Consider the following 119,600-nt stretch of genomic DNA (forward strand, 5'->3'; position numbering starts at 1 on the left):
AACATCTGCGCTCTGTCCGCCAGAGAAAGCAGGATCTCCCAGTGGCCACACATTTTAATTCCACATCCCATTCCCATTCTGACATGTCTATCCACGGCCTCCTCTACTGTAAAGATGAAGCCACACTCAAGTTGGAGGAACAACACCTTATATTCCGTCTGGGTAGCCTCCAACCTGATGGCATGAACATCGACTTCTCTAACTTCCGTTAAGGCCCCACCTCCCCCTCGTACCCCATCTGTTACTTATTTTTATGCACACATTCTTTCTCTCACTCTCCTTTTTCTCCCTCTGTCCCTCTGAATATACCTCTTGCCCATCCTCTGGGTCCCCCCCCCCCTTTGTCTTTCTTCCCGGACCTCCTGTCCCATGATCCTCTCGTATTCCCTTTTGCCTATCGCCTGTCCAGCTCTTGGCTCTATCCCTCCGCCCTCCTGTCTTCTCCTATCATTTTGGATCTCCCCCTCCCCCTCCAACTTTCAAATCCCTTACTCACTCTTCCTTAAGTTAGTCCTGACGAAGGGTCTCGGCCTGAAACGTCGACTGCACCTCTTCCTACAGATGATGCCTCGCCTGCTGCGTTCACCAGCGACTTTGATGTGTGTTGCTTAATATTAAACACACGGCGCATTTTCCTCACATGAATATAGCGACAAATTAATTATCAGGGGAGGACAGGGGAGCTAAGTGTTGAACGAACTTCCAGTAGAAGTGTCAGAAACAGGTTCGATATTATCATTTAAAGAAAAATTGAATAGGTATATGGACAGGAAAGTAAATGGAGGGTTATGGGCTGAGTGCAGGCCGGTGGGACGAGGTGAGAGTTGTGTTCGGCACGGACTAGAAGGGCAGAGATCGCCTATTTCCGTGCTGTAATTGTTATATGGTTATATAAGTCAATAGCATCATAACATTTTAAGTAACGTTTGGATATTAAACAGCGCATATTTTCCCCGAATGAACTTATAAAATCATTGCAACGCACCAATATCGCTGAATCAGTGGGAGCCCTGGGCTTGCTTTCCTGCAACAAGACGGTCCTATCGAGAGGTGATGGGAGACAGCGATACTCGAAGGGGGTTCCTTTATGTCCAGTCTAATCCGCAATTTAGTTTTTGTTACATTCATCGCAGAGATATGTTGGAAATGGAAGCAACATTTTCGGTGCGTCCGTGGCTATCTCAGGATATTGAGCCTTGACTTTGATCCAGAATGCCGGCAGAGATGTTATGTCAAACATACTTTTCAGCCCGCCGTCATTTGCAAACTCGAGGAGTTGATCTCCTTCCCGCGCTGACATGGACGATGCGCGGGTAATGGCTCAACAGTGGGCGTGATAGGGAATGAGGAAAGGTGCAGCTGATTCCTATCGCCAAATCATATCGTTTCCTCGCGGCCCGGTGGTTGGGGACCGCTGCTCTAATCTGTCCTGCCTGAGCACTGCTGTAATATTTTCCCTAACAAGCAATGCCACTACCCCACCTTTCATTCCTCTGCCTCGATCACATCTGAAACATCGGAACCCTGGAATATTAAACTGCCAGTCCTGCCCCTCCTGTAGCCAAGTTTCAGTAATTGCTACAATGTCATTATTCCATGTGTCAATCCACGCCCTCAACTCATCCGCCTTCCCCGCAATAGTCCTAGCATTGAAATATATACACCTCAGAAGATTTTTACCACCACTCACAACCTTTCTATTAGTGGATTTGCTTGAACTTTTAACATCATTTTATTTTCACCCCAGCCACACTGTCAGCTCTGGTACTGTGGTTCCCATCCCCCTGCAAATCTAGTTTAAAGCCCCCCCAATAGCATTAACAAACCTCCCTGAAAGGATATTGGTCCCCCTGTAGTTCAAGTGTAACCCGTCTCTCTTGTACAGGTCCACTTAATGCACTAGATACTGCTAGCTTTTTTAAATGGTCCATAAAGACTTGAAGACTAACATCATCAGTCAGGGTTGGTGCACCAGATTCCTGCCCCCAAGCATACAAATTATTATGAGTCTGTGATGGGTTCACTTTTGAGAGAAGGAATCGAGTCTGTGTCAATATAACGTGGCATTGGAAACCGGGTCCGAAGGATTTCCGGTGCATCATCCAATGGAGCTTACAGGAGTTGTTTGAAGTTTTCATATTCTTGCATGTCCTGGTAACCAGCCTTCCTCCACTGTGATATAGTCTCTCCGTGGTAGATAACAATCTGGAAGAAAGTGTCCATGAGGAATATTCGGTCTGGCAAGATACTGCCACTGTCTAATAGGACTGGATCAGGAGGTCCATAGAAAGAATAAGAATAAGAATAGAGAACAGGCTGAATCATGATCAGCGACTGAGTCAGGTCTTGTCTCATGAAATGATGGCTGTAGTATGATGATTCATCAGGACTGTTGTTGAAAACTTGAAGGAATAGGAGAGGATCTTCTCAGATGGAACATAAACTGTGGATAGAGGGAAAATGTTTCAGAGAGCCTGAAAGAGTTAGGATCATCTTTGTGGAACTGGCCGAACTTCTGACACAGTCGGATCAATTGTCTGTCCAACCAACGAAGTACATCTGGTCCCTCCTCAAACTCGGCCCTGAAAACTTGCAGTCTTGCCATCAGCGCAGCTGGTGCTTCCTGGTCAAATGCTGCTTCAACGCGCTGGAGTTGACTCTCTGCATCTGCCCAGCTTCTGGCTACTCTAGTAACTCGGATGCGTCTTTGACTGCTGGAATGCTGGTAATGGGTGACAAACTGAATAGCGCCTCATCCGCCCTGAGGGATTGGTGCATTATGCTGATTAACAACTTCAAAGTAGATACCCAAAGTTGTGCTGGGATCCAAGCCACAAATTTTCCACCGGCATGTACCACCTAGACCCAACTCATTCTCAGACACAGAAGGGCCTTTGGAGTTCAGTGACACACAGGTCCCTATTGCTCCAGTAATTTTCAGTTCTCTGGTTGTCTTAACCTCCAAACTGGCACCAAGTGCCATTCTGAAATCTCCCTGCAGACCTTTACTGAAAACTCGTTGGAATGTTTGCTTGAAGAGAGAATTGTTGAAAGAGTCTGCCATCACAATGTAACCTCCAGTCAGGTTGCAGCAGCATTTCAACTCCAAAAGTCCAGTCTGATCCAGGGAGCAAGTGTAGATATCAACGCAATGGCCATTTGCAGCTGCATGGTTCACCAGAGCCTCATAATACTTGGTTGCTTTCTTCAGGAACCATGCATTGTCCTTCTCTATATCATGCCAGGAACAAATGGGGATTTTCAGTTCATCGCCCACCACCATGCCTGGTCCCTGGGTTGGTGGTCCTCCAGTAAACAACATTATTCTAGCTCTAGTATTTGGAAAACTACCCTCAAGCAAACCAACAGCTCTGGAAAGAGCCACACCAGTTGAACGCAAAGGTCTTTTGCCCTGAAGTACAGGCTGGGGACCCCTTTAGAGTTCTCCAAGTAGATCAGTCAAATTCATATCAATTTTATGAACAGGCTGCAAGAATCTGCTCAATAAACCAGGGTGCTCATGTGATTGAGGGGCCCTTCCTTGAACTCCTGCTGGTGGCTTTGCAAGACCCAACATACCCTGGATTTGTTTTGCTGTCAGGTTCTTCGTGCCTCTGAAGATGTAGCTTTTTGAAATCCCCTCACAGTTCAATTCACAAACCTGCACCATTCGACCGAAAGTAACCAGACCCACTAGTGCATTTGAGGGGAGAAGACTCAAGGACATCTGCAGGGATTCTTTGAGGGCTTGAAGATCATCTTGTTCCAAGCATGTGTCCACCACACACAAGAAGATGAGAGGAGCAGCTGAACAACATATTCAATAGTTGAAAACTGTGGCAGCAATTCAGCTGGCTGATTTGCTTCATAAATGCCCAAGTAAGAAGGTGAGAACTGGTTCCTCTGGAAACAAAAATTGCACACCCAAAGTTTTGCTCAATAGTCCACTTGACATAATGGATTAAGGACAGCCCTGCGGGTAGCCCTGCAGGTAGTCCTACTGCACAGCACAGGTTCATACTGCATTGGTGGTAAATCTGGTTGCTCTTTTAAAGGAGTGAACAGACAGTCTAAATGAACCACCATACATGTAGCCTCTAGTCGACTGGATGACCACACATTCCAGCTGAACTGAATGCCATCTCGTTCTTCATTTTGTTGAATAAATTCTAAATATGATGCCATGCTCACTGAAGAATTCTGACACTGCCCGACACCAACAACCCGAGCAGCATGTTTTTTTTTGTGTGGAAAGTTGTGTTTGATGAAACTTTTCAATTTTTTTGAAGAAGTATCCAAAAAGGTAATTGTGGGTAGGGTGGTTGATGTTGATAGCATGGTAGACTCGTCTGCAAGATTAGATCCCATGAAATCTAGGGGTTAGGGGGATTCAAAATCGGTTCAGAGTTGGGGAGCAGAGGGTGGTGATTGAAGGTTGTTTCTCAGAATAGGGGGCAGAGAATAGTGTGTACCACAGCTGGGGGTGGGGGGTCGGTGTTGGGACTCTTGTGATGCACTAAAGATTTAGATGCAAATGCACAAGGTTGATCAGTAAGTTTGCAGATGCCATGTGTAGGTGGTGTTGATAATGAAAAAGATTACGGTAGATCACAAAGGGATCTTGATCAGTTCGGGAAGTGGGCCGAGAGCCAGATGCATTTCAATACAGGTAAGTGGGAGGTGATGCATTTTGGAAAATTCAACCAGCGTAGGACTTACACAGTGAATGGTTGGGTACTAGGGAGTGTATTGTAATAGAGGGACTTGGGCGTACAAGTAGAAAGTTTATAGAAAGAAATGTGTCAAACAGAATGGTGAAAAAAGTGTTTCACACTCTGGCCTTCATCGGTCAGGGCTCTGAGTATAGATGTTGAAATGTTATGTTGTATCAATATAAGTAGTTGTTGAGGCTGCACTTGAAGTACTGCGTACAGTTTTGGTCACCCTGTAATAGGAATGATGTAGTACAATTGGAAAGAGTGCAGAAAAGATTTACAATGATGTTACCAGGATTTGAGGGCCTAAATTATAGGGAGGGTTTGGCCAGGATAGGAATTTATTCTTTGGAATATACATAGGAGAATGAGGAGTGATCTTATAGAAATGTTTAAAATTATGAGAGGATAAGGTGAACAGTAGCAAGTCTTCTTCCCAGGGTAAGGGTGTCCAAAATTAGGGATCTGGTGACCCTGTGATCTCTGTCTCAGAGGCCGACGTCAGAACTTCTTTCATGAGGGTGAACCCTTGCATGGTGTCAAGCCCTGATGATGCACCTGGTAGGGCACTGGAAACCTATGCCGACCAACTGGGATGAGTGTTCAAGGACATCTTCAATCTCTCATTGCTGCAGTCAGAGGTTCCCACTTGCTTCAAAAGGGCAACAATCATACCACTGCCAAGAAGAACAAAGCGGATGAGCTTAGAGCGTGGATCAATACTTGGAGCTATGGTGCTGTGGCCATTACAGAGACTGGGATGGCTCAGAGGCAGGAATGGTTACCTAAAGTGTCAGGCTTTAGATGTTTCAGAAAGGACAGGGATTGTCTACTGAGTCTCTGTGGGTGTAAGTTAGAAACAGGAAGGGGTCAATAACTCTACTGGGTGTTTTTACAGACCACCCAATAGTAAAAGGGGCATCGAGAAGCAGACAGGGAGACAGATTCTGGAAAGATGTAATAATAACAGGTTTGTCATGGTGGGAGATTTTAATTTCCCAAATATTGATTGGCATCACCCTAGAGCGAGGGATTTAGATAGGGTGGAGTTTGTTAGGTGTGTTCAGGAAGTTTTCCTGACACAATATGTAGATAAGCCTACAAGAGGAGAAGGCTGTACTTGATCTGGTATTGGGAAATGAACCTGGTCAGGTGTCAGGTCTCTCAGTGGGAGAACATTTTGGAGATAGGGATCACAATTCTATCTCCTTTACCATAGTATTGGTGAGGGATAAGAACAGACAAGTTAGGAAAGCGTTTAATTGGAGTAAGGGGAAATCTGAAGCTATCAGGCAGGAACTTGGAAGCATAAATTGGGAACAGATGTTCTCAGGGAAATATATGGCAGAAATGTGGCAAATGCGCAGGGGATATTTGCGTGGAGTTCTGCATAGATACGTTCCAGTGAGACAGGGAAAGGATGGGAGGGTACAGGAACTGAGCTATACAAAGGCTGTAGAAAATCTAGTCAAGAGGAAAAGAAAAGCTTACAAAAGGTTCAAAAAACTAGGTAATGATAGAGATCAAGAAGGCTAGCAGGAAGGAGTTTAAGAATGAAATTAGGAGAGCCAGAAGGGGTCTTGGCGAGCAGAATTAAGGAAAACCCCAAGGCATTCTACAGGTATGTGAAGAGTAAGAGGATAAGATGTGAGAGAATAGGACCAATCAAGCCAAGATGGGCCAAAAGGCCTGTTTCTGTGCTGTAGTTTCTATGGCTTCTATGGTAAGTGTGACAGTGGAAAAGTGTGTATGGAACCAGAGGAGATAGTAGGGATGCTTAACGAATACTTCGCTTCAGTATTCAGTTCGGAAAAAGATCTTGGTGAAAAAAATAGGGTCACAGATCTCTCAGTGGGTGTGCATCTGGGGGACAGTGACCACCGCTCCCTGGCCTTTAGCATTATCATGGAAAAGGATAGAATCAGAGAGGACAGGAAAATTTTTAATTGGGGAAAGGCAAATTATGAGACTATAAGGCTAGAACTTGTGGGTGTGAATTGGGATGATGTTTTTGCAGGGAAATGTACTATGGACATGTGGTCGATGTTTAGAGATCTCTTGCGGGATGTTAGAGATAAATTTGTCTTGGTGAGGAAGATAAAGAATGGTAGGGTGAAGGAACCATAGGTGACCAATGAGGTGGAAAATCTAGTCAGGTGGAAGAAGGCAGCATACATGAGGTTTAGGAAGCAAGGATCAGATGGGTCTATTGAGGAATACAGGGAAGCAAGAAAGGAGCTTAAGAAGGGTCTGAGAAGAGCAAGAAGGGGGCATGAGAAGGCCTTGGCGAGTAGGGTAAAGGAAAACCCCAAGGCATTCTTCAATTATGTGAAGAAAAAAAGGATGACAGGAGTGAAGGTAGGAACGATTAGAGATAAAGGTGGGAAGATGTGCCTGGAGGCTGTGAAAGTGAGCGAAGTCCTCAATGAATACTTCTCTTGTAGAATGTCTAAGGGATGGCTCTTTAGAACAGGTTGTTGTTGAGCCCACTATGGGATCGGCTGAGCTGAATTGGGTGTTGTGCAATGATCTGGAGGTGATAAGAGAGCTTAATGTTAAGGAACCCATAGGGAACAGTGGTCACAATATGCTTGAGTTCACATTGAAACCTGAGAGGGAAAAAATAAAATCCATTGTGTCGGTATTTCAGTGGAATAAAGAAAATTACAATGGCATGAGAGGGGAACTGGCAAAGTTGACTGGAAAGGGACATTTGCAGGAATGCAGCAGGGCAGTAATGGCTGGAGTTTCTGCGAAAAATGAGGGAAGTACAAGACAGATATATTGCAAATAAGAAGAAATTTTCAAAGGGAAGAAGGACACTACCAAGGCTGACAAGTGAAGTCAGAGCCAAAGTAAAAGCAAAAGAGAGGCCATACAAGGAAGCCAGAGCTAGTGGGAAGATAGAGGATTGGGAAGCTTTTAAAAACTTGCATAAGGAAACTAAGAAGCTCATTCAGAAGGAAAGTTGAATTATGAGAGGAAGCTGGCGACTAATATGAAAGAAGATACTAAAAGCTTTTTTAAGTATATAAAGGGTAAAAGAGAGTCAAGGGTAGATATAGGACCAATACAAAATGACGCTGGTGATATTGTAATAAGAGGTGCAGAGATGGCAGAGGAACTGAAAGCGTATTTTGCATCAGTCTTCACAGTGAAAAATGTCTACAGTATACTGGACATTCAAGAGTGTCAGAGAAATGAAGTTTGTGCAGTGAAAATTACGACTGAGAACGTGCTCAGGAAGCTTAATGGTCTGAGGGCAGATAAATTTCCTGGACCTGATGGAATGCACCGTTGGGTTCTGAAGGAAGTAGCTGGAGAGATTGTGGAGGCATTAACAATGATCTTTCAAGAATTGATAGATTCTGGCATTGTACTGGATGACTGGAAAATTGCAAATGTTACTCCGCTATTTAAGAAGGGTGAGAGGCAGCAGAAAGGAAACTATAGACCTGTTAACCTGACATCAGTGGTTGGGAAGTTGTTGGGATTGATTGTTAGGGATGAGATTAGGGCGTAACAGGAGGCACATGACAATATAGGCCAAAGCCAGCATGGTTTCCTGAAATGAAAATCCTGCCTGACAAACCTACTGCAATTCTTTGAGGAAATTACAAGCAGGGTAGACAAAGGAGATGCAGTAGACATGGTGTACTCGGATTTTCAGAAGGCCTTTGACAAGGTGCCACACATGATGCTACTTAGCAAGATAAGAGCCCATGGAATTACAGGGAAGTAACTAGCATTGGCTGGTTGGCAGAAAACAGAGAGTGGGAATAAAGGGATCCTATTCTGGCTGGCTGCCAGTTACCAGTGGAGTTCCGCAGGGGTTGGCGTTAGGACCGCTGCTTTTTATGATGTATGTCAAATGGTATTAATAGATTTGTGGCTAAATTTGCCGATGATACAAAGCTAGGTGGAGTGCTAGGCAAACTGAAAGGTCTTAAGGTGGATAAGTCACCTGGACCAGATGGACTACATCCCAGAGTCCTGAGAGAATTTGCTGCAAAGATAACAGATGCATTGGTTATGATCTTTCAAAAATCATTTGATTTTGGCATGGTTCAGGAGGACTGAAAGATTTCAAATGTCACTCCGCTCTTTAAGAAGGGAGGAAGGCAAAAGAAATTATAGGCCAGTTAGCGTAACCTCAGTGGATGGGAAAGTGTTGGAGTCTATTATTAAGGATGAGGTTTCGAGGTACTTGGAGACTAATGTGACGAGAGTACACATAGATTAAGATGTTAGCTGTCCTGTGCTGGCACCAGTGGGATCAGCAGTTGGTCTGCCACCTGTCTTCAGGAGAAAGAGAGATAAGGAAAACAATGGAGCAGCATTTGGAGATGTTAATGAAGGGACGGGAGAGTTTAACGGAAGGAGAGCTGTCAAGATCAGCTCCCCTTTGAACCCTGAACTGTTTGAAGTGATGGACAGGCGATACCCCAGCAGGGGGATAAAAGGGGACAGGTTCGCTAAGGCAGGACACACACGACACCACGAGGTAACGAGACCCTGGAAGCGGTGCGCCTCCCACAAGTCGGTGGGAGTTTTGGAGGGCTGGTCGCGGGACCAAGCCATAGACGAACAGGGTGGAAAGGTACGATCGGCGGGAACCTGGTGTGTGTCCGCCCTTGCCTGGGTGCCAGGTTCACCGCAGAGAAATGATCATATCTGGAAACGGAGGGGTCACAGTCGGTGACCTCAGAAGACATCACAAAGGGCTCGCCCAAAAGCTGACTGCAAAGAATATCAAAGGTCTGTGTGGAAGCCCTTTGAATATTCATTTGTTTTTGCTCTCTCTCTCTCCTTCCTGCCCACTGTCCATTGCCATAGCAGTGATCACCGTGAACTGAACTGAACTCAACTGAACTGAACTTTGCGTCACTTTGAAACTGGTCAGTTACCCCTAGACGACGATAGAGCTTGATTGATCCTGTTATCCTAATTCTGTGTACATGTGTGTTTATCATTGCTGAACTATTGCATTTATTATCCTTTTGATTAGAGTACTGTGTTGCTTGTTTCTTTAATAAAACTTTCTTAGTTTTAGTAATCCAGACTCCAGCTGAGTGATCCATTTCTGCTGGTTTGGCAACCCAGTTACGGGGTACATAACACTAATAATAAATAAGTCAAAGTCAACATGGTTTCTATGAATTTGGGAAAATGCTTGAAGCTGTCATTAAGAAAGAAATAGGGAAAGATTTAGAAAGGAGTGGTTCCATTAGACAGACGCAGCATGGATTCAGAAAGGGCAGGTCCTGTTTGACAAACTTACTGGAGTTCTTTGAGGACATAATGAGTGCAGTGGTTAGAGGGGAACAGGTGGATGTCGCATAACAGGTGGATTTCCAGAAGGCTTTCAATAAGGTGCCGCACAAGAGACTTATAAATAAGATACGGATGCATGGAGTCGGAGGAAGTGTATTGGCATGGATAGTGGATTGGTTAACCAATAGAAGGCAGAGAGTTGGTATAAATGGGTGTTTCTCCGGTTGGCAGTCAGTGGCGAGTGGGGTGCCGGAGGGGTTGGTGCTGGGCCCGCAGCTGTTTACCATTTACGTTGATGATTTGGAAGAGGGGACTGAGTGTAGTGTAGCAAAATTTGCTGATGACACTAAACTGAGTGGAAAAGCAAATTGTATAGAGTATGTGGAGAGTCTGCAGAGGGATATAGATAGGTTAAGTGAGTGGGCCAAGGTCTGGCAGATGGAATACAACGTTGGTAAATGTGAGATCATCCACTTTGGAAGGAATAATAGAAAAGCAGATTATTATTTAAATGGTGAAAGATTGTGGCATGCTGTTGTGCAGAGGGACTTGGGAGTGCTTGTGCATGAATCGCAAAAAGTTGGTGTGCAGGTACAACAGGTTAATAAGAAGGCAAATAATTGCTAGAGGGATTGAATTCAAGAGCAGGGAGGTCATGCTGCAACTATACAGGGTACTGGTGAGGCCGCACCTGGAGTACTGTGTGCAGTTCTGGTCTCCATACTTGAAGAAAGATATACTGGCTTTGGAGGCAGTGCAGAGGAGGTTCACCAGGTTGATTCCAGGGATGAAGGGGTTAACCTATGAAGAAAGATTGAATTGCCTGGGACTATACTCTCTGGAGTTCAGAAGCATGAGAGAGGATCTTATAGAAACGTACAAAATTTTGAAAGGGAAAGGTAAGATAGAAGTAGGAAAGTTGTTTCCATTGGTAAGTGAGACTAGAACTGTTTTTCCCAGAGAGTGGTGAATCTGTGGAATTCTCTGCTCAGGGAAGCAGTTGAGGCTTCTTCACTAAATATATTTAAGATACAGTTAGATAGATTTTTACATAGTAAGGGAATCAAGGGTTATGGGAAAAGGCAGGTAGATGGAGCTGAGTTTGTGGACAGATCAGCCATGATCTTATTGAATGGCAGGGCAGGCTCAATGGCCTACTCCTGCTCCTATTTCTTATGTTCTTACGTTTATGAAGGGAAATCTTGCCTGACGAATCTGTTAGAGTTCTTCGAGGAAACAGCAAGCAGAGTGGACGAAGGAGAGGCAGTGGATGTCATTTACTTGGATTTTCAGAAGGCGTTTGATAAGGTGTCACACATGAGACTGCTTAACAAGATAAAATTCAATGATGTTTCAGAAAAGATACTGGCATGGATAGCGGGATGGCTGACAGGCAGAAGGCTGTGAGTGTGAATAAAAGGGGCCATTTCTGGTTGACTGTCAGTGACTATTGGTGTTCCTCAGGGGTCAGTATTGGGACTGCTGCCTTTCATATCGTTTGTCAATGATTTAGATAATGGAATTGATGGCTTTGTGGCAAAGTTTGTGGATGATATGAAGACAGGTGGAGGGATAGGTACTGCTGAGGAATCAGTGATTGCAGCAGGACTTAGACAAATTGGAAGAATGGGCAAAAAAGTGGCAGATGGAATACAGTGTCAGGAAATGTATGATGATGCATTTTAGTAAAAAGAACTATAATGCAGAATATTATCTAAATGGAGAGAAGGCTCAAACATCAGAGGTGCAGAAGGACTTAGGAGTCTTCTTGCAAGACTCCCAGAAGGTAAATTTACAGGTTGAGTCTGTGGTAAAGAAGGCAAATGCAACGTAGGCATTTATTTCAAAGGAAGTAGAATATAAAAGCAAGGAGATAATATGAGGCTTTATAAGACATTAGTCAGGCAGCACTTAAGAGTATTGTCAACAGTTTTGGGTCCCATATCTCACAAAGGATGTGTTGTCATTGGAGAGAGTCCCGAGGAAGTTCACAAGGATGATTCTGGGAACCAAGGGGTTAACATATGAGGAGCGTTTGGCAGCTTTGGGCCTGTACTCACTGGAATTTAAAAGAATGCAGGGGGATCTCGTTGAAACCTACAGAATGTCGAAAGGACTAGATAAAGTGGATGTAGAGAGAATGTTTCCTATGGTGGGGGTATCCAGAACTAGAGGGTACAGCCTCAAAATTAAGAGGTGACCCTTTAGAATAGAGGTAAGGAGGAATATTTTTAGCCAGAGAGTAGTAAGTCTATGGAATGCTCTGCCGCAGACTGTGGTAGAGGCCAAATCTGTGTGTGTACTTAAGGTAGAAGTTAATAGTTTCCTGTTCAGTCAGGGCATCAAAGGATATGGTGAGAAGGCAGGAGTATGGGGTTGAGTGGGATCCGGGATCAGCCACGATGGAATGACACAGCAGACTCGATGGGCTGAATGGTCTAATTGTGCTCCTGTGTCCAATGTCTTATGGTCTTATGGTTTATTTTTCTACTGTTTCTATTTATGAGGCCAGGATCTCGGATGCTAGAACTATTTTCTCAACACTTTCAAAGACTATGCACATGTATAGTCTGGTCCTCATATTGCAACATACTGTTCATAACTGTTCCATTGTATCTCCTCCTCCTTTCTGCCAAAGTTTATCATAAATATTAAACTTTACATGCCAGTTGCCTATCCATTCCATTCACTTATCATTATCTTCCTTACTTGCCCGGTTGGTTGTCTATTGTATCCAACAATGACACAACATAGAACAGCCCAGGAACAAGCCATTCAACCCACAATGTTGTGCCGAACCAACTCAAAAGCAAATCAAAAACATTCAAACACGAATCCCACCTACATCATGACCATATCCCTCCATCTTCCTTTCATCCAAGTGCCTATCCGAACGTCTCTTAAAAGCCTCTAATGTATTTGCCTGTTCCACCATATCAGGCAGCACATCCACGACCCCCACATCCCCGTTGGACCTAACCCCTCTCACTGTCAATGCATGACCTCTGGTGTTAGACATTTCAACCCTGGGAAACAGATACTCTGTCCACTCTCTCTCTGCCTCTCATAATCTTATAAACCTCTACCAGATCTCCACACAGCCTCCGGTGCTCCAGAGAAAACAACCAAAGTTTGTCCAGCCTCTCATGATAGCACATGTCCTCTAAACCAGTCAGCATCCTGGTAAACCTCTTCTGCACCCTCCCCAAAGCCTCAACATCCTTCCTATAGTGGGCGACCAGAACTGTACGCGATACTCCAGGTGTGGCCAAACCATTGATTTATAAAGTAGTGCGGGAGAGTTTTTAAAGTGGAAAAGCCATGGCACTGGGCAGTTCAACTCTCTCTACCTCAGAAGTCTGTGTCCAATGGTATGAGTAGACATAACAAACTAGGGTCTTTCTTGGTCGCAGTGGATGACCATGACTCCCATGCCTCGTCATGCCCTTCATTGCAGTGCCGCCTTCCTGCCGTTGAATCTCACTGTTGATTTCATCCGTCCTGTCTGCTGGAGCTGACTTCACATGCTAGGACAGGTGTGTCCCTATCTCACCAGGGTATGAAGTCCACCAGCTTTCTTCACCTGGTTTAGCCCACCTGCTGAAGTGGTGTACCAAGGTGTGGCCACTATCGCATGCAAACAGCTACTTGGAGCCACAGATGAGAGCTGAGTGTCCAGTGGGGCCCAAAGGTGAGTGTGCTACCTTGGAATGAACACAACAAGCCCCTTCACCAAAAGTGCTACCCCTCCTTGGACACCCCATATACTCTTACTGCTCATTATATTGCTACATAAGCCTCGCTAGACATCAGGCCTGATAATGACCCTGGCAGAAGGCTGAAAACCTGTGCCAACCAACTGGCTGGACTGTTGTTCATCTTCAGCCTCTCACTGCTGCAATCCTCAACACAGTGAGATCAGTAAGCACCAGTATGTGGTGGGGAAGATATTGGAGGGGAATTCCAGAGACTCACGATCTACCTGCATTTGGAAAGGTGGGACGGATTAGGGATAATAATTATGGCTTTGTCTAGCAAATTACATCAGACAAACTTGAGTTTTTAAAAAAATTCTGGCCTCATCAATCCTCTTGGGCAGAGTATTAGATGTTTTCTACATAGATTTCAGCAAGGTCTTTTTCTAGTTACCATTTAATAGGCTTGTTGACAAATTTGGAACACAAAGGATTCATGGCAAGCTATCTAATTGGCTTCGTGGTAAGATACAGAGGGTGGTGGTAGAGGGTTGTTCCCTTCAGACTGAAGACCTGTGACCAGAACTGTGCTGCATCGGTTGTTGTTCATTATTTACATTAATAATTTAGATTAATTTGGAATCCTGGCAAGATGGCAGCGATATTTCACACCCTGATGAGTTCAGTGCCTTTTACGCAAGCGTTGAAAGGGTAAATAAAACTAACCCTGTGTGAATACCCACAGTAGCTGTTGAATACGATCAAGTTCAAAGGATTTTAAGTACATTTATTATCAGAGCATGCTTGCATTATACAACCCTGAGGTTTGTCTTCTCCACAGAGAGCCGTGAAACCAAATTGCGTAAATGGCGACAAGAAAGAATGAGCGAAAGTACTAACAATAAAACACAAAAGAGTCCATATTCCGTTCAGCTCAGTGTGCATAATGTACAGGTTGTTCTGATTCAAAGTCGCCCAAAATAGCAACAGAGAAAGGAGCAATGATGAACTACAGTCCAAACTACAGTCTGCAGACCCAGAACTTCGGTACCATTCTCCAATGGCATCGAGAGAGAGGGAGCATTTGAACATGGACAAAGAGACCTTCACACACAGACACCTTCCTCTGGCAGCAACGAGAGGTTGATAGACAGCGCTGAACACTTGCTCGCCTTCTGCACTCACCTCAATATTTCCAATCTTCTTCAAAGCTTTAGGAATGAGAAATGGAGTCGATCATGGGCTCCTGCCCATCTCGAAGCTTCTTGGCCTTGAGCCCACTTGCCTCCCGGAACCTACTTGGAGACAGCAAGGCACCAAATCACTCAATCAGCCTGACCACACACAATTGAACAGTAGATGACTGGCTCCAACAGGACCATAATCACATTACAATCTTACCAGTGCCCAAGAAGAGCAGAGTGAGCTGCCTCAATGACTTTCATCCTGTAGCACTCACATCTACTGTGATGAAATGCTTTGTGAGATGGCCATAGCTAGAACTAATCATTGTCTGAGCAAGAAACTGGACCGCTGCAATTTACCTATCGCCACAACAAGTCTGCAGCGGATGCAATCTCACTGGCTCACTGTGAGGGGACCCTGAAGTACCCCTATTAACTGTGCTTTTGAAAAGAGAGAGAGAGAGAGAGAGTTATTTAACAGCTTGTTTGTAGAAGAGAGAGAGAGAGAGATGAAGATTAATGGTTGGACTGTCACTTTAAGGCACTGGAAGTAACTTTGGATTTCTACTGACTTTGGAGTTGGAGACAGCACTGAGCAGCTGGAAAGTTGCTATGGTGACCGAAGGCAGGTTGTTGATACTTGTTCAAGGACAGTTCGCCTGCTTGTGCATTTCTTCACAAAGGAAGGAGGAGTTATTTGAGTTGCAGTTGATGCTCAGTATGGGAAGATAAAATAGGAGGTCAGATGATTCAGACCTCAGACACATGTTCTGGACACTGAATGAGCATTGTTGTGCCCACAGGAAAAGTGCATTTTGGAAGATCGATCAGGCGGATCGATCCATCGCTCTTGCAGTGGAAAGGAGGAAAAGGGTTGACTGGTGGGGAGTTGTTCATGTGTCCATCCTCGCCTGGGGGATAGCTTCACCACAGAAAACCGGTCCCCTTTGCTAAAGTCACAGTTGGTGACTTTTAAAGGATTTCAAAGGACAACAAGAAGATCGATGGCGTCAGCTCACCTGAAGGCTCAAATCTCTCCCTCCCTCTCTCTCCATCACTACTCAACTCAATACCATGAACTGAACTGAACTGAACTGAACTTTACTCATCATCATAAGACTGTATCTTTTTACCCCAGACATAAAGAAGCTTGGTTTTTCATACATATATTTCCACACTTACTGATTTACTTACTTATATATATAAAATCATTGCTAACCTGTTTGATTTATTTACATTTATATTACTGTATTGCATAGTTACTAATAAATATTATTAGTTAATAGCAGTACTGGACTCCAAAGTGCTTTCTATTTCTGCTGGTTCTTTATTCCCGTCACTGGCTACGTGACACTCACCACTGAGTTTTGGAGTGTAGGGGGGATGTGACAGAGTCAGGGAGCACTATATCACAGAAACGGGCAGCTCAACCCATCTAGTCCATGCTGAACTGTTATTCTGCTTAGTCCCATTGACCTGCACCTGAACCATTGCTCTCTATACCACTCCTATCTATATACAATAGACAATAGATGCAGGAGCAGGCCATTTGACCCTTCGAGCCAGCACCGCCTATCCAAACGTCTCTTAAGTGTTGCAATCGAACTCACATCCATCACTCCTGCTGGCAGCTCATTCCACACTGTCACCACCCTCTTGAGTGAAGAACTTTCCCTCAGCTTCCCTTAAATATTGCACTTTTAATATCTCTTTGAAACAATCCACTGTCCCTGCAGCCTTCAAGGCAGCCACCATCATCCTAATGTGATATTAACTGGCCTAAATGATTATAGCCCAATGGCACTGACTTCAACAATCACAAAGTGCTTTGCGCAACTGGTAAAGGTATAAAATCCTGCTTTCCAGCTCTGTTGGATCCTTTCCAGTTCACCTTCCGCTCAAATTGGTCCACTGATGATGCCATAGATTTGGCCCTCCACTTCGTCCTTACCCACCAGGATGTTGTTCATCGACTTCAGCTTGGCAGTTAACACAGTCACCCCACAGAGGCTGGTGAGTAAACTGTCCTCATTGGAACTCAACACCCCTCTCTGTAACTGGATCTTGTTCTTGGTGGAAAGACCCTGGTTAGTCTAAGTTGGCAGCAATCTCTCAAACTCCATCATGCTGAGCCCGGAGTTGTGTGCTCAGCCTGCTGCTGACTCACAACTGCACTGCCAAATCCAGCTCAAACAGCAGAATCAAATTTGTTGCTGATTCAACAGTAGTCGGCATATAGAGAGGAAGTAGAGAGGCTTGTCAAATGGTGTGAGAATAACCTGAGTCTCAACATAGACAAGACTAAAGAGATGATTATGGACTTCAGGAAGACACAGGTCGACCACTCTCCTTTGTGCATCAATGGTTCTGTCATGGAGAGAGTGAAGAACACAGAGTTCCTTGGTGTGGACATAATGGATGATCTAACCTGCGCCCACAACACCTCCTCATTAATCAAGTGGGTATAGCAGCATCTACATTATGAGGAGATTGAAACATGCAGGGCTCCCCATACCTATTCTAACAACTTTCTACAGGAGCATCAAGAGTGTCCTGTCTGGCTGTATCATTGTGTGGTATAGAAACTGCAAGGCATTGGACCACAAGACCCTACAGAGAATAGTAAAAATTGTTGAAGGGATCACCAGGGTCTTCCCCCACCCCCAACCCCAGCCATTTGTGACTTTTACTGGGAGTATTGCTGATGAAGGGCCCAAAGTGCTGTTGAGGATCCCCACCACTCATCCCACAATCTTTTTGACTCACTACTGTCAGGAAGGAGGTACAAGAGCATCAGGACTAGAACTGCCAGACTGGATAACAGCTTCCTTCGAGCTGTAAGACTAATGAATACCCTGCCCCAACCGAGATCTTGACACTAGTGTTGTATATTCAGTATTTCAGTGATATTTGGGTAACATAAATATACCGTTTGACTGAGCATTCTTTCTTTGTTTATATAATTCATTACAGGTTATATGTAAAATATAACAGTACTTCAATGGTATAAGTCATCACACTGTCACGTCATATGCGCACTCCTCGCTTAAAGCAAAAAGAGTTATCTCCCAGCTCTGTGTTTTCTTTTAATTAATTTCTATGTTTTGTAACTCCAAAACATAACAACTAGGAGTTTACTGTTTATGCTACATGCATTTTTGAATTATATTTTATTAACTTTTCTACGGTAATTATTATTTTATATGCTGTGTGTGATGTATGTTTTGTGGGTGCACATTGGTTCAGAAGAATGTTGTTTTGTTGTATATACATATGTCCAAGTCAGATGATAATAAACTTGAACTTTTACCCTTACCAATGATCTCTGGTTCTAGCCTCACCCAATCTCAGTGGAAAAAGCCTGCTTGCATTTACCAGTAAAAAAAAAGGTGAAATCAAAGCATTAGAAAGAGGTATAATAGGGTTGAATCATTGTGGGTAGAGCTAAGGAACTGTAAGGGTAAAAAGACCCTGATGGGAGTTATATACAGCCCTCCCCGAACAGGAGATAGAAAATGCATGCCAAAAGGGCAATGTTACAATAGTCATGGGGGATTTCAATATGCAGGTAGATTGGGAAAATCAGGTTAGAGCTGGATCCCAAGAGAGGGAATTTCTAGAATGCCTATGACATGGCTTTTTAGAGCAGCACTAGGAGATCAACTATTCTGGATTGGGTGCTGTGCGATGAACTGGAATTAATAAGAGAGCTTAACGTAGAAGAAATCTTAGAGCCAAATGATTATACTATATCTTGTTGCAAAGCTTGTGAATGATACGAAGATAGTTGGAAAGGCATGTAGTTTTAAGGAAGTACAGAGGTTACAGAAGGACTTGGATTAGGAGAATGGGTAAAGAAATGGCAGATGGAATACAGTGTCAGAATATGTATGGTCATGCACTTTGGTAGAAGAAATAAAAGGGTAGACTATTTCTAAATGGAGAGAAAATTCAAAACTCTGAGGCACAAAGGGATTTGGGAGTCCTTGTGCAGGATTCCCTAAAGTTAAATTTGCAGGTTGAATCTGTGGTGAGGAAGGCAAATAGAATGTTAGCATATTACAAGGATAACTAGAGGACTAGAATATAAAAGCAAGGATGTAATGTTCCGAGGCATTATAAAGCACTGGTGAGGCCTCAGTTGGAATATTGTTCGCCACCTGCTGGGCACTTAAGGTGTTACACACCCCCGACACACAGGGTTCCCTCCCCCCTTTCCCACTCATGTTCTAGTTCCATCTGCTTTTCACCTGTCCCATTCTCAACTTTACTTCTTGGAGTCCAGCAGCCACCTTCAACCTTCACCCTTTCCTTCCACTTTGCTCTATCTGCCTCTCTTTTTTCCCTCTTTCTGTATGCTTCCACTTCTCATTCAACTGCCATCATCCCCCATCTTCACTCCCCTCCTCCTTCCTACCTGGCACAACCTGCCAGTCATCTTCCCACTGTTCAGGACATTTACAAAGACAAGTTTGTAAAAAGGGCCCGAAGGATCATTGGGGACCGGAGCCACCCCAACCACAAACTGTTCCAGCTGCTACCATCCGGGAAACGGTATTGCAGCATAAAAGCCAGGACCAATAGGCTCCAGGACAATTTCTTCCACCAGGCCATCAGACTGATTAATTCACGCTGATACAATTGTATTTCTATGTTAAATTGACTGTCCTGTTGTACATATTATTTATCATAAATTACTATAAAATTGCACATTTAGACGAAGATGTAGCGTGAAGATTTTTACTGATGTATATAAAGGATGTAAGAAATAAAGTCAATTCAATTCAACCACTTCTCAGTTTCTCTGTCCACAGATTACCAGACTTTCACTTACCTCCTCATTCAGTCATAATGAACGGTTTCAATCCAAAGCGTCACAATTCCTTTCCGTCACAGACACTGTTCAACCCACTGAGTCCTTCCAGCTCACTCTTTTACTGCTCTCATTAACATCTGTAATTGCCTCAACCTTCTCATCTAGCATGCTACCCACTGTGGTTGTGAGTGTCACCATCTTCATGACTAATCGACACTGATCACTAAGCTGTGTGTGTTCTCATGACAGACTCAGCAATGCTTCCTTCCCTGGGGGCCAAAAACAGACACTTAGTCACAAGTAACAGTTGGGTGTTCGTGATAATAGGTGAGTATGTCGAATGATTTTCTTTATTCAAGAAGGTGTGAGAATCAGAATCTGTAAGTTTTTCAAGAAGGCTTGATAATGTCATCTACCTTTATTGTATTCAAGACTGAGTTATGTTTAAAACTCTACTGAGAGACAGGTCGACAATAACATCTGTTTCAGTCCCTGAAAACATGAAACCAATTAGCACAAAAGCTATTTGAACTCCTTTAGAACCCAACAGGACTCACTTTTGCACAGTGAAACCTGCTGTGTTTATTCATTGTTGAATGTACAATAATTACCAGCCAAGGACTGGAATAACTCCGTGTCAGATGAAAAGGCAGGCAGCTCGGACATTGTGACATGGTGTATAATTAATGACTAAATAGAGGGTAACACAGAGATATGGACTTATTTATAGACAGTTAATTCAGTGCTCCTCTCCTCATCTCCCCACTCACTGACAACCTGGCCATTTCCCTTTCTGTGGCCCAGGGCACTAAGAGAAGCCGATCAAGCTGAGCGTGAGAACATAGGACACAGGAGTAGGAGCAGGTCACTGAAGCCTGCTCCACCCGGCAAGAAGTGCAGCTGACCACAGTGGATCAGTGAAGTGAGTGAACCACTGCAACAACTCATATTTTAGACGAAAAGGTTTGGCAATTTCATTAAAACTTTAAATAATTGAGTAACTATTCTTTGAGTGGTTAACGCAGCTCAGTCCATCATAGGACCAGATAGCATCTACAGAAGGGACTGTAGTATCCATCAGAAAGGATTCCCACAATTTGGATCATGCCCTCTTCTCGCTGCTGCCAGAAGCCTGAAGTCCCACACCACCAGATTTCCCTACAACCATTAGATTTTTTTAATAGCTATGCAAAACCCAAACATAAACCATAACTCAACAATAGAACACCATGGACTTCCCAGTCCATCACCACCATTGAACACATCTGCAAGGAACGTTGGGGAAAGCAACATCCAACATCAACAACCTCCACCATTTGGGCCATGCTCTCTTCTCAGAAGGTGCAGGAACCTTAGGACCCTCACTACCAGGTTCAGGAACAGTTATTACCCCTCAACCATTAGACTCCTGAACCAGAGGGGATAACTTCACTCTCCCCACTACTGAGCTGATTTCACAACCTATGGACTCACTTTCAAAGATTCTATCACTCATGTTCTCAATATTATTTATTACATATTATTGTTATTATTTTGTTTTTGTACTTAATGTGAATGCCCATAAGAAAATGAATGTATATGGTGACGCATATGTGCTTTGATAATAAATTTACTTTGAACTTTCACTTGTCTCTGACTTGCCCTTACTTTAATGCAGTCTTTTTGCTCTCTCTCTCTTCACTACCTTGTATAATTTTTATTGCTTGTTGTCTGTGCTCGTGATGCTGCTGCAAGTATGATTTTCATTGTACCTGTAACCTCACCATACTTGTGCACATAACAATAAATTCAACCTGACTTGAGCAACTAATTACTAGTTAACAATTCAATGCACTGATCTCTCCATTTAATGATTAATCTGTCACCCAGTGCCATTCACTGTCAATGCTGCCTGCCAACACATGGCCTTTGAAACTGATAAAGTTATTCTGGTCTTTAGCTCATTGCATCATAGAAAATTAAACAGTGTTTCCCCTTTAGTTAAATAGCTTTGGGATTCACATACACTCAAAGGGCTCAGCCAAGTTCAGTTTACAAATGTTGAACACCTTTTTGCTACATCCCATTACAAACGACAATTAACTCAGAGTGGATCAGTAATAAGCATATTTATTTTATTTGCTGCAAGGGAAGAATAGCATTGCACAAGAGCCTGTGATAGTTTCAAAAAACAGACAGCATAGTCACTCCTTTATACACAAGTGTGATCATAGTTCAAGAACAGGATGCATTCTGTTTGTCTGCTTAATTAATGTACTTGGCATTTTTCTAGTAACCAAATCCACTTGTCTTTCTGCAGTTTGTCATATACTCAGGGTCTATTGGCATAATGTTGTAACAAAGCATTCTGGTACAATACAGGTTCCATATTGTTACTCATAGAACGTTAAATAGTTTCCCCTTTAGTTAAAGAGCTTTGGGATTCATATACAATCAAAGGGCTCAGCTAAATTCAGTTTAGCAAAGCTGATTAAGAATAACTTTGATTAATGCAAAACTGTGTTGTGGTTTGTTGCCACAGTTCTTCAGTATTCCTGGCTTCAGTTCACTGAGATACACATAGAAACAGCGGCCCTATTGTCTCCCAAGTCCTGGGGTCGTCTCTAATTGAAAAGGTGTAGCTTTTAAAATTCTTTCTTTCCCCTGTAATATTTAGTTCTTTTTCTGGTATCAAGGGGACTCCAGAACCTTTCAGTTTACAGTATTTGGGTTTGCCAGTGATTAACATCTAACTAACCCCCACCCCACTGCATGAACCTCCCTGAATTGACACCCTCCACAGCATTTGCAGAACCTAGAGAATGGAAGGAATGGGAAGAGCGCTTTCTCTGCTGAAGTCAATAGCTGGGCTGGAGATACAGCCATTATTTGATGTTAATGAACCAGCTATAACTGATATTAATCCTTTCATCTTCAGGGATCAGGGCAAAGGAAGACCACCCTGCTTCAAATAGGCCCTACTCAGACTATTGGCCCTTCACTTCTGCGCTGGCTGTCTCTGAATGAATCTTGTATTCATTCAGCAACTGACAGATGGAGTTTCAGGTGTTGTGACAATGTACTTAAAATAAATTTAGTAAAGAAACAAATAATGAGAAATACAAAGTTATTCATTTTGGCAGGAAGAATTATGTTTGTAAATATCTCTGCAGAGCCATTAACCATTCCACAGTTTCAGGATGAAAAACATTGATTGTTCCATTAATGGAGGCAGAAACAGCGTAGAAAGTTGATCAGGGTAGAAATGTCAAATACTGTAGTTTAAGATGACAGGGAGAAAATTTAAAGATTTGTGAGGCATTTTTTTTTAACATGGAGTAGCAGGTGCCTGGAACACATTGTGGTGCTAACAATGTTCTGACCTCTTAGAGGCACAGTTTGTTTTGTATTGAGTTTGTTTGAATGAATTTTCATTTTTGTATACAAGCTGCTTTTATATCATTTCATGCAGATTTTTTGATTTGATTTAAAGCACACAGTGGAAAGACATCTCCATCCTCTTCACTTGCCCATGAACAGCATTATCTGTAAGTCTTCAGTTTTTGATAATATTGGTAAACATTTAGTAGATATATATTGAAGGATATTATGTTTATCATTTATTGTTATTAAGATATTGTTGTACCACAGTGTACTCCACTTACACATCATAGTTATAGAGTGTTGCATGTATTAGCTTCATTAACACAGATTCCAAGAATAATCAATAGCATATTCAGGCGGGTGATAATTCTGCATTGAATTTAATATGTATCTTACTTAACTTTCTGCAGTTTCATGAGTAAGATCTCATTAAAAACCGTGAGGGAAGCTTCCATCTCGGGTGATTTTTGAGAAGGTGTTTAACTCTCTGCTTAGCTTCGTGTGTCTGCACTACAAAGGCAGTAGCGTGGAAAGATAACTCATCTTCAAAGGCATTGCCCCTGGACTGGAGATGTGCCTGAACACTGTAGAAGCAATCAAGATTTAAAAGGCAAAGCTTGGCAGCAGTTTCACTGAGTTGGGCAGCAACCAATCGAGAGAGATTAATTAGAAAAAGTTGATAAGAATACAGCAAATGCAAGCAGAGCAGCCATTTTTCTGAGTGTACCAGTGTTTAGACTGGCTTTGGCTCATCAGGCTTGGGCTGGTAACTTTCTGTTCTTATTTACCAGATAAACACATCTACACCAGGTCCACCAAGCAGCAGCTCCTGTGAGAACGTATAAGAAACTGGAACTGCAGCTCGATGACTTTCAACTCATATGGAAGAATGATAGATAGGAGTTACAGGGAGGCAGTCACCCCAACATCACAGGAGACAGATAACTGGGTGACTATCAGAAGGAACGCATATGCACAACCAGTCCATTTCCCCTCAATAATAAGTATACAACTTTAGACACTGTTGAGAAGGACAACCTACTTGGGAGCCACAGTGACTGGATCTCTGCCATTGAGTCTGGTGCTGTGGCTCAGAAGAGCAGAGAGCTGAAGAGACCTGCAGTGCTGATAGGAGATTCCATAGTCAGAGGAGCAGAGACAAGATTCTGTGGGCATGATAAAGACACCCAGATGGCATGTTGCTTCTCTGGTGCCAGGGTCAGGGATGTCTCTGATGGGTCCATGGAATTCTCAAGATTGAGGGTGAACAGCCAGAAGTCTTGCTGCATTTTGGCACCACTGACATAAGTAGACAAGGTAAGGTCCTGAAGAGAGGTTTTGGGGAGCTAAAAAGAAAGCTGAAAAACAGGATCCAGGGCAGTAATCTCTGGATTGCTGCCTGTGCCAGATGCCAGTGAGGGTAAGAAGAGGGGGATCTGGCAGGTGAATGTGTAGCTGAGGAACTGGTGCAAGGTGTAGGATTCAGATTTATGGATCATTAGAATCTCTTCTGGAGAAGGTATGACTTGTACAAAAAGGACAGGTTACACCTAAAACTGAGGGGTCCGATATCCTTGCAGGCAGGTTTGGGAGGGTTTAAACTAATTTGGCGGGGGGGATGGGAACCAGAGTGACAATGCTGAGGATGAGTTAGTTGGTTTACAAAGATAATGTGTAGTGAAACTTCTAGCAAGGAAAGTGATGATTCGGCAAGTGATGATTCGGCAAGTGATGATTGCTGCCTGCAAATTGCAGTCAGTAGAATGAGTAGCATGGGAAAGGCAGACAGAATCAAAAAGAGTGAATACAGTACAGGACTGGTGTTATATTTAAATACACGTGGTATAAGAAATAAGGTAGGTGAACTTGTAGCAGTTACAGATTGGCATGTATGATGTTGTAGGCATCACTGAATCAAGGCTGAAGGATGATTATAGCTGGGAACCTAACATCCAAGGTTACACATGGTATTGGAAGGTCAGGCAGGTACTGTGTCTATAAAAAGTATTGACTCTCTCCCGGAAGTTTTTATTTTATTGTTTTACAACATTGAATCACAGTGGATTTGGCTTTTTTGACATTGATCAACAGAAAGAGACTCTTTTGTGTCAAAGTGAAATCAGATCTCTACAAAGTGATCTAAATTTATTACAAATATAAAAAACAAAAAAGTTCCTTAAGAATTCACCCTTTTAATATGACACACCAAATCATCACTGTGCAGTCAAATAGTTTTAGGAGTCACATAATTAGTTCAACAGAGATCACCTGTGTGCAGTCAAGGTGTTCAATTAAATTTTGTAAAAATATACCTGTATCTGGAAGATCAAACTGCTGGTGAGTCAGTATCCTGGCAAAAACTACACCGTGAAGAAAAAGAACTCTAAGCAACTCCATGAAAAGGGTATTGAAAAGCACAAGTCAGGAGATGGATACAAAAAACTTCCAAGTCACTGAATATCCCTTGGAGTACAGTTAAGTCAATCATCAAGAAATGGAAAGAATGTAGCACAGCTGTAAACCTGCCTAGGACAGGCCATCCTCAAAAACTGAGTGACCGTGCAAGGGGACCAGTGAGGGAGGCTCCCAAGAGACCTATGACAATTCTGGAGGAGTTACAACTTTCAGTGGCTGAGATGGGAAAGACTGCACAGGCAGTAACAGTTGCTTGGTTGCTTCACCAGACACAACTTTACAGGAGAGTGGCAAAGAAAAAGCCACTGTTGAAAAACACTCACATGAAATCTTGGCTAGAGTTTGCTAGAAGGCATATGGGAGACTCTGAAGTCAACTGAAGGAACATTCTATGATCTGATGCAACCAAAATTGAGCTTTTGGCAATCAGACTAAATGCTATGTTTAGCGTAAGCCAAACACTGTACATCACAGAAAATACACCATCCCGACGACGGAGCATGGTGGTGTATGCATCATGCCACAGGGATGTTTCACTGCAGCAGGCCCTGGAAGACTTGTGAAGAAAGAGGGTAAAATGAATGCAGCAAAATACAGGGAAATCCTGCAGGGAAACCTGATGCAGTCTGCAAGAGAACTGTGACTTGGGAGAAATCTGTTTTCCAGCAAAACAATGACCCCAAGCATAAAGCCAAAGCTACACATGAATGGCTTAAAAACAACAAAGTTAATGTCTTGCAGTGGCCAAGTTGGAGTCCAGACCGGAATCCAATTGAGAATTTGCAGCTGACTAGAAAAGGGCTGTTCACTCACGATCCTCACGCAATCTGACAGAGCTTGAGCAGTTCTGTAAATGGGGAAAAATGGGGAATGCCCAGATGTACAAAGCTGATAGACCTATCCACACAGACCCAAGGCCGTAATTGCTGCCAAAAGTGCATCTACTAAATACTGACTTGAAGGGGGTGAATACTTATGCAATCAATTATTTTGTGTTTTATATTTATAATTAATTCAAATCACTTTGTAGAGATCTTGTTTCTTTTTGACATGAAAGTCTTTTTCTGTTGATCAGTGTTTAAAAAGCCAAATTAAATCCACTGTGATTCAATGCTGTAAAATAACACATGAAACCTTCCGGGGGGGGGGGGTACTTTTTATAGGCACCGTATCTGTTTTAAACCAAAAGCATTCCCATCTGAAACAAGCTTGATCCGATGGTACGATGTAAAGCTTAATATTTTAAATTTCACTCACCTGTTAGCAATCTCACCTTAAAGCAATTCAAAGTCCAATCTTAAACACACTAATGTGATCTACAATCGAACAGTGTCAAAGGTGGTATACTGACATTCTGACATTGTGAAAGCTAAAGGAATGAGAATATCTGGTAGTTTATTATAGCAATTTGGCTGTATTTTCTCCAAACTATCACAGTAACCACAGATGAAGAATTCTTCACCAGTTGTAAAGTACAGAATATTATTTTCTTTGACTGAGGAATTTTTCACCCACTGTTCTCAGGCTCGAAGCATTCCTCAGGTAAATATTCTCCAATTTACACAGAACTCATTATTGTGAACCTGGCTTCATTAACAAAGCGTGATTATTCTAAATTATGTAGCCACATAGTGAATATTATCAGCCAGCATCAAGAATTAAAGGTACTTTCAGGAATGTTTTCTTTTATTTGTTATTTGAAAGATCGAAGTGTACAAAAATAAGATATTACAACCATATTCAGTGTAAACTAGTTTTCCAGTGTCCATGTCAATCACTGCCCCAGCTGGGATGATACTGAGCATTCAGCTCTGGATGGCCTGACTGTGGGCTGTTTGAAGTTTATCTCCACTGTGTTTGTAGATGGGGCTTACCCAGGAATCAGTAATGGACAGCTGGGGAAGGAAGGCAGTTAACATGGAGCCATACAAAATAAAGTTCAATGTTACTTCACAATGGGACAGTCCAGGTGAACTTGCCAATGCTAAAGGTGATTTAACCATAAAACATAAACTTATTAGCTAAAAGTTACATTGGTAATGCAGCCTTTGAACTTCACTCACAACATCCCTAGTGTAATATGATTGGTTACTTTACTTGTTGGTCAAAAGCTGCTTCTGCCATTTTGGTTGTCCATGGATGCAGTCAAAGGATGCAGCAACTCTTTCCCATTGGTTACCTTGCCCACCACGGCACGGGTGTCCGGTTCCAGGGGCCTCAGGGGTGTAAGAATAGCACGTGGGAGAGACTTGCTGGCTTTTCCTTTGTCTCCAGGGACTCCTCTTCAGGCTGAGGTCACAACCACTGCTGAAGAACCATTGGGAAAGTATGCTGCAGATATAGGAGGGCCCACGCACATTCTTAGCTAAATATCTGTTGTCGAATCTTTAGTCTTGTACTTGTGTAACCTGGGGAGACTTACTGAGGTACCTGTTGAGTTTGAAGTGTTACTGAATGTTTAGTAACTAGTTTTTGTAAGTTAAGGTGGTTTAGATGTTTGGTTGAATGTTTTACTGTTTGTCTGTAAATAAATGGTTAATATGCTTATTTGTAATCAATATCTTGTCTCACTTACCAAACCTGTGAACCTGCTTCCTCATAACACCTGGTGAACCCAAAGACTGCAGATGTAAACTACTGCAGGGACTCAGCATCTGTGGGGGTGGGTAGATGATTCAGGGTGAGATTTTACATCAGGATCTGGACCTAAGATGTTGGCAATTCCTCTCCACAGACACTGTTCGACCTGCTGAGTTCCTCCAGCAGTTTGCTATTTGATTCCTGGTGATCACAGAACTTATGTTCTCAGGAGAAAATGGCAGGGAAGTCTTTTGAACTCAAGGAAGAAAAACATAGAAAAACAAACATTAACCTAACATACAGATAACTTTAAAAGACATTTAACAAATTGCACACATTTTTTCAATTTACATCTTCTTCGAATCCCTGTTGCTGGGAGAGTGGCAATACCAGCTTCTGAACATTAGGTGAGACAAGGAAAATGCAAAGGAGAATGGTTCATAGTAATTCCAACAGAAGACACCTTAAAGTAGAGGGCTCTCTAGTAATGAACACCTGATGGATTACCGCCTTCACAGTCAAAGAAGAATACTCATTCCACGTTAAACTGCCAACATTCAGATGGGAAGTGAAAATCTTCCTCTCCTTGATGAATATCTTGTGACATGCTGTCCATTTGTTTCAGGTGCATCATTTGGATGTATACTTGCACTCTTGATCAGAGCCACCAGCCAGGGGCAAAGCTCAGCACTGCCAGCTCCTGCACTCTCTCTGTGCTAAAACGAACAATAATCTAAACAAAACTGACAACCAATGGGAAGAAGCATTTAAAAACAACTAAATATCTTTTTGTGTAAGTAAGGAACCTGTAGTTGTTAGGTGTCAACCATAATTCTTGAGTCACATTACAGACTGCATCAGACTCCATCATACATTCTCTGCAGGACTCAGCTCTTGCGTCATTTAACACTCTGCTTCATTTTCTCTTTTATTGTATAATTGGATCTCAGGCTGTCAATAGTCCACGGGGAGCTGAGAGTCTTTTGCCTGGATCCCTAGTGAGGGATGTGGAAATCACCACTGACTATATTCTAAATCCAGATGAGCTGCCCCAATAAGCAGCCAAGCAGAGAAGTCAAGCTGTTGCCCAAGGACCTGCAGCATAATTGCCCTCAGACAGGAGGCCAGCAGAATGCTGGCTGCAGGGGAGCAAGTGGGGGAAGCTGTTCTGTGATCAAAGTTTCGTGGCTGGGGAAGGGAGTGATTCATTCTGCAATCAACATCTGTCCAGTAAAAGCATTCAATGTTTTACAGAACGGAATACCATACTTTTGACCATGCCAGAAAGTATTACCAATGTTATCCCACACAAACTGTTAACTTTCTCTAAATAGCCATCCACACATGGCGATAAAGCTGAAAAGGAATTTTGTAAAATTAAGCTGTTACAATCCATGTTGTTAGTTACAATGGCAGATTCAGTCATGAATCAAAGTCAGTAACGATGGTGATTTGACTGCCAGTGTGAATTGGTCCCTTGGCTGTATGATTCATGAGACCCAGATCGATTGTAGCTGCGATTTCTGCCCTGCCACGGTTGATTAACTGACCAGCTGCGATTGTCACTGCGTCCTCGGTAGGATCTATAGTCTTGTGACCTAAAAATTAAGGCAAAGAATCCTCAGGCAATGTGTCTGATTTCCCTCACCTGGAGGTGTAAATTGCAGACATTCCTTTACAACTGCATTGATGGTAAACTCATCCTTTCCCCTCTTCCCTTCCCAGCACCTGGTGACCCAAACTGTCTTTCCAAGTGAAGCAGTGATTTACTGCATGCCTTTTATCGCATGTACTGCATTCAGTGTTCAATGTGGCATTCAGTCACGCAGCACAGAAAAAGGCCCTTCAACACAACTCATCCATGCCAACTGTGATACACGTAAACTAATCCTTTTGCCTTCTTAGATCTGTATCCCGCTACACCAGGGATTCCCAACCTGCAGTCCACCAACTCCTTGCTTAATGGTATTGATCCATGGCAGAAAAAAGATTGGGAACCTCCACTCTACGTCTTTCTTATCTGTGTACCTGTTCAAATGCCTTTTAAATATTGCCGTTGTATCTACCTCTATCACCTCCTCTGGCAGTTCATTCCATACATCCACCATCCTTTAAAAAAAGTGCACTTCAGAACTGAGTAAGTGCAGGAGGGAGGGCTTCAGCTCTCTGGATCATTGGGCTCTCTTCCAGGGAAGAAGGGACCTGTATAAACTGGATGGCTTGCACTTAAACTGGAGCGAAACCAATATCCTTGCAGAAAGTTTGTTAGTTCTGCTCCGAGTTGGGAACCAGAGGGGTAGATCAGCTTTGAAGGATGGTGTTAAGCCTACATGCAAAAATAGGAACCAAAAGGTAGAGCTTGGTGGGAATAATGTTTTGAGTTTAGTCTATTTCAATGGAAAGAGTGTTGTAAGTAAGGACAGATAAACTCAGGGCATGGATCAGCAGATGGAATTGTGATATTGCAGCCATTACTACGACTTGGTTGCAGGAGTGCAGGATTGGCAGCTCAATATTCTGGGATTCTGGTGTTGTTTTAGACGTGATAGAGTGGGAGGGATTGAAGAGGGAGGGGTGGCATTACTACTAGTCAGGGAAAATGTCATATCAGTTGCTCAGACCAGAGAGCTTATTGTATGGGTGGAATGAGGAGTAAGAAAGGGATAATCACATTAATGGGATTATATTATATACCACCCAATTGTCAGTGAGATTTAGTGCAGCAAATTTGTAGAGAGATAGCAGACAGTTGTAAGAAAAAAAATGTTTGATTGTAGGTGATTGACTGAGACTCCCATACTGTAAAAGGACCTGATGGGATAGTTTGTCAAATGTGTTGAGGGAAATTTTCTTACAAGATGTAGAGGTCCCAACTAAAGAGAGCAATATCCTGGGTCTCCACTTAGAGAATGAGAATGAGACAGGGCAGGTGACAGAGTGTGTGTAAAGGAACACTTTGAATCTAGTGATTATAATTCCAGTAGTTTCAAAATAATTATGGAGGATAGAATTGAACCTTGGCTTGATATTCTAAATTGCAGAAAGGCCAATTTTGATGGAACCAGAAGGGATCTGGCAGACATAGATCGGAACAGGCTTCCAGTTAAACAGTGCTGGGTTAATGGAAGACCTTCAAAAGTGAACTATTGAGAGCACCAAATTCGTATGTTGCTGTTAAAGCAAAAGGCAAGGCTAACAGGTTTGAGGATGCCTGGTTTTCAGGAGATATTGAGGCTGTGGTTAAGCAGAAGGAGGTACACGTCAGGTATAAGCAGTATGGAGCAAATGAGGAACTTGAATATAAGAAATGCAAGACAGGAGAGAAATCAGGACTTGAGGATTCTCTGGCAGACAAGGTGAAAAAGAATCCCAAGGACTCCTAGAGATATACGAAGACCAAAAGGATAGCAAGGGACAAACCTGGTCTTCTTGAAGATTGGTGTTGTCATTTATGGACGGATCTCAAGGAGTTGGGGAGATCTTAAATGTTTTTTTTTTGTTGCATCTGTATTTACTGGGAGACAGACAGTCTGAAGAACAGAAGTAAGTGTAGACATGGATCATATCTGAATTACCGAAGAGGAGGGCTTGATTAGGGTTGTTAACATGGCTTTGTGCATGGTAAGTCATGTCTAACCAATCTTACAGAGTTTCTTAAGGAGGTTATGAGGAAGGTTAATGAAGGACATTAGTTAGCAAGACCTTTGATAAAGCCCCACATGAGAGGCTGGTGGACAAGGTTAACTTGACGTTCAGGATACAATAGTAAATTGGAATCAGCATGGGCTCAGTAGGAGTAGACAGAGTGATAGCAGATGGTTGTCTCTCCGACTAAAGGCATGTGACCAGAGGTATGCCACAGGCAAACCTGCTTGCTTGGTCCATTGCTGTTTATCATCGACGTTAGACGAGATGTGGTAAACTGGATCAGCAAATGTATGGATGACACCAAGGTTGGGGGTGGAGTGGACAGCAAGAAAGGCTATCAATGCTTGCAGTGGGATCTGAACCAGCTGGAAAAATGATAGATGGAATTTAATGTAAACAAATATGAGGATTTGCACTTTGGGAGGACAAACCAGCATAGCACCTACACAGTGAGTGATCAGGCACTGAAGAGTGCGGTAGAACAGAGGAACCTGGGAATATAGAACCATAATTCATTGAAAGTGGCACATTGGCCTTCATAAATCAAAGTATTGATTACAGGACTTGGGATGTTATTTTGAAGATGTAAAAAATGTTGGTGAGGGTGAATTTGGAGTATTGTGTGCTAATGGAATGTTGGCCTTCATTGCGAGAGGGATTGAATTTAAGAGCAGAGAGGTTATGCTGCAACTATACAGGGTGCCGGTGAGGCCACACCTGGAGTACTGTGTGCAGTTCTGGTCTCCTTACTTGAAGGAGGATATACTAGCTTTGCAGGTGGTGCAGAGAAGGTTCACCAGGTTGATTCCAGAAATGAAGAGGTTAGACTATGAGAGATTGAGTTGCCTGGGATGTACTCGCTGGAATTCAGAAGAATGAGAGATCTTATAGAAATATATAAGATTATAAGATAGAGGCAGTAAAGTTGTTTCCACTGGTAAGTGAGAATAGAACTAGAGGAACTAGCCTCAAGATTCAGGGGAGTAGATTTAGGATGGAGATGAGGAGGAACTGCTTTTCCCAGAGAGTGGTGAATCTGTGGAATTCTCTGCCCCATGAAGCAGTGGAGGCTACATCAGTAAATATATTTAAGACAAGGTTGGATAGATTTTTGCATAGTAGGGGAATTAAGGGTTATGGGGAAAAGGCAGGTAGGTGGAAATGAGTCCATGGCCAGATCAGCCATGATCTTATTGAAGGGCGGAGCAGGCTCGATGGGCCAGATGGCTACTCCTGCTCCTATTTCTTATGTTCTTATGAATGCATGCAGACTTTTTCCACTGAGGTTGGATGAGATTAGAACTAGAGGTCATAGGTTCAAGGTAAATATATGTCACCATTACCAACTGGAGATTGATTTTCTTGCAGGTATATTCAATAAATCTATAAAATAATAACTATGACAGAATTAATAAAAGACTGTACCAACTCAGGCGTTCAACTATAACACCATAAGACACAGAAGCAGAATTAGGCCATTATGCCCAACGAGTCTGCTCCACCATTCCATCATGGCTGATCCCGGATCCCACTCAACCCCATACACCTGCCTTCTCACCATATTCTTTGATGCCCTGACCGATCAGGAAACGATCAACTTCCACCTTAAACATACACACAAACTTGGCCTCCACCGCAATCTGTGGCAGTGTGTTCCACAGATTCACTACTCTGTTAAAAAAAAATTCTCCTTACCTCTGTTCTAAAAGGTTGCCCCTCAATTTTGAGGCTGTGCCCTCTAGTTCTGGATCCCCCCACCATAGGAAACATCCTCTCCACATCGACCCTATCTAGTCCTTTCAACATTCCGTAGGTTTCAATGAGATCCCTCCACATTCTTTTAAATTCCAGTGAGTACAGGCCCAAAGCTGCCAAACGCTCCTCATATGTTAACCTCTTCATTCCCAGAATCATCCTTGTGAACCTCCTCTGGACTGTCTCCAATGATACCACATCCTTTCTGAGATATGGGGCCCAAAACTGTTGACAATACTCCAAGTGCAGCCTGACTAATGTCTTATAAAGCTTAAGCATTATCACATTGTTTTTATATTCTATTCCCCTTGAAATAAATGCCTACATTGCATTTGCCTTCTTTACCACAGACTCAACCTGTAAATTAACCTTTTGGGAGTCTTGCACAACGACTCCTAAGTCCCTCTGCATCTCTGATGTTTGAATCTTCTCCCCATTTAAAAAAACAGTCCACACTATTGTTCCTTTTACCAAAATGCATTATCATATATTTCCCAACACGGTATTCCATCGGCCACTCTTGCCCATTCTTACAATTTGTCTGCCCTGCTGCAATCGCATTGCTTCCTCAGCACTACCTACCTCTAACCTACTACCTAACCAGAATGCAGAAGACATCACAATGTGTAAATACAAAAAGAAAAAAAAAATCTTATTGAGAACATGAGATGAAGAGTCCTTGAAAGTGAGTCCAATGGTTGTAGGAACATTTCAATGATGGGGCAAATGAAGTTGGGGCAAGATCAAGTCAAGTTTATTGTCATTTCGACCATAAGCTGCTGGTACAGTACACAGTAAAAATGAAACAACGTTCCTCCAGGACCCTGGTGTTACATGAAACAACACAAAACTACACTAGACACCTGAGACAGCACAAGGCTACACTGGACTACGTAAAACATAAGAACTGCACTAGACTACAGACCTGCACAAGGCTACGTAAAGTGCACAAAACAGTGTAGGGCAGTACAATAATTATTAAACAAGACAATAGGCACAGTAGAGGACAAATTACAATATAATAACAAATGATGTAGATGTCAGTCTAGACTCTTAAGTATTGAGGAGTCTGATAGCTTGGGGGAAGGAACTGTTGTACAGTCTGGTCGTGACAGCCCGAATGCTTTGGTACCTTTTGCCAGATGGCAGGAGGGAGAAGAGTTTGTGTGAGGGGTGCACGGGGTTCTTCACAATACTGTTAGCTTTGCAGGTGCAACGTGTGGTGTAAATGTCTGTAATAGCCGGAAGAGAGACCCCGATGATCTTCTCAGCTGACCTATCTGCTGCAGGGTCTTACGATCCAAGACGATATCTCCTTTAGTTCAAGACCCTAATGGTTGTGGGGTAATAATTGTTTCTTAACCTGGTGGTGTAAGTCCTGAGGCTCTTGTACCTTCTTCCTGATGGCAAGTGAGAAGAAAGCACGTTCTGAGTGACCTAGTGTGAAAGATGACATTTAAGAGGAACCTGAGGGGCATCTTCTTCACTCAGAGGATGTTGCAAGTGTGGAAAGAGCTGCCAGTGGACGTGGTAGATGCGGGTTCAATTGTAACATTTTTTACACTCTACCCATACACGGCCCACTGTGCACCCTCCACCTGTACGCGGCCCATTGTGCACCCTGTAGTCTCCCAGCAAAATTGCAGGACTTTGTGAAAAGCTGGAAGCCACGTAAACCATGTCTACCACTCTGCATTCATCAGCTTACTTCCCTCCTCCAAAAAACATGATCGGATCTGTGACAGGATTTCCCTGTACAAAACCATGTTGATCCCTCCTTTTCAACAGACTTCATGTCCCTTAAAATCCTCTTCTGTAATCTCCCCAATACTGCAAAGCCCTCTAGCTTATCCCTACTGCTCTCTGAAAACTATCCCATCCTCTGCTACTCCACCCATGGCTAATGACAACGCAAAAATCTTGTCTTACTTTCCACATCTCCTTTGAACTGTACCCTCTCATTAACCCTGGTAGAAAGATACTGCTGTCTACCTGATCTATATCTCTCACAATCTTATAAACTTCTAGCAGTTCTCCCTTTAGCCCCCGCCGCTCCTGAGAAGACAGCCCAAATTTGTAAGACCAAATGCCGTATTAGGTCTGTTAAATCTATGTCTTCTTCTAGCATTCACTTTGTAATTACCCAACTATCTACCAGTGCCTGAACATAAATCTACAGTTGTTACTTGCTGGTACTGTTCTGACAACAGTCAGCACACCATCTCAGTACCTGCGATTCCCACCGGGCCGGTTCATCCAGTCCTCTACAATGGGTGGTGGATCAGCCGCACTCTTCACCATTTCCTGGTACTCTGTGTCAGCCTCTGTGAACCGGTGAGCAAACATTTCCTCATAGTCTGGAGCCAGTTTTGCTTCACTGCACATTCTGAGGGCAGAAAGTAACTGAAAGTTTACAAAGGGAACTCAAGGCACCACAGATGCCTTAACAGAGTGGATTTGGAGAGGACGTTTCCTATAGTGGGGCAGTCTCGGACCAGAGGGAACAGCCTCAGAATAGAGATATGTCCATGTAAAATGGAGATGAGGAGGCATTTATTTTTTAGCCAGAGAGTGGTGAATCTGTGGAATTCATTGCCACAGATGGCTGTGGAGGCCAAGTCATTGTGTGTATTTAAAGCACAGATTGACAGTTTAGTAATCCATTCCTGATTAGAAATAGCATCAAAGGTTAAGAAGAGAAGGCAGAGAATGGGGTTGACATGGAGATAAGTCAACTATGATGGAATGGCAGAGCAGACTTGATGGGCCAAATGGCCTAATTTTGGTCGTATGGCTTATGTCTTATGCTGGAGCAACACGCAAAATGCTGGAGTAGGTCAGGCAGCAACTATGATCAGAGAAATTTTACAGTATTTTGAAACACATCAGAAGTTAAAGTAATGGCCCCCTTATGTCCAGGCTGATGCAGCCGGATTGTTGCTGTTCTTCCAGAACTGGGCGGAGGCAAGTGGCAGGACTCAAAAGACAGGCGCAGACCCTGCTGGGTTCATCCGTAAACTGAGAGGGTCAACAATGGAAACGTGAACTCCGACGAGGCAACTGAAGCAGAGAGAAACGTAAATGTTCTCAAAACTGAAATGTCGGAAGTTTCATTCAATACAGAAGCAACTTAATCTGCTGTCATTTTCCACAATTTACGGCTTTATTTTGGACTGACAGGAGTTTCTGAAGGAACGGATCATAGTCTCGACATTAGAATCGTGAGGGCTCCGATCCCCGACCAAATGCCACAGAAAAACCGTGAACGAGACGCTGAGTGAGGCCGATGTGGATCCGCGGCGGCGCCAAGGAGAAGCCCAGAGATAGAAAGAGTTTCTTCTCTTTCTCTCCCCTTACCCCAGCCATCATGCACACCCAGACCCTTCACCACGGCACCCCAACCCTCTCCACACCAAACTACTCACCTCCTGCCGCTCCTCGCTCCCACCATCCATTTCCGCTTCCGTGTGCGGCGAACAACTCTATCCGCAAAAATCAGCACTTCCGGTCCCTGAGTGTCGCCGAATAGTGACCCCGTGAACGGTGACGGACGTTTTTCACAGCGTGACTCTCCTTCAAAACCACCTCTGCCACGGCGTAACCCTCCTTCACTACCACCCTTCCTGCAGTGTGATCCTCCATCAATGTGACCCTTAGTACCACTCCTCCCACATTGTGGCACTCCCGTAGTACTATCCTTCCCACAGTGTAATGCTCCCTCAGTATCGGCCCTCTTTCAATGCCGTCCCCAGCTCAGCAGTGGAGCAGGACTTGATCCTGTTTCGGAACGTCAGCTAGTCTTAAGTGTAGCACAGGTCCTGTGTTTTCACTCTGTTCCGCTTTGACGGGGCGCCTCAAACCTGTTGGGGCCAATGCTTCTCCCTGCCTTGGTAGAAGTTAGAGGGTCACAGAGGTGTACAGTGTGGAAACAGGCCTTTTGGCCCAACTCACACCCATACTGACAGAAGTGTCGACCTAAACTCATCTCATTTGCCTGTTCCTCAAAAGTTTTCCTATTCAAGTCACAGTTCAAATATATTTTTAAATTTGTAGTTGTTCAGCTCATTCCATATACCCACCATCCTCTGTGTAAAAAATGTGGTGTCCTTATCGCAGGACAACCAGAAACTCTCACAATACTCTGTGAGTGTTGTCTAAACACCATCTTCCATACCTGTAACATGATGCCCCAGCTCCTGTACTCAATTTACTGACCATTGAACAAAACCATGACAAACACCTTCCTCACCACCTTGTCTATTTGCACACAGCTTCCCAAACAATCTCAACCTACCCTTTTTTTGCTCCATAGCCATCTCTCTGACTCTACAGCCATATCTGGACCGTCAAAGGCACGTCATTTGACTCCTCATTGATGACAGCTCCCCCTTCAATACCATAATTCCAAGCAAACTCATCTCCAAACTCCTAGACCTGGTACTCAACACCTCCTTTTACAGCTGGATCCTTGACTTCATGATAAACAGACCATAGGTAGTAACACCTCCTCCACAAATTTCCCACAGGGCTGTGTCCTCAGCCCCTACTCCACTTCCTATATACACATGACCGTGTGGTCAGATTCTTCTGTAACTCCCCACTACAAGCTTGTAGATGACACCACTGTAGTGGGCTGAATCTCAAATAACAACAAGTCTGAGTGCACGAAGGACACAGAGACCCTGGTGACCCTGAATGTCAGCAAAACAGAAGAGCCAGCCGTTCATTTCCGAAAGGGGGTGCAGCACAAGCACCTGTCTACATCAACAGTGCTGATTGGAAGCTCCTAGTTAGGAATGAATATCACCAATAAGCTTTCCTGGTCCAACCATGTAGATGCCATTGGCCAAGAGAGCACCCCAGTGTTTCTACTTTCTCAGAAGCCAAAGAAAATCCTCAGCAGTGTTTAGAAACGTACCCATAGAAAACATCCTATCCTGATACAATACAGTTTGGTATGGCACTGCTCCTCAAGACCTCAGGAAACTGCAGAGGCCTATGGACATGGCTCAGCACATCACGGAAACCGGCCTCCCTCCATGGACTCTGAGAGCACCCTCACTGCCTAGGTAAAGCAGTCAACATAACCAAAGACCCCCACCCATCCCCAGACATTCTCTTTTCTACCGCCCACGTCAAGCGGAAGATACAAAACCCTGAAAGCACATACCAGCAGGCTCAAGGACAGCTTCTATAGTTTGATATTATAAGATTATTAGAGATCTGGTATGATGAGATGGGTCTCTTGATCTCACAATCTATCTCATCATGGTCTTGTCTGCCTGCACTGCACTTCCTCTGCAACTGTAATACTCTGCATTCTGATATTATTTTACCCCTTGAATTATCCATAATTCCTATGAATAGCATCCAAAACAAACATTTATAATTGTAGCAACACACACAAAATGCTAGAGGAACTCAGCAGGCCAGGCAGCATCAATCAAAAAGAGTACAGTTTTGGGCTGAGACCCTTCAAATCTGATACGAGAAGGCCATAGAAGATAGGGAAGGGGGAGGAGCACCAGAGGGAGGTGATGGACAGGTAAGGAGATAAGCTGAGAGAGGGAAAAGGGAAATAGGAATGGTGATGGGGGGTGGGGTGCAATTACCAGAAGTTCAAGAAATAGATGTTCATGCCATCAGTTTGCAGTCTACCCAGACAGTGTTGCTCCTCCACCCTGAGTTTGGCCTTATCGCAACTGTAGAGCAGGCCACAGACAGATATGTTGGAATGGGAATGGGAAGTGGAATGAAAATGGGAGGCCACTGGAAGCGTAAGTGCTCAGCGAAGCGGTCTCCCAGTCTACGCCAGGTCTCACTGGTATACAGGAGGCCACACTGAGAGCACTGAACATAGTAAATGACTCCAACAGACTCACAGGGGAAGTGTCGTCTCACCTGGAAGGACTGTTTGGGGCCTTGAATGGTGTGAGGGAGGAGGTGCAGGGGCAGGTTTGACACTTGTTCCGCTTGCAAGGATAAGTGACGGGAGGAGGATAAGTGACGGGAGGAAGATCAGTGGGGAGGAACGACTGGACAAGGAAGTTGCATAGGGAGCAAACCTTGTGCAAAGCAAAAAGTGGTGGGGGGGCCGAAGGTGTGCTTGGTGGTGGGATCCCATTGGAGATGGTGGAAGATATGGAGAATTACACGCTGGATGCTGAGCCCGGTAGGGTGTAGGTGAGGAAAAGAGGAGACTTATCTCTGGTGGGGTGGTGGGAGGATGGGTTGAGGGCAGACGTAAATGAAATGGAAGAGGTGCAGTTGAGGGCAGCATTGATGGTGGAGGAAACGTCAACTATACTCTTTTCCATAGATGCTGCGTGGCCTGCTGAGTTCCTTCAGCATTTTGTGTGTGTGTTGCTTGGATTTCCAGCATCTGCAGATTTTCTCATTGTGGTTTATAATTGTGCCTCAGTACACGTAACATGAATAGACCAGTTACCATTTACCAGTCTAACCTTCCAGACTAGCTTACCATGCAGGACCTCATTAAACAGTGTTGCCAAATCCATGTTAAATATGTCTACTGTCCTGTGTCCATCAATTTTCTTGGTCACTCTTCAAAAACCTCAAGTCAAATTTATGATATGATTTCTCACTTCCTTTTTCTTGATCTGAGCCCCAGTTGCCCCCAGGAATACCTTTTTGAAGTTCTGCCATGATATTCTTTCTTTCCTTTCTTCCCTCTACCTCCTGTAGTATCTCTACCGCAGAATGCAGAGCTGACGGTTCTGAACCTGCTGTAGTGCCCCAATCCCAGCTGTGTACCTGTGAAGCTGCTGGCTGAGCCCACTAGGGTTATGCAATGAACTGGAATTGATTGGAGAACTTAAGGAAAAAGAACCCTTGGGGGAAAGTAATCATAATATGATCAAATTCACACTGAAATTTGAGAAGGAGAAGCTAAACTCCATAAGACCATAAGATATAGGAGCAGAATTAGGCCATTTGGCCCATCGAGTCTGCTCCACCATTCAATCATGGCTGATTCTTTTTTTCCTCCTCCTCAACCCCATTTCCCAGCCTTCTCCCTGTAACCTTTGATGACATGTCCAATCAAGAAGCTATCAATCTCTCCCTTAGATACAGCCAACGACCTGGCCTCCACAGCTGCATGCAGCAACAAATTCACTACCCTCTGGCTAAAAAAAATTCTCAGCATCTCTGATTTGAATGGACGCCCCTCTATCTTGAGGCTGTGCCCTCTTGTCCTAGACTCTCTGACCATGGGAAACATCCTTTCCACATCTACTCTGTCTAGTCCTTTCAACATTTGAAAGGTTTCAATGAGATCCCCCCTCATCCTTCTAAATTCCAGAGAGTACAGCCCCAGAGCCATGAAACGTTCCTCGTCTGAAAGATCATTTCTAGTGCCACCACAATCTCTAACACTACCTCTTTCAGAACCCTGGGATGCAGTTCACCTGGTCCGGGTGACTTATGTACCTTTAGATCTTTCAGCTTTTTAACAGCTTCTTCCTCGTAATAGCAACTGCACCCACTTCTCTTCCTTCACACACCAACATCTGGCACACAGTGAAGACGGATGCAAAATACTCATTTAGTTCATCTGCCATCTCCTTGCTCCTGTTATTATCCTGCCTCATTTTCTAGTGGTTCTATATCCACTCTCATCTCTCTTTTACTTTTTACATACTTGAAAAAGCTTTCACTATCTACGAGGGGTGATTGATAAGTTCGTGGCCTAAGGTAGAAGGAGTCAATTTTAGAAAACCTAGCACATTTATTTTTCCAACATTTACACACTTAGTCCAGCGGTCGTGGAGCATACGGATTCCTTCTTTGTAGAAGTCAGCGTCTTGGACCTCCACAAAGTGGTCCACAGCAAGGAGATGAGGAGAAACTTCAAACTTTCTGCATTTTCACTCAAAGAGTTGAACTGCATGTGCATGTAACGAGAGCTGTTTAATTCATCACTTTCTACCTTAGGCCACGAACTTATCAATCACCCCTGCTGTGGACCACTTCTACAAAGAAGGGATCCGTATACTCCACGACTGCTGGACTAGGTGTGTACATGTAGGAGGGAACTATGTTGAAAAATAAATATGCTAGGTTTTCTAAAATTGACTCATTCTACCTTAGGCCATGAACTTATCATTCACCCCTCATACTTTGATATTATTTAAACGCAAACAACAGGAATTCTGCAGATGCTGGAAATTCAAGCAACCCACATAAAAGTTGCTGGTGAACGCAGCAGGCCAGGCAGCATCTCTAGGAAGAGGTGTAGTCGACGTTTCAGGCCGAGACCCTTCGTCCTGACATCCCTGCCAGCACCTCCTTCCAATTTACTTTAGCCAACTCCTCTCTCATACCACTGTAATTTCTTTTACTCCACAGAAATACTGCTATATCAGACTTTACTTTTTCCCTATCAAATTTCAAGTTGAACTCAATCATATTGTGATCACTGGCTCCTAAGGATTCTTTTACCTTAAGCTCCATAATCGCCTCTGGTTCATTACATAACACCCAATCCAGAATAGCTGATCCCCTAGTAGGCTCAACGATAGATTGCTCTAAAAAGCTATTTCTTAGGCATTCAACAAACTCACTCTCCTGAGATCCATTACCAACCTGATTTTCCCAATCGACCTGCATGTTAAAATCTCCCATGACTATCATGACATTGCCCTTTTGACATGCCATTTTCTGTTGTAGTCTATGATCCATATCCTAACCACTGTTGGGAGGCCTGTTTATAACTGCCATCAGGGTACTTTTACCCTTGCAGTTTCTTAACTCAACCCACAAGGATTCAACATCTTCCAATCCTATGTCACATCTCTCTACTGATTTGATGCCTTTCTTTACCAGCAGAGCCAAGCTGACCCCTCTGCTTACCTTCCTATCCCTCCGATACAATGTGTAACCTTGGACATTCAGCTCCCAATTACAACCATCCTTCAACCTTGATTCAGTAATGGCCACAACATCATACCTGGCAAACTGTAATAGTACAGCAAGATCATCCACATTATTACTTACACTCCACGCATTGAGATACAGCACCTTGAGTACCATATTCACTACCCTTTTTGATTTTGCATCCCTAATGTACTGTTGGCTGTGACTATGTCCCATCGCCTTCCTGCCCTTCCTGACAGCCTGACTGCATGCTATCTTTACTTTTTTACCATCTCCCCTATCCTGAGTCCCATAACTCAGGTTCCCAGCCCCTTGCCAAGTTAGCTTAAACCTTCCCTAACAGCTCTAACAAACCTGCTCGCAAGAATATTTGTCTCCCTCAAGTTCAAATGGATCAGAATTACAGTGGAGTGAATGGAATTACAGAGACATGAGTGAGGAGTTGGCCAGAATTGATAGGAAAAGAATACTGACAAGAATGACAAGCAGAGCATCAATGGCTGGAATTTCTGGAAGCAATTCGGAAGGCACAGGATATATACATCCTGAAGGTGAAGTAGTATTCCAAAGGAAAGATGATACAACTGTAGCTGACAAGAGAAGTCAAAAGCAAACATAAAAGCAAAAGAGAGGGCATATAATAGAGCAAAAATTAGTGGGAAGTTAGAGGATCGGGAAGCTTTTAAAATTCAACAGAAGGAAACTAAAAAGTCATTACAAAGTTAAAGATGGAATAGAAAAGTAAGCTAGCCAATAATGTTGAAGAGGATACCAAAAGTTTCTTCAGATTCATAAAGTGGAAAAGAGGCTAGAGTGGATATCAGGAAGCTGGAAAACGATGCTGGCGAGGTAGTCAAGGAGGGAAGAAATGGATGAACTGAAAAAGTATTTTGCATCAGTCTTCACTGTGGAAATCACTAGTACTATGCCAGACGTTTGAGAGCGTCAGCAGGCAGAAGTGTGTGAAGTTGTCGTTACTAGGGAGAAGATTCTTGGGAAACTGTAAGGTGTGAAGGTAGATAAGTCACCTGGACCAGATGGTCTATACCCCAGAGTTCTGAAAGATGTTGCTGAAAAGATTGTGGGGGCATTAGTAATGATCTTCAAGAATCATTAGATTTCGGAATAGTTTTGGATGGTGGAATTGATGTCTTTGTTGCAAACTTTGCAGACGTTATGAAGATAGGTGCAGGGGCAGGTAGTTTTGAGGAAGTAGAGAGGCTACAGCAGGACGTAGATAAATTAGGAGAATGGGTAAAGAAGTGGGAGATGGAATACAGTGCCAGGAAGTGTATGGTCATGCACCTTGATAGAAGAAGATAGGGGTGGAGCTTAGGAGATGATGGCCCCTTAACAGCAACTCCTTCGCTTGCATCTTCGGAAACAGCTCTATTTCTATTCTTAATATCTCTTTTTCCCTTTCAGGGTTCTTTTGAAGACCCTGACCTGGAGTTACACATTGACTTCAGTTCTTTGCCGGAATGGGACCATCTCTCGGGGTCTCACGACTGGCCGCTATTCGATATACTGTACCAAGGTTGCGGCCTAGAAGACTTGAGCGCCTTTGGAGTTTTGGGATTTTGTGACTCTGGAGGTGGGCGGACTCGAGGTCGATGCCGCCGCCTGTTGTGTAGCGGGAATACACGGAAGATCGAAAGCAGCGAGCTGGCTGCTGGCTGTGTGCCCGGAGACCTGAGTTCTTTGGCCACAGAGCTCGGAAAAAGCGACGCAGCAGACTTTTAACATGGTAAGTCAGCAAGTTGTTTGTTTTGTCAACCCTCTCTCTGTGAAACGGGGATACCTCTTTTTTCCCTTATTAGGGAGAGAGGGAGCCTGGTGAACGAGTAGTCTTTGGGGTACTGCAAGTCTGGTCCAACATATTATTCTCTGTAACTTCCGCCACCTCCAACGGGATCCCACGACTAAGCACATCTTTCCCTTCCCCCCCCCCGCTTTCCACAGGGATTGCTCCCTACGCGACTCCCTTGTCCATTTGTTCCCCCCATCCCTCCCCACTGATCTCCCTCCTGGCACTTATAACATGTATAACATGTAACTTGTAAGCGGAACAAGTGCTACACATGCCCTTACACTTCCTCCCTTACCACCATTCAGGGCCCCAGACAGTCCTTCCAGGTGAGGCAACACTTCACCTGTGAGTTGGCTGGGGTGATATACTGCGTCTGGTGCTCCCGATGTGGCCTTCTATATATTGGCGAGACCCGACGCAGGCTGAGAGACCGTTTCGCTAAACACCTACGCTCTGCCGCCAGAGAAAGCAGGATCTCCCAGTGGCCACACATTTTAATTCCACATCCCATTCCCGTTCTGATATGTCTATCCACGGCCTCCTCTACTGTAAAGATGAAGCCACACTCAGGTTGGAGGAACAACACCTTATATTCTGTCTGGGTAGCCTCCAACCTGGTGGCATGAATATTGACTTCTCTAACTTCTGCTAATGCCCCACCTCCCCCTCGTACCCCATCCGTTACTTATTTATATACACACATTCTTTCTCTCTCTCTCGTTTTCCTCCCTCTGTCCCTCTGACTATACCCCTTGCCCATCCTCTGGGGTTTCCCCCCCCTTCCCCTTTTCCTTCTCCCTGGGCCTCCTGTCCCATGATCCTCTCATATCCCTTTTGCCAATCACCTGTCCAGCTCTTGGCTCCATCCCTCCCCCTCCTGCCTTCTCCTATCATTTCGGATCTCCCCTTCCCCCTCCCACTTTCAAATCTCTTACTAGCTTCTTCCTTCAGTTAGTCCTGACGAAGGGTCTCGGCCCGAAACGTCGACTGTACCTCTTCCTAGAGATGCTGCCTGGCCTGCTGCGTTCACCAGCAACTTTGATGTGTGTTGCTGTGTCTTTATTGATGCTTTGCTGCATGCCTGAGTGCTCGATGGGGTTGCTGATGCTTTTTTTTGCTGGTGGGGGAGAGGGATCATTGCTTTGCTGCTGCTTACGCGTGGGAGGGGGAGCTGAGGGGCTTTGGGGTTCTAACATTTGTTACATACCTCATGGATATCTTGTGACTGTCTTATGAGGATGATGTAATGGTCTTGCGGAGGTCACATGATGTTATTTTCCCGCCGATGTGAGGTCACGTGATGACATGTTCACCACGGGTATAAAAGTTTGTTTCTGTACTGTACAACTCTTATTGTGGTTTCTCCACACAGATAGATTTTCCTCAACAGCTTGTCATAACCATAGAACTCGATTAGCCAGTCTGCCCTCAAATCTTTGGATCGGGATGATAAGACACATCTTTAACTGGGAAAGAGTGCATCTCCTAATTGAGTAGCGAGTCTAATTGAGTGGAAAGCAGCATCCATAATCAAAGTTCCTCACCATCCAGGCCATTCTCTTCTCTTACTCTTGCCATCAAGTAGAAGGTAAAGTTGCCCCAGGATTCGCACCACCATGTTCAAGAACAGTTACTACACCTCAACCATCAGTCTCCTGAACAAAAGGAGATAACTACACTAGTTCTATTTCTGGTGTTCTCACTTTAAGGACTTGTTATCTTGTTATTTCAAACTTGTTATTTAAATTGATATTTATTTATATTTTCACTTGTTTATTGTCCATTGATCCTGTTTCCAGTTACTGTGCTGAGTATGCCCCCAGGAAAAAGATTCTCAGGGTTGTATGTGGTGACGTGTATGTACTCTGATAATAAACTTTACTTTGAACTTTGAACTTCTTGAACTTAGAGACTACCCAAGGAAATTTCTCTATGTCAACCTTTAGGCACTTGTTCAGTCAAAGATAATATCTCCTGGCAGAAAAACACAATCTTCATCAGTTTAAAATTCTGTCCTTATGACAGCAAACTAGCTGCTAAAATTAGGCTGCAGCAGGATATGTTTGAATTTAATTGGTTCTCTACACACATTTGGTTCAGTACTTTGTGCTGAGTTGCTGCATAATTCGATGGACTGTGCACAGAGATTATAATCAGCAGTTTCTTACAAGCCCTACCAACTCATAACAGCTCTTAACAATTCAGTCTTTACAATGGAAATATCGGAAAACTCAGAATACATTTTATTGTCACAAAATAAATACAAAGACCACCAAGATGTATTTAACATTTCAGGTTTAAATGCTAAATTGCAGATTATCCATTGCTGAATTTGGGATGGTGACAGCCATTTGCTGTTCACTCATTCTGTCCAGATGATTTGTGTAAAAACCTCAAAGAATTTTCAATTTCTCATTTCTACAGTCAGAAGTTCCCACCTGCTTCAAAAGAGCAACAATCATACCAGTGTCCAAGAAGAGCAGGGTGAGCTGCCTTAATGACTATTGTGTAGTAGCACTCACATCTACGGTGATGAAGTGCTTTGAGAAGTTGGTTATGGCTAAAATGAACTCCTTTCTCAGCAAGGACCTGGAACTACTGCAACTTGCCTATTGCCACAATAGGTCTATGGCAAATGCAATCTCATTGGCTCTTTATGCAGCCTTGGATCACCTGGACAATACAAATACCTCTGTCAGGATGCTGTTTATTGACTACAGCTCAGCACTTAACACATTCATTCCTAGAGTTCTGATCAAAAGCTCCAGAACATAGGTCTCTGTACCTCCCTCTGCAACTGGATCCTTGACTTCCTAACTGGAAGACCACAGTCTGTACAGATCAGAAATAACATCTCAACCTCACTGACAATCAACACTGGTGCAGCTCAGGGATGTGTGCTTAGTCCACTGCTCCGCTCTCTCTGCACCCATGGCTATGTGGCTCGGCCCAGCTCAGAAGTGATCTATAAATTTGCTGATAATACAACTATTGTTGGCAGAGTTTCAGCTGGTGACAAGAGTACATACAGGAACGAGATAGATCAGCTAGTTGAGTGGCATTGCAGCAACAACCTTGCGTTCAGCATCAGTCAGACCAATGAACTGATTGGGGACTTCAGAAAGGGTAGGGCGAGGGAACACACACCAGTCTTTACAGAGGGATCAGATGTGGAAAGAATCAGAAATCTTAAGTTCCTGGTTGTCAATATCTCTGAGGATCTATCCTGGACCCAACATATCGATGCAGCTACAAAGCAGGCACGACAGAAGCTATATTCCATTTGGAATTTGAGAAGATTTGGTATGTCACCAAAAACACTCAGAAATTTCTACAGATGTACTGTGGAGAGGATTTTAACTGTCTGCATCACTATCTGGTATTGGGTGGGAGGGTGCGACTACACAGGATTAAAATAAACTGCAGAGTTAGCTCCATCATGGGCACTAGCCTCCATAGTATCCAGGACATCTTTAGAGCTGTTCTGCCATTCGTTTCTTTCTTGGATTTGTGGCTATCTGAAGAAGAAGAATTTCAGAGTTGTATAATTTGATAATAAATAAACCTTTAGAGGACCAATGCCTCAAGAAGGTGGCATCCATCACTAAGGGCCCACATCACCCAGGTCATGCCTTGTTCTCATTGCTACCATCAGGAAGGAGGTACAGAAGCCTGAAGGCACACACTCAACGATTCAGGAACAGCTTCTTCCCCTCTGCCATCCGATTTATGAATGAATATTGAACCCACAAACACTACCTCACTAATTTTTTATTTCTATCTTTGCACTACTTATCAAATGCCTTCAGAAAATGAAATAAAGTACCACACAAGAGTCTGCTTAACAAGATAAAATCCTATAGTGTTACAGGAAAGATACCGGTATGGATAGAGGAATGGCTGACAGAGAGGAGGAAGCCAACGAGAAAAAGGGGGCCTTTTCTGGTTGGCTGCCAGTGACTAGTGGTGTTCTTCATGGTCAGTATTGGGACCCCTGCTTTCCACATTGTTTGTCAGTGATTTAGATAATGGAATTAATGGTTTCGTGGCAAAGTTTGTGGATGACATGAAGATAGGTGGAGGGATAGGTAGTGCTGAGGAAGCAGTGAGATTGCAGCAGGACTTCGACAAGTTGAAAGAGAGTCCAGAGGAGGTTCATGAGGATGATTCTGGGAATGAAAGGGTTAACATATTAGGAGCGGTTGGCAGCTGGGGTCTGTACTCAGTGGAATTTAGAAGAATGGAGGGGGATCTCATTGAAACCTACCAAATGTTGAAAGGACTGAGAGGCAGGATTTATGAACATTTGGAGAGATACAATATGATTAGGAATAGTCAGCATGGCTTTGTCAAAGGCAGGTCATGCCTTACAAGCCTGATTGAATTTTTTGAGGATGTGACTAAACACATTGATGAAGTTAGAGCAGTAGATGTAGTGTATATGGATTTCAGCAAGGCATTTGACAAGGTACCCCATGCAAGGCTTATTGAGAAAGTAAGGAGACATGGGATCCAAGGGGACTTTGCTTTGTGGATCCGGAACTGGCTTGCCCACAGAAGGCAAAGAGTGGTTGTAGATGGGTCATATTCTGCATGGAGGTCGGTGACCAGTGGCGTGCTTCGGGGATCTGTTCTGGGACCTCTACTCTTCATGATTTTTATAAATGATCTGGATGAGGAAGTGGAGGGATGGGTTAGTAAGTTTGCTGATGACACAAAGGTTGGGGGTGTTGTGGATTGTGTGGAGGGCTGTCAGAGGTTACAGTGGGACATTGATAGGATACAAAACTGGGCTAAGAAGTGGCAGATGGAGTTCAACCCAGGTAAGTGTGAACTGGTTCATTTTGGTAGGTCAAATATGATGGCAGAATATACTGTAGTATTAACGGTAAGACTCTTGGCAGGATCAGAGGGATCTTGGGGTCTGGGTCCATAGGACACTAAAAGCAGCTGTGCAGGTTGACTCTGTGGTTAAGAAGGCATATGGTGCATTGGCCTTCATCAATTGTGGGATTGAGTTTAGGAGCCGAGAGGTAATGTTGCAGCTATATAGGACCCTGGTCAGACCGCATTTGGAGTACTGTGCTCAGTTCTGGTCGCCTCACTACAGGAAGAATGTGGAAACCATAGAAAGGGTGCAAAGGAGATTTACAAGGATGTTGCCTGGATTGGGGTGCATGCCTTATGAAAAAAGGTTGAGTGAACTTGGCCTTTTCTCCTTGGAGCGACGGAGGATGAGAGGTGACTTGTTGGAGGTGAATAAGATGATGAGAGGCGTTGATCATGTGGATAGTCAGAGGCTTTTTCCCAGGGCTGAAATGGCTAGCATGAGAGGGCATAGTTTTAAGGTGCTTGGAAGTAGGTACAGAGATGTCAGGAGTAGGTTTTTTACGCAGGGAGAGGTGAAATCGTAGAATGGGCTGCCAGCGATAGTGGTGGAGACTGATACAATAGGGTCTGTTAAGAGACTCCTAGATAGGTACATGGAGCTTAGAAAAATAGAGGGCTATGGGTAACCCTAGGTAATTTCTAAGGTAAGGACTTGTTCGGCACAACTTTGTGGGCCGAAGGGCCTGTATTGTGCTGCAGGTTTTCTATGTTTCTATGACTAGATAGGGTGGATGTGGAGTGGATGTTTCCAGTGATGGAGGTATCCAGAACTAGAGGACACAGCCTCAAAATTAAGGGGTGCCCTTTTAGAACAGAGGTATGAAGAATTTTTTTAGCCAGATAGTAATGAATCTGTGGAATGCTCTGCCACGGACTGTGGTGGAGGCGAAGTCAGTGGGTATATTTAAGGTGGAAATCGATAGTTTCCTGATCAGTCAGGGCATCAAAAGATATGGCGAGAAGGCAGGTGTATGGAGTTGAGTGGGACCTGGGATCAGCCATGATGGAATGGCGGAGCAAACTCAATGGGCTGAATGGCCTAATTCTGCTCCAATGTCTTATGGTCTAATTTAATTATTTAATGTACAGTATATACTTACTGTAATTCATGTTTTTTTTCTTTTATTATGTATTACATTGTACTGCTGCAGCAAAGACAAGTTTCACAACGTGTGCCAGTGATACTAAACCTGATTCTGATTCTGACAACCCAAATACATCTGTTGAGCTGTAACTAGACTATAAGACAAAGGAGCAGAATTAGGTCATTCGGCCTGTTGAGTCTGCTCCGCCATTCAATCATGGCTGATCCTTTTTTTTTTACCTTCCTCGGTCCCTGGTCCTTCCTCAGTCCTCAGTCCCCAGCCTTCTCTCTGTAACCTTTGAGGCCTTGTTTAATCAAGAACCAACAAGTTCTGCCTTAAATACACTCACCTACCTGGTTGCACAAATAGTCAGCACCTTTATTTCCATGACCATGCATTTTCCAGCATTGTATTTCATTTGCCACTCTCTCTTCTCCTAATCCGTTTAAGTCCTCCTGCAGCCTACCTGTTTCTTCACCACTAACTGCCCCTCTGCCAGTCTTCATATCATCTGCAACAAAGCCTTCTATTCCATCATCTAAATCACTGATATATAGCATAAAAAGAAGCAGTCCTAACCCTGACCCCTGTGGTTTCCTACCAATCAGACAATGCTCTAACCATACCAGTAAATTTCCTGTAATATGGGCTCTTAACTTGGTACACAGCCTCATGTGTGGCACCTTGTCAAAGACCTTCTAAAAGTCCAAATATACAACATCCACTGCATCCCCTTTATCTATCCTAGTGTAATCTCCTCAAAGAATTCCAACAGGTTTGGCAGACAAGATTTTCCCTTCAGGAAACCATGCTGACTTTGTCCTATCTTGCCCTGTTCAAGTACTCCATAACCTCACCCTTAACAATTGACTACAACATCTACCCAACCACTGGGGCCAGGCTAAGTCCTCTTGCACTACTATCCACTTTGATTTTGTTTGCTAGCTTGCTTTCGTATTTCATCTTTACCCTCCTAATGATTTTTTAAGTTGTTTTCTGTATGGTTTTAAAAGCTTCCCAATCCTCTGTCTTCCCACTAATTTTTGCTTTGTTTTATGCCCTCTCTTTTGCTTTTACATTAGCTTCGACTCCCCTTGTCAGCCATGGTTGTACTAGGTCGCATTTGAGTATTTCTTTGTTTTTGGAATACATCAGTCCAGCACCTTCCTCATTTTTCCCAGAAACTCACGCCATTGCTGCTCTGCTGTCATCCCTGCCAGCATCTCCTTCCAATTTACTTTGGACAACTTTAAACTCCCTGATCGCCTCCAGTTCATTACATAACACCCAATCCAGTATAGCTGATCCCTTGCTCTAAAAAGCCATTTTGTAGGCATTCAACAAACTCACTTTGTGAGATCCATCTCCAGTCTGATTTTCCCCAATTGACCTGCATGTTAAAATCTCCCATGGCTATTATAACATTTCCCTTTTGTCAGGCCTTTTCTATTTCTCAATGTAATCTGTGGTCCACCTCCCAGCCACTGTTGGGAGGCCTGTATATAACTGCCATCAAGATTCTTAACTCAACACACAAGGATTCAACATCTTCTGATCCTATGTCACATCTTTCTACTCATTTGATGCCATTCTTTACCAGGAGAACTGCACCACCCCTCTGCCAACCTTCCTATCCCTCCGATACAACATGGAACCTTGGACATTCAGCTCCTGACTGCAACCATCCTTCAGCTACAATTCAGTGATGGCCACAATATCATACCTAACAATCTGTAATAGTGTAACAAGATCATCCACCTTATTTCTTGTACTCTGTGCATTGAGATATAACACTTTGAGTACTGTATTTGCTATCCTTTTTGATTTTGTATTGCTAATGCACTGATACTCACCCTGCTGGCTGCAATCTTGTCCTATCATCTGCCTGCCCTTCCTGACAGTCCGACTGCATGCTATCTTTGCTCTGTGTGTTGGAGCAGGCTTGAGTATCTGCAGAAGGATAGGTGAAATCTAGATTAATTCAAGGACAATTGACCTCCCTGATAAGAACAGTGTGAAACTTTGGGATAAAAGTTCTACAGTTCCAGATTCTAATTTCCAATACTGGGAAATTGAGGAAGGACTGACATTAATGGAAACAGATTCAGGAATGATGTCTGGGCATCTACATCTCACATTTATTGCATCAGTTACATAAACATTTCAGAATTTCTTTAAAGTTTTCCATTCTCTGAGGGAGGAAACTTTTCATCTCTTGTTCCATTATCTAAAACTATGTGTAGTTTATCTACCTACCCCCTGTTAATCAACCTTGGGATCTTAAATGTTTCATTGAGATCAGTGCTCATTCTTTTAAACTTCAGCGGATTCAGGCCCAACCTGATGAACTGTTGCTCCTAAGAAGCACATAGAAGCATTGAAGTGTATACCAAGGGAGACGGGAGTGATATTACTCCTCATCTCCCAACCTCAGCCTTGCAGCTCTTGTCTCTTCAGCTTCTCAATCAACAGTTGTTTAAACATGACAAGAATTTTTGTCCCAGCCTCCCAACAAACAATTCAGTCAACACACGCAAAATGCTGGAAGAACTCAGCAGGCCAGGCAGCATCTATGGAAAAACACAGTCGACATTTCAGGCTGAAATCCTTCAGCAGGACTGGAGAAAAAGTGCTGAGGAGTAGGTTTGGAAGGTGGTGGGAGGGGAGAGAGAAACACCAGGTGATAGGTGAAACTTGGAAGGGGAGGGATGAAGCAAAGAGCTAGGAAGTTGATAGGTGAAAGAGACAGAAGGCCATGGAAGAAAGAGAAAAGGGAAAGGGGAGGAGCACCAGAGGGAGGTGATGGGCGGGCAAGGAGATAACATGAGAGAGGGGAAAGGGGATGGGAAATGGTGAAGGGGAGGTGGGGAAGACATTACTGGAAATTTGAGAAATCGATGTTCATGCCATCAGGTTGGAGGCTGCCCAAACGGAATATGAGGTGTTGTTCCTCCAACCTAAGTGTGGCCTCATCACGACAGTGGAGGAGGTCATGAATGGACATATCGGAATGGGATGAGAAGTGGAATTAAAATGCGTGGCCACTGGGCGATCCGGCTTGTTCTGGCAGAATTCAGTCAAACTGCTAACCCCTTCCCCCTTTTCATTAAGTCTGTGGTGCCTAAATTCAGGCCCACAAAATGAAATTAGTCCCTCTATCTACTTTTAAAAATTTCGTAATTTCGTATTCCTTGATTTTATATTCCTTCAGCTGCTGTGTCACAAAAGAAGCCCCCCAGTGTAACAATATGACCACTAGCATCTGATTGGTCGCTACAATAACTGCATCTGCTCAATTGCAGCAGTTTCTCTCATTCTGCCACATCCTGCCCTGTGACTCGAGTGTACAGCTGTCACTCTCGCTATCTTTCAGTCGGTGTATTCTGCCTCTTAAGAACAGTGCTGTCATCTTCAGTAACACTGGATTGATGCAGGTTGCTCACCTGGCCTGGCTGGAGTCTGAACTTTCTGTATACTAGTTCCCCTTGAGTGCAAACTTCACCTGATCTTGTCTCAAAATCAAGGGAGTGATCAAAGTATTATGGTGGATAGTTCCTATAATCCGCAGTAAGATCCCACATGTGTTCAGTGTGGGGTTAGTTTTAAAGGTAGTATATCAGTTTTTAAAGATGAAACTGTGTTTGGATGGTTTGAGGGAAGGAATTAATTCAATTTTTTAGAGCTTTTTATTCAATGCTTCATGGAGAGATGTATTGAAAAAAGGTAAAAATTAAAAAGCTCAGGGGCTTTGAAGAGGATATATTAGAAAGGTTTCTGTTTGAGTTGCTCATTCTTGCTGTATATCTGATCAGAAATGAAATCTTGCCATTTTTCCAACACCAGCTACTGTGCCTCTATGATTCTGATATGTGAGTGGGCGAGAGAATGTCTCAGAAAGAGCAGCAAATATCTGAGCAGTGGGAATCCCAGTGAAGAGAACAATGTTTATTGTTAATTATATACAAGCTAAAAACAAAAGATTTACTTTCATTAAAAGGCTGAGATACACTGTGAAGGATTTCAGCTTTGTGTTTGTGGAGTGAGCCATGCCTGGATGGGAAGTGGGTGGGTGATCTGAATCAGTAAGACAGATGCTGTTTTGGAATATGTGCTGGTGGTGGGTGCAGTGCATGGCTGGGATTTTATTAACCCTCTGTGGTAAATCACAATCAAATGGACTATGTTGTATGCAAGTAACAGTGAGATACTGATGTACATTTGACCACCGACTACGTTTCCTTTATTTTCTCAGAATCTCACTTTCCAGAATCACTTGTGTTGGGAGGGTCACAGTCCCAGGACAACTTCACGGAATTCAGCAGAATTATTACATGGCCTTCATTGGTGACCTAACAGTTCAGTCTCTGACTGGAAAATATTTGTTGCACCTGAGATCAAACACAAAAATTCAAAAAGCTGTTCTTTCCAGCACCTTACATAGTGCAGTTTCTTCAAAGCACTTTGCACACAATAGAAGATATCTGAGTGTAGGAAACAAGCCAGTGATTGTGCAGTGAGATTTGGACCAGACAATCTACTTTAAGGCATATCTGGAGGATATTCATTCAACAAAATGGAGCCCAAGGAACCTCTCAGCTCACCTAAGGTTAGATGGACTTTGATGTTCAGCTGATTCGAACAATTACAGCTGTTCAGCCCAGCAATGGTCCCATTTACTGTATTGCTTGGGGAATCGACAAACCACCCCTCCTGCCATTCCCGTTGCGCAATGACCAGCCATTGAGTTCAATCAGAGGACCCCATCCTGGTGCAACAGTTCACACTGAGCCACTAATGACTGGCTGTGCTTCAGCAAACACAGTTCACCTCCCTGATGTGTTAGTTCTGGCACCAATCTTACTGCTGAGAGTTCCAGACCCCCCAAGAAATGACTGGAACATTAAACCACAGCTACTCTCCCTGTTACACTCATAGAACATAGAACAGTACAGCTCAGTACAGGCCCCTCAACCCACAATGTTGTGCTTACATTTTAACCTACTCCAAGATCAATCTAATCCCTCCCCTCCACATAGTCCTCCAATTTTCTATCATCCATGTACCCATCTAAGATTGTCCCTAATGTATCTGATTCTACCACCACACCTGGCATCTACCACTTTCTGGCTTAAAAAATCTACCTTTGACATCCCCCCCTATCCATTTCTCCAATCACCTTAAAGTAATGACCCCCTGGTATTAGCCATTTTCACTCTGGGAAGAAGTCTCTAGCTATCCAATCTATCTTTGCCTCTTATACACCTTTATCAAGTCACCTTTCATCTTTCTTATCACAAAGAGAAAAACCCTAGTTCACTCAATCTGTCCTGATAAAATATGCTCTCTAATCCAGGCAACTTCCTGGCAAATTTCCTCTGCACTCGCTCAAAAGCTTCCACTTGCTTCCTTTAATGAGGTGACCAGGACTGAGCACAACATTCCAGATGTGGTCTGACCAGGGTTTTATAGAGCTACATCATTAACTCATGGCTCCCTGACTAATGAAAGCCAACTCTCTTAAGGGATCTATGGATGTGAACCCCAAGATCCTTCTGTTCCTCCAAACTAAAATAAATCTGCCATTAACCCTATATTCTGCCTTCAAATTCAACCTTCAAAAGTGAATCACTTCGCATATTATAAGATTGAATTCCATCTGCCACTTCTCAGCTCAACTCTGCATCCTGTCAATGTCCTACTGTAACCTATAGCAACCTTCTATACTGTCCACAACTCCATCAACCTTGTGTCATCTGAAAACTTACTAACCCGCCCTTCCATTTCCTCATCGAAGTATTTTATAATAATCACAAAGAGCAGGGGTTCCAGAACAGATCCCTATGGAACATCACTGGTCAGAATACACTCCATCTACAACCTGGCCTTCTATGGCCAACCCAATCCTGTATCTACACAGCCAAGTTTCCTTGGATCCTACGCTTCCTGGCTTTCTGAATGAGCTTATCATCAGGAAACTTATCGAATACCTTACTAGAATCCTTATATATCAACTGTTCTGCCTTCACTTATGTGCTTTGCCACATCCTCAAATAATTCAATCAGGCTCATGAGACATGATCTGCCCCTCACAATGCTTTTCCAAAGTCTGATGAGTTTTATCTCCAAGAATTCTCCAATAGTTTGCCCACCACTGACATAGGGTTCACTGGTCTATAAGTCATCCAAACATCTGGAATATCTTGAAAATAGTCAAACAAATAACAAAGTAATTGTACCAAACAAAATGATTATTAACATCGTAAAAATTGCTTATAAAGTTCTACAGAACAATTCTGCAGTCCCACAGCCAAGTCTCAGCCCACAACCCTGCATGTTTGTTCTTTTCAGATAATCAGTTCCGCTTTGAACATTACGATTGAATCAGCATCCACAACTTCTCCAGTGGGTTGCATTCGAGATTCTGAACACTTCATGCAAAGATTTTCTCCAACTTCGTTCTCTGTTTCCTGGTTCTTGTTTTCTCCATCAATGTCTCAGTGTCTCTTTCTGTTGATACCTGTCTGGACTTTGAATTCCTCTATCAGATCCCCTTACAATCTTTGCTTCTCTGAGGAGAACCTGCCCAGTTTTCCAATTTATCCACTTAACTGAAGTTCCTCAAATCTGGAATAATTTCAGTAAATCTCTTCTGCACTCTCTCTAAAGCCTTCCTAATTTTCCTAAGGTGTGGTGCATAGAACTGCACACAGTCCTCCAGTGGTGGCCAAACCAGAGTTTATAATCAGTACCTTTTGCTCTTGTGTCTTCATTAAACACACATTATCCTATATACATTTTTTAGCTTCTTCATCAACCCAGCCAACCCTTTCCAGATTTCATTGCTCTTTTCGAGACCTCTTTGCTCTTGTATCTCTTTTTGAATTGTCCTGACGAAGGGTCTCGGCCTGAAACGTCGACTGCACCTCTTCCTAGAGATGCTGCCTGGCCTGCTGCGTTCACCAGCAACTTTGATGTGTGTTGTTTGAATTGTCCTTCTGGTTTATACTGCCTGATCTCATTCTTCCTACCAAGTGGAACATTTCTTAGCATAAAATGTACAGCATAACAGGCCCTTTGGTGCATCACATCCAGGCTGATCTCTTTGTCCACTTGCTTGTTTTAGGGTTGTATTACTCTATGCCTTCATTATTTAAACATAATAACTGTATCTGACAGCATCACATCCTCTGGCAGTGACTGTGTAAAATATCTTACTACTCAGACAGGTCCCCTTTAAGACCCCTTGCTTTCACCTTAAATCTCTGCTCCCTTGTTTTCTTTTAACATCCCTACCCATGCCCCCACCCTGCCCGCCACCTCCAAGCATTCCACAGGTAGATTTGAAACCGGAGCATGAAGTCATTAATGCGAAAAGCAGCAGACCCAGTCCCCTTCCTGCCCTCTGTACAAATTCTCCAAGCTCAGAAATCACCTTCCGCAACTCTGTCCGCTCCGCGTTGATGAATTAGTCACCTGTTCCCGTTATCTCACGAAATTCACTCAAAGTTCAGTTGTGTGGTGTCATTGAAACCGCATCAACTGCCTGCCCTCAACAATGTTCTATGGAACTTAGTTAAAATACTCTGTCTTTAGCTGGTCACGACTTGCCTTTAGCAGATCAAAGCTGGTTTCTGAGGTGTGCTGGGGCAGGCAGCTAAGTAACATTAACGAATAAAATGCAGTGGTTGGGTGGGCGGAGGCATTAGGGTAGGCAATGGCTGGATTGTGGGGTGCTGCGGTAGTTGGCTGAGTTGCCTCAGTTAGTTGGAGTGGTGGAGTAAGTCTGCATCGGTAACTAGGCTTTGGTTATTGCTAAATTCCATCAGTTAACAAGGTGCTGAGCTGCGGTAGTTGGACGGGTGTCGTGTGAGTTAGGTTTGAACTGCTGTCAGGATGAAGTGGTAGTTAGCTGGGCTGCAATAGTTAGTGGTAGTTAGACAGGTTACTGCGGTGGTTGAGCAGCCGCTCGGGGGCGCCTCCCCTCGTTCTGACTCGGAGCAGCCTCGGCGCTCCGGAGTTCAGTCGGGAGACGCGGTGCTGGAGCCGGAGCTCAGCGCTCGCCATGGCCCCGAGCAACTAAAGCTACCGGACCTTGAGAGAGGGGAGCAGCGGACATCGCCTGGCTATGGGGTGAGTTCTGGACTGCCGGACGATCACACTTTGTTGGAAAGGTGCTCTGGGAGCGAGCCGTCAGCACGCTGTCTCGACAGAAAATCCGGGCGGTGATGAGGGAGCGCCACATCGTCGGGGATGCAATGCTGCGGGAGCTATGCACTGTCAGAGGGGCTGTTGAGGGAGCACAGTACTGTAGGTGCGCTTCACCGTAGGATGGGACGGGGTTCAGGGAGCTCCACATTCTCGGGGCGCGATACTGAATGAGTGACTATCGAGGGAGCGCCGCGGTGCTGAGGGAGCGCCGCATTGCGAGGAGTCCTGAGCCGCAGACACTTTACCAAGTTCCACTCGCTCCGACCCTGCATCTGCGAGCCGACACCATGTCTGAAGATGCCTTGTACCGGCGCTCGGGGTTTCTGAAGATATCACTGGCGTGACATCACATAATTATATCTCAGGAGCTGCTAAAAATATTCTCTGCGCTGCGCTGACATTTCCCAGCTCCCAGCTTCTGTCTCTCCAGCTGTGAATTATAAAACAGAGACAACCAAATATTACATTGAAGACAGGGCATGTCTTAGACCGTGTATCACACAGCCAGGTCTGAAAAGTGTTAAATCTGGTTAGGCTGTGACCTGACTTCACTCCATGGGATGCCCCACCTCAGAGAAAAGCAGATTATTCCCCCTCTGGTGCTGACGGGATGCCCAGGAACATCCCGTCTGTCCCTTCCCAATCCCTTTCCCTGAATCCCAGCGGGAACCGCCGCCGGTATTTGTAAACTGGTGGAAAGCTGATTTTGAGTGTGTTGGTAATTCGGAATGAGTCAGAAATAGATTATGAACCCACGGAGCAGCATTTGTTTCATCCCCTTTGCTTGTTTGCTGCCGTACGCTGGATTCTGAAGCGGAGGTTTTAGTCTACTTTGAGGGTGAACAATGTCGTAACACATTAGAATGTTTGTTAGCCCAGTCTTTGCAGGAGGTAAACATCTGGCTGTTGGCAGAATAGCAGGAATCAGCTGAGCCATATTTGACCCTTCAACAAAAAACTGCGAGTGTCGGCGAGAAACTGTCACCAGGTCAGAGTCCACATTCCTCGGGCAATTTGCCCGGGTTCACCCCCGGCTGCTGGAGGAGGGCGGTTAATGATAAACTGCAGTGAGTGAGGGGAGGGGAGGCAGAGCGAGCTCGGAGGTGGAAGTGGGAGGTCCCCGCGAGGGGCGCTGAGGTCGGGGTTCTACGGGGAAGGGGAGGCAAATGAGTGTGTCCCCCAAGAGGAGATAAGGTACTGCAGGCGTCGGAGGAGAGACGGTTCCTCGGGGAAGGGGAAATCCCCATGTTCACTACTCGGTGGGTGGGCTCCCCAGTGTCCCGGGAATCCATGGTTTGTTTGAACTCCCCGAAACCCGAAAGTGTCGGAGTGGAGACCAAGATATTCCATGTTTTCCGTAATCCTGGTCTTGGCTGAGGTTGGGTCTGAGGATTGTGTGTCACATCTTCCCTCGCCCCTTCACTGATCATCGGCAATTGACCCATCGACCACCGATGTGTCATTTCTCCGACCCAGCCATCTATCGATTCCCTCGCCTTTACAGGCTGTGCTCTCTGTGCTTGTGGGCTTTTTACTTAAAGCGAGGCCTCTAATGATCCGTTAATTCCACTTGCTTCACAGTCGGCGTTTCCATCAATTGTCCCCGTACACAGGACATTCCAAACAATTCAACAGCATCTACTCAGGTTAACTCTTTGTGTCCAGAGATGGGGAAGGGAATATCCTCCCCCCTACCCCAGAAGCTCTGACCTTTGCTGTATAACCTCACTCCGAATGAAATATCAGAGAAAGATCTTGTTAAATTTAATGACAATCTTTGGATTGGCAGTAGCGAACAATCTGCAGGAGGAATTCAGCGGGTCGGGCAGCGTCTGTGGTGGGGAGGGGGAATTCCTTTCCTCGAAAATAATCAAAGTGTAAACAGAGTCCATGAAGCAAAGACTGGTTTCCATGTTGTGCTGAACTGTGAGTCAGACAGAGCAGTTGCCAACTAGGCCGTGACGCATCCAGATAGGATGCTTTCTATGGTGTACTGTATTGATTTACAAATCGGTAAGAGTTGATGGGGAAGGTGTCTTTAACCTCCTGAGGAAGTAGGGCTGTGAGCTCTCTTGTCTGTGGTGTTCGCACATCTGGACTCAGAGAGGCTATTGAGGAGTGGAGGTGCTGGTGAGCTCTCTTGGCCCATTACATCAACATGGTTGAACCAGTTGGTAATGTTCACACTCAGGAACTTGAGGCTCTCAACCAGGTTGATTTAAGCACTGGTGCACAGCTACAATGAAAAACTTGCTGAAACATTACCGGTGTATAGGCCGTAAGACCATAAAATTTGGAGCAGGATTAGGTCATTTGGCCCATTGAGGCTGCTCCACCATTTCATCATGGCTGATCCAATTTTCCTCTCAGCCCCAATCTCCTGCCTTCTCCCCAAATCCCTTCATGTCCTGACCAATCAAGAAACTATCAACCTCTGCCATAAGACTAGGCCTCCACAGCAGCCTGTGGCAAAAAAAAATCCACAGACTCACCACTCTCTGGCTAAAGAAATTCCTCCTGATCTCCGTTCAAAAAGTACGCCCCTCTATTCTGAGGCTGTGTTCTCTAGTCGTACACTCTCCCCATATGAAGCATCCCCTCCACATCCGCTCTATCAAGACCTTTCACCACTCTATCGAGGTCACCCCTCATTCTTCTGAATTCTAGTGAATACAGGCACAGAGCCACCAATTGCATCGTATAAGCAGCACTCGCAAGAATTTTATGCATTTATACAAAATTCTACAAAAAAGAAAAACAATTTGAACAAAAACAAAGTCCATTTTAGTGCAAAGTGATCACAGTGTTGGTAAGGTGTTGTGATTGGGGTTTTGCCGGTTGGCAAAGAAATAGCTGTTGACTTCAAGCTTCTGTGACTCATGTCAGAAGCTGGTATGACCGAATGGTGGGGATCTTTGATGATGGACGTTTTTTGAAGCAGTGCCTCCTGCAGATACTATCAATGGTGGGGAGGGATGTACCCACAACACTGGGCTGAATCCATGACTCCCCGTAGCTTCTTCCATAGCTGCGCATTTGAATCGCGGCTATCAGACCGTGAAACATGTAATTTTGTTATTTTGTCAATGACAGACCACCTGCTCCCATAAGCCTGTGTTCCTGTGCCGTGGAGCAAACTGTCTGTACCCTTGGCCAACCCTACTGCCATAAACTCTCTCAGGTATAAATCATGCCTGTTTCATGTCAGCCAGCTCATCGCTTAATGGAAGCATTTGGAGGAATGGTGGCCGCTGCTCCCTATAGGGTCAAGCAGATCGGGACAAGAAAACACTACTCAGAGAGAATATGTCAACTGCCGCTGCTCCTTTCAGTGTGACGCTGGTACAGCAGTGAGCTGGAGACCTGCTGGCGAGGGTCCACACCGCCGGAATCATCTCTCACAATCTCTGACCATGAAACAGTTAATCTGTTTAAACTCAGCAGCCCAGGGAGACTGTAACAGTTCCCCTGGTCAATGTTTCCTCCGCTTGGAAACCTGTTATTTCTTTAGCCCAGAGGAGCTGTGACACGGATCTAGATCCGCGCAGACGGTGACTTCAGCCCGGTTAGCCCGAGGATCGGGAAGTAGTGTGCGGACCAGGCAGGGAAGCTCGGTTACACTGGGACAATGCAATGAATGTCCATCAGTTGTCAGGGTGGCCCACACACTTCCTGCCAATCACAGATCCTCGATATAAGGGATCCCCACTTGGCTCACCATCTTGCATTCAAAACTGTCCCACTGCAGACGGAAGTTTCTCCAGAGAGCACTGGCTGCCCAGAAGAAATGATCCAATGTGTCTGTCTCTTCGTGTTCCTTGGGATCAGAGCCTGGACCTGACCTTTTGGAGAAAGGGAGAGCGAATGGTGCGGTGTGCCGGTGAATCCTCTTGTCCGTCACAGCTGTGGCTCTCTCAATGACACTCTCTCTCTTCACCCTCTCCCCCACCCCCACCCCCACCCCTTACCCTTCTCCCCCCTCTCCTTCCTTCAGCGAGCAGCCAATCTTCACCAGCAAAGCCCACGTCTTCCAGATTGACCCCAGCACCAAGAGGAATTGGCTCCCGGCCAGCAAGCACCCACTTACCGTCTCCTATTTCTACGATGGGTCAAGGAACAGCTACCGCATCATCAGTGTGGATGGAGCCAAGGTCAGGGGCCAGGACTCAGGGTGGGGGGGGGGGTGGGGTGGTGAAGGCAGTTTAGGAACAGCATGGGCTGGGGACGAGCTGTTGGTTACTGGAGTGGTTGTTTTGCAGTGGGAAGGCAGACAGAAGCAGCGGGGTGATGGAGTTTGAGGAGTGAGACATTGAGGGCGAGGATGGGAAGGTGAAGGTGTGGGGGGGGTGGTGAAGGCGAAGGACTGGGGAAAGACGTGAGGGGAACCCATTGCAGGTGGGTCAGTGAAGGAGGAGTTGTTTCTGTTTTTACTGAAGGTGGGAACGAGGAAATTCTGACTGTGTTGCCATGGTTTCCACCCTGACGTGTGAACTAAATCCGTTTCTGAAGTGTCTGTGATTTTGTGGGGGTGTTACAGATTGTCGATGTAATCTTGGAATAAATGGAGCAGACTAGAGTTATACTGGCTGATCACGGGGTGGGGGTCTGAGTATGGCAACTCCAGAACCCCCCCCCCACCTTCGTTCTCCCCCCACAGCCCTGTAAACCTGACCCGGCTCCTCTGCAACACAACATCGATCGATCGATCGATCGATCTCTCTCCGGCCCCAGCATTCACCTGAGGAAAGAATCATCTCACTTTTGATTCTCTCACTGTCTACTTTCATTCTACAGAGACACAAAAGACTCTAGGTGCTAGAAACTGAAGCAAATAACGATCTGCTAGAGAGTTGGGCTGCATCTGTGGGGGAGGAACTGTTGACGAAACTCTGACAAAACCCTCATTCCACCCCCACTGATTGGAATACAGGAGCACCTCTTCCAACTACATAAACTGAATTCCTCCTTTATCCAAAATGAAGCTCAGCCTCCTCAATTTGTCCATTTAACTGAAGTCTCTTGGCATTCATCATTTTGGTGAATTTCTTCTGCGCTTTTTCCAAACCCTTCACATTCTTACAAATGTTCCGAGCCCCTGACTGTAGACAAACCAATGTTTCACTGTATCCTCTTTGCTCCCGCTGGATGAAGTCAGCGCATGAGGCAGCATCTGTGGAGGCAGAAGGACGTTGACGTTTGGGGTTTGAGACCCTGCATAATGAGAGGGGAGATGGCCAGTGGATAGACATAAAGTGTGGACTGAGATAGTCTGCTTGAAATGGATAGAAACAGGTGGAATGGGGGAGATGAATCTTGGGAACATGGGGGATGGAGGGGGGATGAATCTTGGTAACATGGGGGATGGAGGGGGGATGAATCTTGGTAACATGGGGAATGGAGAGGAGAAGGACGGATCTTGGTGACATGGGGGAGGGCCAGGGGATGAATTCCTTGGGAACATGGGGGATGGAGGGGGGGGATGAATCTTGGTAACATGGGAGATGGAGAGGGGAGAGACAGATCTTGGTAACATGGGGGACGGAGGGGGGATGAATCTTAATAACATGGGGGATGGAGAGGAGAGGGACAGATTTTGGTGACATGGGGGAGTGACGGGGGATGAATTCCTTGGTAACATGAGGGATGGAGGAGGTATGAATCTTGGTAACATGGGGGATGGAGAGGGGAGGGACAAGGAGATGAATCATTAACATGGGCCAGCCACTTCACCTTTTTTGATTTAATTACATTTTATTCCACAAACTCTGTAAGAGTGAATGTTATTTCCTACCTTAAATTTATAGATAGTGATTGTGAATATGTAAGGTCAAATTTCCATAACCCAAATGCAAAGGTTGTCCATGTGAGTCAATCACTCTGCCTGGTATATCCTCAAAACAAACTGTCAGATTGGTGAGACACAATATCTCCCTCACAAAGTCATGCTGCCTAATCAGTTCTGATTTTCCTGTCCCTCAGAATTTTCTCCAATAGTTTCACTGTGAGCTAATGTAAAGCTTTTCCCTGCTACCTTGAATAAATTCATTTTTACATTATATGTTAATGATATGGATGGATGGAATTGATGGCTTTGTTGCGAAGTTTACAGACAGTACAAAGGTAAGTGGAGGAGCAGGTCATTTTGAGGATGTGGAGAGGCTACAGAAAGTCTTAGACAGATTAGGAGAATAGGCAAAGAAGTGGCAAATGGAAAACAATGTCAGGAAGTGTATGGTCATGCACTTTGGTAGAAGAAATGAAAGGGATGATTATTTTCTAAATGGAGAGAAAGTACAAAAACCTGAGGTGCAAAGGGATTTTGGAGTTCTTGTGCAGGATTCCCTAAAGGTTAATTTGCAGGTTGAGTCTGTGGTGAGGAAAGCAAATGCAATGTTGGCACTGATTTCAAAAGGACTAGAATATAAAAGCAAGGATGTAATGTTGAGACTTTATAAAGCACTGGTGAGGCCTCACTTGGAGAATTGAGAGCAGTTTTGGGCCCTTTATCTTAGAGAGGATGTGCTGAAACTGGAGAGGGTTCAAAGGAGATTCACGAAAATGATTCCAGGATTGAATGGCTTGTCATATGAAGAGCATTTGATGGCTCTGGGGTTGTACTTACTGGAATTCAGAAGAATGAGAGGTAAGCTATCAAATGGTGAAAGGCCTTGATAGAGTGAATGTGGAGAGGATGTTTCCTATGGTGGGAATGTCTAAGACCAGGGACACAGCCTCAGAATGAAGGGGCACCTTTTAAATGGAGATGAGGAGAATTCTCTTTAGCCGGAGAGAGGTGACTCTGTGGAATTTGTTACCACAGGCAGCTGTGGAGGCTAAGTCTTTATGTATATTTAAGGCAGAGGTTGATAGATTCTTGATTGGTCAGGGCATGAAGGAATACAGGGAGAAGGCAGGAGATTGGGACTGAGAGGAAAATTGGATCAGTCATGAAGAAATGGTCAAATGAAGATGGGCCAAATTGTCTAATTCTGCTCCTGTATCTTATGATCTTATAAATGAGGATATTGGTGGGACTGGATAAGCTGAGCTGTATAGCCTGGAGTGAAGGGTGATCTGTAAAATCATGAGGTTAAGATGAAAGGTCACAGTCCTTTCCCCAGGATCAGGGAATCTAAAAAAGAGAACCCAGGTTTAAAATCTAAAGGGGACTTGAAGGGCAAATGTTTGGAAGGTAGTGGGTATATTGAACGATCTGACAGGGGTGAGTATTATTAAGATTTTAAAAACAAATCAATAGGGAAATGAATTGGAAAAGATTAGAGGGAAATGGGTTGAATGCAAACGAATAAGACTGGCTTTGGAAGACAACTTGGTTGGCATGGACATTGGGCCAAGGGTGCTGTACCACTGCAAAGTTTGGGGCCAGTGAGGGACCAAAGAGATCGTCCATGTCAAGTGCCTGAGGCTCTTGTACTTTGTACTCAGCTTTAACAAAGAGGTGCTGCTGTAATCCCAGTGACAGGAGATGGTTGAGAAATTGGGATAAAAATGGAGCAACAGAAGGTGTAGTGAAAGTAGGTAAGTCCCCAAGAGGGTATTATTGTGAGGGGTTCAGAAGTACTGGGCATAATTGTCCGATTATTCCACGGTAGGAATCAGGTGTCAGAGGACTAGAACAATGAAGCTATTTAAATCTTACTCCAAAAGTAAGATGTGACTTCAGACCAGTGAGGTCACTCTGGGAATGCTGTGAGTAACAGTGAAGTTAGTTGTATATAAAATGGAAGCTTTGCCTCGTATTTGTAAATATTGGAATCAAGGTCAGTTTGGGCAATACCCCTGAGATCTTGCTATGCCTGGGTCAAAGGTTTTGGATCATTACAGAGATGAAGCTGCAGAGTGACCAAGACTAGGAGCTAAATATCCAATATTTCCAGAGGGACATTTCCCACAGATTGAAGCATGAACAACGAAACTCTGATAGTTAAAACAAAGAGGGAAAATGGGGAACTGCAGTCTCATTTAAATAGCATCAGGAATGGGCAAAGTTATAGACGATGTGCTACAGGGTATCAATGGGGCCAGACAAAGGCAACAAGATTCAAAGCCATGTCTGAAAAATCTATTGGAATTCTTGTTGTTTTTTTTTGACGATTTAACTGAAAAATATAAAAGGGAGAACCAGTTGTTGTTGAAGTGGGTTTTTCAGAAACACTTTAATAAGTTCCCACATAAAAGATCAGTGTGCAAAATGAAAGGTGCCCGGGAGTAATGTACACACAAATTTGAGTTGAAAACTGGTTGACAGATGGAAACAGATTAAACAGTTTTTTTTGGTTGGCTGCTGGTAGTTAGGAGGGTTCAGCAGGAATCAGCGCTGGTAGTTAGGAGGACTCAGCAGGGATCAGTGCTGGTAGTTGGGAGGACTCAGCAGGGATCAGTGCTGGTAGTTAGGAGGACTCAGCAGGGATCAGTGCTGGTAGTTAGGAGGACTCAGCAGGGATCAGTGCTGGTAGTTAGGAGGACTCAGCAGGGATCAGCGCTGGTAGTTAGGAGGACTCAGCAGGGATCAGTGCTGGTACTTAGGAGCATTCAGCAGGGATTGATCAGTGCTAGTAGTTAGGAGGGTTTGGCAGGGATCGATCAATGCTGGTAGTTAGGAGGGTTCGGCAGGGATCAGTGCTGGTAGTCAGGAGGGTTCGGCAGGGATCAGAGCTGGTAGTCAGGAGGGTTCGGCAGGGATCAGAGCTGGTAGTTAGGAGGGTTTGACAGGGATCAGTGCTGGTAGTTAGGAGGGTTCGGCAGGGATCAGTGCTGGTAGTTAGGAGGACTTGGCAAGGATCGATCAGTGCTGGTAGGAGGGTTCGGCAGGGATCAGTGCTTGGGTCAGTTAGTCAGTGATCTAAATATAATATTGAGAACATGGGACATTCAATACAGTGTAACAGGGTGCTGGGGGGTTGGGGGGATGTGCAGACCAGAGGGGGAGTGGAGCAGGATGCCTGGGGGAGGTTGGGACATCTGGGTGTGACGGACCCCAAGGACAGTACAGCAGGGTGCCATGGTGAGCTGGGGACCCCAGGGGAAGTAGAAACTCAGGGGACAGTGGAGCAGAGTGTCGGAAGAGTGGGGACCCCAAATGGAGTGAGTTTCTGAAGGACAGTGAGTGAAGGGGGCAAATGGAGCCCAATGGGGACCCCAGGTGCAGTGGAGCAGGATGCCTGGGTGGTGGGGACCACAGGGGGAGTGGGGAATTCCAGGGTTAGTGGGGCAGGATGCTGGGGAAGGTGGGGACCATAGCATGAAGGAGGTCCCCAAGAGCAGTGGAGCAGGGTGCCGGTGGAGGGGGGGGGGAAGGGTTCGACCACAGGGCCCAGTGAGAAGGAGAAACAGTTTAAAAGAAATAAATGTCATTTTTCTCTCACCCCAGGTGATCATAAACAGCACAGTCACCCCAAACATGAACTTCACCAAAACCTCCCAGAAGTTCGGCCAGTGGGCTGACAGCCGGGCCAACACCGTGTTCGGTCTCGGCTTCCCCTCCGAGCAGCAGCTCAGCAAGGTGGGCTGGGGAAGGGGAAGCGCTTACCTGGGTGCGTGGGAGATTGGAGAGGGTGAGAGGGTTTGGAGGTGTGTGGGGGACTGGAGGGGTTGAGGGTGATTGGAGGGGTGAGGGGGATTGGAGGGGATGTGGGTGAATGGAGGGGTTGAGGGGATTGGAGGGGATGAGGGTGATTGGAGGGGTGAGGGGGATTGGAGGGGATGTGGGTGAATGGAGGGGTTGAGGGGATTGGAGGGGATGTGGGTGAATGGAGGGGTTGAGGGGATTGGAGGGGATGAGGGTGATTGGAGGGGATGAGGGAGATCGGAGGGGTGAGGGAGATCGGAGGGGTGAGGGAGATCGGAGGGGGTGGGGGAGATCGGAGGGGGTGGGGGAGATCGGAGGGGGTGGGGGAGATCGGAGGGGGTGGGGGGAGCAGTTTGAGGGGGTGTGAGATGAGACAGGAGGGATGTGTTGGGGAGAAAGGTTGGAAGGGTGTTAGTGTGTGGGGTGGGGTAGGGGATGTGAAATACCTCTGATCCCCTGTCCACCACCGTTAACCATTATCACCTTCACATTTTCCAGTTTGCTGAGAAGTTTCAGGAAGTGAAAGAAGCGGCGAAAGTGGCTCGGGAACGGTCGCAGGAAAAGGCAGAGAGTGGCAGTACTCACTCGCACGTGGGTACCGGGGTGGGTCAGTGCAGTGAATATTGCCGCGATAACTACCCCCTGACCCCGGTGTTGCTGCCACTGTTCTCAGTGTCTAATGTGACCCCCGGGGGTGATCTGTCAGGGGTTTCCGGCAGAAGCTGAGGCACAAAACCTGCTTTTCCACACTGTGGGTTCATTTTAATGATTTGTTGTCATCGTCTGGTCAGCAAGTGTTTAATTAGATTACATTTCGTTAACATGGTTTCTAAGCTGCAGCTGAAGTCAATGACTTGGCTGAAAGTGTGGATGGTAAGTTAAAACCGGAATCCCACTCCCAGGGCCGAAATGTCAAAACCCACAGGGCATACATTTAATGTGAGATGCAAAAGTCCAGACAAGATGTGCAGGCCAAGTACTTTCCTGAGGACAGTGGGTGCTGAGGGTTGCGAGTGGCTGGAGTGGAGGTGGCCATGTTTAAGAGGCTGTTACACACAGGAATGGAGACTGACGGACTGTGTGCAGGCAGGGAGGGTTTGCACTCAGCCTCAGCGTTTAACATTGCAGGCCAGAGGGTCTGTTTGGTTGATGTCCATTGCCTCAAATTCAAGCAGGTGCTCACACTCACCAAATAGTACCAATCCCTCCTGCTGTCATCAAGCACTGCCAACCTCTGAACACCCTCCACCTGTTCTACCACTCTCCCTCACTGGGTTCCCCCCTCCTTCATACTGATTCCCCTATCTCCCCAACCCCTCCATGTCCCTGTACTGACCTCGCTACCCGCCTGTACTAACCCTCTTGGTCAAGGGCAGGTTGTGTCTTATGAGCCTGATTGAATTCTTTGAGGATGTAACAAAACACATTGATGAAGGTAGAGCAGTGGATGTAGTGTATATGGATTTCAGCAAGGCATTTGATAAGGTTCCCCATGCGAGGCTCATTCAGAAAGTAAGGAGGCATGGGATCCAAGGAGATCTTGCTTTGTGGATCCAGAATTGGCTTACCCACAGAAGGCAAAGGGTGGTTTAGATGGTTTATATTCTGCATGGAGGTCGGTGACCAGTGATGTTCTGCAGGGATCTGTTCTGGGACCTCTCCTGCTTGAGATTTTTATAAATGACCTGGATAAAGAAGTAGAAGGGTGAGTAAGTATGTTTGCTGATGACACAAAGGTTGGTGTGTTGTGGATAGTCTGGAGGGATATCAGAGATTACAGTGGGACATCAATAGGATGTAGAAGTGTGCTGAGAAGTGGCAGATGGACTTCAACCCAGATAAGTGTGAGGTGGGTCATGTTGGAAGGTCAAATTTGAAGGCAAAATATAATATTAATGGTAAGACTCTCGGCAGAGTGGAGGATCAGAGAGATCTTGGGGTCCATGTCTATAGGATACTCAAAGCTGCTGCACAGGTTGACAGTGTTGTTAAGAAGGTGTGTGGTGTGTTGGCATTCATCAACCATGTGATTGAGTTCAAGAGCCGTGAGGCAATGTTACAGCTAGACAAGACATTTGGTCAGACCCCACTTAAAGTATTGTGTTCAGTTCTGGTCACCTCACTACAGGAAGGACGTGGATACTATAGAGAGAGTGCAGAGGAGATTTACAAGGATGTTGCCTGAATTGGAGGGTGTACCATATGAGAATAGATTGAGTGTGCTTGGCCTATTCTCCTTCTAGCAATGGAGGATGAGAGGTGACCTGATAGAGGTCTATAAGATGATGAGAGGCATTGATCATGTGGATAGCTAGTGGCTTTTTCCCAGGGCTGAAATGGCTAACACGAGGGGGCATAGTTTTAAGGTGCTTGGAAATAGGTAGTGAGGGGATGTCAGGGGTCAGTTTTTCACACAGAGTGGTGGGTGGAATGCACTGATGGTGACAGTGGTGGAAGGTCTCCTAACAGACTCTTAGATAGGTACATGGAACATAGAAAAATAGAGAGCTACAGGGTAGGGAAATTCTAAGCAGTTTCTAGAGTAGGTTACATGGTCGGCACAACACTTTGGGCAGAAGGGCCTGTCATGTGCTGTAGATGTCTATGTTCTGTGTTCTCTATGCCCTCCATACTGATCCCATTAATCTCCCTTTCCCCCCGTACTGAACACTCTATCCTCCCTTACTGACACCTCTATCCCTGGTACTAAACCCCTCTATGCCCCGCTCCCAATCCCACTATCCCCCACTCACTGACCACACTATCCCCCTAACCGACCCCTCTATTACCCCTAGCTGACCCCTCTATCAACCCCATACTGACCCCTCTATTCCTCCTTATTGACTATCCCCCCAACTCCCCGCTCTATCCCCTGATCTGACCCTTCTATTCCTCCACGTACTGACCCCTCTGTCCCCTCTATCTCCCCATACTGACCTCTCTATCCCCTGTACTGACTGCTCTAGCCTCCCCTTCTGATCCCCCTATTCCCCAATCCCCTCCATACTGACGCCTTTATCTCCTCCATACTTACTCCTCTATCCCCCCGCTGACCCTTCTTTTCCCCTCACATACTGACCCATCTAAACCCACTAACTCCTTCTCTCCCCCTGTACTAACACCTCTGTCACCTCCGTTCTGAATCCTATATCCTCCCAGCACTGAACCCTCCATTCCCCTGTACTATCCCACTGTATTGACCCCTCTATCCTAAATGGACCTCGCTATTCCCTCTCAGACTGACCCCAGTATCCCCAGGTACTAACCCATTCTATCCCCCTGTACTGAACTCTCTTTCCGCAACCCCCTTACTGAACCCTTTATTCCCCCCCGAACTGAATCCTACCTCCCCCCACTGAACCCTCCATCCCCCCGTGTACTATCCCACACTATCCTCCCCAATCGACCCTCTATCCCCCCTTATACTGACACCACTATCCCACTAGACTGAGACCAATATCCCACAGTATTGACCTCTCTATCCTCCTGAACGGACCCCTCAAACCCCCGGTACTGACTCCACTATCCCACTCTATTGTTCCCTCAATCACCCCTCATAATGACTCTTTCATCCCACTGTACTGACCCCTCTATCCCCTCTCATACTGACTCCACTATCCTGCCGGTACTGACCCCTCTATTCCCTCCACACTGACAACTCTATCCCTCCAATACTAACCACTCTATACCCCCTCATACTGACCACATTATCTCTCTGTACTGACCCCACTATCCCCCATACTCCTTTATCCTCCCTATACTTACCCATCGCCCCATTCTGATCCCTCTGTTCCTCCATTCTGACCACTCTACCCCCTCATACTGACCACTCTATACCCACTCATACTGACCATACTATCTCCCCATACTGACCCACTATCCCCCCCCATACTGACTCCTCAAGCTCCCCCATACTCCCCCCTCCATCCCCTGTACTGACCCCTCTGTTCACCCCATTCTGACTCCTCTATCCCCACCCCTCCGTACTGACCCCACTATCTCCCTATACTGACACCACTATCCCTACATAGTGACCCCTGTATTATCCTGAACGGACCCCTCAATCCCCCCATACTGACCCCTCTTCCCCCCATACTGAACTGAACCCTCTACTGCCCCATATTGACCTCTATATCAACCAGTACCAAACCCTCTATCCCTTCTCTTACTGACCCACTATCCCACTGTATTGACCCTTAATGGAGCCCTCATCCCCCCCTTGTATTGACCCCTCTAACCCCCATACTGACCCTTCTGTTCCCCCCATATTGACCACTCTATCACCCCCATATTGACACCACTATCCCATCTTATTGACCCCTCAATCCTCCTGAACAGACCCCTCAATCCCCCAGTACTGACCCCTCTGAGGATGTAACTATGAAAATGGACAAGGGAGAGCCAGTGGATGTAGTGTACCTGGACTTTCAGAAAGCCTTTGATAAAGTCCCACATAGGAGATTAGTGGGCAAAATTAGGGCACATGGTATTGGGGGCAGAGTACTGACATGGATTGAAAGTTGGCTGGCTGACAGAAAACAAAGAGTAGTGATTAACGGGTCCCTTTCAGAATGGCAGGCGGTGACCAGTGGGGTAACGCAGGGTTCAGTGCTGGGACCGCAGCTGTTTACAATATATATTAATGATTTAGGTGAGGGAATTAAAAGTAACATTAGCAAATTTGCCGATGACACAAAGCTGGGAGGCAGTGTAAAATGTGGGGAGGATGTTATGAGAATGCAGGGTGACTTGGACAGGCTGGGTGAGTGGGCAGATGCAGTTTAATGTGGATAAATGTGAGGTTATCCACTTTGGTGGTAAGAATGGGAAGGCAGATTATTATCTAAATGGAGTCAAGTTCGGAAAAGGGGAAGCACAATGAGATCTAGGTGCTTTTGTACATCAGTCACTGAAAGCAAGCATGCAAGTACAGCAGGCAGTGAAGAAAGCTAATGGCATGCTGGCCTTCATAACAAAGGGAATTAAGTATAAGAGCAAAGAGATCCTTCCGCAGCTGTACAGGGCCCTGGTGAGACCACACCTGGAGCAGTGTTCAGTTTTGGTCTCCAACTTTTGAGGAAGGACATTCTTGCTATTAAGGGAGTGCAGCATAGGTTCACAAGGTTAATTCCTGGGATGGCGGGACTGTCATATGACAAAAGATTGGAGCGACTGGGCTTGTATACTCTGGAGTTTAGAAGGTTGAGAGGGGATCTTATTGAAACATATAAGATTATTAAGGGATTGGACACGCTGCAGGCAGGAAGCATGTTCCTGCTGATGGGTGAGTCCAGAACCAGAGGCCACAGTTTAAGAATTAGGGGTAGGCCATTTAGAACGGAGTTGAGGAAAAACTTTTTCACCCAGAGAGTGGTGGATATATGGAATGCTCTGCCCCAGAAGGCTGTGAAGGCCAAGTCTCTGGATGCTTTCAAGAAAGAGATGGATAGAGCTCTTAAAGATAGCGGAATCAAAGGTTATGGGGATAAGACAGGAACCGGATACTGATAGTGGATGATCAGCCATGATCACAGTGAATGGCGGTGCTGGCTCAGAGGGCCGGATGGCCTACTCCTGCACCTATTGTCTATCCTCCTCATACTGACTGCACTACCCTCTTGTACTGACCCCATTACCCTCCCATACTGACTGCACTATCCCACCATATTGACCCCTCTATCTCCCTCCCGTGCTGACCACTCTCCTCCATACAGACCCCTCAATTCCCCCCTGTATTGAAACCTCTATCCTCCCAAACTGACCCCTCTATTCCCCCTCATACTGACCCCATTGTCCCCCTGTACTGACCCCTCTATCCTCCTCACTGACACCTTTATCCCCCACTACAGTCGCCTCTATCCTCCCTGCTGATGCCTCTATCCCCCCATATGCACCCTTCTGTCCCCCTGTACTGACCTCTCTGTCCCACCCATAAAGACCACTCTATCCCCCTCATACTGAACCCACTATCCCACTGTACCAACCCCTCTATTTCTCCACCTACAATACTGACCCCTCCGTCCCAATGTTCTGTCGTAAACAGACCCTTTTATCCCCCTCATACTGACCCCACTACCCCTCCCAGTACTGACCCCTTTATTCCCCCGGTACTGACCACTCTATCCCCACCTGTATTGACCCCTCTATCCTCCTGAAAGGACCTTCTATCCCCATTCATACTGACACCACTATCCCACCTTATTGACCCTCTATCCCCCCCCCTTACTGTCCACTCTGTCCCATGCCCCTGGTACTGACCCCAGTATCTCCCCATATTGACTCCCCTACCCCCCATTCTGACCCCTCTATTCCCCCCTCACTGAACCCTCCATCTGTCCACCCATACAGAATCCTCTATCCCACTGTGCTCACTCCTCTATCTTCCTGCATGGACCCCCTCTATTACCCCCCCAGTACTGACCCTTCTATCCCCTCCTGTACTGAACCTTCTATTGTCCCAAAATGACCCTTCATGCCCCCACTCGTACTGACCACTCTTCCTCCCCCATACTGGTCCTCTGTCCCCCCCCCCCCGTACTGAATCCTCTATACCCCTCCCCGGAACTAACCCCTGTATCTCCATGTATTGAACCCTCTATCCCCCCATACTGACCCTTCTATCGTCCCCATACTAACCCCTCTATCTCCCGTTCAGACCCTCCTATCCTCCATAATGACCCCCGTATACCCTGTACTAACCCCTCCACCCCCCATAGTGGCCTCTCTATCCCCCCGTACTGACTCCCTGTCCTCCTACACTGACCCCCTGTACCGTATCCCTCCATTCCGTCCCCGTTATCCCCTTAATCCCTCCTGTACTGACCCCTCTATTCTCCCCCATACTGACCCCTCTATCCTCTCTATAGTGACCTCTATCACCCCCATACTGACCTCTCTATCTCCCCCGTAATGGCCTCACTATCACCCCCCGCACTGACACCTCTATTCCCCCCCCCCCCCCGTACTGACCCTACTATGCCCTTATCGCCCCGCGAACTGTCCCGATTCTATCGGCTGCTAGACTACCGAATTTAGCAAGAACAGCCGGGCTTGTGATCGTTGTTTCTCGCTGCCGTACACTGCAGCCCCTGGGGTCAGTGTGTCAATGATGGGCTTGCGCTGGGGAACCCGAGGACCTTTCTGATTTTACAGTTTTATTCTGGTAATTTTTAGGAGTCTGGCCACGAAGCCCCGACCTCGCCACAGGCATCAAATGTGAATGGCACCGAGGAAGAGAAGGGGAGTCGCTCGCCCCCCATCGAATCCCTGTTAAAGAGCAACAATCACCGCATCAAGTGAGTCCATGAAGAGCGGCAAAGCGGCCTGTCTCTGGGGCAGTTCCTGGGCTGAGTGGCCTCGGGGCTGTCTCCGCTCTGCTTTCTCGAGGCACTCGGGAAGAGACCATCCGGGGCAGGAGGTTCTCAGGGTAGAGGGTCCGAGAATGTATCTGTGAGTGGGGGATGGAGGGGAGGGAGAGAGTGTTTCCGGAGCCTTGACTCTACCTATCCCCTCTCGCCTTCCCCCAGCCCGGTGAAGAAGTGGGAACAGGAGCTGCGGACTCTGGGCGAGAGCAACGCCCGGCTGAGTGCAGCGCTACAGGAGTCAGCCAGCACCGCCGAGCACTGGAGGAACCGGCTGCAGGGCTGCAAGGAGGAGGGAGACAGGCTGCGGGAGAAGGTGAGAGAGGGCGGGGAGCTGGACCCAATGGAGGGGGAGGAAATAGCCCTCTCCCCTCCAAACACACCCTCCCTCCCTCTTCTTTCTAAACTTACCACCTCCCTCCCTCTCTTTCCCTTCCAACCACATGCTTTCCCCCCTCCCTCCCCCACTTCCCTCCATCCACAACATCCCCTCCCGTTGCTGCAATACAGGTATTGACAGGTTCTCAGGTGCGTGATCCCAAGGGGCTTGGACCATCTAGAAAAAAATCAGAGACACCCCCACACCCCTCCCAACACCTCTGCCTTGTTTCGGAGTTCCTTCCTTTCTCCTCTGCCCTGGAACCCCACTCACCCATCGGATCTGCGTGAAGTTCCTCCCTGGCCAAATCTCAGCTCTGTCCCTGAGAAATCACTGTGTCTCAGGGAACCGGTGTCCTCGCAGAGATCCTCCATACTTGGCAGTGACCAAGAGAAGAATCCACCATCCTTACAGCCGCTATCACCCAGCCCCTACCACTAGGTCCCAACAATAACCGACTTGCTCAGTTGATTGGATGATTCCGAAATCCAACCCAAATCCAAATATGTTGGTTTAGATCTCTCAATATCCTGATGAAGGGACTTGTCCCAAAACTATTGATTTCTATTGATGCTACCTCACCTATTGAATTCCTCCAGCATTTTGTGTGTGCTGGCCTGACTTGCCAGCATCTGCAGAATCTCTGGTGTTTACGTTGTAAATCTGTGTGTGGATTTGTTAGGAATAGCTCCTAGCTCTCAGAAAGATGCTGGGAATTTTGTTTACTGGACCCTGATGACCTCCAACACTTCCCCCTCTACCTTCTCCTCCAGATCATGGAACTGGAAGCTGAGAGCATCGACATCAACAAGGAGAGAGAGCAGAATTCACGGCTCAGCCAGACGGTGCGGCTGCTGGAGGCTGAGATTGCCGAGAAGGAGCAGGTTTGTGGGAATATTTCACTGGAAGGCCTCTCCCTCACCCGAGCTCAATGACTGGAGTGGGAGTGAGACTGAGGTCAGTGTGGCTCCAGTTAGGGTTAGAACCAGGTCAGAGGTGAAGGTGAACTCTCTTCAGGAACCATGGAGGTAGAGGAGAAGTGAACACAAGCTGCCTGAGTCTGCGAGGTCCTCAGCTCAGAAATAGGACGAGGGGCACAAATGTTTGGAGGGATGTGTGGAGCAGTGAGGAGGGTGCTCGGCCTTGTGGACTGGAGTGTGTGGGTGACCTTTTGGGCTCCCTTAGTGTTGGAGGAGAGTGGTTACTGTGAGTTCAACACCCTGGAGTTGGACAAAGATCCCCAAACCTCACCTTGGATCAAGACAATAGCTGCAGGCAGAATTTAAGGATGGGTATTTTGTCTACACCCACCTCTTAAAGAGCCTCCACCTAAAGGAGTGACAGGTGACTCGATCCTTTAGATTTCCAGGAGGGAAGGGAACAGAAGAGGCGAGCTGTGGTGATGGCAGATCCGTAAGTTAGTGGAACAGAAAGGAGATTCTGTGGACGAGAATGAGTTTCCCGAATAGTATGTTGTCTCCCAGGTGCCGGGGTCTGGGACATCTCAGATCAAGTCCTTAGCATTCTTAAGTGGGAAGGTGAACAGTCAGAGGTCATGGTCCATGGGTAGGGCGAGTGACGAGGTTCTGCAAAGGTAGTTAGGTGATAAGTTAAAGGGCAGGACTTCCAGGATTGCTACCTATGCCACATGCTAGTGAGGCCAGAAATGGGAAGATTATGCAAAACGTTGAGCTGCTAAACTGTGCTTCATTGCTCCACAACAATGACAATAAAGATATTCTATTCTGTTCTATTAATATGTGGCTAAGGAGTTGGTGTAGGAAGAAGGGTGTAAGATTTTTGGATCATTAGGTTCCCTTCCAGAGAATGTGGGACCTGTACAGAAGAGACAGTTTGTACCTAAACTGGGAGGGAATGAATATCCTAGCGAGAAGGCAGGAAGGTTTGCTGGCATTGCCTGGGCTGGGGGTTGGGGGGGGGGGGGTCGGGGGTAGCAGGTTTAAGCTAGAGTTGCAGGGGGATGGGAACCAGAGTGCCAGAATAGAGCGTGGGGGAGGTTGTAGAGACAGATATTAGTAAGATCTCAGGCAAAGTCAGGAATCAAAAGGTTAAGCATGGTGCAACTAGTGTCCTAAGCTGCATATATTTCAATGCAAGAAGTATCATAGGAAAGGTGGATTAGCTTAGGGCATGGATAAACACCCGGAATTATGATATTGTAGCCATTAGTGAGACTTAGTTCAGGAGGGGCAGGACCGGCAGCTCACCACTCCATGGTTCCATTGTTTTAGATGTGACAGAACGAGGGGAATTAAAGGATGTGGTATTACGAGTCAGTGCCCCATCAGGAGAGACCGGAGAACTTGTCTAGTGAGGTGTTATGGGTGGAACTGAGAAATAAGAAAAGTATGACGACATTAATGGGGTTACGGCCGGCTGGTGGCACAATGGCATCAGCGCCAGACTCCGGAGTGAAGGTTCCGGAGTTCGAATCCAAGTCGGGCCACCCCCCGAACACACTTTCCATCTGTGCCGGGTTGAGCATCGAGCTAGCCACTCAGCCTCGTAAGAAAAAAAAGGGTCGAGTCAGGAACGTTCATATCGTGACCCGGTTAATCCGAAAGGAGACCAATCCTGACACCACGCGCCAGACAAGAATGGCTGACTGACTGGTGTGATACGCTAAAAAAAATGGGGCTATATTACAGAGCATCCAACAGTCCAATGGATTGAGTGGAACAAATTTGTAGAGAGATCACAGACTGTTGCAAGAAACATAAGGTTGTTCTAGTAGGTGATTTTAACATTCCACATATTTTCTGGGACTATACTGTCAAAGGACGAAATGGGATAGAGTTTGTCCATATAACAATATAACCATATAACAATTACAGCACGGAAACAGGCCATCTCGGCCCTTCTAGTCCATGTCGAATGCTTACTCTCACCTAGTCCCATCTACCTGCACTCAGCCCATAACCCTCCATTCCTTTCCTGTCCATATACCTATCCAATTTTTTTTTTAAATGACAAAATTGAACCTGCCTCTACCACTTCTACTGGAAGCTCGTTCCACACAGCTACCACTCTCTGAGTAAAGAAGTTCCCCCTCATGTCACTCTAAACTTTTGCCCCTTAACTCTCAACTCATTTCCTCTTGTTTGAATCTCCCCTACTCTCAATGGAAAAAGCCTATCCACATCAACTCTATCTATCCCCCTCATAATTTTAAGTACCTCTATCAAGTCCCCCCTCAACCTTCTATGCTCCAAAGAATAAAGACCTAACTTGTTCAACCTTTCTCTGTAACTTAGGTGCTGAAACCCAGGTAACATTCTAGTAAACCTCTGTACTCTCTCTATCTTGTTGACATCTTTCCTATAATTCGGTGACCAGAACTGTACACAATACTCCAAATTTGGCCTTACCAATGCCTTGTACAATTTTAACATTACATCCCAACTCCTATACTCAATCTTCTGATTTATAAAGGCCAGCATATCAAAAGCTTTCTTCACCACCCTATCCACATGAGATTCCACCTTCAGGGAACTATGCACCATTATCCCTAGATCACTCTGTTCTACTGCATTCCTCAATGCCCTACCATTTACCATGTATGTCCTATTTTGATTAGTCCTACCAAAATGTAGCACCTCACATTTATCAACATTAAACTCCATCTGCCATCTTTCAGCCCACTCTTCTAACCGGCCCAAATCTCTCTGCAAGCTTTGAAAACCTACTTCATTATTCACAATGCCACCTATCTTAGTATCATCTGCATACTTACTAATCCAATTTACCACCCCATCATCCAGATCATTAATGTATATGACAAACAACATTGGACCCAGTACAGATCTCTGAGGCATACCACTAGTCACTGGCCTCCAAACTGACCAACAGTTATCCACCACCACTCTCTGGCATCTCCCATCCAGCCACTGCTGAATCCATTTTACTACTTCAATATTAATACCTAACAATTGAACCTTCCTAACTAACCCTCCATGTGGAACCTTGTCAAAGGCCTTACTGAAGTCCATATAGACAACATCCACCACTTTACCCTCGTCAATTTTCCTAGTAACCTCTTCAAAAAATTCAATGAGATTTGTCAAACATGACCTTCCACGTACAAATCCATGTTGACTGTTCCTAATCAGACCCTGTCTATCCAGATAATTATATATACAATCTCTCAGAATACTTTCCATTAATTTACCCACAACTGACGTCAAACTTACAGGCTGATAATTGCTAGGTTTACTCTTAGAACCCTTTTTAAACAATGGAACCACATGAGCAATAAGCCAATCCTCCAGCATCATCCCCGTTTCTAATGACATTTGAAATATTCCTGTCAGAGCCCCTGCTATTTCTACACTAACTTCCCTCAAGGTCCTAGAGAATGTCCTGTCAGGACCCGGAGACTTATCCACTTTTATATTTCTTACTTAATCATCATAGTTTCCATACCCACCCTACTTGTTTCCCTTACCTTACACAATTCAATATCCTTCTCCTTAGAGAATACCGAAGAAAAGAAATTGTTCAAAATCTCCCCCATCTCTTTTGGCTCTGCACATAGCTGTCCACTCTGATTCTCTAAGGGACCAATTTTATCCCTCACTATCCTTTTGCTATTAATATAACAGTAGAAACTCTTGGGGTTTATTTTCACCTTACTTGCCAAAGCAACCTCATATCTTCTTTTAGCTTTTCTAATCTCTTTCTTAAGATTCTTTTTACATTCTTTATATTCCTCGAGCACCTCATTTACTCCATGCATCCTATATTTATTGTAGATCTCTCTCTTTTTCTGAACGAAGTTTCCAATATCCCTTGAAAACCACGGCTCTCTCAAACTTTTAACCTTTCCTTTCAACCTAACAGTAACATAAAGATTCTGCACCCTCAAAATTTCACCTTTAAATGACCTCCATTTCTGTATTACATCCCTCCCATAAAACAAATTGTCCCAATCCACTCCTTCTAAATCCTTTTGCATCTCCTCAAAGTTAGCCTTTCTCCAATCAAAAATCTCAACCCTGAGTCCAGTCCTATCCTTCTCCATAACTATATTGAATCTAATGGCATTGTGATCACTGGACCCGAAGTGCTCCCCAACACATACCTCCGTCACCTGACCCATCTCATTCCCTAACTGAAGAACCAACACTGCCCCTTCTCTAGTTGGTACCTCTATGTATTGCTGCAAAAAACTATCTTGCACACATTTTACAAACTCCAAACCATTCAGCCCTTTTACAGAATGGGCTTCCCAGTCTATGTGTGGAAAATAAAAATCTCCCACAATGACAACCTTGTGCTTACTTCAAATATCTGTTATCTCCTTACAAATTTGCTCCTCCAATTCTTGCTCCCCAATAGGTGGTCTATAATACACCCCTATAAGCATCACTACACCTTTCCTATTCCTCAATTCCTCCCAAATAGCCTCCCTAAATGAGCCCCCTAATCTATCCAGCCAAAGCACCACTGTAATATTTTCTCTGACAAGCAATGCAACACCTCCCCCTCTTGCCCCTCCAATTCTATCACACCTGAAGCAACAAAATCCAGGAATATTTAGTTGCCAATCACACCCCTCCTGCAACCATGTTTCACTAATAGCTACAACATCATATTTCCAGGTATCAATCCATGCTCTAAGCTCATCCACCTTTCTTACAATGCTCCTAGCATTAAAATAGATGCATTTAAGAAACTCTCCACCTCTTACTCTCTTTTTATCCCTAATGGTGCAACCAACTTTGTTATCTTTTTCTTCCTTCTCCCCTACATCTTCGGTCTGAGTGCTCCCGTTCTCTGTCCCCTGCCTATCCTCCCTCACACACTGTCTACTAGCTTTCTCTATTTGTGAACTAACCTCCTCTCTCCTAGTCTCTTCAATTTGATTCCCACCTCCCAACCATTCTAATTTAAAGTCTCCCCAGAAGCCTTCACAAATCTCCCCTGTCAAATGTATTCAGGAAAGTTTTCTTAATCAGTACATAGAAGTCCCAACAAGAGAGTGTGTGATACTGAATCCGCTATTAGGGAATAAGACAGGGCAGGTGACAGGTTTGTGTAGGGGAACACTTTGCATCGTGACCACAATGCCATCAGGTTCAAAGTAACTATGCAAACATATAGGTCTGGTCTGCAGGTTGAGATACCACATTGGATAAAGGCCAAGTTTGATGGTATCAGAAGTGATCTGGCAAGTGTGGATTGGGACCGGCTGTTTTCTGACAAAGGTGTATGTGATAAGTGGGAGGCCTCCAAAGAGCAAAATTTTGAGAGCAAGTTTTTTTTGACGAAGTTACCAGGAATGTGGATGACGGTACGGCAGTGGAATTGCCTACATGGATTTCAGTAAGGCAAGAGGTTGCTCAAGAAGATTCAGCCAATCGTCATTCAAGATGAGGTAGTAGATTGGATTAGACATTGGCTTTGTGGGAGAAGCCAGAGAGTGGTAGTGGCAGGTTGTCTCTCTAATTGGAGGCCTGTGACGAGTGGTGTGCTGGAGGCATTAGTGTTGGGTCCATTGCTGTTTGTCATCTATATCAATGATCTGGATGATAATGTGATTAACGGGATCAAAAAATTTACGGATGACACCAAGATTGGGTGTAGTGGACAAGGAGGAAGGTTATCATGGCTTGCAGAGGGATCTGGATTAGCTGGAAAAATAGGCTGAAAAATGGCAGATGGAATTTAATGCAGTCAAGTGTGAGATATTGCACTTCAGTAGGACCAACCAGGGTCAGTCTTACACGTGGACGGTAGGGCAGTGAGTAGTACAGTAGAACAAAGGAATCTGGGAATACAGGTCCATAATTTGCTGAAAGTGGCGTTACAGGTAGATAGGGTTGAAACCTTTAGGTACACCGGCCTTCATAAATCAAAGTATTAAGCGCTAGCAACGGGATATTATGTTGAAGTTGTATACAGTATTGGTGAGGCCTAATTTGGAGTATTGTGTGAAGTGTTGGTCACCTATCTACAGGAAAGATGTAAATAATGTTGAAAGAGTACAGAGAAAATTTACAAGGATGTCAATGTGTCTGGAGAACCCGAGTTATAAGAATAGGTTAGGACTGTATTCTTTAGAACATAGGAGATTAAGAGGAGATTTGATAGAGGTATACAAAATAATGAAGGGTACAAGATAGGGTAAATATAAATAGGTTTCCACTGAGGTTGGGTGAAACTACAGAGATCATGGGTTAAGGGTAAAGGTGAAAAGAGTAAAGGGAACAGAACATGAGGGAAAACTTTGTGAGAGTGGAGTGAGCTGCCAGCACAAGGGGTGTATAAGAGCTCAATTTCAAAGTTGAAGTGAAGTTTGGATAAGTACATGGATCGTAGTGGTATGGAAGTACAAGCTGATGGGAGTAGGCAGTTAAACGATTTTGGCATGGATTAGATGGGCCAAAGGGCGTGTTTCTGTGATTTACATCTCTGTGACTCCTCCCATCTAGACTCCCAGATCTGGTTGCCCCCTTCTCTCCCTATGATCCACAGGGGTTGCAACAGCTGCCCCTCTCCCCTTTCCACCATCCAAAAATATGAATGGTCCTTCCAGGTAAAGCACTTTCAATCTGGAGATGTTCTTGTGCAATTGTACAGGAAAAACACTGACCTTACGGTCCCCTTCACTTGAATTCTCCTTCTCACGGTCACTCTGTGCAGTCTCAGCCCCTCCAATGCACTCATGATGTGCATGGGGAGCAGCAGCTGGCCTTCTGCCCAGAGATATCACCACTTCCATCTTCAAGGCTTTTTGTCATTTGCCTGTTCATATACATTTATTTATTGAAATACAGGGTGAGATATGCCCTTCCGACCTTTCGAGCTGCACTGCCCAGCAATTCCCTATTTGACCTTAGCCTAATTACGGGACAATTTACAATGACCAATTAACCTACCAACTGGTAGGAAAGCCATGCCGTCATGGAACGTGCAAACTCTTTACAGACAGTGGCAGGAATTGAACCCCGGTCACTGGCACTGTAAAGCATTGTGCTAGCAGTTATGCTATTGTTCTGTCCCAAACCAAATATACAACCAATGTTCCTCCAGGCCATGGTGCACCTACAAAATATTTCACACACTGCATATAAAGCAATATATTACCTTGAATAACTTAATAAAATATAATTCAAAAATACATGTAGCACGGGTAAACAGTAAACAGTAACAGCTTGCTACCATAGTGACAAGACCTCAGTGGTAGCAGGGTATTCATTAGCCCCATAGCCTGAGGGAAGAAGCTGTCACTCAGTTTGCCAGTCCTAGTCCTGATGGTCCTGTACCTCCTTCCTGATGGTAGTCGGTCAACAATGGGTGGTAGGGATCCTCAACAATGCTCGGACCCTTCATCTGCAACGCTCCTGGTAAATGTCATAAATGGAGGGGGGGGGAGCTCAAGGGGGAAGGAGGAGAAGGACCCCAGTGATTCTCTCTGTGGTTTTTTACTCTCCTCAGTAGGGTCTTGCAGTCTCTGTACTGCGCCATGAGGCAGCCAGACAGGACCCTCTTGATGGTGCTCCTGTGGAAAGTTTAGGAAGTTGTTAGAATGGGGACAGGAAGCCTTGCATGTCACAGTCTCCTCACCAAGTACAGATGCCATTGGGTCTTCTTGACTAATGAGGAAGTGTTGTGGCTCCAGGTTAGATTATCTGTTTAAGCTCTTCTCTGAGCTGGGCCTTGGCTCTTTCATCACCTGCATGCATTGTCCCTTTGGCCCTCCCATCTGTGTGTGGACTCTTTCGTCATTACATACCTCATTCCTGGGTCTGATGGGCAGTGGGGGAGAATATTGATCTGAAACATTCTCTCTCCATGTGTGCTGTCTGGCAGTCCGTGTAGTTTCTGACTCACAGCCTGTCCCCAGGGTTTAGCCCCAACATTGCGCAAAGCCACTCTCAGACATACCCCCATCACTTGGTAGGAAGATTTTCTTTTGAAACCCAGAGTGTTTGGGCTCTGGGACGGTGCCTGATGGGTGGGTGGAGGCAGAGAGACCCAACATTTAAATATCTAGCTGAACATTTGGATAAGTACATGGATGAGAAGGGTACATAGGTACAGATACAGGTCGATGGGACTAGACAGATTAATAGTTCACTCACATCTGCCCTCGCCCCATCCTCCCACCACCAGACCAGGGATAGGGTTCCTCTTGTCCTCACCTACCAACCCACTAGACTCCACATCCAGCACATAATTCTTTGTAACTTCTGCCATCTTCAATGGGATCATACCACCAAGTACCTTTCCCTCCTGCTCCGCAATTTCCACAGGGATCGCTCCCTACACAACTCCCTGGTCCATTCTTTCCACTGCTCTCCCTCCTGAAATTTATCCTTGCAAGTAGAACAAGTGCCAAACAAGTACCTGCCCCTACACTCCACCTTCACTACCACTTAGGGGCCCAAACAGTCTTTCCAGGTAAGGTGACAAAGTCTGTTGGGATCATCTACTAGATTCAGTGCTCCAAGTGTGGCCTCCTCTATATTGGTGAGACCCAACATAGATTGGGAAACCACTTCACCGAGCACCTATGTTCTGTCCGCCAGAAAAAACAGGATCTCCCGGTGGTCACCCATTCCAATTCTACTTCCCATTCCAACATGCCAGTCCATGACTTCCTCAACTGCTGTGATGAGGCCACACTCAGGTTGGAGGAGCACCATCTTACAGTCCGTCTGGGTAGCCTCCAACCTGATGGCATGAACGCTGAGTTTCTGAACTAACAGTAATTGCCTCCTCCTTCACTATTCCCCATTCCTGTTTCCCTCTCTCACCTCATCTTCTTACCTGCCCATCACCACCTACTGGCACTCCGCCCCTTCCCCTTCTTCCATGGTCTTCTATCAGATTTTCGCTTCTCCAGCTCTTTACTTCACCCCCTCCCCTGGTTTCACCGATCATCAAGTACTTCTTCCCCTGAGCCCCACCTTCTTCCTCTGACTCATCTTCTTGTCCAGTCCTGATGAAGGGTCTTGGCCAGAAACATCGATTGTTTACTCTTTTCCATAGATGCTGCCTCCTCCAGCATTACGTGTGTATTTCTTTGGATTTCCAGCAACCACAGATTTTCTCGTATTTTGACCTGTTCAAAAGAGATGTGTTACACCTGAAACCGAGAGGGTCTGATATTCTTGCGGGCAGGGTTGGCTAGAGTTGTTCAGGTTGGTTTAAACTAATTTGGCAGGGGGATGGGAAACAGAGTGATGGTGCTGAGGATGAGGTAGCTGGTTTACAAACAGAGGCCATGTATAGTGAGACTCCTAGAAAGGAGAGGCTGATGATAGGGCAAAACTACAGTCAATAAGATGAGTTGCAATGTAAAATGTGGACAAAATAGCAAAAGTTGAATACAGGACTACAGGTGCTATATTTGAATGCGCATAGTATACAGAATAAGGTTGATGCACTTGTACCACAGTAACAGATTGGCAAGTATGATATAGTAGGTATCACTGAATCATGGCTAAAAGATGATTATAGCTGGGAGCTTAATGTCCAAGGATACATGTGGCTCTGTTGGTTAAAAAATGAAATTAAATTACTGTATTAGAAAGAAGTGGCATGGGGTTGGAAGGTGTTGATTTGTTGTGGATAGAGTTAAGGAACTGCAATGGTCAAAAGACCCTGCTGGGAGTTATATACAGACCCCGAACAGTAGTAAGGATGTGGTCTACAAGTTACAATGGGAGAAAGAAAATGCATGCCAAAAGGGCAATGTTACAATAGTCATGGGAGATTTCAATATACAGGTAGATTGGGAAAATCAGGCTGCTGCTGGATTCCAGGAGGGGGAGTTTTTAAGAGTGCCCACAAGATGGCTTTTTAAGAGCAGCTTGTGGTTAAGTCCGCTGGGAGATCAGCTATTCTAGATTGGGTGTTGTGCAATGATCCAGAATTGATTGGAGAGCTTAAGGTAAAAGAACCCTTAGGGGAAAGTGATCATAATATGATCACATTCACCCTGAAATTTGAGAAGGAGAAGCTAAAGTCAGATGTATCAGTATTACAGGAGTAAAGGGAATTACAGAGGCACAAGAGAGAAGATGGCCAGAATTGATTGGAAAAGAACACTGGCAGGGATGACAGCACAGCAGCAGGGGCATCCAGGTGTGTGAAGTTACCATTACTAGGGAGAAGGTTCTGGAAAAACTGAAAGATCTAATGGTAGGTAGGTCACCTGGACAAGATGATATCCATTCCAGGAGCAAAGGGATTTGGGAGTCATTGAGCAAGATTCCCTAAAGGTTAATTTGCAGATGAGTCTGTGGTGAGGAAGGCAAATGTGATGTCAAGATGACTAGAATATAAAAGCAAGGATGTAATGTTGAGACTTTGTAAAGCCTGGTGACATCTCACGGAGTATCGTGAGCAGTTCTGGGCCCCTTAGAAAGGATGTGCTCAAACTGGAGAGGAATCAAAGGAGGTTTACAAAAATGATACCAGGATTAAAAGGCTAGTCACATAAAGAATGTTTAATGGCTCTGGCCCTGTATTCACTGGAATTTACAAGAACGAGGGGTGACCTCATTGAAATTTACCAAGTGGTGAAAGGCCTTGATAGAGAGGACCTGGAAAGGATGGTTCCTATGACAGGGGAGTCTAAGACCAGAGGACACAGCCTCAGAATAGAGGCAACACACATAAAAGTTGCTGGTGAACGCAGCAGGCCAGGCAGCATCTGTAGGAAGAGGTGCAGTCGACGTTTCAGGCCGTGACGAAGGGTCTCGGCCTGAAACATCGACTGCACCTCTTCCTACAGATGCCGCCTGGCCTGCTGCGTTCACCAGCAACTTTTATATGTGTTGCTTGAATTTCCAGCATCTGCAGAATTCCTGTTGTTTGCCTCAGAATAGAGGGGTCACCTTTTTGAATGGAGACGAGGAGGAATATTTTTTTAAACAGAGTAGAGAATCTGTGGAATTTGTTGCCACAGGCAACTGTGGGTGTCAAATCTTTTATGTAAATTTAAGACATAGGTTGATAGATTCTTGATCGGTTGGGGCATGAAGGGATATGGGGAGGAGATGGGGATTGAGTGGGAAAAAAAGATCAGCCATGTTGAAATGGCCTAATTCTGCTCCTATATATTATAGTCTTACTAATAATTTGACACAGACTGGATGGGCTAAAGTCCTGCCGAAGGGTCTTGGCCTAAAACATCAACTATAGTTTTTCTCATAGATGCTGCCTGGCCAGCTGAGTTCCTCCAGTATTGCGTGTGTGTTTGATGGATGGGCTAAAGAGCAGATTCCTGTGTTGCAGTGTTCTACGACTATGACTGTGGGCCGAGTAGGCTATAGACCAAGCGTGAGGTGGGCATCATAGGCCTGTTTCTGTGCTGAGACATGTCAAGGTGGTGAACACTGTTCTTTCTTCCCCGACAGGAGCTGGAGAGGCTGAGAGAGGATGTGCAGGTCATCCCGGGGCTCCTGCAGCAGTGCAATTGTTTACAGCAACAGATACAGGTACGGCAGAGGTGGGAAGAGAGGGGTCACCTTAGCTGTCTCCAGCCTGATTCCCACAGACCAAGGCTCTCCCTCTCACACTGACCAATCAGTCATTTATCAAACCGCTGCAATAGCACTCTCTCCCACCTTCATACTCTCCGCCCTGTTGCTGCAGCTTCCCAAGAACTCCCCATGGTGGCTTCAGTTGATGAAGATGGTACTCAGAATACTACATCCTTTCCATACAGACCAAACCCACTGTGCAGGGGGTGCAGCCCCTGGACCCAGGCTAGGGTAGGTTAGGTTGCAGTGGGTAGAGTCCTTGCCTCACAGCACCAAAGGCCCAGATCAATCGCTGACCTAGTCAACTGTGTGTGCAGTTTGCATATTTCCCCCAGTTACCATGTGGGTTAAAAAAAAAGGGGAATTGGCTAGTTAATTTGCTCCTAGTGGGTAGGTGGGTGGTAGAATATGGGGGGAGTTGATGGAAATGTTAGCAAAGTAAAACATGGGACGAATGTGAAAATTACTTTTGCTCAGAATGGACTGTGGTCTGAATGGGGTCCTTTGTGCTGGATGACTATGGGCTTGCAGGCCGTCTCAAATCTATAGTCCCTGTAATGGGGGCATACTCGGCACTGACATTATGGGCTATAGGGCCTTAGCCTGTTCTATGTCCATGTGGGTCTTGCCCATTGCTCACACTGTCTTCTGAACACAGAGTGCAGAGAACTCCAACGCTGAGTTGGAAAGCAGGTCCAAGACACTGAAGTGTAATGTGGAGGAAAGCCAGCAGAAGTACGAAAACTTGCTGAAGGATCTCACCACCTTCCTCGGGATCCTTGATGGAAAACTGGACGAGCTCCATGGATTTCGACAGGGACTTGCTAAACTGGGGATGGACAATTGACAAGGGGAGAGCCAGGAGATGGGAGTGGCTGCATTCAAATACAGTTAATGGTCAGCCAGTCACAGATCCCCTTAACCAGGTGGATCTGCAGTCTCACCCTCTCCACACACACAATAAGTCTTCAGTCTCAACACCTCCCCCCCCCCCCCCACCACCCAACACTGGAGTGCATCTGCAGTCACCAGTTCCACCCTGATGAATACTAATGAACTATTGTAGATGGTCTGGGAGTTTTGTGTCATTGTTACTAAAACCAGCTGTTTTATAAATTCCAGATCATTAAATGACCAAATTATACATGTTTGGTGAGATATGAACTACTTCTTTGTGGAGGGAATGAATGACTGATCCTCACTTATAATCTTAACTGTGTAGGATACCTGGTGGTCTAAACCTGTCCATTTGCAGGGAGGCCCGGGTAATTCCCAGACAGTGACTGTTTCCTGCCTTACCCTCTCACTGGTTGTCTACCAGATATTGAACCAGTTATTTCACACTCCTGTAATGCTGAGTTTTGGATCAAGCAATCGTTTGTCCCTGCCGAGGCCTCACACAGACTGGTGGGGTCAGTGCTTCCTGCCCTCCTTCATGTAGAGCATGTGATCCTGTTCACTCTGTAGTCATTGACCTTTCTCTCTCATGACCCTGCTTCCTCATGATCACACCTCCAGCACATAAGTATTCCCACTGAGCAGAGGCAGCATCTCAGCTTTAACTGCTCTCAGTGGGGCTTGTGCTCGAAGATTGGGAATCTCTTTTCTTCTGTTTGGCAGACTTACTCTAACTTTGAAGAGATGTTTAGTTACAAGCTAACTTTCACATCTGATCAAGGGATGACTTGTTAGGGAATCTCAGACATTACAGAAGTGTCTCCCTGCTGTCAGGGAGGAAACATCAATGATAAAACTTCCTTAACCACCTCTCAGGCTGAAGAGTAGATCCTTGAATGAGTGTGGATTCAAGAGGGACAATGGACAAGATCTTCAATGTGTAGTATCAGCCACTACACGCGACTGGCAACCTTACAATAGCCTCTGGCTGTCAGCCCAGTGGGACTAGAGAGCAGTTTCTGCATCTGTGACATTCACCTGCACCTTGCAGTGATATGCAAACCATAATTAACCAATAGATCCACAACAGTTAATCCCAAATACAGATGAGTTCCAAATCAGGCTGTGACAGCACCCTCTTTTTGTCGCAATGGTGCATCTCACCTTCAGTGGAAGAATAATCGAATATTAGTTTCCTCCCAGCTCAACATCAATGCCTTAATTTGACTCAGTTGGACAGCCTGTCATTGGCATGGCCAACACCAAACTCACTATTCTGAGCTCTGTCATAGATTACCAGGAGATAGAAGTGATAAGGCATCCTGCAAAATTAGACATGTTTCCCATCTCTGGAGGAACCCTGTTGGGCACGTGGCCAAGAGGTTAAGGCGTTCGTCTAGTGATCTCAAGGTCACTGGTTTGAGCCTCAGCTGTGGCAGCGTGTTTGTGTCCTTGAGCAAGGCACTTGCCCACACATTGCTCTAGTGTCTGTGCGAGGAGTGGCGCCCCACACAGACTTCCAATCTGCACCTTGTAAGGCATGAAAATGCCTGACACAGGCCTCTCATGGTCTGAGTCGACGTTCCTCCGCCCTTCCCATCTCCAGAGAAACCCTGGAGTAAAATCACCTACCCTGGCATGACAGAACCTTGCATCCATGCATGGGGCACAAAGTGCAGTACAAGGATCATGTGAACCAACTCCAAAGCTACTTAACATAGCAGTGGATACTGCTACAACTAACCCTTTAATAACTCCATCCATCTGATAAGTCATTTTTATTTGTTAATCTACCTGCAGGACTCCCTCAGATATGGGAATAGATATTGATTTGATATCCACAATTTTGGTCTCAACGGGGAAGTGGGAAGATTCTGAGTGTCCAAACAGATCATGCCCTGGCTGATAAACCCTATAATACCCCATCCTGATCGCACAGTAGAGAAAGGAACTGTTTCAAATAGTTGTGCTTTAAGAGAAATGTTGCAGATCCTGGAAAATGTGTTGCTATAACAAACATTTTCAGAATTGCTCTTAATTTTCCTCTGTGGAGAATCTCTGGCACTGACATTAAGGCGTTCTCTCAACTTCTGATTCCGGTCACCACCCACTCTCCCAGGAATGTCACTGTCAGTGATAATATAACAAAGTCAACAGGCCCAGGAACAAGCGGGTTACAGTAGGGTTCCTGGTCTTTGTGTGTAGTAGGGAAGGGATGGAAGGTGGAAGCTGTCATTGGGCTCCATTTCACTGGGTGCAACCCTCTAATCGTTGTCCCTCAACTGGAACCTATGGACCCTGGAGAGCTGACCCACCAACCACTCACTGGGGCTGTTGCTGATCAAACCATCCAACAGGCCCTGCAACACCCTTGTCATTCAGCCTTCCTGAAGCACTCCAGGCTCCTTACCTACCTGCCTCACTGAGTGATGAGGGTATGGACACAGCTGGGCTCCTTATACAAACTAATAGTCTATTTTTACGTTTTACTTTTAAACTCCCCCCAGCTTACTCTCAGAAAAATCTCTGCTGTCATCACATTCCCCAGCTCCCAGCAACATTAACTCCTTAACATCTCAATCTCCTTGGTATCTAAAAATTTATCAATCTCTGTCCACAATATGCTCTGTGACTGAAAATGCACAGCCCTCTTGGGCAGATAGTTCCCAAGGATTCACCACCCTCTGGATGAAGGAATTTCTTCTACACTCAGGGCTGAGGGCCCCACTTTGTCTAGTCTCCCCTCATACACCAAATACTACCATCCTCACCCACAACTTTGCTCCAGTTATCTATCACGAGTAGATAGGGAGACTGGACCCATTTGCTATATTGCACACACAGTCTTACCAGGGCTTTACGTACTGTAGCAAAATGTCTGACTCTATGCATCCATTGTTATCACTCACCTATTACACCAATCACAGCCTTAAAAACACCATTTTGTAAATATTTCCTTTTCATAATTCATGTCAATTCTGCTCAATCCTTTGAATACATTTTCACTAATATTTCAACATCTCCCTACTAAATACATTCCACTAACTAGTCTTTTGGTATACTCCTTTCATCACTGCTCCTAATTCTTCACTGACACTTGGTCTATTGATCAAACATTCCTGCATATTTCACAATTCCCTTCCCACATTACCGTCTAACAATCCCCATTAATATTAAGATCATTATGGATCTTGTTCCACCCCCTCCCAATGATCACACCTTCCCTCTCCCAATTTACTTTAAACCCTCCCCAACTACCAATGAACCTCCTTGGGAGGGCATTGGCTTCACACCTGTGGAGATGAACCCACCCTTGAACAGGTCTGTCCTGTTTTATATAAGCAGATCCTTTCATCAGCCTCCTGCAGTGCAGGGAAAACCCAACCTCTCCACATGACTATAGATAACATCCTGACGAATCACTGCTGCACAATCTCCACGCAATGACAGCCTTCTTATAATCTGGTGGCCAGAAATGTAGAAAGTACTATGCTATTTTATAAGACTGTACCATAACTTTCCTGCTCTTCTATTGCTGAGGAAATGAAAGCAACACAATCTCCCATTGTCTTCTTCACCACTGCATCTACCTGTGGTGCCACTTTCAGGCATCCTTAAGAACCCAGTAAGGCGTCTTTGTTTCTCAATGCTCCCCTCATTTCTTGTCCATGTCCTAGTAGCATTAATCCTCAGAAAGTTACCACCTTGCACTCACAAAATGTCTATTTGCATTATTCTGCTCATTTTACCAACTAATCAGCATCAGTAATCGATTTTTATCCTTCTCAACCATGTGTAATCTGACCATGTCCTCATGACACACTTTGCAGAACTGCCAGGTCTACAATATGTGCACACAACCCCTTATAACAATTGCTCACCAAGAACATTGTGAACTCTCTTCACTGAGATGACTTTGCTCCTGCAGTGTCCAATACTGCTCACCAGCCCGGGGCCTTTTGCTCCCAGCCTGAGATTTCTCTGGTTGCAGGGTGCCCAATACTTGCACATATGATCGAGGGAACAGTCAGCCTGCAAACCTATCAGATCATACCTACACCAGAGAAGCATCCATTCTCTGAAAGACAATTCCATCATTCTCATATTATTTCCCTATAACCTCTGTAAGTAATTCCTTCTTGCATGACACGGAGAGTCATGACACATGGTAGCGTAGTGGTTAGTGTAATGCTATTACAGAGCTAGCAAACCAGCATTGCCTGCAAGGATTTTGTATTCTCCCTGTGGGTTTCCTCTCACATTGCAAGGCCATATGGGCTAGTAATTGGTCACGTAGGTGTAACTGGATGGTGCGGGCTTATTGGGCCGGAAAGGTCCATTGCCGTGCTTACCTCTAAATAACTGACCATCAACACCTTTCCCTTCTCCGGTCCTTACCTAGACTACGAGGTAATGTACCACAGACGTTAACCCACCAACCCATCATTAGGGTATGGAAGAAAATGGAGCACATGCCACATGTTCACACAATCACAATAATGTGCAAATGCCACATAGAGATCAGGATTGAGCCAGAGTCTCTGGGGTCTCAGATAGGAGGCCTACCTGTGAAACCACTGCTGTCCCTCTGTGATACTAGCTTCCCAACACTCAGAATCCATTCCTTCAGCTTAATAATCTGCAGATATTCCCACACAAATGACCTCAAGACAAATTGGCTAGCAACGTACTTCATCCCTGACCATGATCTAAAAGCAGAGATTTATTTAATTTTGCCTTACCATCCAAGTTGAAGCTTTATCCAATTTGGAGTTTTGAGGCAGAAACATGGTCAAGTATCACATTTCTTCATTTCTTCCCTCCCTGCATAAAGCTTCCAGACTGAGGACACTGGGTTTTATACTCTGCTCAAGTTTCAGTTGGTGTTGGACCCTAGTGACCAAAGCTTGGATTAGACTGGCTGGCAATTCAGTTAGTAAACTGCACACTAGTGACTAAAGCTTGGATTAGACCAACTGCAGTTTCAGAGTGGTTTCAAGCACCAGAGATAGGGAAGGAACAGAGAAGGTCCTCTTTAACCAGGTTTCTTTTGTCCTTAAGTATATAAACAATTCATGAGTGATTAATTGTGATGTCTATGATTAAAGAAGATAAAGGTCAGAAGGAACTTCTGACGTGGGTTCCATGACCGGGGCTCATGTTTGAACTTAAGCTGATTGCTTAAGGCAATGTTAAAACTACTGGGTGCTGTCTCGTTGCTGGTGTTTTATGGAGGTTGAGTGAGATTCAGGGCAAATACAGGCTCTGAGCAGAAGAGGCATCTGATGAGTGGAACAGCCTCCTTTGTGTTGCTGGAGGCCATTTTCCCCATCATACCTGTTGTAGTACTCTTCCACTAGTCCCACTCCCTACTCCTCTCCCCCATCCTCTTCAAAATGATTACTGATTCTATATACAGCTCTGGTCTGAAATTCCTATTTATGCTGCTTTCCAGTCCACTGTTCCTGCACACAACTGAATAAAAACCTTTCATTTTATCTCTGGTTCTTTTCCCAATTATTTTAGATCTCAACAATTTAACAATTCACTGATACAAGCAGCATTTTGTCCGAAAGCTGCAACAACAGGGTCTCACCTTAGCTGTGGGCTTAGCAATTTAAACCAACTATTCCCTCAGCTGGCACAGGACCAGAGCAGAAATCACATTCTACTGCAGTCAGGAAGTCAGAGTTTCAGTTGTTTAAAAAATAAAAACACTAGTTACTACACTGACTTCTGATGAGACAGAAAGAACACCCAATACACAATCAGAAATTAGTGGCTTCCATGAGTGATTGCTACTCCATGGCAGGGACGCTTTAGAAAAGGAAAGAAGTACTCTCAAAATGCTGGAGGAACTCAGCTCAGGCAGTATCTATGGGGAGGAATAAACAGTTTATATTTCAGACCTTGACCCTTCATCTGATGATAAAGGGTGTGTGTTGCGCTGGATTTCCAGCCTCTGCAGAATGTGTTTATACAATAAGACCTCACAATATGAAAACAAATGCATATGAGGAGGGTTCTTGGAATAGAATGTGACCAGAGTGCTCTGTAGTCACACTTAGGAAAAACAATATTATTAAAAATTAATAGCTATCATTTTCATTCATTGATTTATGCAAAGTACAATTATAAATACGAATATTTTCAGAAGCAATTCTGAAAAGAAACTTTAAACACCTGAGAGGAAAAAGCATAATGCAATATTAACCAATTCTCCCTCAACTACTGTACAGTTTTTTACTCCGGTGAACTGTTGCCTTTTTAATTTCTCTGGGTAACCACTTTTCACAGGTTCAAATGGTACAGGCTCGCCTATGAAAGGCATTACAATTAGGTACAGTCATCTGGTTGTGTCTGCTTGGGAGAATTCTCATTAAACTGCAGAGAGCCATAGCTGCTCCAGTTTCCATTAAACCTGGAGCAGAATGATAACTTCTGCAAGTAAAAGGTTAACAGCTCATCATCTGTAAGCATCCTGGACTTCATAGACTGCCTCAAATGACAGCAGGAGTTAATTGTCTATCCTGAGATGCAACACCTTGCAGAAGCTAACATACAGTGGTCAGTCCCAGTAAGTGAGCAAATCACTTCCTGCAGGTGAACATTTTCTAGCTAAAACTTGAGCAGTTCTGACAGCCTGCTGCTCCACTACCCTGCACTGGGCCAATGCCCCATAAAGTTTAACATTTTCAAACTTGTGTCACCAAGATCACTCCCCAGTATCTTAGAGCCATGGCTCAACTGGCTGCATCCAAGTCACGTGATGCGAGTGCTCCCTCACCAACACTAAACCCCGCACACAGCTTACCTGAGCTGAACACAGATTGCCCCATGCCATTATCCCAAGAGCAGGGGATCTCATTAATGACCAATCACAGAACTACACTGTTGACTCAGGCATTAGCACACTGCTGTTTCAGGATCCTGTTTCCTACACCACACAAGTGTTTTTCCTCAGAATGTAAAACCCAAGTCTTTGTTCTTTTGCTATCCTGGCTCTTAACACTTTAAGTGCCAATCATCCACCAATGTTTCTGGAATATCATGGAACATCAAAGATAAGGGGGGCGCACAGTGTCGCAAACCTGTAAACTACTTAATGTAGTCATGGCCTTTCTCCCTCAGCTACACTTCTCCACTGGAGTTCCGCTGGATCTGATCATGAAACAGACAGAATAATGATATAATGAGGAAAACTACTGGCACAGTAATCAATTCACAGGACATTTTCTGTAAAAATAATATTTTCTTAAGTGCAATGGGGACTATCAGGCTCCAAAGTAAAACCAAGGCAGCTCAACAGAAAGTGAATGGAAAATAAGGGAAACAATACATGGAGTCATTGAGGGATTGATAGTCTGTGCAAAATATCAAAAAGTTTTAAGAGGTGCATACACATATACACACACACACACACAGACAAGCCTGTGTTCACGCACACACAACCATCTCTTCTATTGTGCACATGCAGTAAAGGTGAAATCTTCTAATTTAAAGGCACTTAATTCAAATTATTTTTATGCAAGAACAGTCTGAACTGTCCACTGACTGTGGGCTTGCATTGAATGGACATTGGTATTGACATTTGGTACTATACTTATACTGAGATTCTGTGGCAAAGCAGTACACAGACAGGATCCTTCAGCACAAACACTGGCTGGGCATGTAATCTGCTAAACTCCATTCAACTCTGCAGTAACTGCATTATTCTGTCAGCTAATTCAGACAGTGCAAAACTCAATTTGCAGATGGCACAGAGCAAGTACTGGGACGAAGTGGTATGTCAGCCATCCCACTCTCCATCTTCACTGTCATCTTCATCAGAGTCAGAAGACACTTTTTTCATCCGTTTCATAGCTGCTTTAATGCTGCGTTCTAACTGAGTAGCTGGGTCACTGTCCGAGGCTGGGTCAGGGCTTGGCTTTCCATCACGGGCTTGTTGCACCTTTCTTAGTGGGATGCCTCGTCGAATCTCGGCTAACAAGCTTTCTCGCAGATCCCGAGGCTTCTCTGCATACTGCACCTTAGTTCGATCAACCTTCCTAAGCAATACTTCGCCACGCTTCAATGAAGCCAACACATCATCCATTGTCCCTGGAAGGCAATGGGTTGAGATACAGTCAGGTACAATATAGAAGTATACAGCACAGAATCAAGCTCTTCAGCCCAGTGTCTATGAACATGAACTAAATCTCTTCTGCCTGTATACAATCCATCCCTGTCCATTCCCTGCATACTCCTCTATCATCCAACAGTCCCTTCAACACCATTATCATATCTGCTTTCACCACCACCCCTGGCAGCCCATTCCAGACACCAACTCTATAAAAGATTTGCCTGCACATCTCCTTTGAACCTTCCCTCTCACCGTAAATGAATGTTCTTTAACACTTGGCAATTTTACCCCGAGAAAAGATTCCAACTGATGACCCTATGTATGCCCCTCACAATTTTTGTTATTAACTTCCATCAGGTCTTCCCTCAAACTCAAATGCTCCCAGGAAAATAATCCAAGTTTGTCCAAATTCTCCTTATAGCTTATACCCATTAAATAAAACAGCATCCTGGTAAACACTCTCTACCCCTCCATATCCTTCCTATAAAGGGATAACCAAAATTGCACAAAATACTCCCAAGCGTGGCCTAAGCAAAGCTTTATATAGCTTCAACATGACTTTCTGGCTCTTATACTCAGTGCCCAAACCAATGAAGGCAAGAATGCCACACATTAACTTTATCACCCCATCTACTTGCCTGGCCATTTTCTGCACGGTATGGACTTGATCTCTCCATACATCAACACTGTTAAGTGTCCTGCCATTAACTGCATCCCTTCCCTTGCATTTGACCTCCAAAACTGCAACAAAACTTGTTTGGATTAAGCACCGTCTGCCATTTCTCTGCCCAGATCTGTAACTGATCTACATTTTGCTGTGGATTCTACACAGTCCACAGTTCCAATCTCTTTGTTATCTCCAAATGTACTAACCCACCCATCTACATTTTCAACCATATCATTTATATACCACTAACAGAGGCCCCAGCACTAATGCCTGCAGAACATCACTGGTCACAGATCTGCAGCAGGAATTATGCCATTCCTTCCATTAGTACCCACTGTCTTCTACAGGCAAGGCAATTCTGAGTCCAAACTACCAAGTCACTGTGTGGATCCAAGTACCAAGTTAAAGAATAGATTTTAAACAAATCTGATAAAAGCTATTACATTAGGTCGCACAGGATCAGATCATGGCTCCTTACCTATATTTTCTTGCAGGGATTTCTTTGCTGAATTCTCAGTGGTGAAGATGAGGGGCTGCTCCTGATCTCCCTTTGTTGAATTCTTGCTGCTCGGCAGAGCTGGTGGAAGAGGGGGTGGAGGGAGAGGAGGCGGAGGGGGTGGAGGAGGGGGAACAGGAGGCATTACTGAAGAGATCTCACTCGTTTCCATCTGTCCTGGAGATATCGAAGCAGCAGCTGGCAAGAAGATTTGTACTGGAATATTTCTGGAGGCCTTAGAGGGTCTGGATTGTTTTTTACTAATGGAATTATCCATGATGGACATTGGTTGTCCAGCGTGAGGTGACGTAGCATCTTGCCTCTGCATTCTGCGAGCTTGACAACGAGGTTTAAATGCAATCTGCCCCGATGATTTCTAGAATAGAAGACTTGTTTGTTAAAAAAAACAAATATACAATTGTTGCTACTCAATAATCCAAATGTGTCCTAAGGTCCCCATTTGCTCTGTATATCCTGGCTAAATTTAACACCCCAAAGAGCATTTCCACATATTTCTCTGGATTAAATTCCAAATGTCAACTCTATTCCCAAACCACCCACCTGCCCTGCTCATGGGCTGTTTGCCCCACTTCCATCAGGGAAAAGGCTACATAGCATCCACGCTAGGACCACCAGACTCAAAAACTGCCCTCAAAATCAGTAAGCTTGATCAACGCCTCCAATCACTAACTCACAGCTCCACATCCCTAACCACTATTTTATCACTTCCTGTTAGAGTCACTTTATATAGACACTCCTGTGCCTAGCACCACTTTATAGAAATACAATTAATGTATTTGTATTTATTGTGTTCTTTATCTTATTGTGTTTTGTGCTACATCAGATCCAGAGTAACAATTATGTTGATCTCCTTTATACTTGTGTACTGGAAATCCTGAACCTTAAATAGGGACCTTAGGAGTGATATTGTACAGAGACACCTTGGGATAGACCTCCATAGCTCCCTGAAAGTGGCAACATAGGTGGATAGGGCATTGAAGGTATTGGGTATACTTGCCTTGATATGCCAAGGCATAGAATACAAGAGTTGGGATATCATGTCAAGTTTGATTAGGCAGCATTTGGAGTACTGCAAATAGTCACCACACTACAAGAAGGTTGTGATAGTGAAAGAGTGCAGAAGAGGTTCACTAAGATGCAACCCTAACCCTGATGCAATCTTTAATGGAGGGTTGTTTTAATAACGAGAGATTGGATAGGCTGGGATAATTCTAAATGGAATGTGGAAGTTTGATGAGTGACCTTTCAATTTGAGATCATAGGTACAGTGGCATGCAAAAGTTTGGGCACCCCAGTCAAAATTTCTGTTACTGTGAATAGCTAAGTGAGTAAATGATGAACTGATTTCCAAAAGGAATAAAGTTAAAGATGACACATGTCTTTAATATTTTAAGCAAGAAAACTTTTTTATTTCCATCTTTTACAGTTTCAAAATAACAAAAAAGGAAAAGGGCCCGAAGCAAAAGTTTGGGCACCCTGCGTGGCAGTACTTAGTAACACCCCCTTTGGCAAGTATCACAGCTTGTAAACACTTTCTGTAGCCAGCTAAGAGTCTTTCAATTCTTGTTTGGGGAATTTTCACCCATTCTTCCTTGCAAAAGGCTTCTAGTTCAGTGAGATTCTTTGGCCGTCTTGCATGCACTGCTCTTTTGAGGTCTATCCACAGATTCTCGATGATGTTCAGGTCGGGGAACTGTGAGGGCCATGGCAAAACCTTCAGCTCGCACCTCTTGAGGTAGTCCATCGTGAATTTTGAGGCGTGCTTAGAATCATTATCCTGTTGTAGAAGCCATCCTTTTTTATCTTCAGCTTTTTTACAGATGGTGTGATATTTGCTTCCAGAATTTGCTGGTATTTAATTGAATTCATTCTTCCCTCTACCAGAAAATGTTCCCCGTGCCACTGGCTGCAACACAAGCCCAAACAAAGCATGATCGATCTACCCCTGCGCTTAACAGTTGGAGAGATGTTCTTTTCATGAAATTCTGCACCCTTTTTCTCCAAATATACCTTTGCTCATTGCGGCCAAAAAGTTCTATTCAAAAGGTTCAAAGGAACATCTAACAAGCCTGATGCATTTTGGAAACAAGTCCTGTGGACCGATGAAGTTAAAATAGAACTTTTTGGCCGCAATGAGCAAAGGTATGTTTGGAGAAAAAAGGGTTCAGGATTTCAGGAAAAGGACACCCCTCCAACTATTAAGCATGGGGGTGGATTGATCTTGCTTTGGGCTTGTGTTGCAGCCAGTGGCACGGGGAACATTTACTGGTGGAGGGAAGAACGAATTCAATTAAAATACCAGCAAATTCTGGAAGCAAACATCACACCATCTGTAAAAAAGCTGAAGATGAAAGGAGGATGGCTTCTACAACAGGATAATAATCCTAAGGACACTTCAAAATCCACAATGGACTACCTCAAGAGGCGCAAGCTGAAGGTTTTGCCATGGCCCTGACCTAAACATCATCGAGAATCTGTGGATAGACCTCAAAAGAGCAGCGCATGCAAGACGGCCCAAGAATCTCATAGAACTAGAAACCTTTTGCAAGGAAGAATAGGCAAAAATCCCCAAACAAGAATTGAAAGACTCTTAGCTGGCTACAAAAAGCGTTTACGAGCTGTGATTATCAAAGAGGGTGTTACTAAGTACTGCCATGCAGGGTGCCCAAACTTTTGCTTCGGGCCCTTTTCCTTTTTTGTTATTTTGAAACTGTAAAAGATGGAAATAAAAAAGTTTTCTTGCTTAAATATTAAAAAGATGTGTCATCTTTAACTCTATGCCTTTTGGGAAATCAGTTCATCTTTTACTCGCTTAGTTATTCACAGTAACAGAAATTTTGACCAGGGGTGCCCAAACTTTTGCATGCCACTGTAAATAGTCAGAATCCTTTTTCCCCAGCACAGGGGAATCTATAACTACAGCTTAAGGTGAGAGAGGAGAAATTTAAAGGAGATCTGAGGGAGAAGTTATTCTACAAATAGTAGGTGTGAACAAGTACCAGTGGAGGAGGAGGAGGATACAGTTATAATGGCAGAAATGCATTTTAACAGTTACTTGTATAGGAACAGAAGAAAGGGACACACTCTAGGGCAGGCAAAAAAGGTTAACGCAGACACGAAAACACAGCTAGCATGCACCCACTTTAAACTGCATATCTCAGCGATTCTGTTTATTCTTACCTACGTTGTCACCCCTCACTCTAATCTGACAGACCAAGCATTTGTCCAGCCAAATGGAATCTGGCCAGAACCTCCAGTTGGGTTTCCAGAGATAAGCTGGTTCTCTACTTGCAAAAATGCAGAGAGAATTGGGAGCCAGTACTATCAGAACTATTCCAGACAGCAAGAACCCAAACTGGGAGAAGAAATTAGTATAAATCTACCACTCCTGAAAACTGGGATTAAGAAACAGGAGTCGATCACTACCTCCTTGAAGTTACGCAGCCTTTCCAAAGTCTTTTGCCTCTCCATGTTTACCCATTCCCTCTTCCGCTTCTTTTCTTCTTTCTGCTGGTCACGTTTCTGTGTAAACACAATATGATAAATTGTATTAACGAACAATCCCACGGCGGACACAAACTGAACCATAAATGACAAATACATACTAGCTGAATACTGTGGTGCTGTCGTAAACGAACTTCTGCTTCTTGTAACTGTTGCTGCTTTGTCTTTTGAGTTTCCTTACACTGATCCTGGGGAAGAGAAAATGCAGTTAGGTGCGGATAGAAATAGCAGAAAGTGATTACTAATTGAGCAGGGCTCCTGATTCTACTGGCCAGACTCTGGATCAACAGGTACAACAGAAAGCCCCATAAGTGAAACAGGTTCATGAAAATATCCCTGTGATATACCTCACAGGTTGATCTGTCTTGTGCAAATCACTATAACTAACATGCCATGTAAACCTGAACCGTTAATGTGCCACCCCTACAAGTGTATCCACTCAGGTGAATGGTGACATAAATGCAAAGTATCTATACATGCACAGTCCTGTTAAGAGGTAGACAAGTGTGTAAATTATGGAAAGAAACCTCTGGCTAGCAGCTGTCAAACATCACTTGACACCATCCCAAAGAATTGGCACTAATTTTTATGTCACTGTCTGTTTACACCCATTTTCCCAGGCATCACATAGAAACATAGAAAACCGACAGTATAATACAGGCCCTTTGGTCCATAATGTTGTGCCGAACATCACTGTAGATCTTTCTCTGGTAGTCAGCTGCACTGCCTAATGACTGGCTGATGGGCAGAAACTAACTCTGGTTCGATGTTCGATGACCAATAGTTCTGTGCATGAGAGCTTTCAGCAGTGAAGATAATATTCTGCTCCAAAATTGGATAAAACCAATTGGGTAAAAACAAAAGATTCTACAGATGCTGAAATCCAGGGTAACACACACAAGATGCTGGAGGAACTGGGTAGGACAGGCAGTATCTATGGAAATTAATAAACAGTTGACATTTCAGGTCAAGACCCTTTGTCAGGACTGGAAAGGAAGGGAAGTCACCAGAATGAAAAGGTGGGGGGAGGGGAAGGAGGAGAGCTTGAAGGTGATAGGTGAAGCCCCTCGAGTGGAAAGGTAAAGGGCTGGAGAAGAGGGAACCTGACAGGAGAGAGTGGACTATGGGAAAAAGGGAAGGAGGGGTACCGGGGGAGGTGACTGGCAGGTGAGAAGGGGTAAGAGGGCAGAGGGGGGAATAGAAAAGGGAAGACAGAGGGGAAAAATTTACCATGAGGAGAAATCAATGCTCATGACATACGAGGCATTGCTCCTCCACCCTGAGAGTGGCCACATCATGGCAAAACAGGTGACCATGGACTGACATGTTGGAATGGGAATGAGAATTAAAATGGTTGGCCACTGGGAAATCTCACTTTTGGTGGATGGGGTGAAGGTGCTCAACAAGGTGGTCCCCTAATTTACGCCAGCAGCATAGGATACAACAGACGACTCCAACAGATTCGCCTCAGCTGGAAGGCAAAACCTCTACCCCAACAACACAAGGAAAACAATCAGACGGCATCTCTGGCCTGCCCAAATCAGAGTACCAGCACAAACCACTCATTTACTAAAGCAAGGTTTGTTCATGTTGCATTTACAAATCTAAAAGCAATCTGCTAAACTAAAGGTACACAGGAGAAAACATTGGCATTCAGATTTTTAAAACAAAACTGCGAGAGAGAAACCAGTTAGTCCGGACGAAGGTTTCTGAAATTACCCGCTTATTCCTCAGGTAGGATCGCCGTGAGCCAATAGCACCGCGTTTAGTCTCCAGCTGATGAGCTTTACGCATCAACTTGTTAAGATCTACTGACCGACTGTCATGTACCAGGCCCATCCCCTCATTGGCCTGAAGCTGCTCAGGGTCTTCACAAGCATCATAGTAAATCACCTCTTCCTCTTTTTCTAGAGTTGCAAACAGTAAAGCCCTCATTAGCTGATAACAAACAATGGATCTTTCCAACCAGGATATATTTAAGTTTATTGTTTTTTTTGTGACTACCTATACATTCATATGTTTCTCCCTCCTTTTTGGTAATGCATTATTGCGTCCACCAGCCTGCCCTGAATAGAAGTGTTTGCTCTCTCACTTGCAGTGAGAACCTTGGATTGTTTTAGTTGATGGTTCTCCCAACAACCTCCGCAACCCCCCCGCCACCACATTTCTTCCTGGCTTTGAGCAGCTGTGCATTGACAACACTCCACCTCCATCATCCTTGGCAATCTCTTTGCACAATGAGCTGCTTGTAGTAGAGCAAGGCTTAAGCTGGAAACTTGCCTTTTGTTGTGTTAGCAACCAGCTCTTCATTCAGTGTTGCTTAATGGACAGTCAGCTAGAAAGTCAGTGGATCTAAAGTTAATGTTAAGCAAAAGAGGGAACACTAACAATGATGTTTGGCAGATATCTAACTCACTGATGAGCCAGTGATTGTTAAGGTGCTGGAGGTATGGGGTGGGGGTTGTGGGGGATTGTTTACATACACCAGTATAGCACAGGACAAAGCCCTTCAGTCCATGATAATTTGCTAACCTAAAATCAGTAAATAAATGCCCAGTTAAACAAACCACCTCTGCCTATACAATGTCTGCACCCTTCATTTCCTGTACACTCATGCCACTTGAGTGTCTCCATCATAGCTGCCTGTACCACCACTCCTGGTAGCACATTCCAGGCACCCTCTGTTTGCTGTGTAAAAAAAACTTACCCTGCACATCTCCTTTGAACTTATTCCTTCTCAGTTAATGCATATCCTCTGATATTCCATACTTCAACCCTGGGAAAACGAAATTGTCTACTCTATCAATTCCTCTTGCAATCTTATAAGCCTCTATCAGATCTCCCCTCAGTCTCTGCTGCTCCAGAGAAAACAATTGGAGAACCCAAGTGGTTCATGAGAATGATTCTAGGGATGAAAGTGTTAACATACGAGGAGCATTTGAAGGCCTATACTCACTAGAGTTTAGAAGATTTTGCTGAAACCTATCAAATATTGAAAGGCCTGGATGAATAGATGTGGGGAGGATGTTTCCTATACAGGGAGAGCCTCGGACCAGAGGCCACAGCCTCAGAAGAGAGAGATAACCATCTGGAATGGAGAAGAGGAGGAATTTCTTTAGCTATAGATAACGAATCTGTGGAATTCATTGCCACAGATGGCTGTGGAGGCTAAGTTACTGAGTATATTTAAAGCAGAGGTTAACAGGTCCTTGATTAGTCAGGGCATTAAAGGTTACAGGGAAAAGGCAGGAGAATGGGATTAAGAGGAATAATAAATCTAGTCATAATGGAATGGCAGAGCAGACTCCATAGAACGAACAGCCTAATTCTGCTGCTATGTCTTTGGTCTAACCCACGTTTGCCCATCCTTTCCTTATAGCTCAAGCTCTCTAATTCAGGCAGCATCCTGGTAAATCTCTTCTGCATCCTCTCCAAAGCCTCAATAGCATATGGGCATAGAAAATTACAATAAACAAACAGGCTCTTCAGCCCATCCAGTCTATGCCGAACCATTTAATCTGCCTCCTCCCATGGACCTGCTTAGGGACCATAGCCCTCCATACCCCTCATCCATATACTTGTCCAAATTTCTCTTAAATGTTTACATTGATGCCGCATCCACCACTTGTGTTAGTGCTTGTGTTAAATTTGAAACTTCTTGACCAGCCTCCCATGCAGGACCTTGTCAAATGCCTTGTGCATGTAGACAAGATCCACTGCTTTGCCTTCATCTACTTTCCTAGTAACTTCCTGGGGCAACCCTAACCTTACCACCACTCTGGCTTCTTCCAAAAAACCAAAGTCTAATTCAATTTAGTATCTCATCTTGAATTATCCTTTCTGTAATGGGGCAACCAGAACTGTAACAATACTATAGATGCAGCATAACTAGAGTTTTATAAAGCTGCAATTATAACATCTCAACTCTTGAACTCAGTTCCACAATTAATAAATGCAAGCATGCCATATTCTTTCTTAACTACCAATCAACTTGTGTAGCCACTTTCAGGAAGCTATGAACTTGGATATCAAGATCCCTCTGCTCATCAACACTGTTAAGGGTCTTGCATTTGGAGGTATCTTTACCAATGTGCAACACTTCACATCTAGCCGGGTTAAACTCCATCTGCCATTTCTTTGCCTACATCAGCAAATGTTCTATATTCTGACACTGTAAGTCACCAAACTTCGGCAAGGCTAAGTTCTATTGCCCCCACCCCCTGACTTTTATGGCCAAGCCAGTTCTGAATCCAAATAGTCAATTCACCATGGACCTCATTATTGTCTAATTTTTAGACTGGAGCTTCACCATTAAAAGATTGAAATACAAAGGTAAACTTAAGTGTATTTGGTTTAAGGTGTCTGCTTCTCAAATAAACCTGTTTAAACCCAGTTTACTACCTCGACTATCTGATGAGCATTGGCAGGATCTGAACCATACAGCAATGATCTGTTCATCTGGTACTTGATACACAACCCAAAGAAAAGTGTTTCTATTCCAGCAACCGCAGCTTTACTATCTGTTAGGGTGGGGTCACAGTAACTTTTCAAAAGCATCAAAATCTAAATTTTCAACAGCTTATCATAATATTTGACAAGAGGAATTTAACCAGAGCTGGTAAGTGGCCCAGCATAGCAAACTTCACTAGTGTCTTTGCTGTAGTGACAATCAATGAACCAGCTGTCGACGGAGCACAACCTGCCTCTGCCCAGAACAATGCAATACTCTTTCACAAATCATTCTTTAGCTGAGATAATGAACAGACACCGTATGCTGTAGTTAACTCCAATCTAGACACATCACTCATGTCCAATAAGCAACACAGACCAAAGATCTAGTCAGCAGCACTCGTTTCCCTGATTTCCAGATCAAGCCTCATTATGTATCTCAATGTGCAAAGAGATTGCTGAGGATGGTGGAGCACCTTACGTAAACAAATCCTTCTGACCTATACCACCTTGTTTACCGACACAGCTACAAGCTCAGTGTTAGGTGCAACCCATAGATCAGGAATATCTGAATTTTAATAGGACAGGGGTCTGCCTGGAATAACTCAACCCAATCTGCTGTACTGTGAATGTGAACAATGAATAGCCAGACACCTACTCACCCCTGACTTCACGTCGAATGGTGTCCAGCTGAGCAACAACCAGCAATTCCTCATACTTTAAAGTTTCTAGCTGAATGCTGTACAGCTCCAGCTGTGTTTCATAATACTGCATTTCTAGTTCATCCACCATCTCCACTGCCTTGTTGTCAAGATGTTCCATCTAAATTTAAAGAGAGTTTTACTGAAATGTTTCGCAACCTAAAGAGAGTGGTTTATAAGAACAACTCTAAGCTTGTTACCTTGTACTGAATCTGGGCTTTCTTGCGTTTCAAGCACAGCTCTTTTGCCCTGGTGTGTTGCAAAGTTTCCTTCGCAAACATGAACTTCAGTTTTTCCTGTCTAGGTGCCACACTGGCCCAGGCAGCTTTGCCAAAGCGATTTCGATCTTCTTCCATTTGCTTCTGCATGGCTTCGGGATGAGAATTCATGAGAAACTACAGCTGCTTTTGTCACAATGTTTTATTCACATATTTATCTTTCCTCTGGATCACATTCAAATAATTGATACGTTGCTCAAAAAGATAAGGAAACAAAGATAACACTGAACACCCAGTCCTAAGAATAAAGAAATCACAATACAAGGGGTCCAGGGGTTAATTACACTTCCTCATATAACAGCAATTTGCGTCCAAGTCTTCTTAGCTGGGATTCACCCACTCTGCTTTTAGAGGCCAAAACCCCCAATAAATTTAAATTACATTCTTAGATAATTACAGATAACCATAGGCTGTTTACCAGGTTATAATACAGATGCTGTCTATTTGCTGTATGAAACACAAACATTTTCCTGATTCTGGTTTTTGCTCTCTTTCTTTCCAGTCCTGAAGGATCTCATCCAAAACGAGAATGGTTCCCTTCCCTCCTCAGCTGCTGCCTGACCCACTGAATTCCTCCAGCATTCTTTGTGTTGCCAACACCTTCAAAGTTAACAGAACACAGCTGCCTGGGCAGCTAGTGTGACATTATTACAATTCAGGGCTTTGGAGCTCACAGTTCAATTCCATCGCTGCCTGGACGGATGGCGTGAATGTGTGGGTTTCCTCCCACAGTCCAAAGATGTACCGTTTAGTAGGTTAATTTGATCATTGTAAACTGCCATGTGATTAGGCTAGCGTTAAATAGGTGGGTTGCAGCTCTTTGGGCCGGAAGGGCCTGTTTCAAGCTGTATCTTTAAATATTTAAAAAAAAACATTAATTAAATTAATAATAACATGAACACTCGGAGATCACCTCCCCAGCTTGTATCACTCTTACTGGGAGCAATGACCCTCAGCTCAATAGCATCACTCCTCCCTCTGATGGTTCTCTAAATTGCAACCTCTCACAACAATGTCAATTCTAGAGAGTGCAGCTGTTCGCCTGCCACTGTTCCAGTCCAATTTACCTGCCAATGCTTTCACTGTCTCCCTGAAATAATCCACTGTTATGTCCTGAATTGAGCAGATTGCTTCTTGCATGCGCCGAGACCACTCTTCCGCTTCTTTCTGCAGACTCTGAATTCTCCTTGGACCCAGGGTGTCAAACTCGAGGGATTTCTGCAAATAGAAAGTGGTCAGTTTGGGTAAGAACTCTACTGACAGTTTATAGATTACCTGGTTGTGTAGCTAGTAACAAAGGAGTTCAAATATTCACTTCTGGGTCTGACCAAACATGAGCATGAATCCTGGCCCAAATTTCATGAATAGAAATTGTCCCATTATGGCCCTCAGAAGGAACACTGTTTACTTCATTATTCTTACTTGGATTCACATTCAATGCTGAGGGCAGGCAGACAAAACAACTACTTTTACAAACTACTAATATCCTTCAAAAAGTAAATCCATTGTGGGAACAGTCAAGCAACGTTTATCAGGGGAGAATAGATCTATGGAAGAGCAGTGTGAGCTGCAGAGTGAAATCACACCCCCTCCAATACCAGTCACTCTCCAGCTCAGATCTCAACAAACCTTATAAGGTCATAGCTGCAGAGAAGTACGGTGCAGAAACAAGCCCTTCAGCCCAGCTAGTCCATGCTGGAAACCATTTAAACAGCCCACTGCCATTGACCTGCACTGGGACCATAGCCTTCCATCCATGTACCTATCCAAATGTTGAAATTGAGCTCGCATGCACCACTTGTGCTGGCAGTTTGCTCCACACGCTCATGAGCCTGAGTGAAGAAGCTTCCCCTTAAAATTCTCACCTTTCACTCTTAGATTATGACCTCTGGTTGTGGTCCCACCCAACCTCAGTGGAAAAAGCCTGCTTACATTCAGCCTATATATACCCCTCATAATTTTGTATACCTCTATCAAATCTCCTCGCAATCTTCTACTTTCCAAGGAATAAACCATTAAACTATTCAATCTTTCTGTATAACTCAGGTCCTCCAGACCCAGTAACATCCATGTAAATTTCCTAGGTACTCGTTCCACCTTATTTACATCTTTCCTGTAGATAGGTGACCAAAACTGCATACAATACTCCAAATTAGACCCCACCCAATATCTTATACAACTTCAGCATAACATCCCATCTCCTGTACTCAATACTCCAAGATCCCTCTGATCCTCCACACTGCCAAGAGTCTTACCATTATATTCTGCCATCATATTTGACCTACCAAAATGAACCACCTCACAATTATCTGGGTTGAACTCCATCTGCCACTTCTCAGCCCAGCTTTGCATCCCATCAATGTCCCGCTGTAACCTCTGACAGCCCTCCACACTATGCACAACAACCCCCAACCTTTGTGTCATCAGCAAATTTATCAACCCATCCCTCCACTTCCTCATCCAGGTCATTTATAAAAATCACGAAGAGAAGGAGTCCCAGAACAGATCCCTGAGGCACACCACTGGTCACCAACCTCCATGCAGAATATGACCCATCTACAAACACTCTGCCTTCTGTGAGCAAGCCAATTCTGGATCCACAAAGCAAGGTCCCCTTGGATCCCATGTCCCTTTACTTTCTCAATAAGCCTTGCAAATGCCTTGCTGAAATCCATATATACATCTACTACTCTACCTTTATCAATGTGTTCAGTCACATCCTCAAAAAATTCAATCAGGCGCATAAGGCATGACCTGCCTTGACAAAGCCATATTGACTATTCCTAATCATATTATACCTCTCCATAGGTTCATAAATCCTGCCTCTCAGGATCTTTTCCATCAACTTACCAACCACTGAAGCAAGATTCTCCTCACCTTGTCTGCTAGAGCAACTTCATGCCTTCTTTTAGTCTTTCTGATTTCTTTCTTAAGTGTTTTCTTGCATTTCTTATACTCCATAACCTCATTTGTTCCTACATGCCTATACCTGCTATGCACCTCCTTTTTCTCTTAACCAGGGCCCCAATATCTCTTGAAAACCAAGGTTCCCTACACTTGTTATTGCTACCTTTTATTCTGACAGGCACATACAAGCTTTGTACTCTCAAAATTTCATTTTGAAGGCCTTACATTTTCCAACTATACCTTTGCCAGAAAACAGCAGGTCCCAATCCATGCTTATCAGATCATTTCTGATTCTTATGCCCAAGAGCCGCTAATCACTGCCCAAGCCAATTTCAGCCAGGAGAGATCTTTCACCTTTAAATGCACTGAGCTCAACCCACAAGCCTCTGATTCTGAAACGTTTGTTCAGCTTCTAACTGTTGTCCCTAATACTAAATGTAGAGTTTTAAAGTTTAGCATTTCCAGTAAAGAAACAGAAAGTGCAAGATTTACCAAGGCCTCCTGTTTGCACAGTGAGGCAAACTCGCGCATGTCCCTGAAGGGCTGCAGCAAACACTGGTAGAACTGTGTGGCTGCAGTGACTAGATCCTGATAGGCTTCATCTTCCTCCTGGTACAGCTTCTTAAGGGTTACCATATTCTTAACATGTCTGTGTTGGTGCAAGACCTGCAAAACAAAAAATACTACCGTTAACAAAATCTGTTCAGCATAAACCATCGGCTGACAGTAGGCCCTTTAACATGACCCAAGGCCAGAACCTTCACAGAACAACTTTGCTATAAAAATAACACCAAGTGCTCAGAGGAGGAAAGCACCCACGAGAAGGCCTCTGGAGGATGGGTGGAGGAGTACGACAACTGACTCAGCCTGACATAGCAGTACTCACAGAATACAATCACTGACCCTGGGTACATTATCACACCAACAGGACAGGTGCAACAGGAGGTGTCAGTGATTCATAGTGCAATGGGAAGAAATCAGCGTGTCCAGAGAGCTCCCTCAGCTGATGATTCAATACTCTCCCACGATAGGCACATGAAAGCAAAAAAGGATAAAGTATGTTCAGCCATGGCTTAACAGAATCACCACCACTGACGGACCTGCTAAGGTTCTGAAGCACCTGTCTACCAGGTGTAAATATCTAGCATGGGGATGGGCTTCTATTAGCTTGCCCTCACTAATCTAGGGGGCACAAGCATTTGGAAAAGTAACCACCACAGTCCTCATGGAGACAAAGCCCCATCTTCATACTAGCAACATCCTCCATGTCCTATGGCACCACAGTTGCGCTGAACAGGGCAGACTCGGAACCAGGCAACCATGAGGTGGTATGGGCCATGGCAAAAGTAGAAACATATCCCAGCACAGCCTACAATCTACTGGCCCAGTATTCCCTTCACTATCAAGTCAAGGTGATAAACCCAGGCTCAAAGAAGCATGCAGAAGGGCACGGCATGAGCAGTATCTGGTAAAAGTGAAATGCTAGCCTAGTGAAGCTGCAATACCAAAAGTGTTTTTCAAATATATTAAGAGTAAAATAGAAGCAAGTGTAGATATAGGACCACTGACCCTGGGGAGCTGGGGAGTTAGTAATGGGGGGCAGGGGGAGAAACAAAGAAATAGTGGACAAATGTAATAAGTATTTTGCATCAGCCTTCATTGTGGAAGACTCTAACAGTATGACAGAATCTTGAGAGTATCAGGAGGCAGAAATGAGAGTAGTTGTTAGAATCACTATATTCTGGAATGATTCTGGAGGTCTGGAAAACTGCAGATGTCACACCACACTTCAGGAAGGGAGGGAGGCAGAAGAAAGGAAATTATAGGCCAGTTAGCCTTACTTCAGTAGTTGGGAAGATGTTAAGAGTCCAATATTAAGGATGAGGTATCAGGGTACTCGGAGGCACATGATAAAATAGGCCAATATCAGCAGGGTTTCCTTAAGGAGAAACCTTGACTGACAAATCTACTGGAATTCTTTGGGGAAATAACAGGAGGATAGAAAAAGGAGAGTCAGTGGAGGTTGTTTACTTGGATTTTCAGAAGGCCTTTGACAAGGTGCCACACGAGGCTGCTTAACAAGATAGGAGCTTATGGTATTACAAATAAAATATAGTAGCATGGATAGAGCATTGGCTGACTGGCAGGAGGCAAAGAATGGAAATAAAGGGGGTCTTTTCAGTTGGCTGTAGGGGTTAGTATTGCGATAAACGTGTTTCACTTTATATGTCAATGATTTGGTTGATGGAATTGATGGTTGTTTTGTTGTCAAGTTTACAGATGATACAAAGATAGGTAAAGGGGCAAGTAGCATTGAGGAAGCAGGAGTCTGCAGGACTTGAGGACTTGGACAGATTGGGAGAATGAGCAAAGTGGCAAATGGAATAATGTATATGTAATGTATATGTAAATGTATGGCCATGCACCTTAGTTGCCGGGACTTGAGAAACTCAGTTACAGAGAAAGGATGAATAGGTTAGGACTTTATTCCCTGGAGCATAGAAGAATGAAGGGAGATTTGATAGAGGTATATAAAATTATGATGGGTATAGATAGAGTGAATGCAAGCAGGCTTTTTCCACTGAGGCAAGGGGAGGAAAAAACCAGAGGAGATAGCTTAAGGGTGAGGGGGGAAAAAAGTTTAAAGGGAACATTAGGGGGGGCTTCTTCACACAGAGAGTGGTGGGAGTATGGAATGAGCTGCTAGACGAGGTGGTAAACGCAGGTTCTTTTTTAACATTTAAAAATAAATTGGACAGATACATGGATGGGAGGTGTATGGAGGGATATGGTCCGTGTGCAGGTCAGTGGGACTAGGCAGAAAATGGTTCGGCACAGCCAAGAAGGGCCAAAAGGCCTGTTTCTGTGCTGTAGTTTCTATGGTTCTATGGTTATGGTAAGAAATAAAGGCATATATTTTCCGAATGGAGAGAATGTTCAAAAGTCAAAGGGACTTGGGAATCCTCGTGCAGGATTTCCCAAAGGTTAATTTGCAGGTTAAGTCAGTGGTGAGGAAGGCAAATGCAATGTTAACATTCATTTTGAGAGGACTAGAATATAAACGGATGTAATGCTAAGTTTTTATAAGACATTGGTCAGACCACACTTGCAGTACTGTGAGCAGTTTTGGGTTCCTTCTCTAAAGATTAACACATGAAGAGTGTCTGATGGCTCTGGGCCTGTACCTGCTGAAGTTTAGAAGAATGAGGGGGAACTCATTGAAATCTATTGAATATTGAAATGTGTAGAAAGAGTGGATGTGGAGAGGTTGTTTCCTATAGTGGAGGAGTCTAGGACAAGAGGACACAGCCTCAAAATAGCAGGACATCTATTTAGAACAGATGAGGAAGAATTTCTTCCGCCAGAGGGTGGTGAATCTGTAATTCATTGGCACAGATGGCTGTGGAGGCTAAGTCATTGAGTATATTTAAAGCGGAGGTTGATAGGTTCTTGATTAGTCAGAGCAGCAAGATTAAGGGGGAAAGGCAGGAGAATGAAGTTGATAGGGATAATAAATTAGACGTGATCAAATGGCAGAGCAGACTATAGACTGAATGGCCTAATTCTGCTCCTGTCTTACGGTCTTAAAACAGGAAAACAGCACAGAATAAACAAGGAAAATAAACTTCATTACCAACAGACTAGACAACAAACATAACATAAAAGCTCTGTTGTCGTACCACATACAGTTATGAATGCTGGTGGACAATAAGTAAATGATAGGAGAGAGCAGCTTGTACATCCTGATTCTCAACAATGGCAAGCCAAGAAAACAGGAACCTTAGGTACTGAGAAGTGCTGTCGAACAAAGGAATCTCCAAATACAGATCCATAATTCATTCAAAGTGATGTCACAGGTAAATAGGGTCATAGAGAAAGCTTTTGGCACATTGGCCTTCATAAATCAATGTATTGAGTAAAGATGGGATGTTACGTTGACGTTATACAAGACATTGGTGAGGCCTAACTTGAAGTAGTGTGTGTAGTTTTGAACACCTACTGATCAACACCTGCATCCATAACTCCACTACTGCTTTATTATTTCCATCAGTCACCTTATGTCACCTTAGCCTGGCATCACTTTATGGACATACAATCAATGTATACAAGCCCATCTTATCTATTTATATTTATTGTGTATTTTATTATGTTCTTTATCTTCTGTGTTTTGTTTATGCTGCTTCGAATTTGGCATAACAATTATTTTGTTCTCCTTACATTTGTGTACAGGAAATGGCATTAAACAATCTTCAATCTTTAGAAGACAGTCTACAGCAAATTCCATTTACTCCAACAATATCAAGATGCTGAGAGTGCTGGATACAGCAAGGGCCACAGGTCAGACTATATCCCAGCTGCAGCCTGAAACTTGCATGAGTTGTGCCTCTTGCCAAGTTGTTCCAATACAATTACAATTCTGACATCCGCCCATGAATGTGCAGGAAATGGAAGGGCTGATTAGGGATAGTCAGCATGACACGGCTTCATATGTAGGAAATTGTGTCTCATGAATCTGACTGAGTTTTAACTTTGAAGAGATGACAAGAGGACTGACCTGGACAGGGCAGTGAATGTGGTTTATATGCACTTTAGCAAGGCTTTTGACAAGATACAGCATAGTGGGCTGGTCTGGAAGGTTAGTTCACAAGTTAGCCAATTGGATACAACATTGGCTTGGTGGAAGGAGGCTGAAGAGATGGTCACAGAAGGCTATTTTTCAGGTTGGAGGCTGGTGACCAGTATCATGACTGGATCCACTGTCATTTCAAAGCCTTCCATGGTGCCTTGAGACGGAGACCTTGTGCAGCACAGCTCGATGGATACAATTAAATATTCCTGCTTCTTCCTGATACAGCTGAGAATCACAATTGCTTCTACGGGCTGTACAGTTAATAAAGATGTCTTAATGTCATTGACTAACCTATTGCTGCTTAAAACTGACGGAAACAATACTGATTGTGGCCGTACTTCTCGTCAGATTCCTCATCGACTCAGGTGTATTTAATAAAATGGGGTTTTCAATTCCCAATACCAACTAACTTACTGGTAAACAGAGTTTCTAGTAAATAAAATGGGAGATCTCAGAGCTAAAGTGCTGTATCAGAGAAACACTGGGACCACTTGCATCCCTTTTCACGGAATCCTGGTTAACACCTTCCGTACCAGATGCAGCAATTCAGATTTGCAGGTTCACTACACACCATCAGGATAGGACTGTCGAGTCTCTCAAAAGCAGAGCTGTATGCCTCACGATCAATTCTCTTGGTGCACTAATGTATCAATGATGTTCCAAATCTGCTCACCAGACCTGAAATATCTCATAATTAAGTGCCGTCCATTTCTGCGATCATTTTGGTAGTGGTGTACATTCCACTTCAGGCCAATGTCAACAGGCTCTGGGTGATCTGAGCAGCGGGATCAATGTGCACGAAACAGCACACCCTGACACCTCCACTATCATATTGGAGGATTTTAACCAGGCCAGCTTGAAAAAGTCACCAAATAATTACCATCAACAAATCACTTGTAGTACCACAAGAAACAACACATGGACCACCATTACACCACCATCAAGAATGCCAGCTGTGTTATTCCACGCCCTCACTTTAGAAAGTCTGATCACCTAGCTGTACTTCTACTCTGAGTGTAGGCAGAGACCAAAGACTGCAGCACCAGTAGTGAGGACCAAGAAGGTATGGACAAGGGAAGCACAGGAGCACTTACAAGACTGCTTTGAATTGGTGGACTGGACTGTGTTGATGGTCCCATCTCCAAGGCTGGATGAGTATACCACAGTTGTTAATGACTTCATTAAACCTGCGTGGATGCGTGTGTGAAAGAAAGCTTGCTGCACATTCCCAAACCAAAAGCCATGGATGGAATAGGAATTTGTCATCTGCTGAGGGCTAGATCTGTGGCATTTAAGTCTGGTGACCCGGGTCTGTACAAGAAAACCAGTTATGACTTGTGGAGGGCTGTTTCAAGAGCGAAGAGACAATTCTGAGCGAGGTTGGAGGTGACATCAGATGCATGTCAATTCTGGCAGGGTTTTCAGGACATTACTTTCTGCAAAGCAAAACCCAGTAGCATGAATGGCAGCGATGCTTCACTACTAGATGAGCTCAACGCCTTCTAGGCTAGCTTTGAAAGGGAAAATACAACTACAGCTGTGAAGATCCTGGTAATCCTGTGAACTGTCTCAGACGCTGATGCTAGGCTGCCTTTAAGGAGGGTGAACCCTGCCAAGGCAGCAGGCCCCAGTGGAGTAGCTGGTAAGGCTCTGAAAACTCGTGTCAACCAACTGATAGGTGTATTCAAGAACAATTTCAACCTCTCACTTTTAAAGTTAGAAGTTTCCGCCTGCTTCAAAAAGGCAACAATTATACCAGTGCATAAAAAAAGTAGTGTGAGCTGCCTTAATGACTATCGTCCGATAGCACTCACATCCAACCCTTGAGAGGTTGGTCATGGCTAGAATCAACTCCTACCTCAGCAAGAACCTGGACCCACTGCAATTTGCCCATCACCACAATAGGCCTACGGCAGACGCAATCTCAATGTCTCTTCACATGGCCTTAGATCACCTGGACAATACAAACACCTATGTCAAGATGCTGTCCGTTGAATATAGCTCAGTGCCTAACACCATCATTCCCAGAGTCCTGATTGATAAGCTACAGAACCGGGGCCTCTGTACCTCCCTCTGCAACTGGATCCTTGACATTCTAATTGGAAGATCACGATCTGTGCAGATTGGTGATAATAACATCTCCTCGCTGGCAATCAACACTGGTGCACCTCGGGGCGCGTGTTTAGCTCACTGTTCTACTCTCTCTATACCCATAATGTGTTTCTAAGTATAGTTCAAATACCATCTATAAATTTGCTGATGATACAACCATTGTTGGTAGAATCTTATATGGAGATCAGAGGGCATACCAGAGTGAGATACACCAGCTAGTGGAGTGGTGTCACAGCAACAACCTTGCAATCAGTCAGTAAGACGAAAGAGCTGATTGTGGAATTCAGGAAGGCTAAGACGAGGGAACACGAACCAATCATCATAGAGGGATCAAGAGTGGAGAGAGTGAGGAATTTCAAGTTCCTGGGTGTCAAAATCTCTGAGGATCTAACCTGGACCCAACATATCCATGCAGCTATAAAGAAGGCAAGAGTGGCTATATTTTACTAGGAGCTTCAGGAGATCTCATTTGTCACCTAAGATATCCAAAAACTTCTCCTGATGTACCATGAAGAACATTCTGACAGTCTGCATCACCGTCTGGTATGGGGAGGGGTAGGGAGAGAACTACTGCACAGGACCAAAAGCTACAGAAAATTAGTCAGCTCCACCTTGGGTACTACCCTCCACAGTATCCAAGACAACTTCAAGGAGTGGTGCCTCAGAAAGGCGATGTCCGTTAGCCCACTGTTCTACTCTCTCTATACCCATGACTGCGTAGAATTGAAGGACTCCCATCACCCAGGGCATGCCCTCTTCTCATTGTTACTGTCAGGTAGGAGGTACAGAAGCCTGAAGGCACACATTCAACTATTCAGGAACAGCTTCTTCTCTTCTGCCACCAAATTCCTAAATTGGACATTGAACCCATGAACACTACCTCACTTTTTAATAAAATATATATTATTTCTACTTTTGCACTATTTTAACCTAATTAGTATACATATATACTTACTGTAATTTATTCTTTCTATATCACCGTGTATTGCATTGTATTGCTCCTGCTAAGTTCCTGACACATGTCAGTGATAATAAAGCTGATTCTGATTTCTAAGCTGTATTTATGATTTGGATGGCAATACTATTAACAGAGTAAATTTGTGTAGTGGGCAATGAAGAGCATTGTCCAAATTTACTAAGGGATCTCGACCCATTGGGAAATGGGCTAGAGAATAAAGCCGAAATTCAAGCAACACACATAAAAGTTGCTGGTGAACGCAGCAGGCCAGGCAGCATCTCTAGGAATTCAACCTGGTTGTGTGACAGTATTACAAGTTAAACTAGAACAGCACCAACATAGTAAACGGTAGGGCCCTGGAAAGTGTTGTGGAACAGAGAGATCTAGGAGAGCAAGTACAGTGGAGATGCAGGTGGACAGGCCGATGAAGTTATCACCATGCGAAGATGCACCACTCGACAGCCAGGCATTAACTCAGACATTCCTGCGGATTAAATACCCATCTGATACGACGTCAGTTCCATCCCTCCCTGCATTGCCCCACACGCTGTGCACTTAACAACCAGTAAGTACACACCAGCACCATTATCTCCTCCAACTCCAAAGAGAAATAACTACTGTACTGGTGGTAGGTTTTTGATGTGGTTTCATGGCAACCAACCTACAAACAGATCGGCTGAGCCACTGTGCGCTTCAGCCCCCGTCCCGCCGACCCCCTACCTTCCTCAGCGCCTCTCGCCCGCCGGCCACCCGTTGCTCCAGGCTACGGCCCCGCAGCTCGCTGACGCTCTCAAAGTAGTCGTCGTCCTCGGCCTCGGGGAACAGTGTATCCAGGGCAATGCGGTGGCCGCAGAGCTCGACGGCGGAACCCAGGTAGGCTTCGAGCTGGCAGCAGACGGTGTCCATGTCGAGGCCGGGATCGGTGCCCTCGGTCAGAGAGCGGTCCGGGAACAGAAGGCCCCACAGGCTCCGCGGCCTCAGTTCGGGCAGCGCCGGGAAGCAGGGTTCCAGGTCGGCGCAGCTCTGCACTAGCAGCCGGTGGATGCCGAGCAGCTCCCTGGGGGAGTAGAGCGCGGCCCAGCTGCCCGGAGATGGGGACGGGGACTCGGCCTCAGCTTCGGCATCCCGCGCCTGTAGTGGCCGGCTGTGGCAGCTCACCGCGAACATTCCCTCCACCTCGTTCCAGGCCACTAGGAAGCGGAGTCGCGGGCGCTCGAGCTCGGTGAACAGCCCGCTCCGCACCGACACCCAGCCATCCAGACTGTCGAGCCGCTCCTCCATTGCGACCGTCAGGCACCCGCCGCCATCGCTCTCACCCGGTGACGCAATTGCTCAATGACGTCATGAACAAATGCTATCCATCAGCGGTGACGTCACATCTCATACCCCCGATCCTTCTTAGCGTCACCGATGAGCTGAAACGGCCGCCAGCGACTGAGAGCACTTAGGTACCCGCGGCCAATAAGACTGTCAGATATAGGAGCAAATTAGGCCATTCAGCCCATCGAGTCCACTCCACCATTTCATCATGCCTGATCCCGGATCCCACTCAACCACATACACCTGCCCTCTCACCATATCCTTTAATGCCCCAACCAATCAGGAAACGATCAACTTCCCCTTTGAATATACCCACGGACTTGTCCCCACTGCAGTCTGTGGCAGATTCACTACT

General features: G+C 44.8%; 3 protein-coding genes and 1 pseudogene across 4 annotated transcripts; 1 reads left to right on the forward strand and 3 right to left on the reverse strand.

The window, feature by feature from the left end:
- The window catches only part of LOC140209595 (protein transport protein Sec23A pseudogene), a 19,347-nt pseudogene extending 15,141 nt beyond the window's left edge, over nucleotides 1-4,206 (reverse strand).
- A 22,921-nt stretch (nucleotides 4,207-27,127) lies between these two features.
- LOC140209427 (RNA guanine-N7 methyltransferase-activating subunit-like protein) lies at nucleotides 27,128-36,944 on the reverse strand. Its single transcript, XM_072277674.1, has 3 exons — nucleotides 36,871-36,944; nucleotides 35,676-35,831; nucleotides 27,128-29,640 (listed from the first exon to the last, which is right to left on the reverse strand). The coding sequence occupies exons 1-3, from the start codon at nucleotides 36,894-36,896 to the stop codon at nucleotides 29,478-29,480; spliced, it is 345 nt and encodes a 114-aa protein (XP_072133775.1). The 5' UTR covers nucleotides 36,897-36,944; the 3' UTR covers nucleotides 27,128-29,477.
- Nucleotides 36,945-58,167: 21,223 nt separating this feature from the next.
- On the forward strand, nucleotides 58,168-94,578 carry homer2 (homer scaffold protein 2). 2 transcript variants are annotated; one of them, XM_072277889.1, is made up of 9 exons: nucleotides 58,168-58,258; nucleotides 62,331-62,487; nucleotides 67,728-67,859; nucleotides 68,424-68,528; nucleotides 75,099-75,220; nucleotides 75,452-75,602; nucleotides 76,439-76,549; nucleotides 88,058-88,138; nucleotides 88,842-94,578. In XM_072277889.1, the coding sequence occupies exons 1-9, from the start codon at nucleotides 58,254-58,256 to the stop codon at nucleotides 89,028-89,030; spliced, it is 1,053 nt and encodes a 350-aa protein (XP_072133990.1). In that variant the 5' UTR covers nucleotides 58,168-58,253; the 3' UTR covers nucleotides 89,031-94,578. The 2 variants fall into 2 exon arrangements, with proteins under 2 accessions (XP_072133990.1, XP_072133991.1); XM_072277890.1 differs by having other exon boundaries at nucleotides 68,424-68,516.
- Nucleotides 94,579-95,335: 757 nt separating this feature from the next.
- LOC140209617 (WASP homolog-associated protein with actin, membranes and microtubules) lies at nucleotides 95,336-119,260 on the reverse strand. Its single transcript, XM_072277888.1, has 10 exons — nucleotides 118,646-119,260; nucleotides 110,718-110,891; nucleotides 108,386-108,536; nucleotides 107,241-107,410; nucleotides 107,002-107,161; nucleotides 103,610-103,797; nucleotides 101,992-102,078; nucleotides 101,813-101,908; nucleotides 98,348-98,741; nucleotides 95,336-97,180 (listed from the first exon to the last, which is right to left on the reverse strand). The coding sequence occupies exons 1-10, from the start codon at nucleotides 119,204-119,206 to the stop codon at nucleotides 96,870-96,872; spliced, it is 2,292 nt and encodes a 763-aa protein (XP_072133989.1). The 5' UTR covers nucleotides 119,207-119,260; the 3' UTR covers nucleotides 95,336-96,869.
- Between the last annotated feature and the right edge of the window lie 340 nt (nucleotides 119,261-119,600).

The sequence above is a fragment of the Mobula birostris genome, chromosome 14 (genome assembly GCF_030028105.1).
Source record: "Mobula birostris isolate sMobBir1 chromosome 14, sMobBir1.hap1, whole genome shotgun sequence".
Classification (NCBI taxonomy): domain Eukaryota; kingdom Metazoa; phylum Chordata; class Chondrichthyes; order Myliobatiformes; family Myliobatidae; genus Mobula; species Mobula birostris.

Excerpts from the sequence above, each read along its gene's own strand:
- LOC140209427 (XM_072277674.1), bottom strand. The coding sequence starts at position 36,896 with ATGGTGGGAGCGAGGAGCGGCAGGAG. Across the intron at positions 35,832-36,870 it reads GGAGCGAGGAGCGGCAGGAG|AATGTGCAGTGAAGCAAAAC; the intron begins GTGAGTAGTTTG and ends TTCTGCCCTCAG. Across the intron at positions 29,641-35,675 it reads CGGCCCGGTGGGAATCGCAG|GTCACAAGACTATAGATCCT; the intron begins GTACTGAGATGG and ends CTTAATTTTTAG.
- homer2 (XM_072277889.1), top strand. Across the intron at positions 67,860-68,423 it reads CCGAGCAGCAGCTCAGCAAG|TTTGCTGAGAAGTTTCAGGA; the intron begins GTGGGCTGGGGA and ends CACATTTTCCAG. Across the intron at positions 75,221-75,451 it reads AGCAACAATCACCGCATCAA|CCCGGTGAAGAAGTGGGAAC; the intron begins GTGAGTCCATGA and ends GCCTTCCCCCAG.
- LOC140209617 (XM_072277888.1), bottom strand. The coding sequence starts at position 119,206 with ATGGAGGAGCGGCTCGACAGTCTGGATGGCTGGGTGTCGGTGCGGAGC. Across the intron at positions 110,892-118,645 it reads GGCGAGAGGCGCTGAGGAAG|GTCTTGCACCAACACAGACA; the intron begins GTAGGGGGTCGG and ends TTTGTTTTGCAG. Across the intron at positions 103,798-107,001 it reads CATTCGACGTGAAGTCAGGG|AAAAAGAGGAAGAGGTGATT; the intron begins GTGAGTAGGTGT and ends TTGCAACTCTAG.